The sequence below is a fragment of the Caloenas nicobarica genome, chromosome 2 (assembly GCF_036013445.1).
Source record: "Caloenas nicobarica isolate bCalNic1 chromosome 2, bCalNic1.hap1, whole genome shotgun sequence".
Lineage (NCBI taxonomy): Eukaryota > Metazoa > Chordata > Aves > Columbiformes > Columbidae > Caloenas > Caloenas nicobarica.
In genome coordinates, this window is record NC_088246.1 from 124792968 (window position 1) to 124937146 (window position 144179).

At 41.2% G+C, this 144179-nt stretch overlaps 4 protein-coding genes and 3 long non-coding RNA genes across 11 annotated transcripts; 3 read left to right on the plus strand and 4 right to left on the minus strand.

The window, feature by feature from the left end:
• Positions 1 to 9651: 9651 nt before the first annotated feature.
• MOS (MOS proto-oncogene, serine/threonine kinase) lies at positions 9652 to 10695 on the minus strand. The gene has a single exon (XM_065629980.1). It carries the CDS (start codon positions 10693 to 10695, stop codon positions 9652 to 9654), a length of 1044 nt encoding a protein of 347 aa, XP_065486052.1.
• Positions 10696 to 19295: 8600 nt separating this feature from the next.
• On the minus strand, positions 19296 to 68790 carry PLAG1 (PLAG1 zinc finger). Of its 3 annotated transcripts, XM_065629969.1 has the most exons (6): positions 68620 to 68790; positions 30256 to 30355; positions 26323 to 26506; positions 26148 to 26217; positions 24166 to 25554; positions 19296 to 22277 (listed from the first exon to the last, which is right to left on the minus strand). In XM_065629969.1, the coding sequence occupies exons 3-5, from the start codon at positions 26387 to 26389 to the stop codon at positions 24291 to 24293; spliced, it is 1401 nt and encodes a 466-aa protein (XP_065486041.1). In that variant the 5' UTR covers positions 26390 to 26506; positions 30256 to 30355; positions 68620 to 68790; the 3' UTR covers positions 19296 to 22277; positions 24166 to 24290. The 3 variants fall into 3 exon arrangements, with proteins under 3 accessions (XP_065486041.1, XP_065486040.1, XP_065486042.1); XM_065629968.1 differs by having other exon boundaries at positions 26148 to 26506; XM_065629970.1 differs by lacking the exons at positions 26148 to 26217; positions 26323 to 26506.
• A 249-nt stretch (positions 68791 to 69039) lies between these two features.
• On the plus strand, positions 69040 to 75250 carry CHCHD7 (coiled-coil-helix-coiled-coil-helix domain containing 7). Its single transcript, XM_065629418.1, has 4 exons — positions 69040 to 69168; positions 72032 to 72109; positions 72679 to 72777; positions 73567 to 75250. The coding sequence occupies exons 2-4, from the start codon at positions 72056 to 72058 to the stop codon at positions 73666 to 73668; spliced, it is 255 nt and encodes an 84-aa protein (XP_065485490.1). The 5' UTR covers positions 69040 to 69168; positions 72032 to 72055; the 3' UTR covers positions 73669 to 75250.
• A 16208-nt stretch (positions 75251 to 91458) lies between these two features.
• LOC135985799 (uncharacterized) lies at positions 91459 to 93673 on the plus strand. The gene is made up of 3 exons (XR_010605808.1): positions 91459 to 91592; positions 91671 to 91695; positions 92218 to 93673. It is a non-coding gene; the product is annotated as an uncharacterized LOC135985799 (long non-coding RNA).
• A 1161-nt stretch (positions 93674 to 94834) lies between these two features.
• On the minus strand, positions 94835 to 109247 carry SDR16C5 (short chain dehydrogenase/reductase family 16C member 5). Of its 3 annotated transcripts, none has more exons than XM_065628732.1 (7): positions 108166 to 108209; positions 105752 to 106094; positions 100113 to 100244; positions 99002 to 99101; positions 97714 to 97858; positions 97027 to 97152; positions 94835 to 96478 (listed from the first exon to the last, which is right to left on the minus strand). In XM_065628732.1, the coding sequence occupies exons 2-7, from the start codon at positions 106070 to 106072 to the stop codon at positions 96385 to 96387; spliced, it is 918 nt and encodes a 305-aa protein (XP_065484804.1). In that variant the 5' UTR covers positions 106073 to 106094; positions 108166 to 108209; the 3' UTR covers positions 94835 to 96384. The 3 variants fall into 3 exon arrangements, with proteins under 3 accessions (XP_065484804.1, XP_065484805.1, XP_065484806.1); XM_065628733.1 differs by lacking the exon at positions 108166 to 108209 and adding an exon at positions 106365 to 106381; XM_065628734.1 differs by lacking the exon at positions 108166 to 108209 and adding an exon at positions 109102 to 109247 and having other exon boundaries at positions 94836 to 96478.
• Positions 109248 to 109312: 65 nt separating this feature from the next.
• On the plus strand, positions 109313 to 115237 carry LOC135985420 (uncharacterized). The gene is made up of 4 exons (XR_010605785.1): positions 109313 to 109446; positions 109622 to 109683; positions 112580 to 112698; positions 114045 to 115237. It is a non-coding gene; the product is annotated as an uncharacterized LOC135985420 (long non-coding RNA).
• A 3305-nt stretch (positions 115238 to 118542) lies between these two features.
• Positions 118543 to 119768, minus strand: LOC135984717 (uncharacterized). Its single transcript, XR_010605707.1, has 3 exons — positions 119592 to 119768; positions 118793 to 118890; positions 118543 to 118693 (listed from the first exon to the last, which is right to left on the minus strand). It is a non-coding gene; the product is annotated as an uncharacterized LOC135984717 (long non-coding RNA).
• Between the last annotated feature and the right edge of the window lie 24411 nt (positions 119769 to 144179).

The window sequence follows — 144179 nt, forward strand, 5'->3', positions numbered from 1 at the left end:
ATTTCTGTTATTAAAGTATAGCACTAACTAATAATCATAATTAGCACATAGCACAATCATCAATAAAAGAAAGAAAAGACCCCACAGACAGTTTGGGGGTTGGTAATGATTCAAAGAGCATTTTAAATGAACCAGGTTTTCATCTTGATGGGCCAGGATGGTTGGGTTTTTGGGAAGCTGGGGGCAGGTGGGAGGTGAAGTTGATACTGCTTTGAAGTAAACCAAAGACTAATACAACCTGGTGGTGATGGGTGAACGCCCTGAAGGGAATCGATGGCCTCATCCAATTTCAGGCACTAGTTCAAGACCTTTAGTTTAAGTCATAAGGAGTCCTGACAGACCAGCAGGCAGGTTGCTCCTAGCGCACAAGACAGAAGTTCGTGTGTCAGCATAAACTTATTTTCCAATGAGACCTTCACTGATTGAATAGCTTTGGTTTTGGGGGTGTCTCCCCACTCCCTGTTTCTGGCTTGTCTCATTGCCTCCTCCAGCCACCTCCCTTGTCTCTCTGTGAAAATGGCTCTTTCCTACCACCCTTGCTAAGATTTTGTCAGGTAGGGCTAATTTTTATGTTTAGGACACTATTGCAAATGCTGTTTGTGATTCAATACACAACTTTTTAAATGAACTATGCAAGCATGATAATATTCAAAGCAGAAAAATATTTTTCAAAAATTAAATACATTTATTTCCTCTGAAAGTCAGCCATCGACAGGAATTATTAATTCGATTTTAAGAACATGCTTTTTCTTTCCTTTAAATTAGAAAACATCTAACAGTAATCATTTCATTCCCAAAAGCTATACAAGGATTGACAACTTTAAGTGAGGTCTGGAGAAGTTCTGTCACTTTATATACAAAGAGAAAGTCGGGTGACATTCATCTACTGGCATGTCAATGCAATGATACAATCCTTCAGAAGTTTTGTGTGTGGCTTTTGTGTTACCTGCAAACCATTTTAATGGAACTGTTAGACAAGAGAGAAACAAGGATGCAGCCAAAGTATATGATATCTCTCTAAACTTACTGAAATACATAGTATACGCTATTAACTACTATTTAAAAAAAAATCCAGCCTCCTCAGTGTATCATTTCTCACATTTACACTCAGTTTTTGTAATATCTCTGTTCAGGTGCACCTTGCCATACTTGTCTCTGGGACCAGTTTCACATGTGCCCTATCCGAATCAAAACTCTTTCACTATTCTTGAAGTAAGTGGTTGAGAAAAATACATGGCTTGAAAATAAAACTGATTTTCCTTCCGCCCTTTTTGGGGGAGCAACTTAAAAAGACCTGAACATTTACGTTTCCAGTTTGCAGCCTACTTTGCCTGGCACATTTGCAGTAGAATATTTATTAAGTTGTTTTCCCTGTTATCCCAGGTGCCCTGCAAAGGCGAATGCAACCACCTCGCTGCTCTGCTGAGCACTCCAGCTGTTGCACTCCAGGCTGGGCAGAGAGCAAGACTGAACCTTGTGCTCGAAGTCCAGCGGTGGATGGTGCCTCTGCTCTCGAATTGTCCTGTGGCATCCTTCGCTGATGGCAGACTGGGAGAGATGCCAGTAGACCAATTTTGTTCCATTTGCCTTCTTCAACTGGTTTTAAGGCTTTTCATTTGGCAGGCAGAGAAATATTTGGCAGCTGGGTTAACTGAAGCATAGAAAGAGGCTCTTTGAGCACTCCATTAAGGTATTTGTAGCAGATAAATGGCTAAAATAAAGTATAAGTACAGTGCTCAAAGTACAGTTAATTTTAAAAATAACCATTCATTTTTTCCCCTATTCTCATCTTTGTTTTAGTGGATGAACTTATAAACATAGATGCTAATGCTGCAAAAAATGATACATAATTCAAATACTAAGCATCCACTTAAGTCCCATTGAATTTAGAAATATTTGTGTTATACTCAGTAAAACATTTTTTTGTTTTGTTTTATTCGCTGCAGATATATGTTACCACACAACACAGAAGCAACCCGCGCATCTTCACACTTCTGTCTTCACACTTCCCATCCTGCCTTCTATATTGAGGATGTGCCCAGCTCCAAGTTATATGGTATTTTTATCATTTGAATATAGTGGCGTTACCTCTTTCTTTCTGGCTTGAGATAAAGCATGACACTGGAGGAAAAAAAAAAAAAAAAAGGAGGCACAGAAGCAGCCTCCAAGGCAAGAGAAGCAAACAACAGAATAAGCCAGGAGCAGAGTTCCTTGTTGATGGGAAGCCAGAGACTGTCAAAGAGAAACAGATAAACGTTCCCGGATTAATTATCAAATATGTTTAAACTGTAATACTCCCACGAATCTCACACCCAAAGAGAGGAGAAACAGAATTGTATCTTATGCTTACTTTTAAAAAAACTGATTATGAAATATCTGTTGATATTTCTATTTGAGAACCAGAGACACTAAACCTTCCATAAAAGCTATAGCAAGTGTAATACAGAATGATAAAATTATGCTTCCATGCTTTTTCTTTTCCTTCTTTCTCATTCTTTCTAGAAATTGTTTATTACAATTGCATACTGCCCATGCTTCTAGCCATCTTTTCTGTCTTACAATCACTTGACTGCTAAAGTAATTATTGCACTTCATGGACCTCAAGAAAGCATGTGGAAGTTGGTTTTAATTGTGAAGAAAAGCATGAAAATATTTAATTTTGACCTAAAACCATTTCAGCACTAACTAGTATTGTCTTTTATTTGGGCATTCAGTCTGAATTAGATAAAATTACATAAAATGTCTTTTTTAACTGCATCCTGTCAAGTTTTGCACATGTGCCCATTTGAGGGAAAAGAGGAGATGTGGGGGAGGTTGGGGGTGGTGGATGCCATTAGTTGTAAAAAAAAGAAAAAAAACCTACCAGCATTAGAACTTTTAATTCATGCTTTCCCTTAGTAGATAATGCTATCTGTATGAGTAAGGAAGCACAAAATATAACACTCTAATGTGGTTAATATGTCCACAGCTACTGCTGCTGATGACTAGACATGAGAATGCAAGCACTTTACAGTATCTTCTTTATATGTACTTTCTGAAACTAGTAAATGCAGCCAGATTAGGTAGTTAGGCACTGGGAGACTGAGGAGAACTAGCTAAAGTTTCCATGCAGGCTGTGGTTACCGCAGACTGCTGTGAGGCAGGAGATAACCCACTCGGTTTTGAATAGTTAGTGCTGCAGGGCTGGAGGTTGGAAAAGCAGCTTGTGCTACTTCTGAACAGAGAACATAAAATATGTCCAAGAAAACCAGCTCACCGTGAGAAAATGGCCACTGTGACACGGCATCCCAGGATCCCAGAAATGGCACTTCAGTTGCTGCTACTAAAAACAAAAACAAAAACCCACCAAAGAACAACAAACCAAAAAATCCCGACCCAAACCTGAATACAGGAACAATTTTGTTTCCAAGGAAAATAATTATCTCAAGCTGTGGAACGTGGTTGATGGTAAGACATGCGAGATCTGACATTTACCATTTGGCACAAATGAGGCTTTGTTCCTTCCTAAGAGTGCAGACGAGATGCAGGGTCGCTCTTATCTGAGGAGGTCCAGCCTGTTCTTAGCATCAGATAACTCATGCCCTGAACAGAGCATACCTGGCTGGTGGAGGGCTGAAGGGCACAGCCCAAAGAAATATTACAGTACCACCATAGCGAGAGTGGCACTGATGCTGCATCATTTGAATCTGTGCAATGCTGGATCCTATACTTCTGAATTTGCTAGACCCTACAGAGCCAACAGGACATGAGTGCTAGTCCAGCCTTTCAAACTCATTATGCTTTTATACACACCCTGCCAAGGCATTTAGCCCCTAGAAAGAAAAAGTGATGCCCCCTTTCATATTTGGTTGGCTGAATGATTGGGGCAGCCATACAAAGGATCCTCGGCACTGGCTTCACAAGTGTTTCATGCTCAGAAAGCGTAGTAAGCTGTCAATAAACTACAATTACCTGGCTGTAGCACTTTATCCAGGCCTTCAATAAATCTTCCGTTTAGTTTGATCAAGCTGCTGGTGATCAGTTCCTGGAATGTAGAGAATAAATAAACAAGGTACGAGTGGCCCTTAAGGTTTATCCTGACTTATAACCATGTCTTGCTAGCCTATGCTGCATACATATTTATGAAGAAGAAGATATAAAGAACAAAAGCAGCTTCTAGAATACCTAGGGAAACATTTGGATGAACAGAATCCCTTAAGAGTTGTAACACAATTGTCTGCAACTGCTCTGTTAGCAGCATGTGCCTTCTGCTAATATTTTATACGAAGGTATGCAAGTGTGACAGTTAAAGAGCAATGTGCAGCTATACTCATTAGCTTTTACGCCAGCTTGAGAAGCAAGAAGGCATCTTTTGAAAACCTGAAGCCGTGTCCAGATGAAGAAAATGGAAAGGATAAGGCTCTGGTGGATTAAATATAAAAATAGATGGGAAACAAACAAACAAACAAACAACAACAACACAACAACTTCAAGGAACTAACATAAACCCCATAATTTATTATTTTCAGGATATCAAGAACAAGAATTCTGTCAAGCCTCGCTGGTAGATCTACTGATGACAGGTTTTTAAAAGAAAAACAAAACAAAACAAAACAGCCCTAATCATTGAAACCTGATTCCCCCAAGACAACAAAGCCATTGCATGGAATCAAAGTGTGTTCCTTGCATATGTGCTGTCCCTGGAGGAAACACAAAATAGGTTCATGCTAGAAACATTTTTGTAGGAGAACTCAGGAGCTGCCTGAAATTCAAGCACCTATAAATGTTATTATAGTTGCAGAACTTCTATGGTTGGAAAGGACCTCTGGAGATTGTCCAGTCCAATCTCCTGCTCAGAGCAGGGTTAACTAGAGCAGGTTGCTCAGTACCATGTCCAGCTGGGTTCTGAATATCTTCAAGGATGAAGACTCCACAATCTCTCTAGGTAACTTGCTCCAGTGTTTGGCTATCCTCACAATAAAAAATGTTTCATGTTTCATTGAAATGGAGTTTCGTGTCCTTCAGTTTGTGTCCATTACATCTTGTCCTATCACTGGGCACCACTGAGAAGAGACTGGCTCCATCTTTATTGCCTCCCATCAGTATTTATACAAACTGGTAAGAGCCCCTGGAATTTTCTCTTTCCAAGCTGAACAGTCCTATCTTAGCCTCTCCTCATATGAAGAGGTTCCAGTTCCTTCATCAACTTAATGGCTCATCGCTGTGCTCCTGATCTGGTACATCCCTTTCTCATTCTGGCAGAGTCCAAGCTGGCCCCAGAGCTCCAGACGTGTCTCACTGGGCTGAGTGAGCAGAGAAGAATCATCTCTTCTGGCAATGGTCTGGAAGAGCACAACACCCTCTGTCATGCCCCCCCGGATGCTGTTGGCCTTTTTTGCCACAAGGGCGCATTGCTGGCTCATGTTCAACTCGGGTCTACCAGGAGCTCCATGTCCTTTCCTGCCAAGTTGCTTTCCAGCCCATCGGCCCCCAGCCTGTGCTGGTGCATGGGTTATCCTCCACCAGGTGACAAACTTTGCAGTTCCCTGCATTGACTCCCATCGGCAGATTATTCCAGCTTGTTGAGGTCCCTACCAGCACAACCATCTGAGGTACTGACCCCTCCATACAATTCTGTATCATCTGCAAACTTGCTGAGGGTGCACTCTGTCTCGTCATCCAGGCCATTAATTAAGATGTTAAGCTGTACTGGGCCCAGTTTCAGTCTCTGGGGTACACGACTAGTGACTGGTCTTCCACTGGACTTAATGCCAATGATCACAAACTTTTGAGCCCAGCGGCTCAGCTAGTTTTCATTTTTCACTATCTAGCCTGTATTTCCTCAGTTTCTCTTTGAGGATGTAATGGGAAACAGAGCCAAATCCTCACTAAGGTCAAGATAAGCAACAACCACTGCTGTCCCATCATCCAGCAGCCAGTAATTTCATTGCAGAAGGCTACCAGGTTGGTCAAGTATGATTTCCTCTTCATAAATCCATGCTGATTACTCCCAATCAGCTTCTTGTCCTTCCTATGTTTGGCAATGATTTCCAGAATTATTTGTCTAACTGGCTTGTAGTTTTCCAGATCTTCCTTTTTGGCCATCTAGCAGATAGGAGTTAGATTTGCTCTGCTCCAGTCTTCAGGAATGTCTCCTAATGACCATGACCTTCCAAAGATAATCAAGAGTGACCTCACAATGACATCAGCAAGCTCTATCAGCATTTGTGAGTGCATCCCATCAGGATCCATGAATTTGCATATGTCTTGTTTGTTTGAATGTTCCCTAACCTGATTAAGGGCCTGGAGCATCTTATGAGGAGAGACTGAGAGATCTGGGTCTGTCAGGCTGGAGAAGAGAAGGCTGAGACAGGATCTTATTAATGTTTATAAATATCTGAATGGTGGATATCAAGAAGATGGGACCAGACTCTTTTCAGTGGTGCCCAATGATAGGATGAGGGGCAACAGGCACAGATTGAAGCACAGGAGGTTCCATCTGAACATGAGGAGAAACTTCTTTACTTTGAGGGTGCCAGAGCACTGGAACAGGCTGCCCAGAGAGCTTATGGAGTCTCCTTCTCTGGAGACATTCAAAACCCACCTGGACACATTCCTGTGAGATCCGCTCTGGTGAACCTGCTTTAGCAGGTGGGTTGGACTAGATGATCTCCAGAGGTCCCTTCCAACCCCAGCCATTCTGTGAATCTGTGATCCTTCTCTTCCAACAGCAAGTCTTCCTTGTTCCAAAATTCCCCTTGGTGTCTCTTGGATGTTTATTTTTTAATGTTTGAGTTTCATCAGGAGCTCTTTGTTTATCCTTGGAGGCATCCTGCCACCTTTGCTCAACTTCCTACTCATTGAGATGGACCCATCTTAAGCTTGAAAAAGGCAATCCTTGAAAAGCACCCAGGTGTCCTGGGCCTCTCTTCTGTAGAGGACCATATCTCATGGAAGTCTTTAAGAAATAAGGAATTAACAAACACAGACATATATGATTTCTTTAGAAGGAGCCAATATTGCTTTGGCAGGAAGGAGTTGTGCTTCACAATTGTGTTGCATTGTATTGGAATTCATTAGGAGCACCAACAGCACATGGATAAGGAGCTAGTTGATATGTTTCCCTTGGGTTTCTGAAGGCATCTGAAAAATCCTTCATTGTGAACTCTGAAAAGGTACTAAGCAGCCATGTTTAAGAGAGAAAATCCTGGGCTGGATAAGTCAAGAGGTAGGAACAGAGGATAAAAGCAAAGTTCCTCTCAACTAGAGGAAGCACCCAGTGATGTTCCCCAGGGTTCTATGCTGCTCAGCACATTCATAAGCAACATGAAAGAGGATGAGCCATAAAATAAACAACTTTGCTGCTGGTGGAGTTATTTAGGACAGTGAGTGCAAGGGCCAGTTACAAACTAGCAGAATGAAATTCAAGGTAAATTGACGTAAAGTTGAGGGAAACAGGCAAAATAATCCTTATAATGTAAAACGGTGGATTCTGAGCTATCAGGCCTGAGATGCTTCTTGATTAGTATTAATTCAATGCTTGTTAACAATCAAAAAGCAGCAAAGCAAATCTTAGAAGTTACATAAAAACAGAATGTCATTGTGACAGCTGACTATGATGTGCCTATATCTTGAGTCCTGTGCAGAGTTCTCATTCCCTCTCAGAAAATAATCCAGTAAAATTGACAGAGACATCTGCAGAGCTGATTACACTTCAAAAGGAGGTCTTGGCCATCCAGTATTCTTCTGTCAAGTATAACAATTTGAAGGGTGCTTGATTTTTCACAAAGACTCAAGTAGCACTCGTTGATGCTAAAGTATCATTAAGCACAAAATATCAACTTTCTAGCAGCTTAAGCAACAGCTACCTAGATTGGCAAAATAAATACAACACAGAAACCTCTAGAAACTACTAAAAAACTTTAATTCCATTTTTTATTCTATTCTTTTGAAGATTGGAGAAACAGTTTTATGTAAGGCTTGATGTTAAGCTGAGGTCATTAGAAGGTAATGACTTATTATGATAACTTTCATAAGATATTTCTTGTTTATTAAAAGAAGTTATGGAACATGAAAAATGTAAGCTCTGATCCTATAACAATTATTTTAACAGAGGAAACACAGGAAATCTATTTCAGTATTTACCTTAGGTTTTTTGATTCCAGACAGCATTTCTTAGTTCCACTTAAGAGGGACAGAAGAGCAAGAAACAGTTAAGCTTAGATATGCTTTATAAACCATTAATTTCCATGACCAACTCGAATACCATAAAGACCTACAGAATCATCTCAAATTCACATAGTTGCTCATTTCCAGGATTTCACAGAGCTAAGAACAGACATAGATCAGAAATCAGCAAATTGGCTCAATTCCTTCAGGATTTTTGTTTTCCAGTATGGAAACAAGAGGGAGGAAGGGGAAAGGAGAAAAACAATTTAACTGTAACATCACTCTTTCTCCCATCTTAAAAAGAAGCAGGGTCTTTGAGCAGAATGACAATATCAGCTACAGCAGTTGGATCTTCGGAGATCCAGATAAGGGTTGAGATCGACAGATCTATAATTATCAGTTCTGATAAATCAGGGACCAGAGCTCTTTGTCTTCAGCATTGACTACAACAGTTGTTCACCCAGACATCTTACAGCCAGATTAGGAAAGACAGTAGATAAGACAGAAACAGCACAGAGGATAGTTTAACAGTGTATGCTTTGAGCACCTGCAGAGTATCAATATTATTGCTTCAAGCAATCTTCCTCTTCAGTACTTCCAGTATCTTGTCTAATACTGACCCATGCATTACAAAGGGCAAGTAATCCCCCTCTTACCCTGATTTATTAGGTTTTTGTATCTATACATCCTGTCTCCATGTTTTACCTTTTTTTTAAACTCCTCCGGTACCTCAAAAACCTGGGTACTTGTCATTCCACACAAGATGTGCTTATAATACTTCAGATACTAAAGTTTACAATATACCAACTAGCAAGTTGCAACACACCTAGCAGCTTGGAAGTCTTACAAAAGCACAAGTTGTTAATGTATCTTCCTACTCTTAATAGCCTTAGACTGACAAAAAGACTCCTTATTTCAATTGAGATTGGGCAGTTGACATTTTCCGTTTCAGAAACGTCATACTTACTGAAATTAAGTACATCTAAGAACAAGAAAAAACCCCACTGACACACTGTATTCATTTTTCTGCATTCATTGATTTGCGATGCGTACTCATTCCTTGGTAAATGAAGAGGAAAAGATCAAAACCACAAACCTAGCTAGTGTAAAGAACTACTCATATATGAACATTTTAGAAACACCAAAAGGTATTATGTACAAAGAACCTTCCAAAAGCCACCCTTTTTTGTACTTATTTGAAAACAGCTATTTTTATCCACATCACATTCCCTCTGTTTCTCTGAGCAAGGCAGCACAGAACAGCTAAACCAGAAAAAGTCCTATTTGCCAACATCTTGATCCTTGCCTCTATCCCCTCCCACAGTAAAACCCCACACTTCAGTTAAACCTCTTTATTTATAACCTTCTTATAACAAAGCAGTTTCCTTTTTTTAAAATTAAAAAAAAAAAAAGCCTTTTGATTACATGCGAGCTAAATTAGTTATGTTTGGAGGAAAAATGGAGGGAAAGAAAAGCTGACAGTAAAAGCAGGGGTAAGAGTCCCTAGGGGCTGCCCCGGAGGGCTCTGAGGCCGGCGAGGAGCTGGGCTGCACCAGGGCGCTCCTCTGCGTTTGCCTTCCAGCAGCAGCTGATGATGCTCTGGAGTCTCTGGCCCACTGGTGACTCGTGGAAAACAGCAGCAGCCAGCGAAGGGCGTAAGTTATAGGCGACCACAGCATAGAGCACATGCTGCCGCTCACCCAGGTAGGGCTGCTCTCGCATGACCATTTGCCAAAGGGTGATAGCAAAGGAGTAGATGTCGGCTTTGGCAGTGACCCTCTCTCCCTTGAGGAGCTCAGGGGCACGGTGTGTGTATGTGCCCCCTTGCTGGCAAACGTGGGGACTCTGGGACAAGCCCTCCTCCAGTTTCTGGGAGCACCCGAAGTCTCCGATCTTGCACACTCCCTGCTCAGTGATGAAGATGTTTGCAGGCTTCAGGTCCAAGTGCACAATGCCCTGTGAGTGAAGAAAGGCTAAGCCGGTCATAACGTCGCAAGAATAGCACACGGTCTCTCGCATGCTCAGGGCCTTCCTTCCACACCCTCCTTCATCGTCCTGTTTCCACACATCGCCGGTGCCATAAATCACATGGTGCAGAGTGATGTTGCCCACGTACTCCATGATGATGGTGCCCAGGCTGTTCTGGCTGGCTGGGGCGCAGGTGCTGGCAGCCACCACACGTACCACATTCTCGTGCTGTAGCCGGGCGACGTTCAGCTCAGCCCAAAAGCTCTGTCGTGATGCCAGCCGGTTTTTGCTGCTCTTCTTCACCTGCTTCACAGCCACAGTTACACCGTGGTAGGTGGCTTTGTAGACAGAACCGAAGCCCCCAGAGCCCAGCAGCTGCAGGAGACAGACCTGGTCCCAGTCAATGGAGCACCAGGCCAGGCGTGGAGGCAAGCGGCGGGTCCTGGCTGAAAGAGTTTCCCCCAAGAAATGTTTGCTGTCTTTGCCGGGGATAACTAACGGGCTGCTGCACGGTCGCAAATCCGCAGATGGGGAAAACTCGAAAGGAAGAAAACAATTCAGAGGAATAGGTGATGGCATAATAAGATGGAAAAAAATAAAAGGCAGTTACTAAGACAGAAGACTGGAAAGTTTCCCTGACAGAAAGGGTGCTACAGTGGCTTTCAAAGCCTTTTATCCTCTCTTCACCATTCTCCCTCCCACCCCCAAATGAACTGCATCTGTCACAACTAGCTGAATCCAATCAGGCTCACCTGGAAACATTCTCCTCCAGCCCTGAAGTAAATCTCTAGAAAGTCAAGGCAAATGGATCTAAAGATAAAAAAATATTAACTCACATGTATTTCACATAATTTCTCATTTGAAGAGAAAAGAAAGATGTTCTGCCCATTGATTGCCTCTAGCAAAATGCCCCAGGAGTAAGTAAAGCCGTGATTGGCATATGCATTTCACCGTGGCTCCAGGCAGGAATGATCATCATCAGATGCGTTAAACAGCTCAAAGTCATTGTCAGAGAAAGCAGCTGAAGAGGTGAGTGCTAGCATTTGATGAGCTGATGGCAGGCATAACTGAACATAGAAGTCTGTTTGCAGAGACCTGCCACTTAAACATGACTGGGACAAGGGGACGGGTTTGGCTGCTCGTTTCTGCCCATGCAGGACAGCAAGCTTAATAGCAGCATAAAGACAAACGATTGCTCTGTGTCATCCATTGGGTATAACAACTGGAATTACAGATAAAGATTTTATCATCTTCCCATCATACTCCATGCAGCTACTACAGGTGTGTCTTTTATTTCTGGATCCTCTTTTGTAGGTTTATTGCAAAATTTACGGAGCTGTTCTGGCAGAAATAAACATAATTTTGCCTTGGTGGTCCCTGTGTTTTTTCAGAGCGGCTTTTGCTCTTTCGACCTTACTTTCACATACTCACAGTGCCCATGCTAATTGCCCTGGTGTTGGGTCCCTGCTGTGCTGACCATGCATCAGAGCACCCTTACGGGACCTACGCAGCTAAGTGCTTTTGAATATTCCAGTAAGGACCTTTGTGTACATGTTGACAAATATCTTGGAAAGCTTGGTCCCCATTTCCAACCTCCTCACCCTTCAGAACCTTCCTCTGGATGTCAGCTTTGCCAACACGGATCCTGCCACAGGACTTCAGAGACTGGCAGTGCCTGTTTCTTCAGAGTTTACCTCTGGGCAGCACTGGCTCCGCAGGCAGTTCCTGCAGCGTTCTCCTGGTGTTCCTTTCGTTTTGCTGCTCTGGATGAGTAAGATGCAGCGCAGACGTGCTGAGGGAGGTTTCAGGGGTGCTCAGAACATGTGCAAGCAGAACCGGAGTGTTCTCCACCTTGAGAAAGGTCTGATTGTTCACCTGAACAGACAACTCAAACGTCCCAAAGGCATCTTCTGACCCTACTCGAATCCTAGATCAGCTCGGTCAGAGGGTTTCAGGCAGCACTATGTAGCAAATCAGCAATGGGGATCTTCCCAGGCACTGAGGCTTAGAATGACCAGGAGAAATTTGCCATTGCAATTCACAGGGAAGGAAACTTGGCCCAGAGATGAATGAGAACGGGGAATTACGGTTACTGCCTCTCAGTGTGAAACAGATAGGCTGAGGAAGAAGTGGGTAAATAGGCGCAAATATGCATTGTAGGAGCTGTTAACAAGCGAGAGTGTGAAGAGTCAGGGATGCCAGAAGGGCCTCTCAGTGGCTCTGCGTGGGACAGTCCCTGCAGATGCCTGGCAACACAGGCTCTTCTTTCCTCCCCCCTCCCAGAAGGGATGGTAGGAGCACAAGAGGCCGCTGGACTCCTCTGGTGCCATGGCACCCTGCGAGCTCGCGGTCGTGAGGCAGAAGCGGGGCAGGTTGTACCCAGCTGCCATCCCCTCCCGTGGACCAGCTGCCTGGCCTGGGCGCTGCTGCCACATCAGGCTCCAAGGGATGCTTTGGGGGTGGCGGGAGGCCCGAAGGAGCTCTAGTGTAGTTTTAAATATGCAGTGAAGTAAACCATGGAGATAACAGGTATTTTACGCTCCCTTTGTGATCAGCAGTGTGATTTTTGTGCTTCTATGAAAAAAGTCTTCGCTTCTGATCTTTGCAGAGAAACGTCTCCTGGGCAGGTAAGGTGTGACGGAAATGAAAAGCTACGGTAAGCAGATGAATCTATACTGGAGAGAGAAAAGATTTTTTTGTTACTATTTTCTGAGTGCTGCTAGGGCTCTACTTCTTGCATGAACTTCTGTGCCATATATTATACAAAAGCAGCAGAGGGACATCTCTGCTATGAATTCTCCAAGAACGGTGGCCTTCTCATGGGAGAAGCATACTTGTTACAACCCGTTTTCAGCAGGTTAAGGTGGCAGAGAAGGTTCAAAGGGAAAGCTGGTTGTGGGAGAGGAGCAGGTAGAAGGATGCATGGATGAAGGGCCTGAGGGTGGACCTGTTAAACTCACAGCTACAGGAGCATATCTGGAGATTGTGAATGCTACAGAACACCGCAGTAAAATCTATGTCCATAAAACAGAGGGTTAGGATTAGGGCTGTTTCCAAATTTCTTTGGTTGAAGTCTCATTTGGAAGGATAAAGCAGACCTTCCATATTACTTTTATCAAAATCCCTGTTGTCTTCACTCCTTCCAGCTGTCCCTTTTCTGGTAATTTTTCCTGTTACCCTTTTCTGTTGAAACCTTTCTGTTTTGCCTCTGTCACGGCAGGCAGGTTGTGTGGTTCTTGGGGAATACACTGAATTTTTGAACAGGAAGAAGGATGTATTTGGGGATCTAAACAGCCTTCATGTAACTTACTGTCCTGTCTCAAGCTGACTGCTGAGGACTGGATCAGGGGGACTTCCAGTGTCTTTCAGTGTGAACACAACCAGAGCAGACCTCGAAGCAAGCAGGCTTTTATTTTTAATAGATGTTATTTTCCTGTAACCCATGGATGACTCGACCCAGTGACTTCCCACGAGGTACAACCGCTGTAGGACGCCCTTGCCATGAGGTACAACCGCTGTAGGACGCCCTTGCCACACTTCACAGCTCTGCTCAGCTCCAGCACTGCCACAGGCTGGAGGAGGGGATCACAGCGTGGCCTGGGGAACCATTTTTGGAGGGGAGCAGGGCTGCTGGGGACAAGCTGCCTCTTCTCTCCCTGCCACCCTTCCCCAGTGGAACGAACCCACAGCAGCCTCCAAGTGCACTGTTCCATTTCACTGCTATTTCCACCAGGAAAAGGGAAGCTGTATGAAGTAGAAGTCACCAGCAGAGAATGCAACAGGATCTTTCAAGAGGGAAACACACAGCCTGTGTCCCGAGGGCTGCAATATATCACAGCTATGCAACAGGTCACAGCTAGCGTAACCTGCAGCAGTGATGGTTTTGTTCCAGGCTTGTGTGTCGTATTTCTGCAAGTAAAACATGCCTCTGCATCCGATGCTGCAACAGCTGCCTGACCTAATCTGTGCTTCCAGCTGAGAAGGAATACAGAATCAGTCTCGCTCGGTTCACCCGTTTATATTTCACTTGTACATGAGGAATATAGAAACGCTTTGTTTGCCACTACTGGTAGTTACTACTGCTGTTCGTGGAGTTGCTGGACAGAAGAAGTCAGCCTCCATATCAAGGGCCTTAAAGGACTGATATGGATGTAACCCACCACAACAGAGCACACATACCAACCACCAGAGTTTCACTGTCATCAAGGTGCATCCCTGTTGTTTTGTCTAAAACAGGTGAAGAACAGAACTGGGGATTCAAACCAATTTCAGAGAGTTTAAGAGTGTATAGCTGTATTCTTCTCCACAACCATTACTTTATTCCTTTGTATATTTGGTTGGTGTACCATGTAACAAACCCTTGAAGGCTTGGCTGTCCAGTGGCTTCTAAGAACTGCTTTACAATATAGAGGTAGTGCTGTGTTTCTACTAAATTACTTTATAATCTTGCTAAAGGAGTCGAATTTATCTCTTGAGTACTTAAATTACAGTCCTACTCTCAGAACAACACAGTTCCTTAGCCTGTGCCTTAGTGATTTCTCAGAGGTTTTCTCCCCAGTTTCAAATGAAAGTTTTCTTTTTTCTCCATTTACTGTCAGTCCCTGTGATCTCAGTTTAGGATTTGATGATGAACCTACATTCTTCCTTACACGTATTGTGTGTCATGGTCCAAATGTTGCTTCCAGTCACACCTCACAGACCTCCAATGATAACCAGAGTTGCCTGAAAGCAGTTCTGATATGATCGATTGCACCAGTGTAAGCGATACTATTATCTGAAGCCAGTCCATACACAGGCTTGCTGTGAAGACAGGCCACTGATTAACCTCTTTTTTTACTTTTTTTTTTTTTTTTTTTACTACAAGCACAAGCCACAAAAGAATCCAGTTCATGTTTCAGAGTTTGGTTGTTTTGGTGAGACAAATGACACCTTGGAATAGCAAATACAAGCAAGTTTTCGTTAGAGCAGTCGGAGGTAAACTCAAACGCAAAGAATGAATACATCTGCAAGAATTGCGATGCTATTTTACTGCTGACATAATAATAATAAACATTTTAAAAGGTTAAACCCTAGTTTATAAATAGTAGGACCAAGTTTCAAACACACGTTGCCAAACAGCTGCTTGATGCTTTTTTCCTTCCCAGCGAGGCTACTCTGTGTGCTCAAGAGCCCGAACTAAAAGCTCTCCTTACCTGAACGCACTGAGGTTTTAACTGGAGGCACTGGGAATGCAGCTGAGGTTTCACAGCTGATGTACTGGGGCCTCAGTGACCACCACGGATCAGGGTGGACCAAGGATAACAATCTGGGACCTGCTGCTGTAGATTAATTTCACAATTGCAAAACGGCACCTTGAGACAAGCCAAGAGAATCTAAACTATAGGGGTAAAGATAATAAAATGTGAAATGCAGACTCTAACGCATAGCAATACTTTCTGGCCATGCAAGGATGGGTACCTATCCTGGCAGTTTTACCACTTTCAGCAAAATTGTCCAAGATTGGTTCTGCAGTCTTGCCCCCTGCAGCAAAGTTCACTTTGCTGGGTCACAGGGAGATGACAAAAAGTGACGGTGGAATTTGAGACTTGTGGCTTAAGGACTAGAAAACAGCCTCAACGCTTAATGAGAATAATTAATCGCCTACAGCAAAGGGCCCAGAGGGTAACGTTGGTGCTGTTGTAGCATCTGGAGGTGGCTGCTCTCCTAGGGACGCAGCCGGAGTGCTGATGCCTGGGCTGCAGTGTGACAGGGTCAGTCTCTCCCAGCAGCTCACTCAATCCCATTAACAGAGATCATGCCCAGCTCCGTCACTCCATGCGTACGCTGTCATAGCAAACGTGGTGGCTCTCTGCAAATGCCACATCTTCAGAGAGCTGCAGAAGGGAAGGAGCAAGAGGATCTGCTGAATTTGGTGGCTCTGAAATGATGGTCTGGGCACTCTGGTGGGCCACAGCAACTTACCACAGGTTTCCCTAAGTTACAGGGTTTAAACCTGCCTGAATAAACGGGTGGTACAGTTCAAGGACATTGTTACAACGTTTGCATCAGTGAATAAGCAAAAGCTTCTTGTAGAAACACTGCTTAAGAAAAATATGCCTAAACTGAACAGAGCACATGAACTATGGGGCAATATTGTAATATTTCATTGCCGTAAGGAGCCAGACGGTAACAAAATAAGAGGAGACAATTCTTAGGTGAGGACAGACTTCATTGAGGTTGGGAGTTAAGTCTGTGTTTATTTGTCATTAATGTTTGATATGTGATGTTCCTATGTTAGAGCTCAGATGTTGTTCATTTATGGCATGCCCCTTAACCATACAGAGCCTGTATTTTGTTTTCATTTTCACTGTAAGTACTTGTGAGGGAACTTTAGGATTTACCCATGGCCCTGTGTGTAACAATTTAACACAAAAGCAGTAAGCCCAGGTTGAACTTAATTTCACAGGCACAGCCTACAGAACTTTTCTGCTGAAGTTGTATCTCATGCTACACAAGGATGGCTGACAAACACCTTCCTGGCAAGAGTCTGTGCGCCCCTCAGATAAATTGCTGTCTCTCTCAGATTAATCAAGTATTTGGAAGAAAGTCATCCCACTTGCCTGGGAAACCACACGCTGTGTTAACTAGGAGATACCTTTACAAACAGCATGATTCATTTTGGACTTGTAAAACTCAAAACGCTTTCAAGTTTCTTGAAGTAAACCAAAACGAAACTGATTCCTCAATTTCTCCCGGTTTGATTGCTATCCTCCCATGCATACACACATGTACACATAAATATCTACATACACACACATACATATATATACACACACATGTACGAAAGCTTAAGCCATGTACTGATTCTCACAAACTGTGACTATTCAGGTTCTCTGCACTATTTCACACACACACAGAGATCTGACTGATTTATATGAAAATGATACTGAACCGTTCTACTTTGTACATGGCAGTTCAGTGTGACAGCGAAAATCAGCGCCAAGGGGAAACGATCAAGGATTAATTCACCTGTCAGCCCCACCATAGTGTGCATTACTGGTCCTGTTTGTAGAGTGCTCAACCGAGAGCTGACAGTTCTTCAGTCTCCTCTGAAGCAAACCAGCTTTGTAGCTGGCGGTTTTATGGCACAAATGTCCCCGAAGGAGACAAGGTTGTGTGTATGATGATGACACTGAAGAATACAACTATTGATTATATTTTAAAAATATTTTTAAAATAGGTATTTAACTATTTATCTGAAAATGTTCATTTCTTGAGGACACACAGACCATTAGAACAAATAAACGTAATTATATAAAAATAAAAATACTGGGCAAGATGTTATACCTTTATTAGGAGCAGAGAAAGTTTATACCAAATTATCTGGGATATGGCAGGTGAGCAGCAACTTCAAACTTCATGCTACTGCTGGGGTCTGTCATTTCCACCACCATCTCCACCGTTGTTCAAGACACAGAAATACAGTGTTGCTGTTTATTTGCTAAAGGCCCCAGCTCACAACGATAAGCAGCAGTTAATCCTCTAGTACACTTCTCAAACTTCTAAGCACAGACTAAATTTTGTAAAAGAGCTTATCTTGCTGTACTACTTGCTGCCTGGTTGCCATCACCAACTCCTGCTGTGCCAACTATGGCAACTGCCACTTGGAAACTTAATTTCCATCCGATTTAATACAATGTTTTGATTTGCAAAAGGGGGAAGCCAACAGCAGGTAGTTGCTCTGTTTTTGCTAGTCCAGCAGCAGCTCTGCATCAGAGTTTTGGATTTCTGTGTCAAAAAAAATTATTTATCCTAGGGCATGCTTATATGTGGGAAGGAAAAGGACGGTGGAGTCCGGAATATTCTTTCTTTTCCACTCCTGGAAGACAGCAAGACCAGGTATACAGGATACCAAAGGACCATTTTTCTGTACTTTCTTCCCCAAGTTTTGGAAAGGGCTGGTTACAGGAGAGACAGAAGGGAAGAGATGCCTGTGGCTCTGAATTTAACAAGGAAAGCTCTGGAGCAACTGCACCAAGAGGTCTCTGGATATAACACAGACACTGTCCACGTGATCACGTTCTGCTTATTACAGAGGCCAACAGAGTTTCCAGAGGGTGTCCGTTTGGAAGGACGTGTTAATTCAGTAACGGTGGGTGAGACCAGCTACGACAGTGAGACAAATAGGTGGCTTTCTCCTGGCGGGGGGGTGGGGGAATAAATGGTTTTGCAGAGTATTTCAAATTGTAGAGAATCTGAAGAGCTTTTGACTTTCAATATAATAAGGCCAACCTTCTCCAGCGAGTTAGAAGCCTGTGACACAGAGGTGGTAAGTCATCTCAGAGGAAAGGGGTAGGGATCACGGGAAAAGAAAAATGCCTGTGTACTGAGAAGGTAAAAGCCAATGACTCTCTGTAACAACCATTTCTCTCAAACTGGGTTACAGCAAGAAATCTAAGAAGTCACGACTTGGAAAAGAGAAGAACCCAAAAGCAGGAACACACAGATAACACTGATGCTAATATATTCTGAAAAGGAACAAAACGTGAAATGCTAGTCTTTTACTTTCCTGGCAAACAATCTATGCTAGGGAACAACTGTGTGGAAGGAGCAGGGAGGCAACTGTCTGCAGTTGTGCGCAGGCTGCTCGTCTGGCTGCATCGGGCATTAGAATCAGACTTCTCTGGCAGTGTCACGGGAGGTCTACAGGATCAAAGCCACGCAGAGACAACCCACATGCCACACACACCCTTAGAGTTTATCCTGCAAACTACGACAGTTGATGTCAATGACTTGCATTAATCTGAAATGGTGGAGAATCACACGCCTACGCCTCCCAAACGAGCCGTCCCACTTCAGAAACCCCAAACTCACCTTCCAGCGTTTCAAAGCGCAATTCGATGGCAAACTCAATTGCTTCCTTCAGTTCAGATCTGTCTTGTCACAGACACAGTAGCATCATCCAATTTGTTCCTTGGTGAAATCATGAAACATGGATACTTATGCTTTAAGATTTTCTGAAAAACTGACATTTTACCAATCATAAATTAGAAAGACAGTTATACCTTTGCGAACTCAAAATAACTACATTCAGCAAACCCGGACATATTCTGTAATTACTTATTGCAATCCCCCACACGCAGATCAAGATTTATCTATTGAAATGCCAGGCATAAGTGATTCATTAACTAAAACCATTCTGTAATTTTATTGATATATTTTGTGGAGTTCACATATTTTTGTACAGCAAACATAACACTGTAGGCCACAAGAAGCTGCAGCACTATTGTTTAATAGCAGCAAGGTATATTTTATAATCAGGGTATGTGGACAATAAATAGTCTGTTTCTTTGGATGTGAATGTTTAAAATGAAGTTCTGCTGCAGCTTCATAATGTGATTGCTATTTTACAGAGCTTATACACAAAAATATATATGCAATCTTTTTGTCTATATTTTATACAAATACAACAGTAGTTTGTGAATACATTTTAAAGTACATATACATGATAAGCAACTCAATTTCCCATATCACAGGATAGCAAATTTTAAATGCAAGAAACATATACAAATTCAGTCTGGAATGCAGGGTTTTCTGTGTTCTTTTTTTTGTTTTTTTCTCTATTTTTGACTCAAAACTCTTATCATTAAAACATTTTAGCATACAAGTCCAAACAATTTTTCCACTAGCTAAAAATATAATTTCAGCAATCCAAGTCAGGTTTGGGTGTGTCATAATTCCCCAATATACTTTTCCCAGGTTTTGTTTAAACTCAAAGGCTTTTAGTAATACACAGTATGTCCTTCACACCATATAAAAAGCCCACATTAAATTTTAACTAGCAGTCATCTATTTTTGTGAACAAGAGCTGGGCTTGTCAGCGTTTAAATTTGCATGTCCAAAACTTTATCTTTGCAAGTGCATATGAATACATTGTGGTGTTGCACAAAGTTCATTAATGACAAATTAAGTCACAGTATAAAAATATATCATACAACTATAGGTCTAGTATAGTCCTTTTTCTCTATGGGTAAAAATACATCTGAATGAGACAGGGAGGTTTGTAGCACCATGAGAGGAGTTGTATCCCAAGTTACATTAGCAGCATGATCCAATATAACAATATTGCAGGAGTGTTTCTGAGGAGATAAACATTCACTCTGGTTCAACTGTACCACTGAAGCTTATACTGAAAAGTGTTTACATATGATTAGCAATAGTTCTGTGTCACTTCCAGGGCTAGATAACTGTTATCAAAAGACACTGCCTTCCAACAAAAGTAAGACACCCTTATTGCATAAAAGCTTTGGGACTATCCAAACACATTTTGAGCTACTGGGGCGTTACTCGTACGTTGAGCACGATGCTAAGTAGGCTGTGGTTTTAACTGTACACTGGGAGGATGCAGGACGGGCAGCTACACCCGTACGGTTTACTACATACCAGATAAGTACATTTATTTCAGAGGCTTATCTATAGACTGAGAAGAATACAGGATGAGCTGCTAAACCAGTGTATGAGACAGACATAACGAAGGATGCAATCCTGCTCCCCTCCACCTTTACGGGAGCAGGATCAGGCCCTAAGTTAACTTCAGACAGCAGCATAGCGATGATAGGATACGATAAAAAAAAAAATCTGTATCAAATACTGCACGTTAAACATTTTTGTCATAGTTTACCATCCAGAACTCCAGAGGACACAGTTTGCAATAGGTGAGGACAAACTCCTAATTTTTTTTGACTGGTATTCAAAATGGCAGTAGAAGACAGTGTAGTTTGAAACATGTAAACCTAGTAAAAACCATTGTAAAACCCTTAAGAAAGACACACTGGTTCTGTGCAATATAGCAAATTGATAAGAAAACACTGTAAAAATGTACCTGTTTAAAATTACAATGTCTACCATTTTGTACACAAAGCATTATACCAAAGGCCTACATATATGTAATCTAATGGCACTTGAAACAAATTATAATAAAAGGTTTTATAATAAAAAGCATAACCTGTAAGAAATTTTCTTAAAAGGTTTAGGTTTTTCTTTTTGAAAGTGCTATATCTTGTAATATGTGTAACATAGAGGTTGACCAAGCTTTATTTTTAAAAATATTGGCCTATAATACAAGTTTAGCTCACTAGGCAAACGATCCTGAAAATATGTACTCTTAACATTCATTATTAGCTTAATAAAGCAATCAGCTCTGGCTCATGTTTCAGTCAGTATATGGTTTTTAAAAACCGCTACTGCCAAATTAACAATAAATCACTCTATTCCACAATTTACTACTAAATAAAGCACAAGCAACAAGTACACAAAAATATATATATTAAGAAAAAAAAGAAAAACAAAAACCAAAACCAAAACAAAAACAAAACAAAACAAAAACCCAAAAAACAAACCCAAACTCCAACCTTACTAGAAGTTTAGAAGTTGCACAAAGAGCGGTGCAGGATCAGCCAGCCCTCCCCCCTCCCGACGAGAACCCATCGGAAATCGAGAAAACAGGTTTTACAAACTTGACGGTTTAGTAGTGGCCTATATTGACTCTGCCTAAGTGATATTCCAATGCACTCCGGTGCGGGCAGTACTGCTGACAGTGTCAGTCTGCTTCCATGTTACCATACAGCCTCGTTCAGCGGCAAACACGCTCAGTGCAGCCCCCCACTGAAACTCTGACTGAATGAGGTTCAATATCTTGTCTGAGGTCCCTATTTCTCAAGTGAAATGTAGGTCTAACTCCAAAGTGAAATGTCAATCCCTTTTCAGGAAGCTAAGGCACGAACACACGAGTAAGGATTCTGGCTACGCGCTAAGAAACGGGTGTTGGCAAAATGTCTGTTAGGTTTTGGTTGTTGTTTTGTTTTGTTTGTTTATTTTTTTAATGAAGTGTAACTGGCAACTGAGACTGATAAGCAGTTGCTACGGATTGGAAATTCGTGTGCCAGACACGGGATGCCGAGCGCCCGCAACTTGCCTCTGCTGCAGGGGGAGTTGTAGATGCTCAGCTCCACGCGGGACATAACCCACTGGAGAAATTAAGTCAGTTTATCTTCATCTCAGATTGATTTAAAGGATTGAGAATAAACCCGAGTTCTTCCTAGATGCATTATGGTTGCTGATTTAAACTAGAGTTACATTCGGTTGCATTCATCTTGTGCTCTGTTCATCTGTGTTTTTCTTTCCTTTAGAAAGGTGAAGAGAAAAAAAGCAATATTGAACAAATCATTCAGCTAAAGATGTACGTAAGTGAGCAATCTGTTTCACAGAAACCAGAAGAAGCCGTCATGAAGCAGAGCTAAAAGCCCACTTTGCGATATGCTCCTAAACCCAAAATCTAGGAGTAGTTTGCAAAATTTCAAAGGTTTTTCCTTATTAATACATCCTTATTTTAATGCCTTTGGAACACTCATTTATAAAAATGTTTTCTTTCAGTAATAAAATTTAAATACACATATGTATAAAATAGTAAAACTACACCTGTATATTGCTCCTAGAATTAAAAAAAAAGTAGGAGCTACTGATAAAACATCCGGAGCATGAGCTCCTTAAATGGGAGCAACTTTTGTTTCTGTGAAGTATATTTAGTTTAACCACTTAAAACCTTGTATGAATCCTCATTGTCATTTGAGAGATATTAATGTACTTGATTTCTATTTTTTAATTCCTTGTACAAAAATGACAAGGAAAAGAAGGCTATTGTTGAATTACAGCAAGTCTAGTTTGCTTGCATGTATCACACGGTTATTTTTTTTTTTCCTCTTTTGGTTATTAGGGGTTGGGGGAATATATTGCATTAGGTAAAAGTGGTGTAAGCAATATGCTTTTACTTCACTCCTAAGAGTCCTGTCTTTAAATCTTGGCAACGGGCAAAAAGTCCCTAACCAAGTACCCAGGTGTAGAAAGTGTGATTAACATCTAACTTGTTGCTTAGGAGGACATAACACACCATGTAACACAACTGAAAAGACCATTCCAATAAAAAAAAATTAAAAAAAAAAGCCAAAAACCAAAACAAATCCAAAAACCTGGTATTTGCAAATTTACATTCACTCTCTGACTGCACACTAGTTTTGAACTGAAAACAGATAAACACTTTCTGGCTGGACTTGATCCACCCTTTGGCGGTGGCAGCTGGGAGAAGACTGATGCCTACAAATGTGAATACACTATCGGAAGATTCCTATGCAGTACTCCCTCTACACTACTATAGAGAAAAAACAGCGAGTTAAGAATAAAAAACAAAAACTGTGACAAAATATTCTGCATTACTACATTACAACACTTTTATATTTCAATATCAGCCGTTAATTTTGCCTGTTTCCCTCTACCAGAGTCATGAAAGCACAACAACACAGTTCCAAATTCAACTTGAAACATGCCATCTACACAAGCAGAGATTCTCTGTTGAAATTCTGTTCAGGCATGATTTTAGAGAATTAAACTAATTTTTTTCTTCTGTTAACCATAACAGGTCACAAAAATTTAAGCCAGAAAATGGCAAAATTCTTTACATCTTTTATGACTTTAATACAAGTCAAAATGCTATATATATGTACATGTGTATATATGGACTTCTATATATACACACACAAGTTTTCAGAAAAATCTGAATTCCATATTTATTTTAAAAATTTAGATTTGTCATTATAGAACAGATCAGATGTGTCACTATTCAGAAAGAGGATTTGTTTGGAAACGGACTGCAGAATTTTTTTCCCAAATCTTCAGGAATCTTTATGATACATATTTTAACTAGATTCTTTGCAAATAGTAAAATATATTAAAAGGCAAAAGTGGTAGTTCTACCACAGATCTCAACAAAATGGAATAGCTGGTATGGTTGAAAAAGTTTTAAAAAAGGGATGAGTGTTGAGAGCTTGCTTGGGGTGACTTTGTACTGAACATTTTAAACGTGTCAATTGGCAGTGAAAATGAAAACAATACATTGAGACTGTTTTTAAAAATAAAACAAAGAAAAAAAACAAAACAAAAGAACAAAACCCAAAGTAAACGCAGCTGAGAATAAACACTTTCAAAACATTTTTTAAAAAGTTAATTTAAATTTCTTACTGGCTTCATGAGATTGGTACTGTAAAAAAGCAGAGAATTTTAATGTCTTATAGTAGGCACTAAGTTAAAAATGGTCACCTAAGGCATTTCTACAAATAGACAGCAACAAGCCAGCTTTGTACATCCTATTGGAAAGCTTGATGAAATCGCGGTAGGGTGGTGGTTGTGCTTAGACTGCTTGTGAAAGCTGCTGACAACGAGTGCAGAGACCCAAGACCTATACTATTGCTAGGATCTTGTGGATCCTGGGTTTGTGGTGGAAGTTGAGTCATAGAAGAATGTGCCTCCTCTTGCGTATAACTCATTCCGAGGTTTCCCACTGAAACAGAAGGATTATAGGGAGGGCCGTTTACAGGTATGAAGTTGAATAGCTGAGAAAAGTCCAACGATGGGGTGTTTAGAGGTTCGCTAATAGGAACGGAGCCCTTGGAAAGGGAAACCTCCCCAGACCCATCATCTAGTGGCCCTACTTGTGGATCCAGCCCTAGTTTTGATGAAGATGCTTGAGAATCCTGGGATGAAGAAGGCATACCACTTTGCAACTCCATTAAGTAACTTTCGATTTCCCCTTTCAATGGCTGTTCTTTTTCAGGCATAGAAATTGCGTATGAGGTAGTACCGAGCGGATATTTCAACGACAGCTGGTGAGAAGGATGGACAGACTCCATATCTATTGGACAAGGCATTCCCAATGGTAACGATGTGGCAACCATTTGGTGTGCAGATGCAGAACTCTGCATGGACTGAATCTGAGTGTTGTAGAGATTTAATTGCAAAGTGTTTGTAAATGGCTTTGATGTCAGTTCACTGGAAGGTAAAGACATCACTGGAAGCAGCTCATCCTTAATAGGCACAGAAACATTGCAGGTAAAGGGATCTAGAAGGTCCATTGGCTCTGTTTTGACCTTCAAAAGTTCTTGGTTGTGACTTTTCTTCATGTGGCGCGTGAGGTGATCCTTCCGCCCAAATCTCTGTGCACAGTACTGACAGAGGAAGTCCTTTCTTCCAGTGTGCACTACCATGTGTCTACGGACATCCTTTCGGGTGTAGAACCGACGATCACAGTGTTCACACTGGTGTTTTTTCTCCTTCACTCCACCCGATGACTTGCCTGCGTGAGTTTTGAGGTGCTCCAGCAGCACTCCTGTGCTTTCAAAAGTCTGCAAACATACCTTACAGGTGAGGTCGCCGCTTGTTGCGGCGTGCAAAGCCAGGTGACGTTTGAACCCAAGCTTGGTATTGTAGTTCTTTCCACATTCTTCACACTTAAAGGCCTCTTTGTTGGGATTGTGTGTATGTAGGTGATTCTTTAGGTGATCTTTTCGGTGAAACATTTTCTCACAATAATTACACTTGTGGGTTTTCTCAGGAGAATGAGTAGCCATATGCCTTTAAACACAGATATATTCTGTAAGTAATTATTTTGATCAAAAAACACACCTGCTCATTTTTTAATGGCAGCTAAATACTACGCTAAGGGCTGCTTTGCAACAGAACCTTTTAACTGAAAGCATGACACTACAAAGACAGTTCGACAAATTTAAATATAGCAAAATGCGAGCCATTTCTCTTAAATCGACACTTTAGTTTTGGTGGGTTTTAGCTAATGTAACAGGGGCATATGGGCAAGTATGAAAGTACTCATGTAAAAGTCCAAAGCCAAAAAATTTTCAGTCCATACTCTTTTTTCTCATGACAATTCCTTATACAAATGAAAATTCTATGCTCATTAAAAACAAAACAAAAACAAAAAAACAACAAACAGAAAACAAAAGCAGAAAACAAATTAAGAAACAAAATCAAAGACATTAGCTTGCAAACTTAGGTAATTTAGAATTCTAGAAACAATCCAATGGCTACTTTAATTAACACATCCTCTCTGCAATCAGCTGAAGGTGTACACAAATATATACTTTTACACGGCTTAACACGGCCAACATAAAATAGATAATATAATCTGAAAGATAAATAGAGTTTAATACCTTAGTAATTTGTACTTAGAAACAAAGGCCTTGGTGCAGTCTTGTTGTGTGCACTTGTAGGGCCTCTCTCCTGTGTGAGAGTATGAGTGAACCTTTAATTTCTCAACACTGTTAAAGGCCTTGTCACACAGTTGGCAAGGAAAGTTTTTTCTTGGTTTGGTTTCACCACGCTTACGTTTCCCTGAAGGGACTTTCTGGGTATCTCTTACTTCTGACAAATCACCAGGAATGACAGTGGCCATCGCAGCCTAAACCAGGCCTTCTTGTTGGACACTTGGGAATTGCCCAACTCCACTAAATGATTTAGCTTTAGATGGCTTCTCAAGTTTCATGTGGTCGTAAAAGAAAGCAAAAGGGGACTGGAAAAAAAAAAATAAGAAACAACTAGTTTGTAACTAAACTTAGATTTTGAAGTTTACTTGCTATGTGATGCTTCTGAATAAAACTTAAAAATAAAATTAGGTTCAGCTGGTCTAATGTAATACCTGTAGGTTTCTTTACACTATTTGCTGCAACTCTTAAAATGCATTGCTCAGGATGAACAGATCCACATATGCCCTGAAATCACATCTCACAACCTTCCCCTCAAGCACTGATGGAGAACAGCAAAGGTCTGTCAGATTAGGGGAGGCATCAGGCAAAGAGCCTACCTACCCAGATGGCTTTTGGCAGCTTTGGATTTCCAAGGAATTAAAGCCATGCCTGTGGCGTTTGCACAGGCACACACACACTTGCACACATCCACACACACAGTGATCAAAGTGAAAATCTGTAAGCCTTGAAATGTTTGAAAACCTGTGCAAAAAGCAGTAGTACCCATGCTGACAGTCTGGGGGATGAAAGCTCATGTTCGCACGCATACCTCTTCCTTGTGATTACTGCACATCTGCTCTACTAAAATGTAGGCATTGCCAATGACTGCTAATGCCAGGTGAAACTCTGCTAATAGACACTCAACATATTAAAAACAGAAATCCCACAGATTAGGGATAGATTACACAGATTAGGGTTTTATCAACCCAGCACTGGAGACCCCCACCCTCCTCACGCTATTCTGCAAGGTGTGAACACTGTAAGTACTGAGGTTTAGCCTAGCTCAGGACAGAGGCTCTTAGCTGGTTCTTCTGGGGCACTGCAAACTGTGAACTAAACCAGAGGCTTTCAGCTAAAGGGGGTGCATGATGCTCATGTCTGACTTCCTGGCAAACAGCTTTAAATTCATCATCTGGTAACGTGTAGTAGCAACTGGGTGCCTGCCATTACAGGGCACTCAACAGCCCTCCTTTGTCAGGGGTAGCCGACAGCTTTTTCTCATCGTGGGAGCACAGTTGCTACTTTAGATATCAAACCCAGTGGTACCTGTTGTGGGAAAGCTCAAGTGTGAGCTCTGTGACAGCAGGGGCAAGGAGGAAGATGGCAGGAGGGCAGCACTCAACGCAAGCCACAGGCAGGACAGGAAAGCCCTAAAATTTGGCCTTTCTCCCTCAAAAGCAGCACTCCCCCTGCCTCAGTGTCCTGGCTCACAGCTGCTGTCTGCTCTGGCCGCTGCTGGGGCAGCTGCACGAGAGGCGGCCAGGCCGGGTGGCACTGAGGCCGGGGGCAGCGGCCGGGCTGGGGGTGCGGCGGCTGGCCGCCCCCATGGGCCCTGGCAGCAGGGCTGGGGAAGGCAGCAGCTGCTGGGACAGGTGGAACCAGGCGGCCAGGTGCCGGGCAGAGAGCACCAGGCTGCAGCTGCTCCAGCCTAACGCCTCCTCCCCGATACACAGACCGGACTCTTCCCCACCAGCAGCGCGGGGAGGCTGAACAGCTTGGAGGCCGCCCGCTTTCAGCTGTCCTCTATTCCCTGCTGAGGCTCACCAGAAATGGAGGGAGCCAACCGCTCCAGAGAGGGAGTAGAGAGCAGCACCCAAGTGCGATGGGGGCACAACTAAACTGTCCTTGAAAGAACCCCCGTGCAGCCCTGGAAGAAAGTGGGGAGAAAGGAGGGGCTGTTCTCCTCAACACATGGCAGGTCAGGAGGGCTGGGGAGCAGGGAGGGGGAGAAGAGGGTGCACCTCTTTAATGTCTGCATTTTATGAAAGCTTCAGACTGAGATTTCCATTTGAAATGTGTACACAGAGTATGTCTTTGTCTATGGCTCTTCCTCCCTCCTTCCCCAAATTTTTCCCTTGTCTTTACAAGAGGAGAGAAACACTGGCACACCAAGACGGAAATCTGCTGCCTTTCAACCCTACAGTCCTTGAATGGAGGTTAAACTATGTTACCTTCTATAAGCAAGAAGTTTTGTAAGACCACCTTTACTCTCCCAAATTTTTTATGGAACCACTAACCTCTTTAAAGATACCCAGTGACAAGAAAGGTGTTTTTTTAAGGACTCTTTATCATTTCAGATTTGCATCCGACTCATCCCCATTCATGAGATGAAGCCTGAAGACATCAATTCCATGAGTGGGAACAAGCACAGGTCTTCAAAGAATCAGCTTAATTTTATTTTCAGTCTTACAAGCAGCTTTCTAGCTCATAACCGAAAAAACGAAACAGTTTTTTGGAGACTTGAGACCAAAGTGTTTCTGCAATAAAAGTAAATGAAGACCAGTTCCAAATACTTCAATGGAGTCACCAATGTAAACAAAAGGAGCGTCTGATTCACACTGAACTTGTGATAAATTTGTAGATTCAGAGATTTTCAATATATGCTTTAATTAGAATCAGATAATAAAATTGTGTTTCCCTGTAAATGAACACACTGGTCTCCTATGCATATTGACCTGAATATAAAATGACATCTTGTTTTAGCCTAATCTCTCCTCACAAATGAAGTTCTGAGGGAGAAAAAAAATCCAACCCGCTCTATGCTTACATAGGGTGTCTCTATACCGCATGGGCACCTATACGAGACCTGCCGCATGGAGCTGGCAGTGCAGAAGCTGTGGCCCTTGCTGCATGGCTGGGGCACCTATGGCCTCACAGGGTAAGAAAGGACTACGGAATCCACATCTAGCCTGAGGGGGACAGGCAGCATTGGTGGCAACAGGCAAGGGAACTGCCTCCAGAGTCTGCTGCTGGGGAATGCGGTGAAGTTGACCATGCTGAGTCCATAGCTCAACAGCAAGTGGCTTTCATGCTAAGGGAAGCAGGCATGGCTAGAAGGATGTGTGTTGGAAGGATGAACTACCATGAGGAAGGACAAGGAATAAAACTAGGATGTGGGGCCAGCGAGGTGCAGGGAGCACTGCATGGGGGCTGGGAACGTCTAAGGGTACAAGGATAGGGGCAGGTGGGGAGGGACTGCACGTGCAGGGGAGATGCAGGATATTTGGCCATGCAGAAGGGTGATATGCAGGGTCTGGTGTGAGACCAAAAGCAGTGTTTGTTTTGGAACAGCATATAAGGCTTAACTGTTAAATTAACAGCTCTGACAACCTCTCTCTCCTTTTGTCAATGCAGGGATCACACCTCGGACTGGAGGCCATCCTATATTCAGGCCAATATAACATGACTGTTACCTTCTCCAAAACTTGGGGTAACCTAGCTGCTGTACCAGATGGAACTCAGAACATTGACACAGATGAAGAATTCAGGTTTTGTTGCTCCATAATCAAAACTAATTAAGCTGACTTTGAACTGCTTAAGTGTCCTTAAAAACACATCATTAGAACAAATATAGTGTGGATCCAATCTTTGACAATGACAGTGTTTTATTAAAAAAACATGTACGCACTATTATCTCAGTACCATTTCTCAACAGATAAGGCAATTAAGAACTTCAGTATTGATCTCTTAATAGCAAATAACCACTTTCTTTTTTTTCTTGTGGATATATAGACTGAGCAATGGAGATAAAACTTAAAAAACCCCACTGATCCTCAAATATTACACTTTCCAAAGACCAGCTGAAAGAATTTTATGAGTAATACTGCCCATTTGTGTCTCAACATATTATCACTTAAAATCCTCATTCTTATTGGTGCTTTCACAACTGCAAGATGAACGATTATATGCAGTATCAAATATAACAAACACATTACAAAAAAGCTCATATATAATACTATTTTTAAAGAAGTATATACTTAAAGCAGGATTAAAGCAGCCTCTGTTCAATGCACACCTGATGTTTGCCCACTAAAGTCCTCAGATTTTGGTCTTAACCAGTTCCGCTGACTCTTCTTGGAGGAAACCAGAATCCAGTACTTCCCATTTTTACTGGTCTGAAAAACAAAAGGAAGAATGGACTAGACTCCAGCGAAAACAGTATATTCAGAAAGGCTGGGATGTGGCAAGACGGGGGGTTGGAAAGAATCAGAAAGGAAAAGTTAAAAAGGTTAGATCCAACCCATGCATAGAACATTATGTACTGTTAATTGTAAACTGTAGGAATCAATCATTCTTGCATTATCAGTAGCAATTATACACTTCAATTCGCAGTATACTTACATCATTTCAACTAACGCTATGCTGGACAGTAACACATAAAGAGATAAAATTAGACAAAAGAAAAGGAGTTTTCAATAAAGATAAAAACAAACCAAACAAACAAAAAATCACAGACCACAAATAATTTAGAAATAACAGTGAAACATGTTAAATGCTGGGGCCAGACTTGAGTTTCTTACTCAGAAAGGACTGAATAAGAGAAGATTTCTGGATTAGGCCCAACTTTACTAGAACCTAATGCCTTCATTCTGCTTAATTATACAGGAAATAGCAGCTTAAAACGTGACCTGCAAAGGAAAATAAAATTAATTTAAAAAAAATAATAAAGCCTCTTGATGTACATGCTACAGGTAAATCGCAATACAGGGCAAGTCTAGGTGTGCCTGAGCAAATCCAGAGGGCCTTTCTGGAATTTCCCTTACATTTCCCTTTTCCCTGCCACCATCCTCTTGTAAATTTGCAGCATGTCTTCCTTTTCTTGCTGAAAGGCCTCCTGGATGACACAGGTATATGCAGAAAACGTGTTCAACGCTTCATTATACTGGGGAGGTTTTATCGCCTCCAACTCTTCCAGATATGTAAATGTGAATCCCTATACAGTGCACACACCCCACGTGGCATACCAGGCTGAAGGTATTTGGCAGGAACTCCAGAGTAATGTAATATTTCCCCCCGGACAAACCATTTTCCCTTCTCCCTTTCCATTCACTCCAGTAAAGCATTCTTCCTTTTGGTACCAAGTTCAGTTTCGCACAGCCCCAGCCTCCTCTGCTGGTAAGCATGAACGCGAGCAAATCCGCGTCCTTCAACACCTCTCGAAGGCAAAAGTGCTTCACAGCAACCGACTGAAGCTCTGACAGCTGAGGAACATTTACTTGAGGCTTTGTACATACAGGCAGGAGGTTGAAACAGCTACAGTACCCAAAGAAAAAGTGAAAACTGTTTCCAACTGACGAGCAAGAGAGGGGAAACAACCCTTACCTCCTCCTTTGGAGGTCCCCAAATCACCTTGTTTCAGGGAGAAAATGCTGATGACTCCTCACTTCCTCTCCCAGCAAGTCCTTTATAAATCATTTACTCTGTGATGCCTATCTCAACATCTTCCACTATCGCAGCAGAAAGGAAGAACTTCATTATCCAGATGTTTCAACTAACGTAGCTCACAATAAGTAGACTACATTTAAGACAGCCATATAAATGTAATGAACTAAGTCCTTGTGTACTTAGTTCCTCCACTCTTGGTATTTACAGACTACGTCCTGTTAAAAAAAAAAAATATCTGTCGAAAATATTATAATGCCCTCTCAGCAGTATTCAATATTTTCTCCTAAATGCTTATGGTGCTCAATTCTCACCACACATCTGAAGTCACTCTAGCAGAAAGCAGATGCCCTCAGAGATGGGCCATCAGAGGCATGGAAAGACCTTGTCAGGGGCAACTGAAGCACCTGGAACAAGTAAATAAGCAAGGTAAATGCCAGAGGGATTTCAAATGCTGAAGAGAATGAAGGAAGAAAGTCAGTTACTCTTATTCATTATCTTATGAATACAGCAAAATCATAAAGCAGTGGATCCAGATGAGGGCAATGCTATACCTACAATTAGCCAGGATATTGAGTTCTACAAGACCATTATTAAGCAAAGAGCTTAGCAACATACACACAAAAGGGGAAAAGTTTGTATGAATAATGAAAACATCTGCTATGTTTGACAGGATTAAGTGAAAGCAGAAAATTTAAGAAAATTCCTATGCTTTGTGGCAATAAATCAGCTATTGCGGCAATAAATCGGACTTTTTGTTATGCACAGAATACAAAAGTTGCCCATGATAATCCTGATTTTTAGACCACCTTTCTCAGAAGCTTTTAGTGCTAGACAATCTCTGAGGCAGAACACTGGACAAAGATGTACCATTCTTCTCCTAACTGCTTATAGCTATAGCATTATTAAGTTTTCTTCTCAATCAGATAAGTTAGGAAAAAAGTTAACAGAATAACAAGGCTCAAATTATCCTCCACATCACGCTGCAAAAAGCACTGTCACATGTACATGCCCAAAACCCACTTGGGAACTAGTAACAAAATATGATTTATATAATTTGTCAGATTATAATTCTTAGAATTTATCAGATCTTCCAGTATCCATGAGGCACTAATTTTGCTAACTCTCCAAACACTCAGATAACTCCAGGTTAGACTTTGTAGAAAAATGCTAGACTTTTTGCAGCAGAAGACTCATCTCAAAGTAGCTGCAGGTAGCAGAAGCTGCCAACCTGGCACTTACAAAGGTCTCTCTTACAGAGAGGTAACTTTCAGTAAGTGAAGATCTCAGCTGGAGAAGGTGATCCCACCAGCGGAAATAATCAAGCAGATAAGAAAAATCCATGCTTAATTGGCAAAGATGTTGAAGTACTGACAACTTCAGGGGTGCCTTTCTCCCTCTTGAATTAAAATCAGTCTTCTGACTGATGCAGGTGTCTGTATTAAGAACAAGAACTGTTTGTTCTTGGCAGACCATCTGATCCGCATTATTTGAACACTCTTTAAAGGAGGCAGCCAGTGAAACCTGTTCACCTTTGATGCTTGCATTCAGAAGGAAAATCACGTCTTTGGTAGAAAGATGCTGATTGTCTGTTTGTTCTTGGCTGAATGCAGCCAGAGGTGGAAGCGGGCAAGAAAGGGAGGTGTCAGTGGCCCGAGTTCTGCTACATCTGGAAGTTCAAACTGAGGCTTTGATGCTGTAGGACAAAGCAGGAGGAAGAATGGGCACTGCTAGGGTGAGACTGTTAACCAAAAGGTGGGTTTGAGAAGGGAGCCTACCCAGGCCAGGAGCAGCTCATGCCTGAACTTTCACAAAGTAATACTTCATTTAACTTTCTGCCTGTTTCATTGTGTAATCTGAAAGAGATTTGAACAGCAAGCAACACGTATGCACACGTTTCTCCCCTAAGCAAAGAAGACACCTGGCATGACTGTCTCTAAACATGGCACTGCCAAACAGCTGGAGGGACAGACCTCAAGCCCCAGAGCCCTCCCTCCAGCCACCGTGGCCTTCCCTATGGCGGGCAGTGAGAGGGAGAGAACCAACAGGTACAGAACCTGACAGCAGCCATGAACCGGCCAGGGTTTACAGCTCCTGTTCTCTCACAGGCTGACAGAGAGATGTCAAAAGACAAAGGGGTCCATGCTGAGGTCCCAGGGGAACGAGACGGCATTGAGAGGTGGGTGAATCCACTTGGCCTTTTGCATTTTTGGACAGCAGTTATTGTAAATAACCATTCAAAGATGTAGGCACTGGCCCTACTGTACAGCAGTGTTTCATGTACGGGGAGCGCACACACACATATGCAAACTAATCACAGAAGAACAGAGTCTGGTGTTTGGTTTTTTAAATATATACAAGGCTGTATTTATCTTATCGTGAACTTCAGGACTCCTCCTTATAATAAGCAAGGCAGCTGAGTTCAGAGAAATCCTTCTCTGTGGATCCAAGTCCTAGCCTATGGTATAACGAGGTGGCCGAGGGAGCATGGTAGGACAGCAGTAAGAGCACGCATGGGCTGCAGGGGGACACGACCAAACCCAAGCACGCAGCAGAACCGCCTGTGAAAGCTGCTGCAGGGAAATGGAATGATGCGGGCAAAACACTGAAAATACCTATCCAACGATCTTAGGTATGAACATATGAATGAGTTAGAGGTAATAACACATTAAGACTTTCCCCCTCGGGGAAACAGCCTAACATCTACAACACAATGAATTACCATAAGCACCAAAACTAAAACCAGGCAGCTATTGTAGTCTACTGTTAGTGGCAGCACATTACTAATATTTACTGTGTGCAGAACAATGATTATGCTGCAAGGAATATTATCTAGAAGGTAGAAAAATACAACAACTAAGATACTTCATAGATGGGAAATTTTTAAAAAGTCTTTGCATTTTGTATGTCTGTTGGTTTGTTTTTGGAAGACATCCACAAAATGGAGAAACTTACTGAAACTGCATAAAGTTGAGCAGGAAAAAAGCCTGATCCTTTCAAACTAGTGTGAAATATGGGTAGCAAGGGAAACAAAGGCACTAAAATGATTAAATCTATTTTTTTTTCCTGGGCACTAAATACACAGGAAACATCTGTTAAATATACATACCTTTCATTAATTAACAAAGCAAGCATTTGGAGGGAAAAACCACTAGGCTGCTGCGGGACGGTAGCCATAATATGAAAATACGTATTGATATAGATTTGACTATTAAATACAACATGTTTTTTTTTTCATGAGCATAAGACTATTTGCAATTCTTGAAAGCTGTACTACATTAATGAAATTTGGACAAGCAGCTTTTTAATTTTAGAAAATAACTCATAACATGCTACACTAGAAAGAATATTACATAACCTTTTCCAGAATATAGAAGAAAAATTCTATCATGCCTGCCTTGTTTTTTTCAAGTTTCTGGAAAAGTAGAACGTGAACTTACCAACGTTTACTTTATCATGACCTAACAGTCTGTAATTTAAAGGAAAACAAAAATCACAATACTACCCAGCATCTCTCTGTGAGCTTTCCATGCTTCAAATTACTTAGGTCCACTTTGAGTGCTTAGTTTTGGTTACTAAATGTTCCAAAGGATTCCTGATTATATACTGAATTGAAGGAAATAAGAGCTGCCTCGAGTTAACCGATCTGATGATTATGGTTTTATGAGCTTTTTAAGAACCTCTATGGCACTCCATAGATGTTTTTCTGAAAACTTTGGAGAGGCTGTGGTACAAATAACATTGATACTGCAATTACTGTTAGAATGTTTAAAACCTGTGAAAGTGCTTTCATGTATTTTGGAATCACACCACGACCCTCTCTCTGACGCCAGACACGAGGGAGAAGTTTTTTTACACTGAGGGTGGTGAAACACTGGCCCAGGTTGCCCAGAGAGGTGGTAGATGTCCCATCCCTGGAGACATTCAAGGCCAGGCTGGACGGGGCTCTGAGCAACCTGATCTAGTTGTAGATGTCCCTGCTCGTTGCAGGAGGGTTGGAGTAGATGACGTTTGAAGGTCCCTTCCAACCCAAACTATTCTGTGATTCTATGAATAATTTGCATCCATTCTTAAAGTGATGATTCTTCCTTGAAAGCAAACTTTGGTTATCATTTAATTTGCATACAAGACCATGTCATTTTTATAATAAAATCAAAAGCAAATCCTGTACAAGTAAAACCAAACACACATCCTGAAGGTGTCTATGAGATTATACAATAATATGATCAGGAATTAATTTATGTTTGTAAGGAACATGATTTTCCTTTGTCTGAAGACATCTTAAAATGTCTTAAAATGAGACAAGGTGTGCAGGCTAGACTAATGGTACAACTAGACCAGTATTCTGCCTCCAGTAATAGCCAAAAGTACAGAACCGGTCACAAACGTGTGGTATTTCTCACTGATAGTCTTCTGACCTCCAGCTACTTTGATGTCAGGGACTTCCTGAACAATATGTGGTTTCTGTTACTTAACTTTCAGCACATCACCCTTCCAAGCAATAGTCCATGCTCCCCCTGGAAACAGTATCAGTTTCTAATATCTACAGCACACTTTCGAAAAGTCATCCTAAAAGTCCACTACGATTTTACAGAGAACCTCTTCCTTTCGAAGGCTCTGAATCTGCCTTCCCTCCTAACTGTGTATGTACCTGTTTTGAAAGGTAGTGGTTAGCCTGCCTCTTCCTTCCTCTGCAGATCTCCATGACATTGCCCTCAATTCATTCCTTTCCCAGACCAAAGTCCCAGTTTACAGAAGTGTTTTTCATACGGAAACCACCCCATGGAGGTCATCATCCTTGCTGACCTTCTCTAAGCCTCCTCTAGTTCTAATAAATCCCTTCTGAGATGAGGGCTCTAGAAGTTCACACGGCACTCAGTACACACCTTGACCACACGCTCTTATACTGACATTCTCAATTTTGTTTTCTATTTCTTTCCTTTAACACTTGGGTTGTGTTGCAGTGACCAATGAGCTCATGATCTCACAGAATCATGAATCACAATCCCCAAATTTTATGCCTCAACGGTAATACTGAGCTGAAACTCAGAATCTTATATACAATCTGGATTGTTATGGCCAGTGCTCCTCAGTTATCGTCATTTATCTACACTGAATTTCATCACACATTTTGTTGCACAGTCTTCAGCACTTTAACATCCTTCTACTGTTCTCGACAGCTGGCTCAGTTCTTCACGGCAAACTTGCTCACTCAATTGCTCATGTCCATACTGATAGATACCATTTACAACTGTGTGGAACCTAACTGGGACCCTCCTTTAATTGAGAATTGACATTCTACTCCTGCCTTTTGATCCTACCTTTTAATCCGTCATTTACTTATGCAAAGACCTTCCCTCTCACATTATGGCTCCTTAGTTTTCTTAAAAAGCCTTTTCGACAAAGTTCACTTTGATTTTTGAACTACAGCATCTTTAATTCTTGCTGATGTTTCCAAAGAGCTCAAACTCCTTAAGACAGGAGTCTCTTAAAATGCTGTTTTGACTCTTCCCAAATAATCATACCTACCCAGGTGGCCACCAATTATATGCTTTATCATAGTGTCTACCAAAATTGCCTGGGTACAGATTTCAGATTTGACTAGTGCAAGCCTGCCTGGCCCAGATCACCCCTAAAACTGTGATTTTAAATACTTACATTTCAGAAGATTTCTCTAAACCTGAATACTTTAAGATGTACCATTTAAACAACATAATTAGGTTGCAGAACACAACTAGATAGGGTAGGAAGTTACAAGTTTTGCTTTTTGAGACAGTCATCTAACATGAATCATAACACAAGATGTTTTTGACAGTTTCAGTAATCAGTCAAGTATAATACAAGGGTTCCTGGTGCTCCAGTCTGCTAGGTAGAAATCGCAATGACATTGCTGAACGCAAGATAAACTCCACTCACATACATCACCACACAGCACAATCCTGTGCAGCTCGTGATCTCTGCTTGGTCAGAGAGAGATGGTCTGAACTGGAACAGTACAGAAAAAAGCAGCCACCTGTCACTCCACTCTGTGCTGTGCTCCTCATTGAAGCTGAGAAAGTAAAACTTACCAAAGAGCTCAGTAATTTCACTTGGTTTGCTAGGCAGACAGCACAAAGAAACTGGCTGTGCTGGAGGAATTAACAGGGTGCTAGAAGGCAGGGACGGGTTTTAAATAGCAAAGTCTGTCAAATAAGGATGGACTAGAAGCCAGAAAACATGGGACTTCAAGAATCCAACCAGTGATTCATCATTTGGGCATGGAGAAATCCTCTACACTACCTCAATTTTTGTCTGCTGTTTAAAGAAAACTAAAAAAAAAAAGAAAAAAAAGAAAAAAGGGTAGTACTTATCCTTCTAGCTAACAAGCTCAAATAATAGCTAATATGCTCAAATAAAAAGGGGCAAGGTGATGATATTTGAAAAAAATTGCAATACCGCATAGAAGCTGCAAGGACTGTACTAGGGCAAGACCATTCGCGAGAGTTAGATTTCCCTCATGACGTTAAGTTAGATGGTTGGGAAGCTCACATCTGGGACAAAAAGACAACATGTGAAGGGCAGAAATAAAGTGACAGAGAAAGGGCAGCCTCCCCAATACATACACTGCATCCAGGTTGTAAGTGGTAACTGCGCAGTAGTCTAAAGAACGTAGTGGAAGCCCAGTCCTGCCCTTAATCACACTGCCTGAACAACGTTGCCTGGGGGCAAAAACTGTGACAGGGTTTAGCGTTGCTTTTTTCGTAACCTTGGACTTTCATATGATTTATTGGAGCTATTCCAATTAAAATGCTGATCCTGGTTGTCTTCTCTGCCTCTTATCCCAGCCCCCCCAAAAAGGTAACAAGTAAGCAAGAGTGCCCAATTTCCAAGCAGCTGCTTATCTACCAATAAACCCTACAGTCTAGGAACAGCTGTATTATCTGAAGAAAATACTTCATAGATTATCATAACTTTACGTTAAATAAAAAGTGTCACATTTAGTTACAATGGCCTTTGCTACTACTGCTGCAGCCGTGATGTTGGTGTACCAATGACTTTATGAGCTAAAACCCGAAAGGCTCAGGAAAGGATAATTAAAGATGCAGAATACTTAGAGTAATGCCAAAGCAAATCCCTCTTCAAAGCTGTCATCAGTGAGCCTTTCAGAACCTGCACAGTGCAGACACTGAATGTATTACTGACCCTGTTCATACGTACCAACTTTGTCTATGCAATGATGTCAGCATACACCTGATCAGCTTACTCTGATAACAGTGACTTCACAGAGTGTTTACGTGCCATTTTGCTACGAGAACAGCCTTGTTAATGAGGTAAGCACATAGCTCTGCATTTGTTTCCATCTCCCATTCGGCACGTTGCGCGGTTCATTTACAGTGCTCCGCCCCAGTTTGTCCTGCAACGCATTTTGGCATGCACATCTTAATCACATTCTGAGATTTGATGCCAGATTAATGAACAATTAAAAGCAGTCATGCATCATTTAGAGCTGCACAACTGAACACGGCAGAGGGAGATGAAGCCAGGCAGTTAGTATCCAGAACAGTCACCTGGAGTACAATTTTTGGATTCATATAACTGGCAGCAGCTACTAGTTTCAGGCAGCTAAAGCAGAACCTGCCTGAAGTCAACACAGATTCTGCCCTGGAGCTGCAGCAGCAGAACACCAATCTGGGAGGTCCTGTCAGCCTGATGAAACAACGTAATGACGTAGTCACCAAACAACTTTACCATTAAATCGCAAGGTAATCAACCTGTTATTGGCAGGGCAACGAAGTCAGGAAGGCTGACAGCAGCACGAGGGGGTTTCTCCACGTCTGCCAATGCACAGGAGGTCAGAGATAGCTTTGAAGGGATAGGGTTCCCTGCTGGCACAGCCACAGGTGGTGAGATGCATACCTGTTGTCCTACTCTACTCCAGCTCCACCTCTCAAGCACACAGGCTTAAGATTTTACCAATACGATGGCATATTCCTTCACAGTCCTGCTGGACACAGTTTATCACAGTAAGCATTCACCAATACTAACAATGCGTGGTTTACAATGAAACACCTGTGTCCTGCAAGGTAATTTTTGTTCTCCACAGTCCAAGACACTACGGCATTCAAGAGTTCTCCATTCTTTTAAAGCAACTTAATGGACTCTGCTCCTCTGATTTCCAAGCCTACATTAAGTGATGGGAGAAAAACACATGCAAGACTTTGCCTTGAACAGCTGCAGACTGCCAATGGGGCAGGCTTCCAGAAAGGTGGAAGGAAGATGGTGACAAAAAAGATGGAATAAAAATAGTCTTATGACTATACGGTATGCATTGATGTTTCATGCACGTTATGGGAAAAAATCCTGGAGGGCAGATGGAAACTTGAAATGGAGATGCTTTTCTGAGTCCCAGAAAACATATTCCTCTAAGTGCTTTCCTATAGGACGCTTGAGCTCCTTTCACACTGTGTGAAAGTAGCTGCAGGCAAACAAAAATTTGCAATCAAAAGATATGTTTTAGTTTAATTTTATTTTTAAAAAGCTGTAAAGAGATGAGTTTTACAATAGTTGTGTGTTCAATTATTTTTCAGACAGGTGTCTAGAAAATTGATTTATTTACTGATTCAGCTGATGGTGCTTTTTCAATGAAAAAATAATTATAATAATTAAAAACAAAGTAGGTTGTGCAAGGAATGCTCCTCTAGATGATGTACACAAGATCCTGAATACTGTCAGGCAACATTTCTAAGTAGCTAAACTGCCATAGTGGTCTCAATATGGAACATCTATGTTTTTAAAGGTATTGCAAGTAAAGTACTTGACCAGTGTTTTGGTACAACTGTTTAAGTTTAGCACCTTTGTATTGCCTGTTTCTTGTCCCCTTCCAGAATCGCATAATCCATTTCAATCTTCTGGGAGGTCTCCAGGAAACCCTCCTTTCACCGCTCTGCCTTTGCAACCTCCTGCTGAGCTGAGCTGACAATTTCAAGGTTCAGATCCACCTTTCGTTTATCTTCTGAAATCTGATGGCTATCTTTTAGCTAATAATTCCCCTCTTCATATGGGCTGCAGCTTTTTTATGTGCTAAGAGAGATCAGAAAAAAATAAAGATGTTACTAGTCACCCCACTCATTATAAACTCTGTTTTAATACTGCTAACTAGTTTCTTCCCTCATGACCACATTCAGATTCTTTTCCCCCAACTCTTCTTTTCACCGTGTTCCCTCCAAAACTGCAAGATGCCTTCCAAATTACTTCCACATACTACATATGCTGTTGGAGGTTTTTCTGGGACATACATAATGGGGTAAGTTGGTTGCTATTGTTTCAAAACTTGAAATGGTCAGACACTGTTGGATAGGCATTTGAGTATAAAGGGTTCTGCCTTTGTTGGTGGTGGTGGGGTTTTTTTTTAAAGAAAAAAGCAGTAGACATTACATTTGTAACTGCACACATGTGCAATTAGATGTCCTTATGCTGAAGGATATTACTCCCTAGCAAATTCCTGTGATAATGATGGGCCTCATTTATAAAGACAACAGGCAAACTGTGATAATACACTGCAAAGCTACCTAACAACAAGCTTCATCCAGGAGTTCTAGAGGAGCATTTCCTTACAGAAAACAAAACAAAAAGCAAACAAACAAAAAAAAAAAAAAAAAAAGGAAAAAAACCCAACACTACCTGCAATGTTTGTGTCAAACCTCCCTCCCATACACTTTTTTCACTTTTCTTATAGCTCCTATGAATTACTGTAAAATACGCTGCAAAAAATCAAGAAAATTCTGTAACAGTACTTGCACATGCACAAGGTTGCTCTACTAAATAAAAGCTTTAGAACAGCACAGCAGTTCCAAATTCCTTGTGCACTTCGCCCTCAGCAAAGACTGATCACACTACTGAAACTCAATGACAGCACAGCTTTATGTTTGAGACTACATTAAGATTTATAAACATTCTGAGCATGACTAAGGTCTGGAGCAGGGGGGCAGCATAACCAAAGCTGGGGAAGGCTGTGATTAGTGAGGAAGAAAGAAGAAGAGATCAAATCAGCTGGGAAAGGAGACAGAAAAGTGCAACTCATGTTTGGGACTTGGCACAGCAAAGAAATACACCATTAAAGCTTTAAAATGAGACTGATTGAGAGGATGCCATTTCAGGGAGGGGACCAAGAGTAAAAAAAAAAAGGAACATGAAAAATGCAAAAGCATCAGAAAGTGTGATCAGGAGCTCTTGTATTTGTGGAATCAGGTACTGGAGACACTACAAAGCCCTGAGCCAGCAGCACAGATGCAACGGATGACATTGACTGACAGGAAGGCAAACCAACACCTGTTAAACTGAAGGGACATGTCGCATGGGCAGGGATGCAGGCAGCAGCAGGAGCAACAGAGTCCCATGTAACCCCATCTGTCCTCTATGTCTGTGCATCACCCCCGAACCCTCCAGCCTCCAAACTCTCTCCCCTTCAACCCATGCGGGGAGCTGAGCTCTGGGGAGCGTGGGGGTGAGCTGTGTCGTGGCTCCAGCTCAGCTGGGACAGGAATGCTCCTCGCTGTGTCCAGCTGGGCTGGGCTGCTTCATGCCTTCCCTGCAGCCCCAGGGCTCCCCAGGGCAGGCAGGGAGTGGGCAGCGCACTTTGTGGTGACATGGGCACCAAAAGCAGGGTCACCTCTCTCCTTCTAGAGATCTCTAGGCTTCCCAAGTAGGGGAAGGCAGCTATGGGACCAGAGTTGCAAAGACTGAGCAGCAAAGATGACTTGATGCCACTCCTCATGGGATGGATCTTTACGCAGAGGGTAGAGAGCACAGAGAATGAGGCAAAGGAAAAGACATGGAGATACAAGGGAGCTGACACAGTAAAAGTTCTGAGGAGTCCTTCAGTACAGCAAGACTGATAACTAGGCAAGGGTAGCTGAGAGAACACTGGACAAAATTTGCTGGATTTGACATGCAAGAATTTGGGGTAGGGAATACCAACAGTAAAGGTTATTACTCTGGACGAGAAGGCAAGAGAAATGATGTAGAGAGGGTCACTCAAGTGCAGAGTTCGGAGATGGCCAGTGAGAGTGCATCTGTGTGGACGTGAAGCCCACAAATAAATACAACAAGAGTCAGATCTAAGTGTGAGAACGGCTAAGTTAAATGGCAAGGGGAAGGCTGCTACCTGAGCCAGAGAGCTCTGCTCCAGAAAAAATAGTTTAAACCCTCCTGTGAAGTTATTGTGCAATTGGGCATGCAATACTTACTGGATCGGTTTCCTCCTCCAGCCTCTGCAGGATCCCGTAGCTGTTTCTTGGGTATTGTTCACGTCTGATGAGTCACAGTGCTTGCAGCAGGCCCAGCCCGGCTGGACACTATGGCATAGGTGAGGCTACTGACCTTTATCTGCTGGGTTTTTACCCGGTTACCTCAGGCCTGTGGCACTGTACACCGTATGGGGGAAAAACAATAAATCACTCCTGGGGTTGGTGGCAATGTCATTTGCAAAACCACAATTCAGAGAATGTATGAGGGCACCAATCAAACATCCTGTTGTGTTTCTTTGTCTTCTGCTACATCCTCTGTGGTCCTTTGTGTTGATTCATCCCCGAGGCCAGGTCCAGGTGTGCTCTTTCGCTTTCGTTTACGTGGGCAGTGACCTGTACCTGTCCATTCCGTGACAATTCGTATCTGCGTAGGGTCAGACATACATGAACTGGAGGCCACAGGAGTCTTGGCAGACTCTTCAAATCTAATCAGTTGTTACAACTAACTTGCTTACAGCCCACACCAGAAAAGATCAGCACTCTTGGCTACCTGCCAACACATAGGAGCATTTACCTCCAGTCAAGATGATCCTGGAGTAAAGAAGGACATGGGTAGTGAGCCAGGTGGGAAGAAATACAAAGTCCAGCACATTATAAGCAATTAATCCAAAGAAACTTTAGAGCAGAAACTAACTCGCCACAAAAAGCATTTACTGCACTTACTACAGTAAATAGTCCTTTTTGATATAGCTTTCAGAATTAAGTTCAGCACAGACACAAGATGCTCTAAGAGGAACTGAAGTGTGTTCACGGTAACATCCTACTGCGGATTAAACCATAGTAAATTGTTTTTGTTAATTATTTCCCAGTGATCAACAGCCCGGACATTCTTTCTCACTACCTTCATTTTAAGGTTTGCAAAGGGATGACTCTACCTATTATCTGCTTGAGTGAATCCTATGTTTCCGCACTTGGAAATAGAATTAAAAAAAGAAAACACAGTAAATTTTGCATGCATTTTCTGTTTGTCAGGGCAATTTTTTTTTCCAACGTACAAGAAGAATATCATGCAGAAGGTAAAAAAATCCCCACAGATTATTCCACATCCTCTGCCTTTAAGAGACTAGTCTAATAGATAACACAAATGGGTTTGAGCAACAGTAGTAAGTGGTTTTAAGCATATCTTCTCTAAGACACTGAGATGCCAAAAGAGCGGGTCAGGTAAACATTCATTTCAGATCTGCTAAGTCCTGAACCCATCTCTCTCACATACCTCTCTGCAATTTCTGGGCAAAAGCAGCTCATATCTACTGCATATCAGCTAGTGCATTTTTTAATCAACCTCCAATCCTTGCTTAAATAAAGAAACAAAACCACTTAACTAAATCCAGCCTACCTCTCTGTCAAGCATGCCCTTGTCTTCCAACCTGAGCCAACCGCCTCTAGTTTCTAATGCACAGCCCAACCACTCCACTCTTGTGGATCTTCCACCATCCATCAGCAACCACAGTACCACACTCCTTCTTCAAAGCTGTCACTGCTCTAACAGCAAAACGTGGGGAATCACTTCAGCTCCTCACTGCAAAAGCCCATGGGTCACTGTGCACTGCGAACCAAGTGTTCGAGCTTGCTATTAGATACAGAGGCTGTTCTTTATTTGCAAAGGTCTGGATGTTAATAAGACGCTACAAACAGGAGGAGTATTTATTTACAGATATCATCAGCAATTTACAAGAATATGTAATAAACAGGTCACATATAAACAGCTTGAGTGCCTAACTGGATATTTCAGCTATCTTAATTAACTTCAGTATTGCATCAAATGCTCTAAGAGAACGACGGATCGCTAATGCCAAGTTAGTCATTTTCAGTAACAGTTCTCATGGAATTTTTTCCTTCTAAATAATCAAAACAATTGGTCATTGGACCTTATAAGGAAAAGTGCCATACCAAACAATTTCATAATACAGCTGCTTTAACTTCACGGTTCCCTCCAGCATATCTGCAGCACCTGAATTTGAGGCCTGCATTTTAACATTTTTTTAAAGAAGATGACAAGAAACAACTATTAAAATAATTAGCAGTGAAGTAACTTGCTCAGATGGTTTCAACTGTTCTTATGACAGTTAGAGACATTCAATAAAACCACAGCATAGCAAAGTTTAAACTAATAAACACCAAACCTTTATTTTTTAACAGCAAAGAATTAGCCTGTGAGATATACTGCCAGAAGGTAGAGTACAGTTACACAGACAAGACTTACATAGATAACTGGATCATCCAGAATTACAATACAATTTCAAGAGGGCTTCAGAAAAAATAATACCAACCCTCTTTTTTCAGGACAAAATCCAAACCAGCAGAGAGTTAAGTAAGAGAGGATCTCCTCCTCTATCTTACGGTTATAACACCCCTTGAAGCATCTGATAGCAGCTAATATCAAGAAAAAAATACAGGACTAGACAGAACAGTAGTCAGAATTCCCATGTCTTATCAGATCTAGAGAGGATAACACTTTTGTGAACTCCAAGCAGCAGCCTCCCATCTCTCCAGAGCATCTTTTGAAACACGCAGTTGAGCTTGCCTCCAGTATAGACCTCAGGCACTGGGATACCTGCCAAGTCACAACAAATATGTATACATAATCTAATCTACTTAAATTTTGAGTGGAAACTCTGTGCCCTTAAGCTATATCCCTCAAGGCTACAAATAGCATACTTGTTGGACAGGATGAAGTTTCCCTGTGTAAGTAATAACTGAGCTGTTCTGGCATCTAACCACACCTCGTTGCTTCTTCCCAAGCAAACAAAGATCAGGGAGGGAAGAGTGATGAGAATGAAGGTGAGGAGGTTCGGAGATAGGGGCGAATGGAGATTAAGGAAGAGGAAACAGAGACAAACTCTAGGTGGATTAGGAACAACAAGGCTCTCTTAATAAAACAGTTATAAGAAAGCAGCCTCTTCCCTCCACCCCCACTTTATCTGGCAGGTGACAAAAGCGGTAAAACAATCCCCAAATGGAGACTCCCGTGAAGAGAAGGGGACCTAAAAAGTGAACTGAAGCAAAGCAGAGGCAAAGCAACAGTGTTAAACTGCAAGGCAACACTCACTGTCCAACAAGATTTGAACACAGAGAGGATTATTAGTCTTGGTATGGTTACCTTTTCTTAGGAAAAACTGGCTAGAAAGAAAGCGAAAGCCTTGGGAGCTTGTACAGGCTTCTATAATTAAAAATAAAATTTAAAAAAAATCAAACCAGTTTAGAGTACATACAAATGCAAACAAACAGGCATATTTTGACAGCACGAAGCAGTAGTCAAATAACTGTGTTGCCTTCTATAATGAAGGAATATTACTATTTTTCTTCGAAAGCAGGTGATTACTGGGTTTGAAATTTCATACTGCACTTGTTTCTATGACCTATGAACCTTCTGCTGAGAAAAGCTAAACAACTGGATAAATTTTAATAAGAGATCTTTACATTTGGACTCTTGAAGAAAAAATTCCCTGTCAGTCTTACTTCCTACCACTAACCAATCTCTTAAAATATAATATCTACTAATCCTTTAAAACACTTGGTCTAATTGCACACAATAATGGACAGACTTATCTGAAGCAGATCTAGTGTGGTCTACATTACTTGTTTCAGTGGATTTTTTTTTTCTTTTTCTTCTAATAGGTAATGTTACAACTACAAATTTCAAACTGCATCTGCCCCGCTTACCCAAATCTGAGTACCAGAGGGCAGGCAAGAGAGATGTCGAGACTCGTGCCATCAGTGTTTTAACTACAGAAATGAGCAGTCTTTAAGAAAAAACAAATACTGTGAACACGAAGTGGGGATTCATGACCAGCTAACGCTGGGTAGTATGTTCTGACAGCATGGCACCCACCCAAACTTTCCATCATTAAGAATACATGAGAAAGTAACACAGAAACTTGGCTGTAGAAATCACATTTCTTTCCTGCTTCCTCTCCTATCGCAGCAATCTGCTGGCATAAAGAAAACCATGCATCCCCTTCTCCTGCAGAGAGAGCTAGAAGCTCATCTTACTAAACAGCACTTGTTACGTATTATCGACCACACACAATAAATACACTTATTTCTGACCTGTAGAGATGATGATCTTCCACCCCTCTCCCCAAACACACTGCTCCCTCCCAGCCCCACCAGACAGCACAAGCTGCAATCACAGCTAGCATTGTGGGGGGAACATGTCCCCTTCTGAAATAATTTTTGTTTCCTTACCAAAGCAGGGAGGTACTTTCAGAGGAGCCTGTATCCCAAATGGCAACATGAGAACATGTCAGACATCTGTGTTTCAGTCTCATTGTTACCACAGTTGTCACCAAAACTTTACAGTTTGTACCCAAAGGGCTGTCCTTGCAAAGATGAGGGCTGATACTTCCCTTGAATTACAGGGCCACAGAAACCAGCAGTTGTGAGACATAACCTTTTTTTTAAAGCAAACAGACAAATGAACAAAACAAAACAACACAACAAACCACACCACAAAAGAAAACACTGAAGAATCACTCAGCACAGCTATAGTTATGGTACAGATAATTGCTGCCAGTTAACCTCAGGGCCTGATCCCTCATCAGATTTGATAGCTGCCTTGGCAAGTAGCTTTAGCAGTTATGTTCTCATCTCTGGACCCAATCCCAAAAGCAAAGCAGCTATCTCCAGAATTAGCACCTTGTTTACTGGTTCAACCATAGGCAGAGGTGTCTATACCCAGCCAGCACCCGAAGGTGCCCGGACATGAGGCACCTCCTTGCTGGAGGCTGGGCCATACAGTGACAGCTGGGCTCAGGTGCCCATGAGCAACTGGGAGGCAGAGGGGTGCCAGCTCTGGCACAGCACCTCAGCCAACGCTTTGGGATTGGAGATTGACACATCTGTCCAGCTGTCATGTGGAAGAGAGCACAGGACAGCACTCTGTCAGCCTGTCCAGAGCGTGGTTATTTTGAGGGTGCCTCCACACTGAAACAATTCAAGGTATGGTGCCTACTCCCCTTCCTTCTTGCACTGGTGCTTGTCTGGCCACACAGTGCAGCAGGTCAGGGAGCTAAAGCAGTCAAATTAACCCTAAAAGAAAATTGCCAATCGTTTCTGTGCAGTCTGTTGTTGGAGTGGCTCAGTGCCAGCACAAGAGGAGGCAGGAAGGACCACCTCAGGTACAGGGATGAGTGGGTTGGGACTCTCACAGCTTTAGCCCAAACTGGAAATCATGGAGGAACCTCACCCATAGATTTCCCACAGTCTCTTGGTACTAACCAGGCTAAGCAGCAGTCCAGAGTCAGGAGCAGCAGGAATTTCAGCACCAAGCTACACCAGGGATTTGGCATCACTTCTGTCTCACAGACCCAGCATTCAACAGGGTGGCAAGGGGAACCAACCTGGCAGGACAGACTGAGCATAAAACACTAATAGAGTATCATGGCACTGTGAGATGCTCTTACCTTAGCAGGGGTGATGAGAGGTACTAAATAACTAAGTTCATATTAATAGTGGTGCATATATTTCCCTGAATAAACGCAGTCAGAACTAAATCCGCCAAACATCTACAGTCACAACAGAGAGAAGCACAGAGTGGCTGTTTCAACTCACTATTCCCACTACAGTGAAAATAAGGCAGAAGTTTAAAGTCCTCTACCAGAGATGGCTCCCAACCACAGGGACATACACAGGGGCTTCTGAGAGGTGAATTAAAAGAGGTATCCACTGTACTCAGGTAACCTCACCTTTCACATTGAACTATCTTCTGTTTTAACAGGAAGTAATACTGCCATGTGAGGAGATGGAAGACTCTCAGAAAAGTATCGAAGCCAAATAAACACTTTTTGCCTCATTACAATATTGAGAAAAGGTGGAGAAAAGTTACCTGGACATACAATTAACGATGATAGCATGGCCTCTTGCTTGGAGCATGTATTCAAAGAAAGAATGAAAACATGAAGGTAAAGAGAAAAACTGAGTAAAACATAACACAATTTTTAGAAGCTGAAACATGTAAAACATCCAGCTTCCCTTCAACATGACAAAATAGTCTTTATACAAAGGAAGAACAACAGTTCTAGTCTCACTGAGTAAGAAATCTGACATACTACCATCTGAGCCTGGTTGAGCTGAGAGGGGTTAGTTCAAGAAGAGCATGGCAGGAAAAGTAGCAGATCAAGGGGAGAAGACAACAGCTCAACAACCCACTCATGGCTCCTTTATGATCCCCTGTCTGTGTTATGAAATCTCTATTATATTCTGCCTTTTATAGCCTCTTACCAGGCTGAAAAATCAAAGCCTACTTAGGCCTTCCTTGCATGGAAGCTGTTTCACTACTTTTTTCATATTCATCACTTCGTCCTGTATTTTTGCCATTCTACATGTATCTTTTGTACCGTATTCAGGAGACAGACACCACGGACTGCTGCCTGTTTTATTTCTTTCCTAACAATCAACAATGTTCACCGAAGTACTACAGTAAGCTTGACATCTACATCAGGCAAGTCAGTATAAACTTAAATAACAACCAGGGGGGCCAGGGGAAATGATAGGAGGACACAGGAACAAATGCAACATATTGGTGAAGAGGCAACAGAACTTTTAGAAAAGGAAATCAAGCTCCACAAAGCAAGTGGAGCTCTCTGAAGGAATCAATAGACACGTAGATAGGGGAGATGCAACTGAATGGCACGCAGGTTTACTTGCACTGAAGTGGCTGGAGACTCCTAGATGAAGCTGAACAGACTGGTAGTTACTGCCTCTTCCAATAAAAGAGCTGGAGATGTGAAGTGAAATGAAATGAGGACACAGGCTCAAGAAGGAAATGTACCTGTTCTTCATGCATTTCTGCTGTGGAAGTCCTTAGAGTGTTTAGAGACTTAAAAATACTCAAGAAGTCACAGCAAAAAGTTAATGGAAAAAGTTCAGCAAAGGTTAGTAAATACAAACCAACCATGTCTGGCTCAGGAAGACTTTGACAAGCGAATTATTGAAGATCAGGAGAATACTCTGGGAAAGCCATCTCTACACACTTGCCCTGCTCTTGTGTCTTTCACCACACCTTTGGTTTTGTCACTGTCAGAATGCTGGGCTTTAATATGCACACAAGTGTAATTATTATTACTAAATAAAATGCAAACATAGAATTTGGTCAGCATTTATCAGGTTAATTAAAAGTAGTTTGGGTCATCTCAGGCCTTGACTGGGCTGGTAAGACCTGTGGTAACAGTTCTCTAACAACACTTTGTCTGACAACAAGACAATTCCTCTGTTAATTTACACAAAAAACAACACTGCTGTCAGCAGGTACAAATGCTAACTGAAATCCAACGTATTTTACTATTGGCACAATGTGTAGGATCACATTTCACCACGCTGCCAAACACTTGCCTTTACAAGACGAACTTCTCTACATACGACAACTTACAACTTTGCCAAACTGCCATTTTTTGGGCTAAAATTTTACAAGTTAGTGTCTGCTTCAGTGTTTTGTTTCTTCACTTTTTATTCATTCAAAACAGTACAGCCCTTTCAAAAAATTAAAGGTTTATGAAAAAAAAAAAAAGTTTTGTCTGTGTCAAAAGATTCCGTCAGACTTTTCCTCCTCTGAGAGTTTTGAGCCCCTGTCCTTTGGGATGGAGATTTGAAATTAGACAGCACCATCACTCCTGCGAACCCTAAACAAATTTGTCCAATTTCTTGATTACTTATTCCACAAGCCCTTTAGTCATCCAGAAACCAATCTTTTGAGTCAGATAATTGAATGCTGTCCTAGAGAACTCAGATTCTACTAGGGATCTCGCTGTCATTTAAACTGGATGCTACAGAAGAGGTCATTAATTTTCCAGGTCCTTGGCACAGGTCTATAAGGAGTGATTTGCAGAAATACTTAGTGCCTGCAGCTGCAGTAGAAGGCAGTGAAAGCTGCGTTCTGAACAGATTATGAAGACAATGGTTTTGAAAAGCTCAGCCTAGTAATCTCAAAACAGGTTCTCCCAAAAAATGCCACAGAAACTTGATTCTTAAAAAAACAACCCTCGGGAAAAAAAAATGCAGGAGCCATTTACTTTATTCTCACTCTGCATTTTATCCTGTGCATGCACCGCAGGCTCTCCTGCTTTGGTATCAAGATGCCTGGAGTACGAGTCTCATGATGCAGGTTGGGCAAGTAGCGTCTCTCCATCACAAGGGTCAGAACGATGTCCAAGCAGTGAGGTATTCCACCAGGGTATGAACTGTGGCTGTAGGGCTGGGTTTCTCAAAGTATCCAGAGCCTGAGGCAAAACATCAAATGTGCTAGAGAGCATACCAGAACTCTGTATAAATATGTTCCATTGTCAAGATCCATGTATAAGTTTCCAGCCAGCAAACTGGCTTGTGAACTCCCATCTGCGGGATACATACAGCTCTGAACTAGCATCCCACTGGGTATTTGCCTTCAGTGATCCAGGGCCTGAAAAGCAGGATAGCAGAGGAGTGCCTACAGCAATGACTGAGAGGAACATAATTTAGCTTTGTGTAAATGAGGGACAGCTGAATTCACTATTTTATTTAAAACCAGTAGAGTCAGCCACTGTTGTTAAATTAACGCACAAAATTAAACAGGGTGTATATATGCAACTGCAAGTACTTCAGCTGCTTTTTCCCCTTTCCTTTCCACGTCTCAGTTCTCCTCCTTCGAGTAACACTGTAAGCTTGTCAGGGGAAGGACAGACGCCTGCTGTGTTTTCTTTTTCAGCCTCTAATACACTGAATCCTAAAAATGGATACTACTTTTTTTTTTTTTTTTAAGACATGAACAAAGCACCACAACTCCAAAACCCTCCTTTAGTTCTATTTATTCTTACCCAGTCATCAGTGCTTAGAAACAAACATTCTTCCTGTCCACTGCTCTCCTGTGAAAGACCACAGTATCTATAGTTACTGGAGAAGAGTGCTTCAGTTATCTAGGCTCTGATCCTTCCCATGCTTTACTTTTCAGCTTGCTCCACAAGGCTTGCTTTCTCAGATACCAGAACCAAGATTTCTCGCTTCCCAAAGGCAGCTACTGAAATTCTCTCTCATCGCTGGGAAGCTTGTCACTCCAAGATCACATCTGAAAGTGAAGAGCTAAAGAGTCACTTCTGATCGACATACAACTTCTAGCCAACTTGCAGGCCTCCTCTGGCGCAAGGAAAGCGGTGAGACTACAACTCTAGCCCTAAGAAATGCTGTCAGAGAACACAGGCTGAGCTTTTTTTTTTTTGAAAAAAAAAAGCTACCAACTTCCCCTAAACCTTTTTTTTTCTTAGTTGTAGGTCTTCCCAGCAAAGGAAAGCATATTGGGCAGGTGGCACACATCATCACAATAACACTGTGAAATTCTCAACAGAAAGAAAAAAATAGCATCAGAAATAGCACCTCAACTTCCTTCAAAATATCCACAATTTTCTGACACCTCCAAGAAGCAAATACGATGATAATTCCCCATCCTAAGAGCAGAATGGCATGAGGGAACAGGGGAAAAAGGACTATATTAAGCAAGAATCTTACCTATTCCTTTCTTAAACCATGCCTGCCTACAAGAGGCAATCTCACAAAAATACAAGATATTTTTGGCTTATCTTGCTCGGCTGTTTCTCCTTGGCCATTTGGAAACCAAATTTATTAAAGAAAATATTGTATTTTTGTCTAGAGGTAGCTTAAGAGCTTTCTTCATTAGAATCCATAAGAAGATACTTCCCTACTTCCCACGGAGCAGCACGAATTTGTGGCTAAGAAATTTTGGGCGTAATTCTGAAAGGAACAAACAAACAAGCCAAAGTCCAAGTTCATGCAAATATCCTCTCAGGACAGCTGTTTATTTTATATAATTCTTCCAGCTGTGCAAAAGGTGCTCTAAACAAACAGAGCATGTTGCAGAAGGAAGGGAAGCAGCTCAACACAACCTGCACTATGGCAGAGAGCTTTCCGAGGGGAAGGCCAGAATCCCAAGCCCAAGAAGCCGCTGCAGCACAAATCAGAGCAGGAAGACGCAAGACCTGAAACTCTGTTGGCAGACGGACATTTCGGATGGTTCATCTCAAGGAATGCGTTAAGAACAGCACACAAAAATCCCCTGAAGCATTCAAGTAGTCAGAGGATCGACATATTTTGCAGGTATATCCTTGGCCACAGTCTGCTAGCACCTTATCTATAAACTGCTTACCGATACACAAGTACCCCTCTGTTTCCTAGTGCTTCAATATCACAGAGCATCATCAGACTAAGCAGTGTAGAAATAAAAACACAAACTTTTTTTTTTGCAACTGATGAGTAACATGTGACTGAAAAATGAGTAGAAAAGCAATCTGGTACAGGAAAATGGTACATTAAAAAAAGTACTTAGAGAAACATTCAGAAGAGGATGTATCAAAATAAAAACCAAACTGAACATTTCCTAGAAATTAAACATTTCAAAATACTAAACAATAAGAGACTTGATTATGAAGAAATCTAAACACCTGCAAAAATAAAAGGGTTGTATCAACAAGGTGTTTTGAAGTATTGTTAAAATGATGGACCACCTTGAGAAGGCAGCTTTCAGATGCACTAATAACTCTGGACAACCTTTATACTCTCTATTTTTTCTTAGAGATACAAATGAAAACCTTTGTTGAGGAAAACTGCACAAATTTGGAGTAAATATGAAACAGTAACAAGATGGGAAACAAGTAATTACTAGATGGGAAAATAGAGAAAGCAGAAATCCAGGAACCCTGAAGCAAGAATAACAGAGTTTAATCTTTTGAGGGCAGTGGGATGCAGTGATGATGGCTCGGAACACACACTCTTCTGGTCGTCTGTTACTATAGGGAATTTATCATGGGCTTGACCTCTCATCTGTCTTGGCTTTTAAATATAAAAGCTCCTCTTCAGTAAATACATTCACATCTTTAAAACATAATTATGGTCCAAAAGTTAACACTAAAAATAGCACTAAGGAGCTTCATATTCCTGTCTTCTTGATTTCTGTATCAATTTACTTGATTGCAACAGTCAAGCGTATGTCCTCTGGTCCTTGAGACTAAAAGGAGTTCTTGTGAGGGTTAGTCCTAAGGAGATGTTTGAGAGGGTGACACTTCTGAGTTGAAATCCACAAATAATAATTGAAATATCAATGTGTAAGTGTAAATAAACAAAGGACACAACATTCACAAATGTTTAGCAACTTTCTTAAGAAAAGCAAGTATGTGAGTAAAAAAAAAAATATTAGGGAAATGTTAAAAAAAAAACTTTAGGGAAATGTAAAAAAAAAAAAAGAAAAAAAGAAGAGGAAAGGAAAAAAAAAAAGAAGATAAAAGAATAAAAGAATACATATTCCACTAATCCATCCTCGCATGCCAAGAAAACTTAAAGACAATTTGGAACGAAATTCATACATTCTTACAATTAGGAAATACATGAGGAGTAACATCATGAATAAGTCTTCAAATTAGCAAGTGACCAAGAAGTATATGCTTTGCCAATTTCAGTTCAAATTAAAATACTTCATGATACAAGCATATTTTTAGTACTTTTACAAATAAATTAGTTCTTTGGAATAAGATTCTTCACTCACTAACATTCTCATTTTTTTTCTTGCTATGTCAGAAACAGCTATTTCAAGATGACTTTTGCAAATCTGCAAATTGAAGGAGACAATTAACAGGTAATCTCATATGAAGTCTTTGAAAAAAGAGAGCAAAAATCTTTTAAATATGAATCTTGGAAAAGTTTGGGGTTTTTTCCCCCGTCGCTTTAGTGACTGTCTGAAATAACTACTACACTAACCTGATGACACACTTATTTACTATATTTTCTTATGCCCATTATTCAGCTGTTGTCAGTAGTACAATTTCATTTAGCAACAGCCTGGACCCCTCAGTAAGGGAATGTGTCCGTAGTAGCTCTCTAATCTTGCTGCCCAGCTGCTAAGACAGTCACATGAGTCACTTGCTGCCTTTAGAGCAACACACACCACTTGCTGAATTTAGAGACACTCTCTGTTTCTGGACTGGCTGTACATATCAATTGAGTAATACCCTACCCTAATCACACACAAGACTCTCCAGGTTTGGGGTTTTTTTGGTTTTGTTTTTTTTTTTTTTTTTAATTTAAACTGGTGAGTCAAAGAACGTATTTTTTACTAATGCAGTTAACAACCCAGCTCCACAAAGTGATTTATGTACCAGTTTTCAGCATTATCATTCTCAGTCCAGCCAGGCTAACTTCAGGAACCAGTTCAAATATAGGTAACTTCATCTAATTGCTCAGTGAAAATCCAGCCCTGGAAGAATGACAAACTCTATCTGCCAAGAGGATTCACTGTACAGCTTCCGAACAAAACACTTTACAACAATTCCTTCCTTATCAGGATTTTAAACTGTGACTGTTTGGAACACCACCTTTTTCAACAGTCTATTTAAAAACAATTTATGTAAGACTGGCATAGTTACTTCCATGCAGCACTTTGGTCTACTGACACATAAAACTCCTTGTTGAAAATACTTTCTTTATTAACATAATCTAAGGCACTACGTAGGAAGTATTATCACATACAAACAGGACACAGCCTTACAGTAAAACACTGTGAGGATAATCTTATTTGGAACTGTCACAGGATCCTCAGTGTAGGCCCAATGATGCTTCATTTTATTCCTTATCACACATTATCTTCTTTCCCATATTCTCCCGGTGTCTCATTAATGGCACTGTTCTTTGCAGGTGATTGTACATGGAATCGATCAACACCACAATGTATTATGCTCTGGTCATACATGTTCATAGACTACCAGCCTAACAAAAACCCCACAGAATCATACTTCAAGGTGTAAGGCTGATGTCACCAAACCCAAGGAGTCTGAGATTATATGAAATACCTCTCTAGTTCAAAAATATATTGGCCCAAACTGAGAAATGTGTTTTAGTGCACCTAAAGGAGAAAAGCACTGTGTCAAACCTCACCTACTAGTTTCAAGTACGGCCAAGCTTGCCTTAAAATGGTCTTTACAGACTTCTTGCCAGTAGGAAATCACAGTAGGCAATGTACCAGCTCACCAGTCGAGCAGGAGCACATTTTCAAGTTAAATACTCTAATCTGTCAGATAACATTAAATAGAGCTCCACAACTAGCCAGAATAGAGCATCAAGTAGTAACAACTAACTAAACTTTTAACTCGTGTTGTACCGTTCTGAAATAGCATTTGTAAAGACAAACAAAAACAGTTATTGCTAAACTGTTTCAGCAAACTTTGCACTCTCAGATAAGTAAAGCAAACTCCTTGTAGTGGTATTTAATACCTAAAAGATTCTAGTCACTGATGTACACAGTGGCAGTCAACCTACAGTTGAATTTCAGACTAACACATACATATTTACTGTTCTTATGAGTAACATCTAAGATTTTTCAAGTCAAAAGATAAGGCAGAACTATATTTTTCTGTTGTATTTTTTGCACTATACAGAATTTTCTGCCAAGTCAGAATTGCTGTTTCCCACGTTTGTGTGACTCTTTACACAGTGACAGTATACAGTTACAAAAATTGAATGAGGAAAATACAACTTCAGAAAACAAAGTGATAGAGGAACATGGGGCAAGATTAGCAACTGAAACTACTAATCTAGATTAATCTCAAAGTCTCCAGCTGGCATAAATTCTTACCCTCTGTTACATTATCTTTCCCATAATCAGTATAGCATTCCATTCAGGTATTTGGCTATCACAACATCAAAATTAGGAACTGCTACTCCACACATACTGATAAAAGGGTTTTGCATATGCCATTTTTAATAAACAATTTGTCTTGAATAAACAAAATGCCTTAAAGCAGGCCAAACCACACTGACATATAAAACAATTCTTGGAAAAAAGGCTGCAACTTGATAATGATGTATTATGCACTCTATTAAAGAAGCCTCTCTTCTTAAGTATTCAAGTTTATGGGTATATTTCTGCGATAACCTGAAACCTTTCAGATAGATTTTAGTAAGAGGTAGCTACCTAGAACAAAAACATTGCTTACAGAATGATGTATGATGGCTTAGTGGATTAACATGCTAAAAGCATAAACTTTTTTGACACAGCTATTCGAAGTGGTCTGAAAAAAAGTATGAGATGTTAATTCTGTTTTCCAATAAACATAACTTTTGATGTGCTGAGTCAGAGATGTCATGCATAATAATCACAGCAGGAGTACAATGCTGTTTGTATTTGTTTGGAGGAAAAAGCAATTCCATGCAAATAACAAGAAACAAAAAAATCACAGACCAGAATTTAATTAAAGGCAAATAAACCATAGGGAAACGGTAATTCTGACAAAACAAAACACTTGCCTTCCTAGAGACAATCCAGGTTACTACAAAGTCAACTCCAAAGCTATATAACATTTACATTCAGGTTTTGTAACACACACTTTCAACACAACACTGAACTAAAATAACGTGTGTTACTAAGTCAGTACCATATCACCTTTCTACATATCACTTTTAATTCTGAATTCAAACCCACAAAACCAACAAACTCACTAACGATAGAAAGCACTTTATCATGCACTATCTGAATGTAGTAGAAGAGCTTTGTACAGCTCCCAGAAATAATCATGGCAGGGCTCTGAATACCTATGCATGTCTAGGTACCCAAGCTTTTACTTAAACTTACAGATGCACACAGACACAATTTTTTTTTTTTTTTTTTTTGCTTTCATCAAGTACTGATGGTTTTATTACTGAAAACTACCTTCTTCTAAATGTACATTACGTATTATTTTCGGAAATATATTACTAAAACACATATTCCCTTACTGACAGATCCAAGCTATTCCTAAATGAATCTCCCGTAAGATCTAAATATTATTTACTTGGTTGAAAAATATCATCAGGTTAGTAAACATTTTTCTTTGCTTTCAAGACAGTTAAATATTTTTCCAAGGTCTTTACTAAAAGGATTTTTGTCCTTTTCAAACACTCTAACTTCATATGTGGTTACATTAATTGCCCTTCAAAGCTGACAGACTTGTAAAAATCATCCTGAACTGTCCATTTCTGATGTTGCAGGAAAAAATGAAAATGTCAGTGAGTGATAATAATTACTTTATTTCTAAAAGCCAGAGTTCCCTGTTCACATGGTAGAAAGAGACCAATACTGCACTGCAGGTCTGCTCCTTCCACATTCAGGACATTGCAGTTCCATCATTAAGCAGCTTCCCCTGCTGAGAAACACATGACTCTACTGTTCCGTAATGATCACCAATTTCTGAATGATGCTAAACCAAAAAATACTGGGTTTAACCTATTAAAAAAACCCTCAACAGCTTGATTCTTGACAACGTGAAAGATCACCCCTTTTCATGAGTGTCACCTGAAACAATCTCGAATGTTACAACAACAACAAAACAGATGGGGAAATACCACTTGCTTTCTCAGAAGCATTTCAATGTTAATGTCAATCTCTCATTCTGAGACAGGCTTAAAATGTTATCACTACACACTACACAGTTACTACTGTACATTTACTAATGATCTGCCTAGAATTTGATAAATGGAAATGATGATATTTGGAAAACATGAAGTAGAGAAATTAGTATCTTGAAGGTCACAGTGAAAAGAATTGTCAGCATCCAACTGGATTCTAATAAGCTTTACCAGAGGAACCCGGGACACGCAGTTTTATTGACTGTTTGTTCAATTTAATTTGTTTTGATTTATAGTAAAGCACTATTGAAGAGGCCAAGGACACTTCCAAATAATCTGGTCAAGATCAGATGGGAAAAAAGTCTCCGTCTTTCACCTACGAATTCTGTAGTTCAGGTAATTTAATAAATTTGCCAGCCACTGCAACATACTCAAAAGATACCAAGCAACAAACTTCCTAAACGACTGATGAATGCAACACGCGGGTGGGGGGGGCGAAGAATAAATTTTTATCTCCACATAACCAGTCTAAAAATATCCAATGCAAGAAGCTAGAATACTTGCTCTTCAGGCCTGAGCTCTGCCATGCATGGGGGGGGCGGGGGGAGCATACATATTTTTGACTACATATTCTCTCAGATGTACCCCCAAACACAAGATCACATCATGAACTTACCAAGTTGCTAAGTAACAGTTCATTCATAAGAGGGATACAAATACATTATGATCTCCATCCACTAGACCTCCTAACCTCCCTACAAAGGCCTAAGCTACAAAAAACTAGGAGAGGCAGAGATTATATATATATGGATGGATAATCTTCAGAGCACTGTCGGCAGCAAAAGTGGTGGCAATTTTTTACGTATATTTGGGAAGGAAAAATTAACAAATCAGTTAAGCTCTGTCTTCTTCAAACTATGAGTCTTAATATCTCAGTGAAACAAATGTGACCTAAGTACTACTTCACATAACAGTTACAGAGCACTTGCAACCTGACAGCAAATTTCTGCGTGCCTTCAAGCTTTTTTATTAAACTACCTACCTAAAACCTTTATGCTAAAACTACCACCAAATATCAAACTACCTCCTTTATGATAAAAATCGGATGCTTAGCAGAAAGGATTATTTGACCTCCAACCACAGTTTAACAACTAAACCTATGACAGGAACAGGGGAGGTTTAGAGCATTCGTGGAGTCTTTGAGGGTTTGCTCAGAGTTGAGACACTTTCTATGGCTTGATTCCTGATAAAAACTGCAACAAACAGTACAATACTCAAGTACTTATTCAGACAAAACCTTTAGGGAATTCAGTTTGTCTAATGAAGAATTGTGGAGTTCATCTCAAGATAACTGAATATGTGATCAGTTTTGAGGTAGCAACATTACTGTGTGACTGAAATCACAAATTCATAGGTTTTAAATATTTTGAGAGACTGAGGGGCAGTGATTTAAGTCATCAGAGCCCCTTCCCGACCACACCTCCCTTTTCACTCAAGGCTTGAAGAAAGATCCAGTCTCCTTTTGTGTTATTTTTATTAGGCAAACTATGGAAAAATAGAAAATAATAATGCATATTCGACCTCCTCAAACTAAAGCATCTTTCTACTCCAATCAAATGAATGAGTAATCAATGCAGTTAGAAACTGCTTAAATGCACTTTCATTTCAATACAAATATTTAAGTATAATGAAGAGTAAGAAGTTTGTTTTACATGATGCATAGATAAAAACTACTAGAAACCGAAATGTATTACTCAAGAACTTACTTGTTCTCAAATATTCTGAAGTGTTCAAGTTTTCAAAGGTAAAATAAGATTATATTACAGGGGAGACCTGTAAAACCATTTTTTCCCCAAGTAACTTATTTCATAGTTTGTAATTTCTGAAAGTGTAACCTAAATTCCTATTTGCCTTCTACAGCAATTGATGCTAGGAGTGTGTTTGAGTATTTCTTATGAGAAAAAGTAATACCACGTATTTGATTAAGGCTACAAGGCTGCAAAACCTGACTTCTTTTCCTCACAGGCTTGTTTTAACATTCATCCAGTTTGAGACTATTCTCATCACCCCCATACACTATGATTAAGTGTTACTCCAGACCCATTTTTTTACACTTGTAGCATCATCAGCAGAAGTTAATTCCACAGTGCTCCTCAGCACAATTTTTGTAGTATAAAAATGATCAATATCAATACCTAATGGGACACTAATTCATTCTCAGACAACAAAAGAGTTTTAAATAAGTAAAAGAACTGCTGGTTTGAGAGAAGAGTGTGTCCAAAAGAAAAGGGTACATTCGTGCAGCTAAGACAAAAACCCTCTAAAATTACAAGTGGGAGAACATTTTACAAGTAATGAGAAAGTAAACGAGTTTGATATAAATATTTCATATATACTTTTTAAAGCAATTTCAACACATATTAAAACCAGCCTGAATAATTAGGCTAATTAACATATTATGCTTCTTGGTGACTTTAAGTAACAAGTAATGTAACTTTGTTGTTTAGAAAAGGAGCTGATTTCACTGTACTGGTATGCTTATAACTGTACTTAAACACCATTTAAAATAGCATGTAGCAACACCATCCTTTGAGAGATGCAATAATATTTTTATTACTTTTTCTGAAACTGATTAAAATATAGCCATAAGCTATATGTTTGTGCTGGGGCATAATTAGAAGTGATTTAGTCTAAACACTATCCCAGTATTCGAAAGAATTAAAGAAAACTGTCCAGTCACAGAGGAAAAAAAAAATCTACAGATTGAAATTCACTGGCATTTCTTGTGATCAGCTATGTCTAAGCCTTTCTCTAAACTACGTGGTTCACCATTTCCCAGTTTTGTAGATTAAACAAATTATGAGTGTATTGACCACAATAACTTCCAGTGAACAAAATAAGCTTGAACGATGTCTGTGTTTAGCTTTTAAACAGAGCACAAAACTCTGACAGGATTTTACACTTGTTTTATTCTAGCTTAATACTCACTCTTCTTAACGTGCTTGTAAGGGGAAAAGCACCAGTAACTGATAACAGGTAGCTAGCACCATAAGTGTACACCTTTGTGGTGTATCATTTATGAAAACATAAGAACAGCTGTAGGCAATTTTTACTTTTACATATTTATATTGTACCTATAGTTTTGTGTGATAAATACAGTATTATTATTAAGCCTTGTATGTAGGCAGCTGTAGTAAATGCACAATTAGTATAAATGAAAATTCCACACGTGACAGTAAGAGTTTGAAGAAACTTAACATTTACAAACTTGTAAATGTTTTATTACTAACTATATAGGCTTGATTGAAATTTAATAGTAAGCTGCCAGAATCTTTCTGCCTTTTCTTCAAAAAGGTCTCTTTAAAATAAAGTTCCTATATCACAACTGATTCAGAAGACATGACATTCTCCCTAAACAGCCAGATGTTTCCTTAAAATGTATGTGCGTATCTACATTACATATAAATGTAACATTCACGATAAATACGTATACTACACAATAAACAGTTTTATTAGAAGTGACAAGCACTTGGGACAGTAAAATCTGATTTGCATGCACAGGGTCTTTCTGCTGTTCAAACATTTAGTGTAATGAGATCTCATTAATTCAGAATCAGATTCTGAGGGCTTTTTAGAGAAGTCACGCATGAGTAAATCTGATACCCTGTAATATACAAATACATACTCAATAAATGAAGAGGGAAGATAAATTTTCTGACATTCTCCTTGCTTTTTGGTTACTTGGCAATTCACAGCAAACGTGCATAAGAAAAAATGAAACATGTACATCTTATTTCACGAGAAATGCTTCATATTTGGCAGTCTCCAAAGTGTAATGTGACCCATAACGATAAAGAAAAGCTTTTAGGGTGAAAATCAGTGATACACAGTGTCAGGCTACCAGGCGAATTACCTGTACAATATGTAAGTCTATATGCAACCTGCATGGTTAAATGATAAAAAATACAGTATTTTCTACAGCAGTATGGAAGAGATTATTATTAGTTATTCTAACTTCAGTTAAAAAAAACCAACACTTAGACAAATAATTCCCTTTAAACACTTTATAATCTGATTTCTAGGGATATTCTCCTTTGAGAGAGGAATTTAGCACATTAAGTGCAAAAGAAGATTATAGCAATTCAGTTTACTGTAACAGTCACTTTTTGCATTTTTCCAAGTTCCTTTACATAGTTATTTCTTAATTACGTCTGATGGCAATTCTAGGTTTTACTTTCCTGATTCCCACTTGACTTCTCAAAGCTGATTGGAGCTATTTTACTTCAGAGTTTTGAGTTACTGTTCTGTGTATTATAGCCACACTTGTCTATATTCATTTGTTTTGTCTGTCTCACTTTCTGGTTTTATACTAGTTCAGCCCTGGGGTTTTTTGTCTCTTTCCCTTCCTTTAAACAAATAAAATAAAATTATGCACACTGGGCCACATTCTGCTCTCTTTGTGCCCACTTGTAAGCCCATCAAAACCACCAGGGTTGGGCATGCATAAAACAGCCCATCACTCTGGCCACATATTTTAATGTATTTGACAAAGTATCTCTATGCTCTGGATACACAGTGAATTAGGAAAGGGACAGAAGTTATTACAAAGAAGGCTATAACAGAAACTGATTTATTTATTCAATATGAGAATAACTATATAAGCTTTCCCACTCTCCACTGTCAAGTATGTACTTACACAGTCACCTCAAAACCCCGCTATGTATGGTGACTAATTTTAATAACATGATCCTATAGTAACTGTTTACAAGACATGCAGGGTCCATTTAAATATTAACAATTTTAATATACCCTATGAGAAGGCCCCATCCTTTTTAATTGTTATCACATAACTATTTTTAAAAGCATATCTTCTCAAAAATTTTAAAAACCCCTTCTAATTCTATTCATTTTTGCTAATTGGTCCTTCTAAGATGAGACAATAACAGGTGAACACCGATAATGAAATAGACAAAAAATACTTTAACAAGCCAATCTAAACAAAAATAAAACTGAACTTGCAGTAATGGTGACCAGTTCTGCTCAATAATAGGTTTTCATAACTTGCATACAATTAGAATTTTTTGCATTTGATGTTTGGTGGACAACTGTTCATTTGAAATGCATTAATAACTGTAATCTATTCAGTTTCAGATAAAGGGTCACTATATTCCTTGAAAAAATAAAAATAAAATACAGGCAGCTGTATAAGTGATTACATTGAGAGTTAATCGATGTTTTACATTCAAGTTACAAGTTCATACAGTTTAAAAATCAATATAAATTTAATTAAATTCTATATGTGATTTTTTGATTAGCAGGAAATATACACAAAACTCTATTATCAAAATGCTCAGATAAATGCAAAAAAAATCCCCTACACTTCAGAAATTTCAACATTTTACATTTGATCAATACAAAATGTTACTTTGTTCTAATATTTGAATTATTTTTAAATAGTTTTTGAAGGCTACCTAAACATTTGATAATTGGTTAAAGATGCTTAACAGTTCAGTGGATAGATGCTTTTGAAAGAAATCTGCAGTAAGGCAAGCTAAATCCTCACTACTAGCAGATATTTGGAGAATATCTCCTTGAAAGCAAGTGTTCTGTCACTTTGGTGGTGGTGGCTGCTAGTTTCTTTTAACTCTACACTGATTCGAGAATGGTCTAACTGCTGTAACATATTTCACGTTTTCCAGAATATCTCCCCTTGGTAAACAGATAAACTCGTTCAAGAACCCTCCCAAAAGCTATTTGCTGACAAAAACTGGTTTTAAAGATGTAAGAGGTTATAGATAGAAAATTTTTAAAACTTATGGTTTAGACTCCAAAATAAAACATCTCTTTTTAACAAAATAACCTTGAACAGTTACAAACAGTGGTTTATTTAGAACCTGAGCAGTGCCCTCTTTAACCCATTAATTTTAAAACACATGCACTACCCTGAAAGGAGGAGGCTTAAGGGCACCATTTTGACTGAGTAGCTGCAGAGGTGGCCGACCATTAGAAGTGGCTGCACTTTGTATGCAGTGCTTTTTGGAGTTACACAAACTTTAAAAAAGTTTCTTAATTTAAATCTCAAAGTTCTACATTGGGAAACTAATTTTTCAGGAAAATTACTAAATCAAAAGTACACATCAAGTGACACATTTGAACCAAGCATTCAAGAAAAACTGAATGCATGTCAATTCAGATTCCTGTATTTGCTGTACTGTTGTAGAATACTGTAGTTATTAACTTTTAAATATTATTGAATAGGATTGATAAGTTTCTAAGAAGGATTCTAATACATTTACAGATCTCCAGTTTACCTACAAAAAGTACGGTAACTTTACCAACAACATCCCATAGTATTTGTTTCCTCAGATATTTTAACTTTAGAAAATTTTGAAAAAAATCATACTGAATCATGTATAGAACCAGAGCAACATATAATAGAGAAGCCTATCTCAGCTCTTAGAAGGAAGCTTTGACAGTTCTATTTTAATTAAACACCACATCATCTCCACAAGAAGAATTCAGTTTTCTACAAAAAAGAGAATAAGTCTGTAAAAACCAATCCTAAACAACATTTATCTCCTGCTATTATTATCACCATCTGGATTATACCTTAAAATTAAACCCAGTTGAGAGGAGTATCAAATTCTGAGAGAACACCCTTTCCTCTTCCTCCTCCCTATGTCCTGAATTTTGTACTACTGTTGGATACACTGAATTTACTTTGTAATACATAACTGTAAGTCAAAAAAGATACTCCACAACGTGTGTTTCTTTCATATTGTTATTATCAGTGCCTACACCTATTTTCAGCATTACAGGATTAATGACTTAGAAGCTCTCAACTAGGTAAAAATGTAATAATACATTAAACACTTCATACTCATGGTCACAAACACAGTATTTGAAGAGTTCTTAAATACTGTTCTCAGTACCATTAACTAGTTTATTAAAGTGAGTTCTGTACATCTACTACTATCTACCATGGTACATTAAAAACACCAACACACAGTGTACTGCTATTAATTTTTCAAATTTCTATGCATTTCAGGATAATGTTACTTCAGTCAATAAAAAGAAGAGATGGGTGTAAAAAACATTTGGAAAGGAACTTTAAAGTATGAATTCCTGCTAACTATAAAAGAGATCTCTAAACCCTAAAAGACAGTTCTGGAAAAATGTTCAATTTCATTCCTTTATACAAACTGATTAATCTTTCTTCCTTAATGAGCCTTTTTTTAGCCTAAGAGTACTTAATGTGATTTAATTTTCACAACTGTGAGTCACTGGAAAACTTTGAGATTTCTTCCAAAATCTCTAACCACAAGACTATCCTAGTCAACAACTACTGTACAACAGCTTCTTTTGTCACACTCGCAGAAAAGGTATAGATCATTTGCGAATACATGCTATTCAACACAGAGGGCTATCACAACTGATACTCAACTTCCACAAGTTCAAAGGAAATATTTGCTGAAATAGACTCCCCTACAAGTTCAGTACTCCATCTTCTCTCTCAAGGACCACATACCTGTATTCAATTTTTAACGTAGAGTTAAATACAAAGACTACAAAAACAAGGCACATGTAAAGGAAACATCGTAACTCCTCATAAAGACATCAAATTGCCATGTTAAGAGGCGATGTTATTTTTTTAAATAGGATATTTCACTGAATATTAAATTACATAGGATACAATAGGGAAAACCAGAGCATTTCACATCATTACAATTAAACATTTACAAGTTAAAAATTGTGCAAAAGCAGCCAGAACCCATGCTAAAAGCATGTACACACACACATGCACACATATACACAAAACTAGACTGCAGTACGGATGATCTTTCTTTTTTTAAACAAAGCCAGAGGCAAATCTTCCAAGTGATGTTATAATTAAACAGCTAAGGTGTACTTGTAAAAAGCTCCTAGTTTGGCCAATTAAAACCTACAGTTATTTTCACTGTTTTCAAAACCTTTTGGGACTGTTCAGAAGATTTAAGTATAGAACAAGCGCCACAATACTTTTCAACAAACTCAGGTGTCCCCAACAAAACTGAATCTATTCAAAGTAAAAATAACACACTTCACAACTTTTACAAAGTGTCTGTGAAATTGCCCTATCCACATGGGTCTCCTCCCAGGGAATTCATAGCTAGCATAACGGCACCATGTTTTAATATTAAACAACCTGAATCTATTTCATTTCTGCAACATCCATTCCAAAAAAACGCTCTCCAAAACACAGCACTTTAATTAACACACCAGGAAAACTCTACTGAAGACCTGCCACACACAGAAGAATTGCTTTGATCCAAACGAATCTGCACGTTTCCCCCTACTATCCTGCCTTAATTTATCAGACCAGGGCCGATTTGATACCTTCCCATGAAAAAAAACCAACAACGAACCATCCCTCTGCTAGAGGCAGAGGTGCTGCAGAGGTGATGATAACCCTAGGAAAAGAGAAGCTGTCTCTTTAAAATGCCCTGCTATGTCCCTGATCCCACGTGGAACCAACATCAGCAGCACTTTCGCATTAACTTCAATGTGAGGCGAGATGAGGCATCATTATTTTACATAAATAAAACGAGAAGGCTGCAGAATGCATTCTTTGTAGGAGACAAACAGGTGAACTGAACGTGCCAGGGAAATCAGCAACCACCAGCAGACGAGGTGCCCTGCTCCTGAGCCCTCCCTGCTTTCCCTATGGAGTATTACCTCAACCCCACACTACTCCGAAGAATCCGGATTAAATAAAGGAGGGAGCCACCAGGAAAACTTGAAATTCAAAGGCAACGAAAACGCACTTTATAAACCGGAAAGGTTTACTCTTTGCCTCACACATCCTAATTAGATCAGGAAAGTGACACTACAAAGGCATTAGATTCCGGTCCGAAAAAAAAAAAAAAAAAAAAAAAAAAAAGACAGAGGGAAAAAATAAGAGTCCCCGTCTCCCAAACCCCCCCAAACATACAAAAAAGCATTTTAAAAGGAAGTTATAAAGCAGCACATACAGCATTTATCTTATCTAGGATCACTCCACATTACCCCCAAGTTATGCACTTTCTGCACTATCATCTCCCCCTACCTCTCTCTCCTGAAAGGGATTTTCACGTTTTCTCATTGTCGGTGGCGAGTTATACGAGGCTTTTGCCTTTCCAAAGAATTCATCAACAAAAAAAAAATAATAAATATTAACTCCTTGCTCCCTGAAACCTTAAAACGGTCTCGGGAAGACACGGGTTTTATTCTGTTACCTTGAGGAAGAAAAGGGGGAGCAGCCCCGATTTTTAGGTATTTTTTGGCATTTTTTTCTGATTTTTATTTTGTTATATGCCTCAGTTCTCCCTCCATTTTGGTTGTTTATGATACTGACAACAAGCTGTCCCTGCTCTCTCTCTCTCTCTCTCCGGATCTCTCCTGCTTTCAGTTAGCAAACCCCCCTCCCCAATGCAACACGACTCAGCACTTACTTGGGTTCACACTTTTCTCTAAACACACACCGATGGGGAAGGGAAAAGCTCCTGGGCCACTCGGAGGGGGAGAGCAGGCAAATTCGTTTCTTTATTACGAAAAAAAAAAACTTTTGTCCAAAAAACGACGGGAAAGGGGGGTCGAGTGCCCCAAAGTCCCTCCGGATCCCCCCAAAGACGCGGCCGCCAGGTCCGGGGGACACCCCACGGGTAGCCGGGTCCACGGGGGAAATTTCTGTGCGAAATTCGGCCGGTTTGAGGCGGGGGGTGAATTTATATTAATTTTTTCCCTCATTTTTCGGCACCGCGGTCTCTAATGTCTTCCGCTCCCTCTCGCCGCTCTCGCCGCTGTCACTGCATTCACAGCACAGGCTCCGGAGAGGCGAGGAGGGGAGGGGGCGGCCGCGCAGCTCCCGCTCCTGCCCCGCGCCGCCGCCGCGGCCCCGGCCCGCCAAGGGGGTCTGCGGCGGGCACCCCGCGCCCTCCTGCCGTCCCCCGGGCAGCCCGCTCGCCTCGCCCGCTCGCTCGCGAACCAACATAGCGCCGCGGGGAGGGAGGGGAGGAGTGGAGGAAACTCCTGAGAGAGGTTTTTTTTCTGAAAATCATCTCTTTCTCCCTCCGAAGGAAGGGAAGGGGGGCACCGCTCGCCTCGGCTCCCCTCCCCTGCTTTTCCCTTCCCGGAGGGGGTCCGACGCGGGGTGGTGGGGGGCTGCGGGAGACGGAGGGAGAGGGATGGAAGGGAGGGATGGTTAACACAAACTTTTCCTCACTGCTCGTTGCTCCTCTCTCCTCTCCCCCCTCCTTCTCCTCCTCCCCCTTCATAATTTAAATAACCCTGATATTTCCCTGCTAAACCCCGGCGCCTGCCCCCCAAACCCGCAGCAGACTCACCGCGGGAGCCTCAGCATCCCCTCTGCGCCCCGTTTCCACCCTTTACAGTGTTCTCCGATTTTTCTGTAATTTTTTCCCCATATTTCGGGCTGGACGCGGCGGGCCTGGAAATTGTTTGCTTTCCCGTCTTTCCAGCAGCCATTGTAGTGTATGCGCTGCGGTGCAGCCCAGCCTGCCGCACACGCCGCGCCCACACCGCCCGCCGCCCACACGCACCGCGGGTTGGACGCCTCCCCCCGTCAGTCAGGGCCGCGGCCGCGCCCCGCCGCCGGCGCCTGCGGCCCGCGCCGCCCGCCCCGTTGGTGGAAGGAGGCGCCGCTCAAGGCCGGGGCGGGCCCGACGCCGCCGCCATTGGCGGGCCGGCCTTGCCACTCAGCGCCGCCGGGGCGTGGGCGGCGGCGGCGCTGGGCCGGGGGGAGCCGCGAGGCCGGGAGCGGGGTAGGCTGCGCCCGTACTTAAGCGAGCTGCCCGAGCCGCTGACGTCTTTCGAATTGGAGACGGGCAGCCCCCTTCCGCCCCGGGCTCCCGCGGACACGGCCGGGGACGGAGGTGAGTGCCGCCGCCGGCGACCCGCGCTGCACGTCCGCCTACCGTGCCTGCGGCCGGGCGCCGCTCCCCGGTTCGCCGCTGGGGAAAGGAAGGCTCGCTCCCTCTTCACCGCCCGCGGGCTGGGGGAGCCCTGCCTGGCCGAGAGACGGCGCGGGGGGCCCGGCAGCGGGCTGCGGAGCGGCAGGGCCCGGGCACGGCTCTGCGGCGGCAGGTGGTGCTGAGGGAAGGCTCCGCGCGCCGGCCGTTGCGCAGCGGCGGCCGTTGGGGCGATGGCCGTTACCTGCGTGAGGCGGCGAGCGGGGCCGGCGGCGGCGGGTCTGGACGCTCAGCATTGCGGGGCTCCTCCGGGCCCCCCGCCGCCGCTGGGGGAAGGCAGCGGCTGGGTGGGGGGCGCCGGCGTCGCCCCGGCTCCGCTGCGCTCGACTTGCTTCCCCCCCCGGCCCTCTTCGGCAGGCTGAGGTGGGCGAGACAGCTCCGCGGTGCCGAGCGTCCAGACTCGCCCGCTGCCCCCTCCCGCCCCCCGCCTGTGCCGCTGTAATAGCGATAAAAATGGTTGGGTTTTTATACGGCCTTCACTCCAGGGTTTAAGGTTTAACAAGCTAGTCTGTGTTGCGGCATAATTAGCAATGTTGTATGTATACATGCATTTAAATTACCCAAACACTTTCCAATGAGAGGGCGCCTACAGAAAAATATCCTGATAGTTTATGAACTGAAAAAGCTCGAGGCTTAAAGAGTGCTAGCAACAAATGTATTTCTCTGTGGTACAGTTTACAACTGTTAATGTGTTAAAGCATAATTAAGAACTGTGGAATAGACAAGCCTTTGGTTGTGGTTGGGCTCAGACCTGTAATGTCAAAGCAGGAAGGGAAGCCTGTGCATGTGCAAGAGCTGGGGGGGAAGGTTCGTTTCCTGCCCAACTGCTCATTCAGTCATACAGCAACATTTTGGTGTGACCTGCCCGCCTTTCTAGCTGATAACGTTTCAGATCTTGTAGTATTTCAGAGAGGCAGAGAGAGGAACACTCACAGGAGCTATCAGACCTTTTTGGTGGTATGTTTAAGCATTTGCCTACTCTGAACTAAGCAGCTTCATGAGAACCTGAACTCCCTGTTCACTAAGTAGGTATTTAATGTATTGTGTGCATTGTTCCTTAAACTGGGCATGGTTGCAGGCTGTAGTGTAATCGAACTGAAAATGCTAATTGCAGTTTGTATGATGAACGGTGATGATGACACGTCCTACAACTCGTGAATACTCTCTCAGAGAGTAAGGCTGAAGTCAATCTAATACCTTACACCTTGAGGCATATCTGCTTAAGTGGTACTTACACCTCTAATATCAATGAAACAGAGTTATAATACGGATACGAACCTCTAAAAACGTTGTCCGTAGTACTGACTTAGATGAGGCATTGTGATATGCTGCTCTTGTTTTCTTCTACTTTTTTCCTCTCTCCTTTAAGTCTGGATGATGCTGTTGTTCTACATACTTGTTTCCATTTGAGTTGGAAGTGCCAGATCAAAAACCCTCTTGCACCCACAAAAAAGAAAACATTTGCCTAGTTTGTAAAGGTAACTTAAACACTGGATATTTCTCAGGCAAAAGGAGAAGCATTTCCTGATGTTCTTTAAAAGGGCCATTTGCAGAAAACGATCATGTGGAATGCGGAAAAAAAATATTCCAAGCACCAGGAGACTGCACAGGATATAAAACCTATGGCTTTTTCACCTGGAATAGCTTACTCTTACCCAAAGAAGAACGTTCATCTAAAACATGGTTTTGTCTGTGCGTTACTAAGAGTAGTACTTGATTTTTGTTTGCTGATGTCAAGCAAAACTGACTTTTTATTGCAGACTTGCAGTTATCAATCTCTAATGTGAACAGGAACAGTTTAAGTTTAGAATTAGAAGCAATGTCTTTAGGAAAAAAAACCCAACAAACAAGATCAAGCAAGGATGTTCTTTCATAGTCATATTCATCAGCTGTACTTCAATTTGCTGCATAGAGCTCTCTGTTCCTCAGTTCTGTGTTTCTGCTTGCATTGACAGTGTCATCTGGTAAACATTAATTTTTTTCTTTGTTAGATTTAGTGTTTGTTTGGAACAAATACCTGCATGGCCATAGGTGTGCCAGAGGCAATGTATGGGAAGTAGTAAAGGGAATGAGGGTCTACTGTTCGTCTTGATATCATCTTGCATCAGTTTAGGTTCTTGGCACTGAACTCTGTGTCTCTCAAGCTTACAGTTCCTAGAGTCAGTGTCAAACGACTAAGCTTGCAAAAAATGTGATTTGAGCTGTTATACACAGTATAAGTGGTTCTGGTCTCTTCTTGGGGTGAAACTTCTGATTTTCTGTGAAATATCTGATACAACAACACAGGAGATGGTTGGGCCCTTGTTATACCTGAGAAAGCTCAGTGAAGAGACAGATATGGTCCAGCTAAGGAGTAGGCACAAATCGGGGAAACCTTACTTGTACATTGCTCCCCCGCACTGAAGTGTCTGCAGTGTGTTGACTGTGAACAGCTTCTCTGGAGCTGGTTCTCCTGGGCACAGTCAATTCCTCAATGATATGACAGGCTGGTATGAGAATCATCGCAGTGGCTCCATTCTCTGCAGGAATTTATCAGGGAATGAACAGTCTTGGTGACAGGCTAAACTTGCCTAAGTTGTCTTGCTGTTCGTACTTTTGAAATAACATTTTTGCAAAAGAAGTTTTGTGGTGTTTTGGGGCTTTTTTTTTTTTAAGACATCAGACCGTATGTGTTATTGGAAGTCCATTATTACATGCTGAAGTTCAGACTTGAATCCTGAGTTACTATTAAAAGTCGATGCTTAACCTGTTTCTTTTCTGTTTCTAGCCAAGGTACGAGTGTCTGTCTAGAATGTCCAGGCATGCACAACAACTTAGAGACCATGATATAAATCCATGTGTAGTGGTAAGATGATCAAATTGGGATTTCTGATTATATGTTTCAATGTTAAATAATGCAATTTCTAGATTTTTTTTTTATGGATAGCATTCTTGCGTTGGCATTTTGCATAAAAAGTTTCTTAAAGAGTTTAAAGATGGGTAAAGCTGAAAATCATCCATTATTGTAAATATGAAATAACCACCAGTAATTCCTCATAAATATGAGTAATAAAAGTGATAGCAATCTCTTCGGTTTTCTGTCTGTAAAACCAGAGACTGAAATCCTGGTTAGACAAGCTTGGTTGACTTTTTTTTTTTAAGTCCCTTGTGAGTTATACCAAGTATCTTTGTAAACAACTATTCTGTGGACTCTATCCTTACTGTTTAAAGAGTACTAATGTCTGTTATCTCTAAATGAAGTCATTGCTTGGAATTACTGATTATCCTTCGTGATAGATGTTCTGCTCTCTGATAGTATTCTTTCATCCGAGAAGCTGCCTCCTATCTTCATAGATATTCTGGGGCTTGTTAGGATTTTTAGGCACTGAGTACAGTACCTTCCCTCAGCTCTGAAGTATGTTTTCCCTATTAAAGGAAACAGATGCCACTAGAAAATGTATGGATGACAACAACTATAAGAAGGATATGTGTACTGCTTATTTTTTGAAGTACAAAAACTGCAGAAAATTCTGGGTAAGCACAGTAGATTTATCTAAATTTTACTCCATGCTTTGCTTTCAGTACATTACTTCTGACACACTGCTTTCTGAACTCTTCAGACTTGGCTAGTGCTGACTGCTTCTGTTTTTACAGTGACTTGCAGGCCTAGGTAGTTTCAATATGCATTGCTGGAAGACTTAAGCAGATGCACATAGGAGAACTAAGTGAACTACTTTTAAGATTACCCTTTTAGACTGTAAGTCTTCTTGCAGTAGCTGATATGTTTCCCCCTGAATTAGAGTCAGATCTTTCTAGTAATAAGTTCTGTTTTGAATGGATATCTTGGAAGAAATTCTGAGGTGAGATATGAGTTCATCTGTTTTGGGTCATATTTACTTTAAGTTAAAGCTTAGGAAGAGTTCATTCTTATTTGGTGGTATCCTTATTTCCCTCTCTTGTGGTTGAAAAGTATCATGAGGAACTATGGGCAGTTAAACTGTTCTCTGCTATTTTCTTTCCTTATGCTATAATAGTAGAGAGTCTTTTAGCTTAGCCTTTAAATAATTGCAGAAACTACAAAACAACTATTTATAGACAACTGCAAATTAGTGCAATGGGACTATTGTAATTTCACTGTCTTCTGAAGTAGTAAGGTAAACTATGAGCTGATAATTAAATATACTAGAATTTAATTGAAGATAATGAGTATCTGGCTCTTGATATATAAAGAGCACTTCTCTTAAAAAATCTTACTCATTTGAGCTCAGAGGCAGAGACTTCTGAGAGATGTGTGTTCTCATGGTCATTTTCTTCCATTTACAGCATGACATCATGATGCAAAGGAAAAGAAATGGTGTGAAGCCAGAGATGCCCTCAGCAGAAGAGAGAAGGAAAATGTTGGAATCAATGGGGAAGCCCTACTGACTAGAACTTGCATTGATTGACTGTTTTTACTATGCAGATGAAGACTTACCAGCAGCAAGTTGCCCTTTTATGAACTGGACTTAACAGTTGCCATATCTGGGATTAAAATCAGCTCTTAAATTTTGAAATGTGTGAGCTTTCTCAGATAGAACTTCTTGGGTTTATGCATACTCCCTGTCATGGGAACATGGCCTTTCACTGGAAGACGTGGGTATCAACATAACTTATGTCTAGACACTTTGGAAGTAGAAACTAACTTGCTGTATAATGCTAAATAGAAAATTAATGGGTCTCGCAGATAGTTTGTGTGAAAGGAGAGAGCTGGTGAGTGTTGCAGTGTAGTCCTAAGGATGGAGCGGGTCAAGAGGCTGGTATGTGCAACATGTTTCTTGTATCCTGCTATTCTGCCTAATATTATGAATTGATCATGTGTGAACCTATCACTATTTTCACATGAGTTTATTCTGTGTCCCTGGTTTAAATAAGACTGTTTATGCACTAAAGTTCCAAATGCAACAAGCTTGTCGTTAGGCTTGCAATTGCACTCATCAGTGACAGCAGAAGTGTGCAATAAATCAGATCCACAAGCTTTGCTTGTTACAAGGTTAGAGAGGTTGATGAAGATAAAACTGAACTCCTCGGGTCTGAACTGAGTAGTACCTTCTGTTGATAGTAAATGGATACTTTGCTGGCAGGGACGGCTTGTAGACATGTAAACATATACTCTGAGTGACATGGCAGGTTTAACTATAGTACATCTATCTAAGACTCTCTGAACAGCTGAAGCCCTGGGTTTGGAAATGCTTACTCACACAAGACTACAAAGCTCAGTTTGAACAGATACTCTAATCTTAAGATTGATTCATTAGTATACTGGACGACTAGTAAATGTAAATGAGTTGCAGTCTATTGGAAACACTTTTTTTTACCTTTTCTTACCTTTAGTACCTTCTGGTGGCCTGGCTTAAAAGATTGCACCCTGTGGAAAAACATTAAAAAACCACTGTCATGAGCTCAAGTTCAATGTGAAATCCTTCAGGGATCTACTGTGATCAAGTTGGCAGAACTCTGGCTGACCTCATGGAGGATGGTGTAAAAGTGTTGCCTCTCTATTTAGACTGTTTTGGAAAGACTTCAGGGCTTCCTGTTTCTCCTTCTGTCTGGCTTGTCTTGTTTCTTTCCACTGGAAGCCTATTTCTATGCCTAGTGGGATTTTTATGCTGTTCCACTGTCCTTGTTATTTGACCTGAGTAGTAACTAATGGAGATCTGCTTTTCCTCTTTGTTCTGTCTGTTCTCCTTATACATCTGAGTTTTGAAATGGATTGATTGTAGCTGTTCTGTTATTGGGATGAGTGTGTAGCTCTGCCTTTTGAGTATGCAGTTCTCTGAGCATCAGTGTGCAGTCTCCAAGCCATGTCACAAATTCTCTAGTCAGTTCCTGGCAAGGGAAATGGACTTTCTTCAATCAAGATCATCAGATTATTTATTTTACATTACTTTCTTGGTACTTCAATCTAAAACTTTGCTGACATTTTTCTTTTTTTGTGGAACAGGGAATAAACACTCAGATTCAAAGGCTCTTTCTTGCCTGCCACCTTCTTCCAATACCCTCCTACATACATTTGGCACCAATTTTTTTTTTTTACCAATTCGAGTATTTTGGTCTCTTCTCATTCCAACTTTTTTCTAGTAGCTTTGTTCTGTCTCTGATCTAATTATGTCTTGCAATGACTTTCTAATACAGTTCCTCTTGAAGGTCTTGTGTTCTCTGTTCTCCTTGTCTTTGTGAAAGGAGAACTGCTTGCTTTAGCTAGCAAATTTAGCGGTAATATTTCTTCATTGGCCATGCCACTATTTGGTCTTGTTCATCTGCAGTTTTTGGGGAGCTGATTGTCCCCTTTTCGTTAGGGCTCTGTATCTCTGAACTCTTCTGGTTTTGCTGCCTTACTTGGTTTAAGGGCAGGTTCTCCCACTTGGCACAGGTTTGTCATTTGGCACCTCTGTATCTTTAGGCATGTTCTTTGCTCATATACTTTAGCTACTATTCTAATGCTTGCTGTTTTCCTTTTTCTGTGCTCTTATGTTCTGGGCCTGTATTGAAATCTACTGTATGTGTGTAGTTCTATGCAAGAAAAACAGCATCTCAATGTGATTATGCTGATTCTTCTTTGCATAAGTTCAAGTTCCTCAAAGTCACCTCACTTATCCTAGGTGTTCCTTCAAGTTTTATTAGAGTGTAGAAATGCCCTTTCTCCTGGGTTAATTGTTACATTTACAATTTTTTCCTGCCAATATTTACTTGGAAAGTTTCTGCTGTTTTCTCTTAAAGAATGATTGGCCAATCTTTAGACTTCAGTAGATACCCTGTACTGCTTTGTGAGGTGTTAGTAAAGAACTAGTGCTGGACTTGAAAGTCAGAAAAGGAGAAGAATTTGTTCCCTGCTTTCAGGTATCAAACAGTGCAAGAATGGGGGATCACAGAGGCAAAGGTACATGCAATGCAAGAACAGTATTCTAATATTAGACTTCCTGATCATCTGTGGACAAGGTAAGCTCCCTGTGGGTGTTAGAACAAAACCGAATTTAGTGAAGAACTGAGCACAATTTAAGCAGTGACCTTGTGGATTTAATTCAGGTAAATGGTCAACTTCATGAAAAAGTCTTGGAAAGCAAGAAGTCTACTTCCTCATGTCATGATGCCTTTGAAGAGTAATCCCTTAGTTAAGTCTGAGTTTTCAGTGTTTTTCCCTCTCACTGGAGGTTGCTGTTCTTGCTTTCACAACTGAAGCTCAAGAGTGGTTAGTTATGAGAGCTGAAACATAGGCTCTTACGTATGAAATGGTTGAGGTTTTTTCCATTAATTTTTGTAGTGTGATTAACTGTCTTTGGTTGTGAGCCAAAGATAATGGTCTTTTCCTCATACCTGAGAGCTTATATTCCACACTTCACTGAAACACTGAGGTAAGCAGTAGCCTGCCAGTCATACTGGGCAGAAATAAACTGGATTGAGTTCTTAATTTTGCTAAAGCACACTCTGGTGTACTAACCCAGAAAACATAACACAATGGACCAATGTAATTAATTCAGAAGAAGGGAAAGGACCTGTTGGTTTTGGTTTGTATAGTAGGTGTAAATCTTCATTTTACTTGTGGTAAAAGGACCAAATCTGGATAGTGGCATTAATGTTTCATTATTTTTTGTTTGACAGCTGGATGGTGCTGTTGCACAACAGACTGTATGAAAACAGAGTTGTTTCACCCACTACTGGCTCTTGTGAGCTTTTTTTAGTCTCTTCCCACACAGAGAGCAGAATTCATGCTGGAGAAAGGAAAGATTGGTGCTGCCTTTACAAACAGAAGGACAAGAGACTAAGTCACTACTGGAAAATGGGAGGTTTCTGTGCAGCCTGAGAAGCTTTGGAATATGGTCCTTGAAAGAGTGTTTTTCGTTGTGGTTGTCTGATCACAGCTGAGCACTGAGCAGCAGCTACAGACTATCTGCCTGGCCCAGGAGAATGTCCAGATTCCCATCTGTATGTTATACCATCTTACCTTTCCCATTACACTGCAGCACAAGGCCTTTGTATGTTTGGCTCTGCACATTTTCTGCTGCCACTATTGGGATGAGTCTGTGCTGTTAAAGGTGTTGGAAGTCATCTAGCTTTGGAGTCCTGAGAACTTTGGGTTTAATAGCTGAAGCTTTGAAAGGCAGGGACCTGTATGTGCTACAGCTCCAAGTCTGTTTCAGGGTCCTCTAATAAAGCTTTTATACCAAGGACGTGTATAAGAGCTTTTCCTCAAACTTCTGCAGAATGAATAGGATGAGTTTAGGGTATATGATGTTACTCTGCTCTAATGCTTTTGGAGACAGCCCTTGACTTATGTCAAACATAGCTGTGTCCTAACAGTCTTGCAAAATAACTGTGATAAGAGTAAGCAGTGTGTGATAAAAGTTTGGAAAAATAATACTCTTGCAGTGTTATTTTATTACAGTGTATCAGTTTGATTCTCTTGCAAGAATTTGAGTCAACTGGAGGAAATAGTTCTGTAAGTATTAAAATAGTAAAAAGTAAAACAATTGTACTACCTCAGATTTTTAATTTTTGTTGCAGCCTATTTCATAGAAAAAAGAGGGAAGTACTGCATTTATACTGAGTAAGTGCAGTGGGTCATTAAAAGAAAACCTTAGTGTGCTTTTTATACATGTGATACGCATGTAGCAGCTATGACTCATCAGATTTAGAACAAGTAATTTCTCTTCATCCTTTAGGTTTATACCTTGATGCCTCCTATCTCAAAATCCTTTTCTGAGGATTTTTAGTTTTAAGGCCTTCAATGTGTTATAACAATTTCCAAATCACACAATTACTTCCCTTTGACAGCCGAGTTGCTAACTGAATGCAGCTATCTTGAAATTCCTTTGCAACTTGCCTGTCTCTCTCTTTAGCATCTCTTTCAAGAAGCTCAACCTCGTCTTCTTCACACTGATGCTATATTCTGCCCTGTGGACACCATTCTGTTACTGTTTTTCCCCCATAGGTACAATACTGTTTCATCTCCTGATTTCTATATTACATTCCTGCTTTTATCAATTACACTGCTTCCCACCATGTCTTGCAACTTTGTGATCACCAAGATGCCTGAGGGTGAAAGTTCATCTTGGACATTTCATTCTACAGCTTTATCTTCCCTAATTGCTTTCTGCCTGGTTGTCTCTTTCACAAGCTAATTTCTATTAGCTCTGGCTGGAATATTTTTCCCTGCTCATGTATACATTATATAACTGGGGTGAGGTGGTGGTGGTGGTTGTGGGTTGGTTTTGGGTGTTGTTTGTTTTGTTTTTTTTCCTAAGTGTCTTGTTTTTTACAACATTATCTTCCCCTTCAGCCCAAAAATGCACTTCTGCAGCTAATTCCCTGTGATTAAAAAAAAAAAAAGGCTACTCTAGCAGCAAACTCTAACACTACATGTGTATCTATATGAAGTGCTAATTACATAGCTAGTGAAAGCATTTCCCTTATTTTTTAAAAAAAGTTCTGGTAGTCCTTTCTCAAAACAGCTTTCCAGTCTCATTTGTTGTGTGGTGATGCATCATGTTTAATTCAGGCTGTCGGCTCCTTGAGCAACAACCTGCCATTTGAGTCTAGATGCTGTGCACAGCTGTGGCACTGGTGGAACAGTAAAATTAACACTGAAGTTGGTTAGGCTGAGAGCTGCTACTGCTTTTCATGTCTTTCTGATGCTGAAGTAATGTGGCTGATGGCCTAATTATTATTAGCAGTTCCTTACCTAGAAAATCTCTTTTGAGGAGAGACATGAGGGCCATTTAACATGAAATACTTTCTCCTGATGCTATCTGTGGGAGAAATTCCTTAATTTATTATATAATATCTAAAAAGCCCAGAAAAGTTGGGTGGCATGGCTCTTCCATCAAGAGGACAGAAGTTTCTTTTGGTGGTGTCTTTTTAAAGCAAACAAAATCTTTATTGTCAATGAAGCTAGGCATACTTTTTTTTTCCAAGAACATCATTTTAAAATTGAAAATTGTTTTCTATATCTAGGGTGGTGGTGGTTTTTTTTTCTCCTTTTACTAATAAAATTGTGATATTTGCATTAATTTCTAGGTCCTTTATACCCCAAAGGATTATTTGTATTCTAAGCCTCCCTATTTCAGGGCTGCATGGGTTTTTTTGGTGTTTTTTTTTTTTGTTTTTTTTTAAATGTTTGAGCAGATTCTATCTGGAGCCCCAGCCCTAACTAATCTAGTTAAATCTATCTGGAGCTAGTCAACAACTTGCTGTTGTTGTTGTTTGGTGGTGCTTTTTTTTTTTTTTTAAACTTAAATTTTTGGTGAATTAGGTTTTGCATTGCATTGCACTATTCTTCCAATCATTATTCTCTTGAAACTCCCACTACCCTTGGGCTATCTCTTTACCTGTTTTACTTTGATGACCAGCTGTGCACTGCAAACACTTCCTGATATTTAAGCAATTTTTGCAGAACACAGGCTTGAAACAAGAATGAAAATTGCTCAGTCCCTGCTATTTAACATAGTTTTAATTTTCAGTTTCAAAAATATCTTTCCTCTTTTTTTCCTGTTTCATATATCTTTTGGGTCACATCAGTGGATACAAGCTATGAGCCACCTTTTGAAGCTGCTATATAATAAATACTCTGTTAATGCCAAACTATTATTTTACCTGGAAAACATTTTTACTCTTTTATGATAAATGTTACCACAAATACCACACTCTGGTTTAGCATTTTCTCCGTACTACATATTTTGTTCTCTTCTAGCAAAGATGTTGTCTTGTATTTAACATCCTCAGTGGAACAGAAATGCATGTGTCTTTGACTAGCTGTTCTTTATGTTTATCTCTGACTGCTCAGTATTTTAAGTTTACACATTCTTCAATATTTTGTTGTGGTGTTTTGTGGTGGTTTTTTTTTTTTCTTAAAAGTTTTTAAATTCAGCCTTTGCTTTTGGAAAGGTGCTGTTAAACTCCTGTACTTCAGCACCTTAACTATATGATGGTTATATTTTGGTTTGTTTAATGCTTCGTGTGACTGTTTCCTGGCACAAAACCTGTCCTTTGTGTCAGGGAAATACCAATGTTGTCCATTGCCCTGTGAAATAAGAATAATCTACCTCAGTCATTGCAAAACACCATTTATTCTCAGCTATGGATCAGTAGGTTTAAAGAAAACAGTAACAAATCAACAAAATTTCTTTGTTTTAAAAAAGCAACTCTCTTAAAACTTACTGGAAAGGATAAAAAAATTCTTTTTTTAAACTGCTTTTCAGTAAAAGCAGTTGAATATGAATGCTGGATGATATTAAAAATAGCTGCAAACTATACAGTATGGGTTGTAGTCAGATTTCTGTTGTATATACATACACAAAAATTGAATTAGTGTCTGTCAAAAATCAACATTCTGTATATAGATAATACTGTCCTGTGTTGTATCAATGGGTTAAAAACTTTAGAGTTGTTGCAAAAATGGAGAACAATTGTGAGAGGAATAAGAAACGTGTAATGACAAGAAAGGTTAAGCTTGAGGTAGAAAAGAGGTATTCACTAATATACTAAATGCAATTCAGAGCTGTGAGACCAGTTAGACTAATGGTAGAAATAGAGGGCATCCACTCAAGCTTGCAAACACTCATAAGCCTGGGAGGAATCTGAACACTTTTCATTGATGATAAAAGATTGCAATTGCTTTGTCGAAAAAAGATTTTGCAATGTTTTCACAGAAATGGCCTGCTGATAGTATTTTTTTTTTTACTGTGCCACATATGAATCTCAATTTTTCTTGCCTTGAAACATGTGGACCCGTGAGGAATCCTTGGCTCTAACATCGCATGCAACTGTTGAAGTGATCAGTGAATGTGGTTGTGTGTGAAAAGCAGGGTGGCAGGAGTTTTGTGGTATTTTCTCCTGATTTTTGTTAAACAGTGAAAGTTGCTGCACTGGAATATGTTAGCAATACCATGCTTGCTTCAATGCATAAGTAACAAAAGGATGGAATGAAAATAAAGGGACAGATCCTAAAGCAGGGGGTGTGTGATAAATTTGCCATATTCTGCAAAACAGCCTTCAGTACTTTGGCTCTAGGTTTCCCAGTGGTGAATGGATTTGAGCAGGTGTTACTGATGGTCTAAGACAGGGGTGTCAAACTTATTTTAACTGGGGCCCACATCAGCCTTGCGGTGGCCTTCAAAGGGCCAAATGTAAATTTAGGACTGCAATTTTAAATGTAGGAGTAGTTACTGATGTGGCTCTTGGTGAAAACAAGTTTGACACCCCTGGTCTAAGAGATGCTGTGGTTTAGTAGTTTTCTACTTGACAGGTGAACAAGAGCAGTTCCTTCAATAAGTTAAAGATGAAAATTTAAGATCCTGGACAGGTCCTATACAGGATGGAAGAACCACTTTGACTCTCAGATTTAGAATGTAGATCCTGAAGGGCCTGTTCACCTGTTGGCTGTCTCTGTGTTCAGACATCTGCAGCCTGTGGGTGCCAAACACTTTGACAGCAGAAGTCCGTGGTGCTTCATGTTCTGTTTTGCTGATGCACTGGGGGTTTGTCCCTGCCTCAGCAGTGCTGGGATTTATGGAACAAACATTTCATTCCATCAGCCATGGGGAGTGATTGTGAAGTCAGCTAGTGTGTGGCTGAGCAGAAGGAAATCTTTCTACAGGATGTTACTTGATGGTCACATTTCCAGTGATTCCCTTCAGCAACTGCTGTTCCAAGTCCCCTGATTGTGCCCTCCAGCTGGTGCCTCTTTGTGACCCCATCGTCAGCTCTGGTGCAGGGCTCTAGCCTGGGGAATGTATCCAGCTGCAAAATAGTGAAGGGAAAATGGTAAGATGGGGAGGACCAGTGCTTTTCAGCCCAGCTGGACCCCTGGGCGCTCCACTGTGCAGCTGCAGCTCCACTTGTGCCCCTGGTTTGGAAGGGACAACGTAAGGTGTCTGAGAGCAAAAGGCAGAGGGCAAAATGCTGAAGCCACAGCTGCTGTGACAGGTCAAGCAAGGCTTTCTGTGCCCAGAAAAGGGGCTTAGGTACTCACAGCTGTAAGTACACAAGGGCAGTGATTCTTGAGGTGCCTAGCAGCTAAAAGCAGATAAACCTAGAAGGAGCCATGATTCCCTAACATATCCAGCTGAGCAGTTTAAATAGCCTGCTTGACAGCATGCCAGTTGTTTTAGTCCTATATGTGATCACATTGCAATTAAGTGCTGCAAGCACATGTGTATGAGGAGTAAAAATGCACTGAAAAAAATCTCAGTGGTAGGTTTTTACCTACCTGTGCATTAAAAGCAGTTTTCGGGTTTCTGCCCTTTGAATTTTAATGTTCAAAACCCTGAGAATCAATTACGTTAATAAATACTTTAACACTTCAGCTCTTTTAGGGTTGCTGTGGGACAAGAAGAGTTCACAAAATGCTCTGGTTTTCTGCAGTGTGGAGAAATTGCCAGCCAGGAGTTGGCAGAGAGCATCAGTATCTGTCTTGGTCTCCTCCAGTTGGCAGCTGCAGGAGATTGGCCTGCCGGAAAAGCTGCTGTAAAGCTGGATGTTTGCAAACAGCTGCTCCTTGTGGCAGGGAAACCTCATTCTCTGTTTGACCCAAATGGGTACAGATCTGCCTGATTTTTGTACTGGTATTGGAAATACAGGCTGGTCATTTTTGAATGTGCTAGTGGGGTCATTTGTTGTTGATTATTGCTACCACTTGGCCTCTGTAAAGTGGTGAGAACCTGACACTGTTTCTAAAATCAGATCAATTTGCTAGTTTAAAATGTTAATGGATTCATTTATGGTTTTGTTTTCATCCTCTATCAGGTCTAGCATTGCTATTCACTTGTACAGAAGGATTTTATGTGCAAGTTTTTCCTCATGATTTATTTCCAGTTCAGCTTTCACATTGCTAGATTCTGCACCAACCCAAGAGAAATAACATTTTCTGTTCAGTAAAGGATTAATGCTTTTAATGAAATGTTTCTGACACAGGAAGTTTGCAGATGTTCTTGCAGAAGCCTTTAAAAGGACGCTCGACATGTGGCATTGCAAGAACATATTCGGCAAATTTTAGGTAAGTAAATTGACTTAATCAGCTGCTTTTCATTGAACTAGATGGAGCCAAATCAAGTACTTAGCCAAGAAGTTTATTTTATTAGCGCAGTATAATTTGGTGCTTACTAAGCTATCTGTTTCACGCGGTGTTTTGGAGGGAAGGAGCAGAGCCGGTGGTGTTGGGAGGTTTCCCACCCAAAGAGAGCAGCTCCACTGGGAGCGCAGCAGCAGGAGCAGCACTTACTGCGGAGCTGCTCCTCCTCCAGGTTTTTAAAGTAGGGGTTGATACTGTGCTACACATCCAAGCCTTGAAACTTGGGGGGGGGGGGGGGGGGGGGAAATCATAATTTGAAATGAAAGCCAAAGAAAGGCAAGCCATTTTTATGCTTGGTTTACTGTTTTCCGTTTCACCAGAGATAAAAACCCAAGGTGGGCTGGAGCAGGAAATTGTCACCACACTAGAAAGTGTCCTAGGACTCTGCTTCCAAACTCACAGTAATTTCTGGGCTTTTTAACAAAGGGAACCATTTACTGTGATTTACTGTGTTAAATTCACATGCATAAGCCCTTTTCTGGGTAGTGAATGCTTTGGCATACACAGTTCTTCAGTTTCAAGAGCCCATATTCAACACAGATTTCAACATTTCTGGACAGCAAGTCATTTTGCTGCATCCCCAAAGATGGAGAACCACAGAAGCTGGGCACTTTTTATAATTAAGTGTGACTTCTCCAAAGAGAGATGATTGCAACATCAGAAAGGAGTAGGGTTTTTGTTTTGTTTTTTTGTTTGGTTTTTGTGTTGCCCCCTGTGAAATTGCCTCCCTGTATCACTTTCTCTACTGAAAGATGTGTGTGGGATTTGGGATATGCTGTATCTTCACAATGGGTCTTGGATGAGACATTATAGATCATGTGCTTTGGATTTTGTCTGACACAGAGCCTGTCAAATAGCTCACAAATAATGTTGACTCCCACAGTATTTATCCAAATGACCTTAAAATGACATAATCAAAGGGGGAGGGGGGGGGGCAATTTATACTCTTCTCCCCTCCTCAAACCCCTGGAGAGTTGCACAGAGATCAGATTTTGTTGAAGAGAGATAGACGACTGTTTATTCCCTTTCTGTTACAGCAATCACTTACTATGTCCTGCTATTTCTGGGCAGGTAGCACTTTCCAAGTGTGAAACACAGCTTACTGGACTGCCAGAATGACAATTTCATATCATATCGTGAAGGCAGGTCCTGAGCGTGGCTTTTCATAGAGCAGGGGTGTCAAACTCATTTTCACCAGGGACCACATCAGCCTTGCAGTTGCCTTCAAAAGGCCAGATATAATGTTAGGACCGTATAAATCACCCCTGTCTTAGAGTAAATCAGCCCTTTGTTTCCCTGCCATGATCCCACTTCAACCTATCACTTCTACCTTCAACCCCCAGCAGATGCTGACTACTCTGTTTTGTTAGGTAGGGTTTAATAAGCCTTTCTTCTGATGTGAAATAATCAGGCAAACCAATATTAGATGTCACCACTTCAGCCACTGGAGTAAGAGTTTTGTTAGCAAAGTGAGATAGAAATTAATTTTACTTTGAAATATTAGCATTTGGTTGTGAGGGTATCATCTGTTTGCCAGCTTAATTCTATGTTTCTTAATATACATATTCCTTAGACTGTGCCATCCTTTCTTGGTTTCTGAAGCTGAAACAATATTGTTTTTCTTCCTAGTCATGTGCTTTTTGTTAAAAAGGAGTTTTGATTTGGTTCTCAAAATTAGAAGCATATTTTGATTCAATTTGCTAATTTTTAAAGTTTGGCAACTCTGACAACAGAAAAAAAACTTCTATAAGCAATTTCTTTAAAAAATTGGGACACTTCAAAATAAATAACACCAACTAGTTGTCCTTCAATAACCTCATTGTATTTTAGTTTCTGTTTTATTTCATTTAACAGTATTTTCTACTAATATAAACCACTAAAACCATTTTAGTTATTGCATCCATAAAACAGTCTTGATGTATTGAGAAACATCCACGCTCGTACAATCTCTGTCCTAAAGATCTGAGCCAGCAACTTATGTACATGTGTTCACTCATTGATCTCACTGCTGGATCCGAGAGAAGCTGTGAGCAGTTGGTAAGGACCAAACTGCAGTGTTGAACCCTCCTGGGTCACTGGCAGGAGTAAGTTGACTTGTGTGAGATGGATGAGAAACACTTAAACTATCAAATACTAGTTACATGTGAGAAAATGCATTGCTTGTGTCAGGGAGTTTAGACATCACTCTTTTTCCAAATAAACCTCAGAATGTCACGACTTGCTGTAAATGGGGACAGCAGCCTTTTGAAGTGTTCTCTCACTGCTAAACAGAATCAAAGCTGTTTGAGAGAGATGCAAGTGTGATGTCCTGCTTATTAGCAGGTGGATCATCTGCTCCTGACAACCCATCTGGGGATGTAGCAAGCAGCATCGTTTCACCCATAGACACTGAAAGAAAGTGTCCACAGCCTTTGGGCACCCAGCAGAGTTAAAGTGTGTTTTGGTTCAGTAAAGACAGCAGTAGGCAACCAAAGTATTTTTTTTTTTCCTGTGCCCAAGAAGCCGGATGATATAACTGGTAATTTTCTTCTTCGGGTACTACAAAAACCTAATTCTTGAGAGGAAAAAAAAAAATGACATCTGGCAGTAGCTCTGTGCTCCTTGTCTGCCCTGGATTTTGTGCCGCTATCAAGGACTGCTATGATTTTATTAACCAAGTGCAGAAAAACAACTTATGAATTCCTCACACAGACCGCATTCTTTCTAACAGCTGTGCTGAGGAAAATGATGCAGGGAATGGCAGCTAATGGCACCTCTGAAGAGGCCTCTCTAACCCTGTTAGGAATATGGGTCATTTCCCAGGTAAACCTAAACCAATGGTTTCACTGTTCAAACTTCTAGGCTTAGTTCCCCTAAAAAACAAACAAACCCACAACAAAACCCGAGAGGAAACCAGCACACATCTAAGTAGGTATTTATATGTCAGTATTCACTGCATGTGTATGATCATGTGCATGTTTTTCCTCTGGTGAAGCAATCACATTTTAGCTCTCAAAACCTGTTTAAACTATTTGGATGTTATTAAGCCTAAGTATCTTTTGTAAGGATAATTCAAGCAAGGGGAAACAGAATGGAAAAAAGTATTTGAGAGTATTTGCAGGCTTGTTTTGGTATTTAAGAACAGAACTATATTTTTATCTAAAATCCTCTAGAAGAGGGGTTTTATTGCCAATGTAAAATCTGATTTTAAAAAAACAAGCAGACCTAGGCCACAGATACTTCACTCTTTTGAATAACTTTAAAAAGTTCATATGCACCTGTAGTATCAAAGTTCCCAAGTCAGCAAATAGCAAAGTCTGGAATCTCAATCACCAATGACATGTTCCATTAGAGCACATGAATGGGGAACACTGCAGTCTGTGCCCTATCTGTTGTAGATGTGTGGCGTTCCCACAGGACTGTTGTATTCATAGACCTAAGCCAAAACATTATCAGTTTCTGATGAGGTTTTCAGAACGGGAAGCTGTATTTCTTTCTTGTGACTGTTGGCTCTCTGGGTATGTCTCAGGCTATACTCACAGTGTAGAAATGCCCAACCAATTGGTACATCTCAAATCCTGACCTTTAACTGTTAATATCACACTCCTGATGGTTTTACAGCTTCATTTAAGTTCTTCAAGAACCTGCACCACATGCTGAATTCCAGAGTCCTTATCCTGTCTGGGGAAGTGGGGGCAAAAAGGAAGAGAAGATATGGGAATATTTTGCCTTCACTTGTGATCCCTTACACAAACTGAGCTGATTTGGGCACCTGGAGCCTAGTTCTAGTCCAGTTTTCTTGTCCTGAGGTAAAGCCAAAGTTTGCCTGTCATTTGAGAAGACAAAAAGACACATCCCCCCACATTTGATGGTAGAAACCCTGTTTTCAACCCAGGCTGCATGATCAGAATGGAAGTGTGGCGGATGGTCTTCCTCTGTAGAAACTACAGATCAAAGTGGTTTTTGAGTCATATTTAATTGTTGGTTGCAGCAGATGGAAAGCAACTAATTATTACTGAATTTCTTTTTTTGATTTTTAAAGTGGTATCTGAGATCAGGCAACAAAATGTTGCAAAGTGGGTTAAACTGTAGGGCTGAGCTGTCGAACAGCTTACCATTGTCAAATGGGGAGACCTTGCTCCCTTTATCCCATCTTCTTGCCTAGGGACAGTCTCATCTTCAACCTTCCACCGGTTCTCGCATTTGCTGGATCCTTCACTGAGCTGATAAAATTTGCTAATCCAGCAGGTTAATGGGAACAGCTTCTGTGGGGTTAATGACTGATCCTATGTAATTTCATGGTTAAGCAAAATGATTGTGCAAGCACTGGGACATGTGAGCTGCAGGCAGCACACACCACTTGTGGTTGCTGCCCTTCTGCTCAGTTCTGAACATTTAAGCCAAGAGACCTCCCGTGTTAAGCCTGGGTTGCCACCAACCACAGTGATGAGTCAAGACTTTGCGACAGCTCATATCCTCTGTGGCTCACCAGAGAGACCTCTAACAGCAAAAGACTCCAAATGCATGACAGTGCGTTCAGTTCCAGTTTTCACATCTAATTGTTTGACTTCTTAACAAAAAAAGCCTGCAAAAAAAACCCTAACAAACCAATCTTATGAGTATTGCTTCCTGTTTTCTGAAGCTGAATCCAGAACAACAGTTTAGGTAATGATGATGAGCTGTTAAAAAAAAATTAAGTCTTTTTCCCTGTAGACTTTGGAATAAAAATTGTAAACAATATTTTGCAAATAAAGCTGCAGGCCTATGCGCTGTCCCTCCCAGATGGCATGAATTAGTGGAGGATGGTTCATTGTGCTTCCTTGCCCCAGCCATCCAGCCCTCGGTGGGTTTTGGATGTGCTTGTCTTGGACAGGGATGACTCAGCTGCTGGTGAATCACCTGCTGAAGTGCTAAAAGTGATAGATTGGCTGCATTTTTTTCAAGCAACAGTGAGCTGTCGAGGCAGACTGGCAAGAAAATTGTCTTCTGCAGCTGGGAGAATTTTCCTGCTTGCACATCTAGATTCACTGCAATGAGAGGTGATTGCAGATTTTGCTGTGACTTCAATAATCCCTGTTGAGATCTTTTTAAGTGAAAGCTGCTCGTTCATGATAGGGCTTTTCACAGCCACTGCTGCAAAGCTTTCTTTAGCAGAAAAGCAATCAGTGAATGGCTTGTGTGATGTAACTAGAGAAATACTGGTAGGGGATGTTTCACTGTTTTCCAGTTGGTGATGTGGAAAATAATGGAATATTTCCAACCAAAGAGATTGTTCCCCAAAAGAGATGAGATCTAGAAAAGCTTTCTGAAATCTTGCTGTTTCAAATTACTGTTTTCTGGATTGGTGGTGGTGGAGGAAGACAGGAGAAAAACTAAAAACACATGGAAAACTTTGCCAGGCTCTACATTGCCATGAGACTGCACATGTCCGTGCTAGGGAGAAAATCAAGGAGAAACTATCATCACTGTGTGGCTAGTCTAAATGTCATTTACAAACAGGGGCTGTTTGGGAGATACAAAACAATGTTAGTTTACCATAATAATTTTAAACTAATGTGATCAATGGACCTTTTTGGCTATTTCTTTCAGTGTCGGTACCTTCTTCCCCTTAATAGTAAAAGAAAAGTAGTGTGTAAGCCAGCTCCCTGTTCTCAGTGACAGTGGCACCAACCAACCTTGCTGACAAGCAGGCAGACATTGTGAGAAGATCATCTCCCAAGTATCTGTTGTGAACCGTGGCAAGAACCAGGATGCATTTTGTTCTCCACCTGCTGTGGTAGAGATTTGTACTACCAAGCAACTAACCAGCAATAATTCCTTTGGCTGAAGTTAGAAGGAAATATAGTTACAGCTAGTTACTTTTGCTGCCCAGCATCAAGAGGTTAGGATTTAATAACTGAAAGGAAAAAGCCTAAGCTTCATCTACAAGGGTAATTATTTTGCTGGATGTTGCTTACTTTGCCCTTTTTGTTATATGGCTTAATATATATTTTGGGAATTGGCTCCATCCTCAAGAAAACCACAACTTCATCTCTCCTCCCTCCCCTGTGGAGAGTAGCAGCATCATGGCCCCTGTTCAGCTGGTTGACCAGATCACCGTCTCCCAACAGATATTTGCTATCACCTTCATCAGAGTCCTCTGAGCCAAAAGCCTCCTGCAAACCAATGGTTGCACAATGGTGATTAAATTCTCAGTCATGTAGGATAGAGAAAACAGTGCCGGAAAGGATTATTCAAAGTTATGTATCTGTGTAACTCCTCGTTGTAGCAAAGACAGAAGGTTCATCACCTGGCAGGAACAAAGCTAAATGAACAAGTGTAATTCTATCCATTCTTGGTTTTGGAACAAGTCTGATTGTTATTAACATTTTTGTGGGCAGAAGATCCAAGGACATGGCAGAATCTCAATTTGAGCCAGGTTTGCTCATATAAGCATGCTTACTCTCAATAAGCCTTCAAATTAGTGTTGTGATAAGCATGTTGTTTGAGAAACAGATATGAGATTTACTCAAAGGCATTCCTTCACATATTTTTCCATGAACATCCCACAACTTTAATATTAAACAATATTCCATTGTCTGGAGTAGCAGACATTGGACCTGATGCTATTTGAGGTTCTTACATGCAGAGGTAATGTTCCAAAACATCACTGCGTGCAGAATGCAGATGTCCAAATATCTGCAGAAAAACTAATGCGAAGGTACGCATACATCTCTAAACAGCATGTAATATTGTATACTCTTAATACCATTCCAGTCTCAGTGCAAAGCCACTGCTAAGCTGCATGCTTCATTGCATGACAGCACATAAAAATCTTAGAGCCAAACAAGCATTATCAGCATTGTACTCACTTTGCCATTTTTTTTGTCTTTCTACCTCAGTTCATTTTCAAAACATCAACCATTTTTGTGTTGGAAATCTCTAGACTAGTGAAGCTAACTATTTGCCATTCTATTTACCTTATTCTTAAGTGTAACATGTGTGTATGTAGGTTTACAAGTATGATTTTTTTCTCATAAGACAGTTGCTTTTGTTAAGAGTGGTCTTATTTCTTAAGGGATTATGCTCCATTTACAAGCAATCCATTTTGCTAGTTGTCTTTAAAAAGCTCAAAGATAACAACAGTCAATTTATAGCACTCCTTTCTCTAAGCAGACAAAATACAAAGATTCTTAATATTTTCCATCCAAGTCTCCTTACAGTCCAACTTGGGAGTGGTAACAGGATGAGAGCCAAGGAATTTCCAGAACTCTTGAAGTGCTATAATAGTAAGTCACTACTGACACAGTGCCATGAATATTTGGTTGATGAAAGTTAGATGCAGGACCATTCTGCCCCTGATTAGTAGATGTGTCCCAACAAAAGTCAAAGCTTCTTGCTTGCTTACACAGTGGGGAAAGAAGGGTAGTTACTTCCCGAAATTAGGAACAAACACAACCTTTCAGCACCCTCTGACTTCAAATAGTCTCTACAAGAGATTATTTCAGCTACCGCCTTTTCTGAGCCCCTACCTCACCTCAAGCCATTCTTCATTTAGGTTATATTTGTTTTACCGCTTAAAGATTGATAAATCTTTTGATGTGAAAATGTTCTTTAAAAATATTTGTAGGTGTATAAAATCTGGAGACCAGTCCTGTGGCAAAGGGTGTCTCCCAAAACAGATTTCATGGAATACATGGGCATGAAGCCCTAACGAATGTAGAACTTCATTTGTCACCCCAGAAGCTCTAATGGTTTATGCGCAGGAATGTAAGAACAGACACGGTAGATTTCTTCAGGGTGATTTCCTGGATTTCGAATTGACCAGATCAGGCACTTCAAAATAGTTAAGAGAATTCATATTGAGTTTGTAAAGGCGTACACACTGTTATTCAATTACACCTCCTCCAAAATCCTCAGCAAAGGAATGGTGTGATCCCTGAACATCTCTCCTAGCTTGTTCCATTCATATATATGTAATTTCAGTGCTCCTTTCTGGATATTAAGAGAAGAGATTCGTGCCTGTTTCTTCAGGTGGAGATAATTTCCACGAGCAAGCTCTACCTGCTTCAAGTTTGGTTGGTTTTTTTTGGGTTTTTTTGGTTTTTTTTTTTGGTGAAATAAACTTGGTGTTCATTTTTTTTAGGGAGTTGTAACACTGAAGATTTTGATGAGATACCTTGTCATTTTACTCCCATCCTCTGTTACAAATTGACTCAATACCAGGGTGTGGAAATGACACACTTCCTGAAGGAACCACATGAAGCCAGCACCGCACCTGGCTATTCTGGTGAGATTTCTTCCTTCTGGATACACATCCTTTACAGATGTGATTACCTGGAACTCACAGCTCTCTCTTGAATCCAAGTTGTTAGAAGCTTCCCGAAACACAGGTATGCTATTTTGCAATAACCGTAGCGTGACTTGAATCAGTTTTGGAAATTAATTAACTGTGCAGAGTGCATGGTATGAGTTCAGGGTCAATCATTATTATGCCAGCAATATGCAGACAGACCAATAAGGAACAAAAAGTGTATTTTCTGAAAATTAATACAGAGAAAACCCTCTGTGTTAGCCCTTCACCAAGAATTCCCACCGCTGGGCAATAATCACTGAGGCTTGCATGCACAACAGATTCCTCAGCTATCACATCTCACTCTGCATTAATCTCTGAGAAAGCTGCTTTTACAGTGATGCACTTAATACAGGTGATGCAGATTCCTCCCCAGTGGGACCACCTCATCCCCTAGGTTTCATAGCCTAGATCATGGCACCTTCATGGCATGAAGTTTATGGTGCCAATAGACAAAACTTGTTTGGCAAGAACCTCTTTTTTTGCTACTGTCTGCACTACTGACAGTGCTGTTGCTGCTGCTCACGTTCTGTCTCTGTTGATTCTTCTTTCTGTGCCACAGCCAGGGATGCTCCCTCTGGACCTTAAGACATGGAGAAGAGGAAGCGTCAGAATACGCCAGACCCTCTCGTAGGGCTCTGCATCTCCTGGGTAATTTTTGTAGTTCTTCCATCCCGGGCAGGAAGTCTGGAAGCCCATCCCAGTCCAAGGCCTGCAGAGCCATGTTCCCTTAGATGTAGTTATTCACCGCTTTGGATAAGGGTAACATCTCTCAACACAGCTACACCAACAATCAAGGTTTGTTTTGATCAAGAAGTAACTACCTAGCAGACCCAACATTGCAAAGCACCTTTGCATGTAGCCTATGACTTTGTCATACCCTTTTCTTGTGTATCTGTGTTCCAGATCATGAGGACACTCTTGTTCCTAGTATGGATATTGCTGAGGGCAAGGGAAGAAGGTGCAAAGGGGTTTTTTTTCCACCCTTCTTCCCTAGAGAAAGCTATGTTTTCCTCAGGTACGTGCTATTTGCACAACTTCAGGCTACGGGCTTGGTGGCTTTGGCAAGCAGAGAAAAGATCTATCAAGCTGGAGACACCTAGGCCTACAGAGACAGTGTGTTATACACAGAGTGGACAAAAGCCACTGACTGTAATGCTCCCCCACCTATTGAAGCATCAATGACCCTATTAATTCTCACCAGAGTCAGTAGTTCTGCATTCTCCTGGAATACGTGATAGCTGTGGATTCAAACCTGTCTCTCCTGACTGTCACAGCAAAGAAAACCTCAGAGAAGCTATGTTAGTTTGTTAAAAGATTTACTTCACAAAGCCCATGTTTTTGCACAGCTGCATAGCAAAGCATGCAGACCACATCTGTGTCTTCAGATCAACTACTCCTAGGAAAAGTTACCAGAAAAGAGGTATCTGCTTGGTTCCTTCCTGAAATGAGATTAGACCACCATGAAGATCAGCTTCCAAGCAGCTGCATAGCGCTCCTGGATATGATTTCCAAATTCATGAAAATAAATAATAATAGAGCCTGTATCTTCTATTTATTTGTTGTTTTCCTCCTCAGTCTTGTAGGATCCAGTTCCAAGAAAAATTATATTCACTGTGCTTTGAAACATCAGAGGATAGTAAGATTTCTCCTACCACAGGAATACAAACTCACATGGAAAAGAAACACAACAGACAACAAAATACCATGTTCTGGACTGTCTTTGAATCACTGTATCAGTGATTATCAAGCCAATGCACCATCACAGTAAAATTTGGGACCCAGTCATTTTATTAGAGACTGTTTAAAGCTTCAACCAATGGTCATGAAACCAAGAATTCCTTTGTGGGAGCTGCCTGATGTAATTCAGAAAGCAGTCTCCTGCTGTTGTCAGATATGATGCTGTCACAACTGGGGACATTTCATCTTCTTGTTTGGTTCTCACAGCAACCCTTCTGTGAGGAGTTTACTTGCTGAGAGGAGGAGGAAAGAGTCCTTCTTGGCATAAGGAAAGTAATCAGTCAAGATGATTGTTATACTGGAAGTAAGCCACCTTTTATTTCAGTGAGTTCATATGTCACTTGAAGATCTAACACTCACCCCATACTGCCTCCTGAATACAGGGGAAGGATTTGCACTGCTTGACCTCCTGGATACAACTCTACATCTGTCATGCCATCTCAGGAAATGTGGGAGATCAAAACCACCAACAGGATCCTCCAGTCACACAAAGTAATTTGACAGTGACCATAACATTCAAAGTGGTGGCAGCACGAAAGCAATATTTGTGTTCTCCTACCAGGGCAGCTAGCTAGCAGAGATTTTCTAGTGAAGCTCTGTATGACGGATCACGCACTCAACCTACTACAGAACTTGGTCTTGAAAAGATGGGAAGATACTGGAATGAGTCCTGTGAGGGGTCACAAAGACAATTAAGGTACTGGAGCACCTGTCATACAAGGAGAAGTGAGAGAGCTGGAACTGCTCAGTCTAGAGAAGTCCCTTAGTTGTATCCACTGAAAGGATAAGACTCAATAGGCGCAAATTGGAAAAAAAGTACATTCAATTTAAACATAATTTTAATGTATTTTTTTTTAAACTGAGTGTGAACAAACATGGGAAGAGGTTGCCCAGAGAGGTTGTAGAGTCTCCAGTCTTAGAGATACTCAAAACTTGACCATACACAGTACTGACAACCTGTTCTAATTGACCTTGCTCTGAGATTCTTTCCAAGCTCAATGATTCTGTGAAGTAGTAAAGTCCCTATGGAGATACACTTCTCTGGCACACATTATCAGGTATAATCCTCCTAGCGGTGTGACAAACCTGAACCTGCTGAGAATCCACAAACCCCACAGCCAGACTCATTGCTCTTAATTTCCCTCAGCAGAACATTCTCACAGAGGCACCAAGAATAAAAAACTACTCGCTCTCACAATCCACTTCTCCTTTGCTCCAGAACTCTGCACACCTAGTATTCCACAGTTAGGAATAAAAATGTGCTCTGTTAGTATAAAAATGTGAGGATACACCACACAGTTATTGGTGGTTAACTTTGTGAACAGAGCACATATGGATAACGCATTTAGGCAATATCTGTTTTTTAATTAGCAACTTTCATTTCCTGAAGTATACTGTAAAATGAGCAGAATTTCTGGGGTAGAAAAGCTGCAGATCTGAAAGGACAGTAAGACTAATCTTGTCTAACACTCAATCCATCATAAAGGTAAGGCTATTTTTAACACACTTGTTTTTCTCAGCATTTCTTGCTCATCAGTAGTAAAGTTGTTCTACGTAAACCCTTCTCCACTGGTAAACCTCACTAACTGTATGGACAAGGAAAATGAAGGTAGTTTCTAGGCCAACATGGGGGAGAGGTGAGGAGAAACAGGAAAAAAACCAACCCCAAACCCACACCCTTTTCTCTATACTATTGTTCAATCAATTCCATGCTAATGCGTTTTACTCCTAGCTTGCTGATGTTACCAATTGCCAGTAGAATACTGTGACATCAGGAAAGCTTAGCCAGCATGTGCATAAACACCACACATTTAAGGTATAATTTTCCTTTTTCTCGTTTTGGGTTTACCAAGTCAAGGGAGCTTACAGTTTTCTAAGCAGCCATAGTCAAAAAGGGCAAGGTCTCCTCAACATATGTCCAAGATAAATCAATAGTCCTAAGAGTAAAGGGAAAAAACAAAACAAAACCAACAAGTCTCTGTAGACATAAGACAACCTGCCGTCCAATTCAGAGCAGCAAAACATAATACTGTTCCTCAAGCTATGTCTGTAATGATCCAATTCACTCCAATTCTATCAGCATCATTCCTTTCTGAAATAACCAAGAGAAGCCCTGATTATGTAATGTAATACCTTTGCTTTTAGCAGCTCATTGTCTTACTTGGCAAGATGTTTGATCACCCACCTAGACTGGCAGTCTTATGATTTAAAAATATAAGTTTATTTTGCTTAGAAGACAAATTTATTTTTCCCTTAAAATATTACACTTAAAAGATACAAAGCCTTCTACTACAAAGTTGCAGTCATAGTATTAGCTTTTAAAATAAATCAGACAAAAAGTAGATCAGCAGCACAAATACATAATTTACATCTTTCCCCCTCCTTGCCCTAGCATCCATAGTCATCTGTGAGTCCCAAGATCGCCACCTCTAAAAATTTAATACATTTCATTGGTTTTGCCCAACACAGCGCATACTTTCATTTCACAAAGCTTCCATTTGTATAAATTCGAATCTGTTTTTTCAGAAAACTCTTGAATTCCTCAGTTCACCAGGGAACGGTAATGGCACCAGCAGTACAGCCCCTCCTCGTGGTTCAGTGAATGGCAGCAAGAAGTCAGGTCCACTGAAGGCTTTCTTGGCTTCCTGCCAAATACACGTGTCTTCTTGGTCCCATCTCCCCCCAGAGTTGCTAATTATTAGTTTGTGATGCAAGATCATTAAGGCATTATAACAGACATAACCAAATGAACTAATTTCAATTAATGTATTTCCATAATGAGGTGAAAAGAAAGTAGTTCACTGAACATAAAAAAAAAATTGAGTGAAAGCTGTTGATTAAAGAGCCAAGTAAAAGCAACTTCCTTAAAAGTTGTTACTAATGAGAAGTGAGGCACCTGAAGTTCACAGCTGCTAGAAGCAGACCTTTCCCACCACCTCCTTTAACAATGCCCACTTTAGAGTTGCTGGTCTCTGACTTTTGCACTTTTTCAGTCCTTCTTTGCTCGACCTTCGAAGGTGTCCATGATATGGAGGTATCCAAAGTAGTCCGCGAGGAGAACAGCTACTTTCACTGGTATGATACTGTAAGGTAGGGGAGTTGGAGAGAGTGAAAAAAACCAACAAAAACCAAAACAAACACAGAGCAGACATCAGGAGAGTTGTGCAGTTTTATCACGGAATTAATTTTACCTAATACTGGCAAAGACTGCATATTTTCTAGAATATGGTACCACTGGTCCTCTCAAAATATCCATTACACTCATTTGGCAGCCTGAGTTATTGGACAGACCAGTTTCCCAACCTGGCTTGCAACAGAGTCAGAAGTGCCCTAATGCTGCGGCAAGACACCAGATCCACCGTTACTGAGAAGCAGCCCCAGACTCTACAGCCCACAGTAAAACTGGACCCCAATGGAGTCAGCAAGTGGCAGTTAGACATTTCTGTCATTGTTCTGTGGCCCAAGGGTAGACTGAACACCTAGAAACAAAAAAGGAGAACTCCAGAAATGTGCAGAACTTAATGAAAATTCACACCAACAAGTAGAAGACTGGTTTGCACTTTCAGGCAAAAACATAGCTGAAACATCCCTGGACAGAAAAGAGAGAGAGGAAAAGAAAGGCATAACTTACTTTCTCAAAACAAGTAAAATATGAAGACTGCGTGGTAGCACCAATATTTGTTGGTCCCGCCGAATAGCAGTCATTATCTTCTCAGCCACATACTCTGGCTCCAGAACGGGAATCAGTCTTGGCCACCTAGAAAACATTTCTTACTGCAGTACAAATTGCTTTGGATTCACATTTTGCTCAAAATAAGTCCCCATTTTTCAGTTAGTCAACTAAAAGAAGAAATAAATACCACAAATCCTACAAACAACAGAACCTTCATTGTGTTGGCAAGTGAGTGGCCACTATTATTTTATCTTTGTATGATCTCTCAAGAGAAATCCACAGTCATATGAAGACACAGTAGGCTTTTATTCAGCTCCTAAATTTTGTCATTATACAAGCATACTGAGCAGAGCTATGCAGTGTTTCAGCTAGTTAGAGACCAGAGAGGACAACTGGAGCATTTGGCTTCTGCAGAGGAAAGGACACCAATTACATTACTATGTGTTTAAGCTGAAATGTGAGAAGTACCAAGGGCTTTGCCATGTGGGTCGCACAGTCAGTGGATAACACCATTAACACTCATCTGAGACCCTGAAAATAACGCAAGCAGAGAAAAGCCTAGCTTGTGATTTTCATAAAGGAAATGCGAATTCATAACACACTAAATGTGCAAGTTGCATAGAAACTTTAGAAGAGTTTACTCACTTGGTTCCACAGCCATCAAACATTCCAGTGTTTATGATGTAAGGACATACAATTGTGGTTTTAACACCAGTTTTTCCCAGATCTCTCATCTCTAAATCAACTGACTCTGCAAAACCAACTGCTGCAAATTTACTTGCACAGTAATCTGTAAAATAAATAAAACATTAAATTGCAGTTAAACATTTTAATTTACTAATTAAACCTTACTAAAGAGGTTCAGTGAGTCCTACCACTGAACATGTATACAGGAGCAGTAGCAGTTTTTGACAGAGAAGAGGGATGAAACTATGCTCTAGTAAGTAAACTACCTAGTCACAGGTTTGTGGTTTTTTTACAGTACACAATAGCAGCACTACAGTATAGAAATTATACATACACAGTGCCAGCAGGAAATTACTGTCCGATACTGAACTACTTTGCAGAGTAGGAACTGTTTTCAGGATTAGGTTACTAATAAAGTTTGTCTTTGATGTGATTTACTCCTTTACTTTCCCTCTCCGAAGTTAACTGTTGTTCTAGACTGGCAGACAGTAGGGATGCACAGAGAAACCCTCTATCACCTTTCTACTCTCTACTTAACAATAGCAAATGAAATTATCTTTTCATACCAGACCTTACATTTGAATCCATGCACTGGCTTTTTATGCAAACTCAAGCTTTCAAGACTCTCTACTGTGGTTTCAACTTGAAACTCAATTTGTCTTCATTATCATTGCCCTGAAGCTAGATTTCTTTTACTGCTATGTCACTTTATCTCATTTTCCTCCCCTTTTGCATGCACTTTCCAGAAATGCCTTCTGAGTTTGCCTTAATCTCATCACTTTCCATCACTGTACATGTCCTCTTGAATGAATAGCTGAGAGACAGAGAATGCAAAATGAGATATTGCACATCTGCCTCTGTACCAAATCTGGATTTCAGTAGTTCTTTTAATCAGGGAAACCTCCACAGGACTATGCTTAGCTTGAGAACATGCTTCCCCACCAAATACCTGCGGGTTCATTTTAAGAACATTGAAGTTCTCAGTTTCCAAAGTTCTATATGGCTCCTAGATTCTCTAATTGCGTTGGCAGAAAAATCTGCTTCACAGCACTGCTGAGCATCTGGAAATGTCTTTTGAAAGCAATGGTTATTTAAGATCAGCTGGTTTGAATGTATGACCATTTCCTTTACTTATACATGAAGACCCAGAAAGTCAAAATCAGTTTGTTTTTTTTTTCATGAGTGTTGATTGCAGAGTTCAAATCCAACCAATTGTCTAAATGAACATTAGCTTTAATAATGCTACCTGAAAGTCCATTGACTCCGTTCAGTCCTGCTGAGCTTGCAACACTAACCAAGTGTCCATGGTTAGAGGCCATCATTGCTGGCAGGAAGGCTTTGTAAGTCTGCAACGTAAGTCAGAGTTGCAATGAAACACTTTACTAAATAAGCTAAGCGCTATAACGTTTTGAAGGTGTTGTTTTTAAACAAAGTCTTCTTACAGTTTAAATAAGCTCCACCTTCCATTACGGAAGGGAAAAAAACCCTCAAAAATAAGTTTGTTGTTTGAACTATAATCCTCAGCTCCTAAGCTGGAACTTTCCAGGCCCCATCAGTACCACTTTCTGCTTAACAACAAAGAAAGATGGTAACTTGCTGAAAGCTAAAGATACAGCTTCAGCGAGTTGTTAAGTTTCTTTCAGCCTAAAGCTCAGCCCTGCGATATTTCAAATGATAATTGTTCACAGCAAATTTTGTAAAATGGCAAAAAATTGATTTAATGTCTTCCTCCTAATTAAGTAATTTAATATTTATGATTAAATGTATTCATGAAGACACTGGAACATGTTTTAATATCCTCTTTGCAATTCTTTATGATAGGAACACCACATAGGTGACCCGCCTTCCCTGGAAGGAAGAAAAATACAAATTAAATTACTCATTTTGGTCAAAAGCCCCACTTATTAAGGACATTGTCTGAACATGTGCTATTTCTTACTAAAACTTTCATAACCACAAAGCAACTAGAACTCTAATAGAATTGAAAACTTCTGTTACTAGAGCAGCAACTTTCAGGCTGGGCTTGCTTCATATCAATTAATATTGAGGGATTATAATATACGATTAGCTTCAGAACTCGGCAGATGGCAAACTTCAGTTCTTAAGAGCATTTCTCAATATGAAGCAGTTTTGCTTCCACCTGCCTACCCCAGAAGTTCCCGAAAGATCCATTCTTCCACCCTTTTTTTATTTTACAGACTCACAGGCATAGAAAATAATTTCTTGTATCATTTCTGAGTGAACTTACAAGCAGCTGTATATCCTTGCATATTTACCTCAATTCCAAAAGGCAAAATTAACACCGAAAACATGTTAAAAGGATGTTTTAGTGTGTATATAGAAAGTACAGGTATTACCCAGAAGTGTGCCATTATGTTCACTTCCATGGTTTTTTCCACGAGTGAATCTGGAGAATCAATAAACTTCTTTCCAGTTACAATACCAGCGTTGTTGACTAGGATGCTAACGTCGCCAACTTCTTTTTTAACCTAAAAAACACCCCCCCAAGATATTATGCAATAAACACAAAACATTCTTTCCAAGTTTTAGATGTGAAAACATGAGAAATATCGCACATTTCAACTAAGTTGAAGTTATTATGCTCACTACAGATCCAAACATCTCAGGTTCTTGCACATTCTCACCTGAGGCCTTTTTTAGAGCTGAGCTTAAAACTGGACTTTCTTTGGAGGTGCGGAGCCCAACAGCTCCACACAGGCTTCTGCTTTTGGCATCTCTGGTTCTTGCTGCAACTGTTCCAGATAAGCCCTTAATGCAGAGAGCCTAACTAACGCAACAAGTATTTTGCTAGAGCAAACCCACCTTAAAACCAATGAGCAATTTTGTTTGTAGGGCCATTTCTAGGCTTTGCAGTGAAACAGTACATGGATTCTCCAGTGAGTTCACCAGAATTGGGTACATCAAATCTATGTGAGGGCTGCAAGGACCTAAACTTTTGCTTAGGAGGCTCCTTGCATTAGACTCAAATCCTCTTGTGTTTTCCACAGCGTAACTTGAGCATAGAAGCAGTGCTGCCATACGACCTGAAGGCTGAAGTCAGCTTAGCACAGTACTTGAGTCTTTTGATGAGCAGAAGGAAAATTGCATTCCCTGTCAGTAACACTAATTACCTGCATCCCAACAGTCCAGGGGTCCCTCTCTCCCACTCTACAGGGCAGCAGCTACTTAGCAGCATCTTAGTATTTCAGATATTTCAAAATTCTTCATGCTGTTTTCTGACTGTGACTGTTAAACACTGACATGTATTACACAGTTTTTAACTAGTGGTAATTTTATAGAATCATAGAATTGTTTTGGTTGGAAAAGACCTTTCAACCATTAATCCAAGTCCACCACTAAACCATGTCCCTAAGAACTTCATCTATGCATCTTTTAAACATCTCCAGGGATGGTGACTCCACCACTTCCCTGGGCAGCCTGTTCCAATGCCTGACAACCCTTTCTGGGAAGAACTTTTTCCTAATATCCAATCTGAACCTTCCCTGGCACAACTTGAGGCCATTTCCTCTCATCCTATCACTTGTTACTTGGGAGAAGAGACCAACCCCCTCCATGCTACAACCTCCTTTCAGGTAGTTGTAGACAGTGATAAGGTCTCCCCTCAGCCTCCTTTTCTCCAGGCTAAACAGCCCCAGTCCCCTCAGCTGCTCCTGACAAGACTTGTGCTCCAGATCCTTCATCAGCTTCGCTGCCCTGTACTTACATTCCACAGCACACACATTAAACCAGACTTCCCTACAGCTTCCCAGGGGAGCAGATGGAGTTTTCTGCCCTCAGTGTGTTGGAATTTGAATGGGTAAACAGTCACTTTTGGTAAGAACTATTCCCCATATGCATAGGCAGTGAGAAAGACCACTTTAAAATAAATTTCCTCCTTATAGCCTTTTTATTTGTTCAAATACCTTGTCTACTTCAACAAACAAGAAATGAGAAAAACTGTAACAAGGGTAGTAGTTTGTTATGAAAACTCAACAAAAGATTTTAGGACACGTGCATTCACAGAAGGCAAAAGCCTTACAGGCTTCTGGGGCTCATGGTACAGAAGCTTGTTTCTAGGGTCGTTCTTTCAATTCTAACACTGTACCAGAATCTTTATAAGATGGTTCCCAGAAAATAAGTTGGCTAAAGAATAATATCTACACATTCAGTTCAGTAAGAGGAAGTATAGCTCTCATTTTAACTCCAGATTGAGAATTTTCATGAACAGACTCACTTGAGAGAACAGCTATAGGCCAGCTGATATCAAGATGTCGAGCCAGCTCTCAAAAGGAGAATAAAAATATTTAATGCAGTATTTGAAGTACAGTTCATTAATCCGAGCTATCTGGGGAAAAGGAAATGAGTACTCTATATGTTGTTTAATTTGTGATTTCCAGATAAAGTGCTAAAAATGCTGATCAGTAGCTTTGGGAAACCATGTTGTTTTTATGCCATCTTGCCATACAGTTGCAGATCACAGAACCTCATTTCTTAATGGTGCTTCCTTTGCTGGGTGCCTACAGTGACTGAAGCAAGCACAAGCAGACCAGGTAGGTGAGAGTATTTAACAGTAAAGAATTAAAGGATAATTTATCACTTAATCCTTTATTCTAGCTTAACTTCCTCATCTTCCTTAAGCCTGTTCCAATCTTGTCCATGATTGTTAACTAAGTAAGGATTTAAAAAAAAGGAAGTAGCTTTGGTAGGATTATACAGAACAGCTTTTATTGGCCAGAGCCCCTTTCCACCTCAGTCATTGCTCATGCATCCTTGTCTATTTTGCTCCCAAAAAGTTGTCATGTAACTATTTAAATATTTCTGAAGCAGCACCATGTGATCTCCACGGGGAGCCTTAGCCTGGTCACCACCCTGAGTATGTTCCCCTCATCACAAGTTAAAAATAGTACACATTTGGAGACATACATTTAATCATTAGTAAATGATGCTTTAATACTGCCTTGTGTCAGATGATCTAGCAATTCCAGAAGCCTGGACCAGCACCTCAAATCTACACTTGCAGGCGAATAACAAATACCCATTTCTCTTGTGTGAACAAAAAGTGGACAGAGGTGGGGGATGTGGTACATACAGCTTAGAACCTGGTGACTGAGGCATTCAGGTTAGATGGGAGAAGGGAAATAAGAACAGAACCTTGATTATCCCATTTCTAACTAGTGGTCAACACCTGAACAACCTCTTCCTTTACCACCTGTCTCTACTCAGCCTTCCAAAATTTATTCACACTTTGGGTGGAATTCAAAGCAGATTTGAGTACCTTCCTGCAACTGAGACAAATAATTCCAGCCTTACAATACCTTTGTTTATGCTGCTTCCCTACTAACTAGATGTGGCAGCTCTTTCCTCAGTGAACTGGCTGTTTTAATTCCCTTCTCCTCTCAGCTCTCCCCTGTGCTTGATAGAGCCAAGACACTCAGCCCAGGCTTCCACAGTCTGCTTTGAGGCCAAGGACTAAAGACCTTTTCCCTAGATATTATGGGGTGTGGTGGGGGGATAATGTCAACTTCCCAGAGCTCTAAACCTCTCCATTTGTGCAGGGCAGGAAAGCATGTTCCAGGTGTTTGTTTTAGGCCTAGGTAAGGCAAGCATTATGCAAACAGCCGATCTCGTTACACATCTTCAGATATAAACACTATTTCTTGTTTGTTTCTGCATTCATATTTATGCTTTTCTATTGAAGTTTAGTATTGAGAAATTCCCATGATTCCCACACAGCATCCCAAAGTGTTTACTTCCTAAGAACCACAAACCCATTCGTAACTGCCTACAAGAGGTGGAAGAATGCACTGGATGTTTTATAGGCAGCATGAAATACCACCAGAAAATGTACTTCTACTGTTGCTCCTCTGCACAGGAAAGAGGATTCTCAGAAAAGTGGAAAACTGTCTGCAAACTGTCATCGTGACTAACAAGCAAGAAAAAGTGGATAAGCAAAAAAAGTGCCATGCAAGAGAGATCGTGGAAGTAAATGTGAGTCTAGGTGCAATTTTACAGCATGATAGTGAGGAAGGGCTTCCATTTCCTCACAAGTAGGAGGGGAAAAAAAAAATTGTTACTTTCCTCTTTCAAAGCCCTAGATTCTTAAAGTTCAGCTGAACTCAAGGGAGAGAGGGGTAGCTCAGAGAAGGCCACATTCCTTTTGAGGTTGGTACTTCTGGAACAAGGACATTAGAAAGAAATTTTAAGCTATCATTCTTGACAGCCAAAAGCTGTCCCTCATCCTTTTGGTACAGGAAAGGAACAAGGACATCACATGTGCAGGACTTTTTGGTTTTCTTCCTACCGAAGTGACTTTTTTCCTGTTTTCTCTGTGTGGCTGATGAAGTACCCAAAGCAGGTATTTCAGGTTCATGTACATTTCATTTTGGCTGAGATTCTTTTACTAGGCACAAAGTTTTCAACCATACCCTGCCCTGACTACATTAATTTTCTTTACTACAGTCTTGCAGAACTCCAAGTCATTGTGTGACACAGAATCATGGTGAAGGAAACCAAACCTGGAACCATGTTGCCTCATCTTGCAAAGGCTGCACACTATGAGCCAAAGTCATTAAGTAAACAGCATTAAGTAAACAATGGCACCAAGCGCTAAGTAATACTAAGGTCTTTTTGTCACTAAGAAGATGGAAGTTTTCAGCATGGTTCTACATCAGTTGTCAGCAAGACACAACATTTCTGAAATAACAGTAGTAGAGTATTTTCTTCTGTATGGATCAGCAGGAGGATCATTAGTGGATCAGCTGTTAGTGAACAGATGAAAGAAGATTAAAGCAAGGAATCATGCGCTGAGACCCTCTTACCACTTCTTTGCTCCTGTTCAGCTCTGTTTTTAACCATCCCTAACCTGTGTCCCACACATACTACACTCTCCTCTTTTTATATTTGGCCAGAAATGCTCTGCTACCGCTTTTCTCCATGGGACTGAAGTGCTAGCCCTTGAGTCCTCAAAATTAAAGGTTTTCATCTCCTTCATTCCAGTGTTCTCCACACTGCAATACTTCATCCTCCACTCCTCCCAGTTCAGCAGTTACAGGCCTGTGGTGGGACACACGCGACTGCTCTGCAGGGGTGGCAGCTGTGCAACTCTGCTGGTGTAACAGGGCTGCCTGGGGGACCAACAGTGATCAGCATCACCAGAATACAAAACCAACAGTACCAGCCACTAACAAGCTGCAGGTCATGCACAAGCTTCACTCAGCAGAAAGTTCATTCTAGTCATTTTTGCACAGCTAGAAAAAGGCAGAAGGCTAGAGCTTCTTAAACATCACCAGAAGAGGGATATTATTTCGGCAAACAGATGTTCCTAAAGACAGAATTCATCCTCACACAAACACTCACTGTGGAAACTTTCTAGTCCAACAGTTAAGTTTAGCAACATTTTAAGCAAATGAGAACAGGTTGTTATAATGGAAACTGTTAAGCAATTTTAGCTTTTGGCAATTCTGCTAGTCTGCCCAAAATATCTAACCACATGCTATATTTACAAAGCTCTTCAGAAAGGAATGGAAGAAATATTTAAGACTTCAAGGTACATTTATTACTTGTGATAAAGCGAGTCTGAAAATAATCTGTACACAGCCATGGAATTATTTGAAAACTGCCTAAGCAGTTAATCCTTTTTACAATGTATCATCGTTAGGGTTTACTTTTGGTAAAAGGCTGCCAGAACTTGAAATACTGCTTTAGCTCAATACATTTATTTTCTTTACTTCATTAGTAAGTGCTTGCTCAGTAACTTGAATGAATGAGAAGCTATCCAGTTGAAATTAGCTACTGAAAGAACCAGCTACTTTTATTTTTAAAGGAACAGAGGTACACAAGTCAACTCTAAACCCCAGCATTCTTAAAATAGGTAGCACACGCAATACATTCTGAGTGAAAGTTAATCTCTTGCTTTGAAGTCACTAAAACTCACTACACATCATACACACCTGCATACATTCAGAATAGTGTTAAAGCCACAAATAAGATACTTTACCTGATCGGCTACCCTGTAGACGTCCTGCCTTTTGCTGCAGTCACAGATGTAGGAGTGTACTTGCACTCCTCCATTTTCTCTGGCCAGTCTACTTGTCTCCTTGAGCCCCTCTTGATTAATGTCCCAGAGAACCACTGTGGCTCCAAGTCTGGCAAACTTTAAAGATAAGAGTCTTCCAATGCCACTCCCTGCTCCTGTTATTAATACAATTTCATCACTAACATTCTTCTTCCGTTTAGGCACAACAAAGAACACTAGCGACTCCAGCAAGTAATAAACAAGAAGTCCTATGGCTCTGCACGTTTCCAGGAAGAAGTTCATCTTCAGGCTGTTTTTTAGATACCTGATAAAAGAAAATGTTAACAGGTGGAATAAACCATAAAGAGAGAAAATGCAAACATCAGTATTTCAAAATTGAAAATCATTTTCAGATGCATTCTAAATACTTCCTCTAGCCGCCTTCTGAGTGTTGTTTCAAAAAACAAACACCCCCCCCCGCAAAAAACCACCCGAACAACAACAAAAAACAACTACCAAAACCAACAAAAAACCCCCCAAAACCCCAACACACACACAAGCAAAAGAACCACAAACAAACAAACCCAAAACATACAGGCTTGCATCTTCTCCTCTGACCCATTTGTGCTGTTTCTGTATCATCTCCAGGTTGCTCCTACTCTCCTCCAGAACGCAGGACACAAATGATTTACCATTCAACAGAAGCAGGAATCAGCTTCCCTCATCTGTTTTAGAAATTCCCTACCCCTCACATCATGGGTTAACATCTCTGCTCCAACGCAATGAGGACTCAAAAACTAGAATTAAAAAAAGTGATAGCTGCCCCTTGAGCATCTGAAGCAGAAATGCATGGCAACTACAAATCAAAACTCATAGCTTGATCAAACAACTTGAGTGCTCACAAGCTAGTACTTTAGGTCAGGAAAAATTCTCCTTTTAAGACCACGACTTTTTTGCTTTGTCGGCACTCCTTGTCATCAAGAAATCTCACACAGACCAAGTTACAGCCTGAACACTGCCAAAAAGCTGCCAGCATAGGGAGCTTCAGAACACAACATGCTTAGAAATCTCCAGAGCACACCAGGTAAATTACTGGCTGTCACTGCTAGCTTTTCAACTACTGGTACTACCACTATTGAGAACTCTCTTTCGCAATTGATCACAGCGTTTTGTTTAGAAATATATTGCAAAGCTGTTTACTTTCTTTCCTTCACCTCCCTGCATTAAATGAATGTCATTGGTTTGAATCATACCACCTCAGGTTTACTCATCACAGTAATGCTGACACCAAGCAGCTATTTAGGTCCTTGAACAAAGGCTATTTATTTCCCAATATATGAATGCTACATAAGAAATGCATCCTTGGTCAAAGCAGGTTTTAATCTTTGATTAACTGTGATACGAAGGATTAATATCTTCCTTCTCATCTAAAGGCAGAGCACGCTGGCACTTACACTTCGACCTTTAGCACACTGTATGTCCACTTTGATCACATCACTTAGGTAACTTTGCTGCCTATATCTATAGGTAATAGTGTCTGACAAGTGCCAAGAGATAAGTTACTTCGATCTCTGCTACTCTGAGCAAAGTTCAGGAAATTTAGTACGCGGACAAACGTGTTATCACGAGTCTTGGGGTCTGTAAATTGGAAACAAGGCCAGTCCTGAACAGGGATTGGCCACTGATGGAACAGAGAAGGTTATTTCAGAAAGTTTTTTGTCAGGAAGATTAGGACATCTTAAAAGTATTCTGGTAACAGAAAAACATTCATTAAAAAGAGTGGGTAGGGAAACAAGCTCTTCTTTCTGAAGGAGTCACAGTGTGAATGTTTTCTGTTGTTTGTTCCCTTTAAACTGGGACAACATGTGTGCAGAGGTTCTGGCACAGATGAAAGGCAGTAACACCAGTAAGAAATGGAAGAAATATCAAACCAGCAGAGAAACATTTTTCTAGAGCCAATAGTGATATCTCCTGTTGTAGATTCTCAGAGCTATAGAGCTACTACAGATATAAGCAAAACTAGAGTTATACAGGAAGAGTGCTCTTAAATTTCATGTAGACCAAAAAACCAGCAAGTTTTTGGAAACACCAGTTCTTTGCTGGGTCTAAAACAGAAGCAACAAGTCTTCAAAATAAATGCAGTTGCTGAGTTTAACTTGATTATACTAACTTAATGCACTCATGTAACATCCCCCATTTGCATGAAAGGAGATTGGTATCTCTGGAGTAGGTGGGGATGTTACAGTTAATTCCCTGTGGAAAAACAAGAGGCATTTGCCTTCAAAGTATAATACACAATTTGACCTAAACACAGTTTAGAACTTCTGTAAGTAACTTATTAAGTAAAATAATCTCGCATAGAACAGAAGCACATTAGATCTTAGAGAAATACTGACTCTCTCTTAGTGAAGTGGAGTTGTTTTAGGCATGCAGACCACAGGAGACTTTCTCTTAGAACACTGACACCGCATCCTTTGGTGAGACGCTTGATTTCCACTGACACATCTCTCACCTAACCCAGCTTTGACTGGGCCAAGAGTCCTCCGTTCTCACCATCTCACTGCATTAGTACTTCTCATTACACCAGCGACTGTAACCAAGCATATCCATACAGACAATTAAATTAGAGAACACACTTGGCCAAGTTTGGGTCCTCAGCTAAAGTGAGCAGGGATCTATTCACAGGGTACCTTTGGCACACAGAAGATCTCGGATGTCTTTTACACTGAAGTATTAAGGATTTTACAACGGCTTATCAGACAGATCTCTTGTCAAGCGCGGATTTGCCAGCACAGACGTGTCGGCTCACAGGCGAGCAGCTCCCGCAGACTGCCAGTGCTCACCGGACGCAAGGGCAGAACTGAGGCTGGCATCTGAACCGCAAAGCGCCTCTGCCAGCCAAAGGGATTAAAGATCGATCACACAATCACCTGAGCCGTCTGGCAAGCATGAATTTTGAGGGCTGTGACCCCTCAAAAGCATAGTGGTCCCGCAGCCAAGACAGTCCATGGACTGAGGTGCAGCGATACCTTCCCCAGCGCCCGGACGACACCGGACTGTCTCACTCGTCACGCCTCCTCTAACCCCATTAGCTTCATAAAAAAAACCCCCTACGGGCGGTTTTCAGCTGCGGTGTCCGGCTCACCGCCCCCCTCAGGCCCGGCTGCCCTGGGAGCGGGACCTGCCCTCGCAGGGGCGAGAACCGGCGCCCGGTACCGGCAGGAGGCTGGAACCACGGCTGCCCCGCCGAGCCTCCGTGCGCCCTGTTCCGTCCCGCAACACACGACGCCCCCAGCGCCGGGACCCCCGCGACCGCGGGTACCTCCGCCTACCAGGCTGAAGAACAGCGAAGGCACCTCGGTCTGCCCGGCAGCTCCCGAAGCTGGCGAGAGAGACCAGGCCGCGGAAAGCGAGGAGGACAGGGCGGAGCAGCCCGGCCTCTACCGCGGCAGCCCGCCCCGGGGGCTGACCGGATGCCCGGGGGCGGGGCGGCAGGGCTCCGTGCCCGACGGTGCCAGCAACAGCAGGAGGCCGGGACGGAGCGGTCGCTGCGCTGCCCGCGCTCCGCCCGGGGCTGCCGGCCGGGTGGGGGATGTGGGCGGAGCGGCCCGGCCCGAGCAGGCGGCAGGGAGCTGCGGGGCTGCCCCCGGGCAGGAGAGCCGCGGCCCCGGGGAACGGTGAGGGCGCTCGGCCCGCTGCGCTCCTCGCTGGGGCTGTGCATGGCGCGGAGGGCTCGGAGGACGGAGCAGCTTGTTGGGGGGCAGCTCTCGGGGCGGCTCCCGTCCACTTTCCCTTCGTTTCCTTTTAAAAAAAGCAGTATTTGTAACGTGCTTTTGATTTTTTTTTTTTAAGAGAAAACTTCTGTTGGAGAGGTGATCGACTGGGAGAAGGCGGATTTTGTGCGTCTGGACTAGGTCTGTGTTGTAGGGCTGGTGCAAGCGTTGGCCCGGGTGGCCTGTGGGAGGGTTGGCACTGAGGGAGAGGAGGGCAACGATTTTGGCTTTGGAGGAAGCCTGGAGAAACCTGTTGGGCATTGTTGGGCTTTGGGATGTGTAGGATCCAGGCAAGTTGAGTCAGCGGGCCCATGTGAAGAAGTCACTACACATGAGGTGGTTGTGGTTCCATGTAGAGAGACCCGCACCTGAGGGTACGCTGGGTGCGAAGAGATCACCTGGCCTGATATTGAAAAGCACTGAATACTCACAGCTTCAAAGATAATCCACATGAGGAGAGGATGCTTAGAGCCATCAGAAAAAAAGTGTGACTGAAGGTATTTCCTTGGCATTGAGATCCTGAAGATGCCTCTTTTCCAAATTGGTATGTCGGTTGTTGCTGTTACACTTCTGTAGGAGGGAGAAAACACAACTTTCTGAATGTTATTTCCATCTGATGACTTATGCAAATGCTTATGAAACAGTAGATTTAATATACTGCATAATAACGAATATGAAACAGCAATTCATAATATGAGCTGCTTCAGGCAGCCTAAAAAATCTGCCTTTTGATCCACCGATCTTCAAATAAATTTTGCGAACTCTGCGCACAAACAGTTTCAAGGAGAAAGGACGGAGAAAACACTTGTGATACATGCTGGTGAGGGGGCAGGTTACTTCTTTGCTTGCCTTGGAACAAATAGTCAGCAGTGTTTGAAAGGTGCTGTGCTGTTTAAATAAATGCTTTTCTTGCTTCCCCTGCACATTCTATTTAAAGTCTTGTTGAAAGAGGTCAAGAGTTCTTCTCAGGTATGGAGTTTTGAGTCAGGATCTAGGCTCTTGACTATAGACTGCTGTGCCTTTAACAGCTATTCACGGGAGAGAAATTAACTACTGGATTAGAACATTTTAGTGAGAGTTAATGTATTATTGTATTAATACAGTAAATCCAGGAGGCTGATGATAGCCAAACAGTGACACTGATGAAATTAGGGTTTGGCTGCTTCCTTCTTTTTGTGGATTGTATTGTTTACAGTGGCTTGCTTAAAGTAAGGAAGTGTAAAAAGCAACCATTCATTTAATTTTCAAAAAGATTCAAGTATGTGCTTTGTAGTAATACTTGGAAATTAATAACATTTAACATTGAGACTAACCTTATGATTGGAGTTGGAGGCTAGAAGGTGGGAGACTTGGCTCCTTTCCTGACATTGTACAAAGGTTTCCTGCAAGTAATAAACTCACTGAATAAAACTTGCTGAAATAAAATGCTACTTGTCTGTATGATGAAAGGCTAAAATTAGCCTTAAAGATAACCTTTTAAAGACTGTTAAAATAGTGTCTTCCACAGTCTGAGGTCAGAGAAGACCCAAATGGAATTGTTACTCTTGATTCAAGTTCAGAAATTGAATTACCCTGATTTGTAGTAGATGAGGATGTCTCCCTCTTGCCACATGCTATTTTTGGACCAATTTGTGAGTGCTGGCAAAATCCCACGAGTGCAGAACTGGGACTGGTGTTGTTTGTGTGTTTTGTGTAACATTGTGCTGGAAGTTTTCAAAGAAACCCAAGGTCATTCAAGTCATAAGAACAAGTCTGAGGAACTTTGTAAGTGCTCTAATTTTTGCTTGTCTGTAGTACTTGTGCTACACAAGTATATTGCTAATCTCTACTTGTTTTTTTACCAAACATTGTACTGTATTTTCCTCTCCCTTAATTTCCAGAAAGCTCTTGGCATTCGTTGTCAGGTAGATACTGGCACCTCTAGTGGAACAGTGTAACCAGTAGCACACCAAATTGTTATTTATGCTTCATGTGAATCCGTGGTAGATTTTTTTTATTACATTGACCTGACATCACCACCATTTAATCTTGATTATGGATGTGTCACAACAAATGAGGATAAAGCAAATAGAGAATAAGAGTTGGTCTAAACTGGATAAATGCAACTGCATTTGCACGTTAGAATAACAGCAACAACAGCCTGGCATGCTGTTGGAGCCATATTCTTTTAAAAGCTCATTCATTTTTTTAAAATGTCTATCAAAGCACTCAAAATATGATAAATATTTTTATATTAAAGCATTAATTACCTCCCACCTACCCCAGCTGCTGAAGCGGCATAGTGTAATATGCTTGTAAACAGTTTGATCTTTCTGCTTTCTTTTAACTGGCAAGAAGTAGGAAAAGGAGTATAGGTGATACCACTGGTACTTATATACTGTGATTCATTCTGTACATCTACTGTGAAACTTGTAGAATCCAAATTTCCAGTGGCCATGTCAGCTGCTTTAGCAATTGCAGGTACATCACTGCAGTTGCAGCTTACACAAACTTGTCTTTGGTCCCATATTGTAATTACCAAGGGAAGAGGGGATCTGAGTTTGAAAACCTGTGCCTTGCTAATAGAAGTCCAATGTCTCCCATGTTGCCTCTGAAAGAAGTAGGGCAAACACCACTTAGGCAGAATTCTTCAAAATGGACTATTTTTTTTTTCTTACTCCAGAAGACAAACAGATGAGGCAAAGGAGATTGCAGTCAAAAGGAAAGATCATCATCCTGAATGCAGAAGACTGAGTTGCATCCTGAATTTTCATTTACCATATGTGTTTCCTTTGAGTCATATTTACCCTCTAACAGGAGCTTACTGAATTCTAGTTCCCTCTGTCAGCAGATTGAAAATACAGGAATTGTAGAAGTGACAAACTTTCCCACTGGTGCTCCATTCGCTATGTCTGGGAAGAGTGCCAAGTCCTGTTTAGTGAGGGTGAGGGTGTGAGATGTGCTGCACTAACATCTTCTGTTCAAGGTATTTACTACCTATACAGCAAACATGACCAGCAGTTTGGTGCACTGAATAGCATGCTTCTATCCCTTGCAGGTCAAATTAAGAAAGGGACATATCATCATCGGAAGAGGAACACACCAGCACTAAGTATCATGACTTAGAATCATGCCCAGATCACAGAGTTCACAGCCTGTTAAGCCGTCATGTTTCCGGTATGATGGTTGGCATCAGGACCCATCACTTTGTCTTTCGTTCCCTGAGTATTTTACTGCAATGTGCTGAACCTCATCAGAACCGACGAGTAAAACCCTGCAAGAAAATATTTTAGGCTTGCTTTTTCATCTGGGCCAGCTCTGTGATCAGTTTACCATGTGCCCATGCAGTCCAGAGGCCAATTATTCCTTGTGGATGTAGGTGGCTACATCAGCTCTTATGAGTAACCGGCGTTTGCTGATGGCAGAAGTGGTGTATGCCCCTCAGTCATGGAGATGTGTGCCAGCCTCTGTTACAGTAGGGTTATGATGATGATGGCGTGAAGGACTTAAAACCACATTTTCTGCCTCCCAGGAGAACATATCAAATACCTGGTTATAACTTCCATATCAGAGCTGCAGAGCTTTGAGTCATGCTGGACAAGAGGGTACACCATAGGTATCTGGCTTTGCTGATGCCTTCTCTCACAGTAAAAAGTGGATGGCAGCAGCAGTGTCACCTCTTTGAAGTGACGTTTGCCAAGGGTGCTGAACTTTATTGAACTCCCTGCAGTGGGGATGGAATTGGCACTTTTGGATCCCCTCAGGATACTCAGATGCAGAAGTGTTCGGTTTATGGATCCCAAAAATGCTTTGGCACGAACATGCTGGGAGTGGCAGCTAAATAAAGAGTAATGCAAGGTTTGTGACATGGAAAAATTAGACTCAGCAGAAAAGTGAAACTAGCAAAAGAGATTTGAGGTCAGTAGTGATGTTTGGGAAATGAGGCAGCAAGGCTAACAGAAAGAAAAGCTAGTAAGGTTTTAATTAATTGGGTGTATATGAAAGCAGTGGGTGGGCAGAGTGTGTTCTAATAAAGCAATAGGCAGAGGCTGGAGGAGAACATGGGATGGAAAGAGCAGGGTATCAAAACCCAAAGAACTCATTTAAACCTGCATGCACTGGAGGCAATGCCCCAGGTGAGGCCGTGAGGAACACCTCATCTGGGCCTGCAGATCTGTGCCCTGATGGGACAGCCTTGCAGGAAGGTAGGGGCTGCAATGGAGCTAAATGATAGGGAAAAAGAAAACAAAGAAATAATGATTCTGTGCCAGATTTAGTCTTAATTTCTCTGCTATTTTCCTTCTTTGCAAATTCTGTTGCTTTTTGTCTTGTTTTAGATGGTAAATAGTTTGGAGGCAGTGAGGTGCAGAACTTTTAGCATACTCTAATGCACTCGCTAACATATGGCCACTAATTCTCTGAGTGTTCAGCCTCATTCCATACTTGTATCATCGTAAACTACCATAAAAAAAAGTAAACTTGTCCCTTGCTCCCCCATCCTTTTATTCCTTTGTGTTTTGTAGGCCTCAAGAAGATGGGAATTTCCAGCTCTGTGCTGTGCTCTCTAGGATAGCAGCTGATGTGATTATTAAGCATCAGGTTTTTTGGCCATTCTGAAGTGTCTCTCAGCAAGAAGAAAAGTACCCTCTGTCCCTCAGTGAAACTTTGTGAAAGCCAGAACATACCTGTGTGTCTTGTGATGGTCAATTTTGGCTTACTGTGTATTTCTCAGAAGTTGAGATAATGCTGCAAATGGCTGCAAGAGGAGTAAAGGCTGTTATATTTCTTGGCATTAATTGTTGGTCTGTAAATTGAAGAAAAACGCTATGAAGGGAAAAACTGCTGATACTTTAGTATTACCGTTTATGTCCGTGATATCATAGATACCATCTGCAATGACATTCACCCTTGAGTCTCTGCTATTTGCAGAATCCCAGCATTGGTGCTTTTGGATTTTATCTTGCCTTTTTTCTCCAACATTTTAATTTTTTTAGGGTCTTCAGCTGCACATAAAATCCACATATAAAATTTTTGGTGAAACTATTTTGTCAGAGACTGTGTAAATTCATGAACATTGATCATGAAGTATTTACAGGAGTGTACTTGCTTGGACAAGGTTTCACTCCATTGCCCTGGTGAGTTCAGAAGAGCCCAAACGTGCTACTTTGAGTGATCCAGCTGGTATCTGAGGAACCAGAGATTCAATCACCTTTGCTTTGCCAGGTTTGGTTCAAACTTAAATGTCACTCTGCCACATCTACAGATTTGGATTTCTATGGTCCACTTAGTAGTTCATTGTCCTGGTTTTGTTAAAAACAAGTTCCTCTTTTAGTGAATTTTTCCCTGTCAGCTAAAGTCCTCTTACTAACTGCAGTTTTCCTGAAAGTTAGGTACATGTTTTGGTAGACATAGCAATGGAATGCAAGGTCATTGATAATGATGCATCCCGTAAGATGTGCAGGCAGGAGGTGAATTGAAAAACTGACCAACTAAAGTATTCCATCCCATTCATGTCATACTTCATATAAAAGTGGGAGATCACGAGGATCTCGTCCCTTTTTTCCTTATGGCCGACATTGGGAGAGGACCTTGCGAATTGTCCCTGTGAACTGAGGCCCAGTGACAGACTGAATCCAGCTCCGGTTGGCTGCCGAGTCCAGTCCAGGACTTCGGGTGCCGGCCCTACATCTGCCGGAGCAGTTGCCAGGACTTTCAAGATTGGTTTTGTATATTTTGTGTTATTTTCTCTATTAGTAGCATTAGTAAAACATTTTAAATTTTTCCAACTCTCTTCTCTCTGTCCTTCTTTCTCTCTCAATCGCCTGTCCTTGGTGGGAAGAGGGGAGAGGGAGGGGCTGAAGGGGGAAGAGGCAGAGGAGAGAGGGTTAATGATACATCTGCCACGGTTTTATTGTCACCCTGCAATCGAACCATGACATTCATTTAAGTTGAACAGCTCCCCAAAAAGAAGATCAGGGCATACAGGCCTGATTTCCACCAGGTGGTTCTGGATGTGCCTCGGTGGTACCTGCTTATGCTGCATGGTACACATGATGCTACATGCAGTGCAAGCTGCTGTTTTCATGATGCAAAACTCTGATCTAAACAAGGGAGATGATTTGGGTCCTGGACTTTGAGGTCTTGAGTACTAATGAGGCCATTGGCCTATGTAGTGCTCTGAGGGTTAAGAGTATAAGGAAAAAGACATTTCAAATATAAAAGCAGGGGGAAAAAAAAATCCTGTCCACCTCTTCTAGACACATTTCCCAACCCTTTTTTAAGTTCTGCTACATTTTGGTGTATATTAACTACTATATTTACACTTTGATTTTTGTTACATCAATTGGCCTACATTTGCTCCACATGCACCCACTGCATTTGCTAATACATAAACTGTTGTATTTTTGTGAATTATATATGTCGTATTTTAAAAATGCACTTTTGTCACACTTCAGCTCTGTTTTTAATGTCATAAGTGGCTTTTGATGGGTGAAACTGAGCATCATGTTGTTAGGCGACAAAGGGCTGATGCACATTATACCACACCAACACAAAGTGGTATGATAAAAAAAAAATCTCACTTTCTGAAATACATCTGCACCAAGCAAGTTTGTGAAAAAAGGAGACCTGTCCAGGAGATTTTTACTCTTAACTAATCCTAAAGAAAAAGCTTAACAGGGCTTCTGTAGCCCTTTGTCTTTCATTGTATTTTATACCAGAAAACCTAGAAAAACAGTGCTCAATTAAAACTTTTTTCCATGGCTTACTGTGAATAGCCACAAGAAATTTTTTTGTGATGCCTTTTTTTCTAGACATCACCTACCTAAGTGTGAAACCTCACCCACAGAGAATCCTATGAAATCAGATCAGTATTACAGAGGCAGATTTTTTTTCTCTTTTCTTTTGGCTACTTTTGAATGCAGCATATGATCTGAGCACTCACTGTGGCATTTCTCATCTATCTGGATGTGAAGTAGGTTCCTTATGTTTTCTCAAATGTCTGTATTTCATAGTGCTCTTTTAATTTCTGAAATATTTTTCTCTACTAGACTTGAAATCTGTAATGTGTTAATTCCAAAGTGCAAAGCCAAACAAAACCATTTTTAAACAGCTTCACTGTTGCCCATTTACCTTCTTGTAGTTGAAGGATAGTTCCACTAACATTATTTTCCTCAGCCTCCTTCCCATTCACTGAAAATTATGCTTGGACAAAACATGACCACTGAACCTGGTTTTAGACTGGACTTTGTTTCAAAATCTGTCAGGCTGACAATCGCTTGTTTTTAAACCCAAATCAATGGTCTCTGCAGTAGGGAAAGAGCTCGGAGAGCATTGGGAAGAATGTCAGAGTAACATGTGAAGTACTTGTTTTTCAGGGAAGAAATGGATAAGAAATTAGAGCAATAATCACTCCATGATTTAATCCATTGTGTGCCCACATATTCAGTGCTGAGTGAAGACTAATTCTCCTGCATTTCCCCCCATCTCAGAAAAGATTTAGCACAACTTGAAAGGTTTGCAGAAGAGTGAGCAGGCTGGTTACGGTAAGCAATAGCTTTTTCTTAAGAGACATTTCAACAGCTTGGAAGAGAGTTGAGAGGGGAGGGGTGTGATAGAGAAATATAAACTCCCTGATGGTGTGCATGAAATGAATGATTATTCACTTTCTCACAATAAATAAGTAGGTGATAACAAGTGAATATTACCCCCAAGTTATAAATGGAAGAAATTGCCCTTTCCCTCAGCACCCTTAGTCCTGGAAATGAGACTGATTTTCCTGCTCCAAATTGTAACCCTTTTATGCAGGTTTTTTAATAAAACAAATACATATCCATAAAGGTGTACTTATTAACCAGTGTTTCTAGTAATTGCCTACTCGAAGCCCCTTTTCAGATATTCAGCCGTCAGCTATGTTATTGGACACTTTATAAAGTGATTGTGGAGAATGTCCTTATTGTTCAGAGCAGCAGTTTGAAGAACGAAGCGTTTCATTTTGGAAAGCTGAATTACATAGCTGATCCAGCACAACTGATTCTTGTACCTCTACAGTACTGGCTGTGATATAGTTCTTTACAGAAGAACAGCCATACTGTGCTAGACAAAACATCTATTTAACCTAGTGTTTTACTTCTCAGGTAACCAGCAGCAAGTACTTAGGAAAACAGTGTAAGAACAGGGAAAGCATACAAGTGCTACTTCCCCAGTGCGTACAGGCACATTCAGTTCAGGGACTTTGGAAAATAGTTTTGTGTTTAATGGTCCTGATGGATAAGTGGAGCAAATGCAGTTGGTGTGCTTCCACATTACATCAGCTTCTGAATAACAACGGAAATGTTGCTTTTCTGCCTTTGGATAATCTGTATGAATTTCCCCTCAAAAAGACCTTTTGTATGTAAAGTGCATATTTTCAGTTTGTCCTTGTTAGTATGCCAGCCGTGTACAATTAAAGTCTCAGGGTTTTACCTGACTTAGCAGCCTTTGTAGGCATCAGAGTACAGGCACATCATATTTATACTGTGCAATTAGGGGAACTGATTGATTATTGAAGGTAGCACTGAACTGGAAAACAACGTATATCAGCCTATCTGCTGCATTTTAAACTGTGATCCATGGATTATGTCATCTGTGGATCATGCGCAACATAATGACAATAACTTAAAAAGTAAACCTCTTCTCACTGGGCTTAAATTTGACATGTAGTTCTATTAGGAAATCCTAGGCATCTGCAAACGGAAACAGAAAAATGTATTAAGGTGGGAAGATCAGTAAGGAAGGTGAAAAAAAGCTTCTCATCATGTTCAACAGAGACCTCCATGTTTTCACTTTTTTTTTAATTGATGGACCACCCAAACTTCTTGAAGAAAACCAGCGATCTACTAACTTTCTGAGCAAAGAAAATCCACAGGCCAGATTGTGCAGCGTTGTCCCAAAGGTTTTCAGTTACAAGCAACCAAAACCAAACCTTAGCTTTGAAGAGTCAGTTCTTATTTTCATATTGTCTGCATTTGTTTATTTGCACTTGCACATACTTGTGGGAACAGTTTTGTTTTGCTTATGGTGATTTAATAGACTGCCTTTTCATGTCTGGCATAACATCGGGTGAGAAAACAGTGGTCAGGAAGGTATTGCCAATGAGATGGCCCAGCTACCAACCTCAGGTTCCTGGTCTTTCCTAGAAAAAGACCAACAAGCCATGAGAAACAAAAAGATGCATGATGTGTCTGCTAATCTCAGGCCACATAAGACGTGGGCAAGGGTTTGCTGCAGGTACCTGTGGAGGTCCCAGAGCCTGAGCTTTGTATTTGGAACAAATGCTTACAAATGCAGTCACAGCCCATGGGCATGGACAGCCGTTCCTCTCCAGGATGTCTGTGAAGTGATTAGAGGGATCGTAAATTTAACAAATGATTTTTTAAATTGATATTTGAAGCACCGCAGCACCCAAAAGGAAGAAGCTGCTTCCCCCCTATAACCACCTGGGAGCCAGCTGAAAACCTCCTCTGTGCTGACTGGTGCTGCCGTTAGTGGTCCCAGTACGAATGGGGACTGGGTAAGCGGACTTCCTTTCTTTAGGCTGTTGGGCTTTCCCCTTTGGGTTTGCACCTACTCCCCCCCAAAAACCCAAACCCGATCCCCTTCCTTCCTATGGTGCACCGAGCTGTTGATGCTCCGGAAAACCAGGAGGTGGAGGAACAGGGCTGAACCCCCATCGCATCCTGCTGCCAGCCACCATGCAGCCCCTTCCGCCATAAGCATTGCGTTACAGAATCACAGAATGTTAGGGATTGGAAGGGACCTCAAAAGATCATCTAGTCCAATCCCCCTGCCGGAGCAGGAACACCCAGATGAGGTTACACAGGAAGGCGTCCAGGCGGGTTTGAATGTCTGCAGAGAAGGAGAATCCACAACCTCCCTGGGCAGCCTGTTCCAGTGTTCCGTCACCCTCACAGAGAAGAAGTTTCTTCTCAAATTTAAGTGGAACCTCTTGTGTTCCAGTTTGAACCCACTACCCCTTGTCCTATCATTGGTTGTCACCGAGAAGAGCCTGGCTCCATCCTCGTGACACCCACCCTTTACATATTTATAAACATTGATGAGGTCACCCCTCAGTCTCCTCTTCTCCAAGCTGAAGAGACCCAGCTCCCTCAGCCTTTCCTCATAAGGGAGATGCTCCGCTCGCTTCATCATCTTCGTGGCCCTGCGCTGGACTCTCTGCCGCCAGCCGGGCGTTACGGGCAGCGGCAGGTGCCGGCTCACACGGCTCAGCGTCACCCGCGTGCCCCCGGACGCACACAAGCGGCCCCGCTCCCCTCACGGGCGCCCGTTGGGACGCGCCCCGACTAACGGCTCTCCCAGCAGCCCCCGGGCGGGGGAACGGCGCCGAGGCCGCCGCGGGGGCTGCTGGGAAATGTAGTGCGGCCGGAGCGGCCGGGGAGCGGGGCGCGGCGGTGGCCGCAGGGTGTGTGCGGGCCGGCGGCGGGCACGGGCATGGCGGCCGCCGCCGCCTCTCCCCGCGTTCGTCAGCCCCTCCGGGCGGCTGGGCTGCGCGCCGGGAGGCTCGGCAGCGCCGGGGGCGCCCCTGCGAAGGCTGCGTGAGGTGCGCGGGCCTCTTGTGCCACAAAATGGCACCTGCCGGGGGCGGCGGGGCGGTGCTGTCAGCGCGGGGCCCGGTCACGCACCTGGGGCGGGTGAAGGTCTGCGTGTGCTTGGTGGCAGCTGGGCAATGGCGCCTGATAAAGCGAGGTGGCATCTGGTACAGTAACGTGGGCTCTGAACCTGGGCTCCGAAATGTTTTCTCAGCCTGGAGCCTGGGTGTGCCCCTGTGAGGGTATTTCCATGCGTGGGAAAAGCACCTGGATGCAGGTTTTCACCCCCCAGTTTCACAGTGCCGGGGTTCAGTGTCACAGGCTGTGTGATAACCAGACCTGCTTCTCCATGTTGCCAGGGCTGGTGTCTCTTTCTTTGCATCTGTGATCATAGAATCGTTTTGGTTGGAAGAAACCCTCAGGATCATCGAGTCCAACCATAACCTAACTCCAGCACTAAACCATGTCCTTAAGAACCTCGTCTAAACGCCTTTTAAACATCTCCAGGGATGGTGACTCCACCACTTCCCTGGGCAGCCTGTTCCAATGCCTGACAACCCTTTCTGGTAAGAAACTTTTCCTAATCTCCAATCTAAACTGCCCCTGGTGCAACTTGAGGCCATTTCCTTTTGTCCTATCACTTGCTACTTGGGAGAAAAGATCCAGCCCCTCCATGCTACACCCTCCTTTCAGGTAGTTGTAGACAGTAATAAGGTCTCCCCTCAGTCTCCTTTTCTCCAGGCTAAACAGCCCCAGTTCCCTCAACTGCTCCCTCACCAGCTTCATCACCCTCCTCTGCACTCTCTCTAGTACTTCAATGTCCTTCTTATGATGAGGGGACCAAAACTGAACATGGGCTTCAAAGTGGGGCCTCACCAGCACCGAACACAGTGGCACATGTTTGAGGCTTAAATCATCCACAATTCCTGGCTTGCCTTGTGTTCCCCGCAGCCCTTCCTTTGGTGGTGTCATACTTTCCTCATCTCCTCTGTTACCAGAAACAGATCACAGTCCATCCTCATTCAGGAGCACCCTATCTATGTCCAGTGAAACAGCTTGGAGATCCTTAGCCAATCCGTATTTACTACCTGTTGTCATTCTAGTAGTCTCCCAAGCATCACCTCTTCGACATTTGGCTGTATCTCATACACAGCTTCTTAAGGACAGCTCTTCTTGCCACTCTGTTTTTGTGCTTTACTACCTTCAGCACTCCAAACCTCAACAGTCCTGTCTAGTCAGGAAGCCAACCACTGTTCTATTCTTTTTCCCTCTAATATCCTGGTTAACTTTTTTATTTCACCTCTTTAAATCTTAAAAATCAATCTTTTGTTTTCCAGTCCCATTGCTAAAATGGTTATCTGTGTCTCAGTCATTCCCCACTGACCTCAGAAATCTAAGGAAACACTTTCCATGGAGGAGGTTGCCCAGACACTGAGTATCAGGACAATGAAATGTGTAGGAGATGATGAGAGGCTGATGGCAGATCACTTCCCAATGCAGCAGAGCCAGAGAACCTCTTAATCACCAGGGATATAAGAATGGAGAATGCATTGTTAATGACCCACAGGATCTGCTTCTTTCTTCATTCCTTCTGTTAGGTCTGGAAAACAGGGACAGGAGGACCTCTGATGCACAAGCCTGCTGCCCCCTCAGAGAAGCCTCTGCGAGGAGAGGAAACAACAGCAGTCAAAGCTGGGATAGTAAGGCACATAGGAACGTGATTTGCCAGCCTGACTTACACAGGTTGGGACTGCAGCATAAGAGAGCCTTCTGCTGCATGGGCCTGAACAGGAGCTAAGTGGGAAGAGAAGAGAGGTGGCAGCAACTTTTTACTGGCACCAGTCCTTCTTGACTTCTTTTCCTTGGCACTTGGAGGGTGCTGGCCTGAATGATGCCAACCATTAAGTTCCCCACTCTGACTTTCTAAAAGGCTACTGTAAAGTGCAGAGCTCCTCTAACAAAAAATGGTTGAAGTACCTCGGCCATAGGCAGAATTCTTTCCAAACCCATACAAATAATGGCTGATGCATCTACTTTTCCTACATCTTGCTGAACTTTCAAATATTTAGGTCTGTTTTCACAATTTGGTGATGTTTGTTGTCCACTTCTTCATCAGTTCTGTTTCTGTTGTATCTCACTTTCATATGACTGTTCCTGCATGTAATGGAACATGAGTGAAATTTGGGTAGGAGGCAGAGTGCTCAAGAACAATTCACCCAGTGGCTTGCTTGGTTGTTTGTTTTGTTACCTATGGGGTTTTTTGTTTGTTTTGTTACTGATGGGGTTTTTTGTTTGTTTGTTTGTGGGTTTTTTTTGTTTTGTTTGTTTGTTATGTTTTGTTTTCTTTGAGAAATTGACCTATATTTCTTCATCTGCCAAAGATTTATCCTACCTTCACAGTGTTCAGGTGTGATATGAAAGGAAACCCACTGGCTTTTATTTCTTTCCTGTAAACCTCTTTTGTGTTTGGGAAACTTGTTTTGCCATGTGCAAAACTGAACTATAAACACTTTGAAACTAGGTCGTCTTTTTAACTTTTCCTCTGAAGCATTTAACACGATCCCTAGCAAAGTTTATAATACTGAACATGATTTTCTGATGGCCCTGCAATACAAAAGAATTAAAAGCTTTCTGAGTGCCATAACTCAGATATAGTGACTGTTAGAAGAGGTGGTGGTCATTAGTTGTTGCTGGAAATTACATGTGCCTAGCTTTTAACAGCGTACACTGGATGCAGCCACAGAAAGCCACAAATGAATCACATTTCATGCAAAAGAACAACGTTTCAGTGTTTCAACACCAAGACAGTGGTCAAACACTGGAACAGGCTTCCTAGAGAGGTGGACAATGTCCCAAGCCTGTCAGTGTTTAAAAGGCATTTGGACAACACCCTTAGCGACATGCAGTTGGACTAGGTGATCGTTGTAGGTCTCTTCCAACTGATATTCGCTGTTCTGTTCAGCTCTAGTCTAGTCTAGTCTGTTCTGTCGAAAGTCAGGGAATGAAGAATTACATTGGAAAGTGTAGTTTTCACCTCATCCCTATATATTTAGACTTACATTCTTGTTATATTAAGTGTCCGTGAAATGTCTAAACCTAGGGACTGTTGAATATATGGTCAGTGCAGTACATAGGTTTCAGATTGGATACATTAATATGATTCACAAAACAATCTAATTTTAAATAAGATATATTTGTACTATCATAGAGGAATTTCCTCTGTGTGCGATTTTAGTATTATGGCTAAATCTCCTATGACTGTGAAGGGCACGTGGAGCCAGCAGTCGTATCTCCTGAACAGCTGAGCCAGTGCTGTCTGGTTTTCATATCTAATACCCAGACTAATCAGTCCCTCCAGTGCAGCCATTACTTGTCTGCATGTTCTCAGCACCTGGTGTCCCTTTGTAGAAAGTCCCTGCACTATTTTTGCACTTCCATTTGGTTTCTCCTGTTTCTTCTTCATCAGCGTATCCTGTGAACTTTATCTTTGTGTGTTCCGCCTCCTCCTGCATAGATATAATGATGCATTCCTTTGTCTGCTTAGGACCTGTAGCAGCCACAGTAAAAGGTACACACCAAGATATTTAATACGTAATAAAATGACACCTTCATTTGGTTTATAACCAATAAATACATGACAAATATAATAAGGAAGTCCTGGGCTTTCATATTTGTGCAATTAAACGTGTGCAAAGTGGAGCAGGCAAGATTGTCATCGTGCTGTGTTCAGCCTTACCTAACCTCACTAGAGTTCCAGTTGCTGGTGACCATCTCTCAAGGCCTGACAGAACTGGAGATGAATGGAAGACATCAGAGATGAGAAGGCTCAGAAGTAAAATATGAACTGGAGCTTACTATGGGTAGAAGTCAAAAAGCCATCTGAGATTTGAAACAGTATACATTTATTGCCTCATACAGGATAACTTGGTATCAGCAGTAGTTAGCTTTATTTACCTCATGGAGGTCAATATAGTTAGTAATAAAATGTATCCAAGTACTTCAAACAGATATACTTGTAAAATAACTTTATTGTTAAAAGGAAAAAATAAGAGTTCTTTTCCAAGGTGATGTCTCTCTAGTCCTAAGCTTGTGTTCACATCTTCTGGAGTTGCACATCTTCTCTGAGACTTAGATATGCTATGAAGGGAAGATTTTCTTCCCATGTGGATTATCTTTCTCTTGGTGCTTGAAGTAAAGTGTTAATTTTTAATTTAAACATGTATTCCTTTTACGTTTATTTTCCTTCTTCGTTATCCACATAGTCACACATGTCCTATGCTCCATATTATTGTAATACTTGAACTATGTCTTTTTTGTATAGTCTTGTTCTATGTTTACTGACTCTGAAAATGCACCTTTTGGTGACTGTCATTTCTCTGATAAAGACAAGATCACAGTGGTAGGTGCTTCTTGTGAAAATTAGACACCCTTTTACAAGTCCTGAGCAAAAGCACATCACAGTTTCACAAGCTGTGTAATAAAGGTATTCATTAAAACTTCTCCAGTTTCTCCATGTCTGTCTATTCTGCAACACTTAGAGCACAGTTGCAGGTCAAAACTGAAAGTGGCTACAGTCTTTGCAGGATGTTATTTTCCAATATTCCACATCAGTTTCAAATGCAACCGTATTACTCTTTATGGAAAAAATGTACATATCTTGTACTCTACAGAATAGTTTGCACAGGTAAAATAAAGGCTTGTTAGGCTTATGACTAAGTTTACAGCAAGCAAGAACACTGTGCATAAGCTCTTAAACCAGAAAAACAGAGCCAGCAGTGCATTAAGGACTCATAAGGGAAAAAGTCTCTCCATTTTTCTGAATGGGATGGTCACAGGAGGAAAGGCAGGATTGCATGTGGAAGGGTGAGGGGGAAGTGGGTGAGCTTGTGATTTAAAAAGCTTGGTCATTAGCTCAATAATCCTGATGGTTTCACTGCAGAAAAATGTGTTAACACATTGTCAAAACGGTTCTGTAATGTCTCCTGTTCTTTCAAGATGTGCAGTTCAATAACACTCTGCTCTCTGAAAACCAGAGTTTTCAAGGTACATGGTAATGAAACCTTAGCTCTGCCTCCTGAACAGGCAATAATCACTTGGAGTTTGCTGCTTTCCAGCTGGGTCCTCGTCTTTAGATGGCACTAAATTGAGGGGTTAGGGAATTAGCTGGAGCAGCTTGACAGAGTTGTTACTGGGGCATGAGATGATCCACAACACTTATATGATCAAAAGGAGACAAGAGAGATTCCCTAATGCAGGGACGTCAAACTCATTTTCACCGGAGGCCACATCAGCCTCATGGTTGCCTTCAAAGGGCCAAAGGTAATGTTAAGACTACATTTATACAGTCCTAAAATTACATTCGACCCTTTGAAGGCAACTGCAAGGCTGATGTGGCCCCCAGTGAAAATGGGTTTGACACCCCTGCCCTGAGGGATCCAGACTGGCCAAAGCCAAGTCATATACCATGTGTGAGTGGTGGACTCCTGTGGTCTTGTAAGGGCTGCTGATGTGCAGGGAAAGAGGGATTGTGGGGGTCCATGGTAGGCCTGTGAAAATACAACTTTGTGTAAGAGTTACATGGCGGAGAATAACATAAGCAGTGGTAAAATTTCACAGGGTTAATACTGGGTACCAGACTAAAAATTTGAGTGCACAGCCGTGTGGTACACTTTGGTTTAGTATGCCTCATGTAAACATATGCTTAGATTTAGCAATGAGATGGAATCAGTATTGGAGCCTCATTTCTAGAACAATATCTTCACAGGCAAAATATCTTTATGTGAATTGAACTACAGTTGCTCAAAGAGAGCAGAACTTAGATGTTTTTGGTGTGTATCATAACTCGTTAACACCTGACTTCAGAAGTTTGAGTGACACTGAACACGGTGCATGGTTGGTGTGTGATCCATGTCTGATCCTTCCTCTCCCTGTACACATCTCTATAGTGGAAAAGGGGTGATGGTGGTACTTAGAAATAGCCAAAGTATGTTAGGGCCAGTGACAGAAACAAAATACTTGGTCTAACTCTGCCAAATCCTGACAGCGTATTGGTAACATCCCTCTCCTGTCCACCTACCTGCTTGCTTTTCCCCCAGATGTGTTGTCCTTATGCCAGGCAACATTCTCAGCTCACCCTCTTTAGTTCTCATTGAACTGGTCCAAGTGGCAAACTTGTAAATGTGTAAAAAGCTGGTGCTTTCCATCTCACATTTTCTGTTGCTGGACACACCATAGACATCAGTTTAGTTTGGGGTTCAGTAGTTCTGGGTTACCTGAGGTACCTGATGTGCTACATCTGGAGGTACCTCTTTATAATGATGTGATTAGCTTGACTGTTTTTCTTTGAAACGGAAAAAGTGTGGGGCTCTTCTCTTGTTCGGCCTAGTGAATTTGTACCAAGACCTGATAAAAACCAAGAATGTTTTGTGGTTGTTAAATCACTACATTGATCAGGATAGATCACTGTGTTGGGTGGAAGATGAGCCCAGGTCAGTGACTCCTCAGTAATGTATGCACAGCACAGGTATGTTAACAAAGAGCTTATGATCCCAATAATCATGCAAATTGTGTATAACCATATGGCTGTAAAATCCTCCAGGAAAGTAAGAAATGAGAGGTCAAGATTTTCTGGCAGCAGCTTCTGGAAGGAACAGAGCTGAGACCTGCAATGGCTTGTGAGAGCTCTGTCTGCTCATCTGTGGTGAAGAGGAGACTTATTTAAATCTCAGGAAACTGGAATGTGCGGTAGTTTTGTCCTCGCCAGTCTGAGGGTTAAATCTGCATTTCCTTCAATGTCTCTCCAGCTAACATGCAAATAACTTCCATGTGTCACTTCTTTTCTTTTTAAAAATAGCTGGAGTTCCTTCTAAATTATGTTCAGTATTCAGAATATACCCCCGAAATACAAATAACCTCAAGTACTTGAATGTAGTTTTAATTTCTTCATCTCAGTATGTTCTTGAGGGTTAGGAGACCTACTCTGTTCTTTCTTCAGTGCTAAAGAAGAGCAGTCTCCCAATACACAACCAGTCTTTTAAACTCCCAACACCTTTCAGAACATTAGTTTTGATCAGTTACTTCACATTCTGTTATACAGACAAAGAAATGAGGAGTGAGGTGAAGTCTGTTTGTGGGGTGCAGAGAGAAAGCTGTTTTTTAGCATGGACTGAGACCCCAGGACTCCCATCTCACAGACCTGGTTTCTGACCACACCGACACATTACTAACCAGGATGTCTTTTGGCTGCCCTGCTGGTAATCCAATCAGGAGTATTTGGCAGAAGGACATAGAAATTACACTTCTGTACTTTTTGTGAAGAGTTGTAGGAGAGAAGAGAGTTGAAGTGAGGGAAGGGCAGGAAGAATTGAGTCACTGCCTGTTCCGAGAGGCAGCCAGTGCTTGGCCAGTCCTTCCTTCAATGCGATCTGGAGAGGGTGCTGTCAATCCCCCACCAAACCAGCAGGAGCGGTGCAGAGGAGACCAAGCTATGGAGAGGAGACAAGGGTGTGAACTAAGGAGCCTGAGCTAATGCCAGCATGGAAGGGTGAGCTGAAGGTATTGCAGGGTCCTGCCTTGGTGGGGAAGGGTTGGAAGAGTTGCACTGTGGAGGAGAAGGGATGCGAGAGACGGGACAGGGATGCTATTGGGGAGATGTAGGGCACTGTGCAGGACCCATTAGCTGTGCTGTCCATGGAACAATTGATAATTTAGGAGCTCTGATTACTATTCAGACAAAGAGATGAGAAGAAAACAAGAGAACTGTTATATGCCAAGAGAACAGTTCTGTTTCCTTATGTGATAAAGCGGGATTTCAATGAGGGACGCAGGATCACATTTAGGGCCAATGTAGCTTTGCAGGCTCTTTCACCAAGAATGTTTTTGTTTCTTTGAAGATGAGATTACTAGATTCTAACAGAGCGATCTGTCTCCATGGTAGCAGAGCAGGCTATGGAGGGGACAAATGCAAACCCAAGTTTTCAGTTCAGCTAAGGTTGTTTTCTTAGGACTTGCCTGCACTGGGACACTAAGGAATGTTAAAATGAAATAAACTAATGCACATATGCTAAGTTGAACTAAACCGCTCTTTGGATGCTCTCTTTCATTGTAACTTAGGTCACCATATCTTGTCCTATTGTGAAATGAAACCGCCTTTCTTCTGAATGAAAATGTGATAAAGCCTTGCTTATGTACACCGACTAGTTAATTTGTCTTGACTAGACATTTTCCTTAGCGTCTCCATGTAAATGAAGCATTAAGTGAAGACACTACTGAGGCCACATTGTTGGGCAATGAAGATCTCAAGCTTAGCTGAGAGTAGTGTTAGAGTACGATGGAACCAGACACCAACTTCTCCTCAAGAAACCCTTGTTAACACAAATCTAAAAATATCTGCTTCTTGATGCAAACAGGCACATGTATTATAGGACATTTCAATCTGCCTTTTTGAAAAAGTTTATAGTGAGGCAATTCCAGAAATATTTGGAGGCTTCATATTTCCTTGATCCTAGCCAAATTGGTTTCAGGCCTCATTATGGTAGGAAAGCTATAAGACTGTCTGTCTTATTAGCTTAGTGGTGATAGCCAAAGACTGAGTTTATGTATCAATTACCTACAAAAAATAGGGTCAGGAAGTTTGGGGACATCCGTTATAGACAAGTACACTTCACTGGCAAATGTGTTTCACAAATACATTGGCATTTCTCTGGCAAGTGTGTTTCACAAATACATTGGCATTTCTTTCAGTATAGAGGTCACAGTGGAAACGTCAACTGATCTTGTGTTACAGGATTTACTGCATGACATTTGACAAGGTAGAATGAATATGGAGTTTCATCAAGACAAAATATTATAGAAGTGACTCCGCTAATTGATGGAGCTCAGAATTTCCTATTTTCTGACAATGGGTAGATACAGGCCTTTGAATATGTCTTAAGTATTTGCATTTAATTAATTCTGTTATTTGAAAATACAAAAAGCTGCAAATACGTTGTGTCAGTGATCCCAGCTATAGGTAGTCTTGCTTACCTAGAATCTAAGAAATGTTTTCCACAAGAACAAGAAACAGGATAATTAAGGTCTTCAATCAGTTAAGAATACATTTCACAGTTTTCACATCAGAAAAACCTTCCTCTCTTTATCTGAAAGGGCATTCCCACAGGATGACGAATGTAGGTAACACCCTCATTCGTAAGCAGAGGCTGACTGTGTCCCGAAAGTTAACTGAGTTCTGAAGGTGGAGATGTGGGAGAACAAGAATCTGCAATAACTCTTTGAGAGATCCAGAGCAGAAGATTACAGGGATCTGCCACGTTTGTCAGCCCATATGAGTATGTCTGTCTGGACCTGGACAATGTGTCACGTTCTCTGAAGAAAATGTTTCTCTAAGCCCTGAGGAACGTAAATGAAAGGCAAAGTAAGAATCAAGGAATATATGGGTGGTACCTCTAAACCGGAGCAGAACTGTATAGATTTTGGTTGTTCTTTTTCCAATTCATTAGTTGCACTCTAGAAATCGAATGAATTTTTTCACCGACAGAGGAGGAGTAATGTTTAAAGGGATTAGCACTCAACTGATGCTGAAATGTTAAGAAGAAGTAATCAAAAGCAGGACATTCCAGCTAAAGGAAAATTGTTACGATGAAGAAAGCAAGGCAGAATTAATAGAAAAAGAGTAAAGAAATACATTATACGCTGAGGCCACCTACTGGGTACTGTTGAATTAGCAGAGTAAACGGTAGAAAAACCGGAAGAGTCAGTTGGCAGGAGTCCAAAACAAAATAAGAGAACTACCTTGCTCTTCGAAACAAAACCAAAAAACCACAACAACAACAACAACAACACAATAAAAAAATCAATCCCAAAACCCCAAGAAAAAAAGGATACAAAATCTGTGTTCTGGAAACATTTTTTTTCTTTCCTTTTTTTTTTTTTTTTTTTCTCCTCTCTAACAAGTTTCAGGTAAAGAAACTGAATTTGGAACAGGGCTTCATTTTTATTGTGGCTATCAGTCCTCCGAAGGGATGTTATAATTTTTTCCAATGATAACATTGTCCCTCGTGCTCTAACAAAAGTGAAGTGGCTGACCTGACCTCAGAATAATGTAGCTCCTTAGATCTGGATTCCGCTATGCTAGCTGTAAAACCTACCTTCATCTTTCTCCTTTGTAAAATCAAAGTAAGTGGTCCTAAAGGAATCTTGAAGACGACTTGTAAAACAGTTAATTCTGGTGCTTTAAACTAGTCCCATTCAAACCAAATAGTGGAGTTCCTCCATGATGGTATGGTAGGAAAAATGCATTTTTATCTCTTGAAGTGCGGTCAAGATAACAGAAATTATGACTAACTATTATATACCTGAGTGGTTCTTTTCAGCTTAATCATTAAAATGAATTTAGCATCTGGATTTGTTAATGGCAATGTAAGGCAAAGTTGCTCTGAGAAGAATCTGGCAGGAAAATTGGAATTCTAGTGCTTCTTAGGCTTTACAAAAAGGCATTGATCTTATCTAGTTCTTTTAAAATTCAGTTTGTTTTTCAAATTTAATGTTTATTCTTCAGCTTTAAGATAAAACTGTTCCTGGGCAACTTCATCAGTCCAGGAAAGTCTTCAGACCATATAAATGTCGGTGTAGAATCAGGGGAATATGAAGGAGTGTAACACACTTTCAGCACTGTCTTGAGGAGAACTTCGTATGAGTGTAGCCTGATGGTAAAATGGAAAGATTTACAAGAGCTGAAGGCTTTTGATGTCTGATCTTTTCTACCGCTTGACTTGCAAAAATCTGTCTGAGTATTTTGGGAAGATGGAATGCCATCACCAGAAGATACCTGCCTTCTAGGCACCTCTTCATTTCTTTTACTTTCCACAGCCCTTCCCTCTATTGGTATGGAAAAGTGTGAATGACTAAAGAATGTGTAGAAATCAGACTCTGATTTCAGTGCAAAATTCACAGTGAAACAATCTATACAGAAAACTCTTATTCTACCACCTGTATCAATACAATCTGTAGCACTGAATTATCACAAATACCTTATGTTAAGACCAGATTTTGAAGGAATCAGGAGCAAAATATCAAGGGTTTTGCAGAGGAAGATTTTCGTTCTTTTCAGCATGTAAGGTGGTGTTGAGCAAATTTATGCACTAATCTGTTGTGGGTATCACAATAGGCTGTGGGTGGAAGCGGGGTCCACACAGATCCTGCTAAATGGTCCCCACTGGTAGCAAGAGCAGTGCTACCACCCCGGTCCTGCTCTTCTGACCCTGGTGCAGCCGGTTGGTAGGACGAGGATCATGACATAGGAAAGATGTTGTGGTGCTCTGCTCTAAATGCATGAGAGATGGGATTTGGTGTCTCAGAGAGTAAGGCAGGAGCAGGCAATACTGTATGAGGTTAGGCTCATCTGAGATAAGTGGTTTTGAGTGGGATGAAAAGAAGGTTAGCTTCCATGCTGGCTCTTTTAGGGACTGTAGGAAGATCTCTGATTTAGTCATTACTGGATGCACTAAAAGAAAGTGGGCTATGGAGTTTAGAAAAGAACTGAACTGAATGGAAAAGAAGAAATTTCAGCCTTCCTGACAGGGTTGGGACAAGGCCTACTGGTGTGGTTGCCCAGGTAATGGCATTGGAGGGAGCACAGTGCATCCCCTCCTTCAGGCTGTGTTTGTGCACAGCTCAGTCAGACTCCGAAAAACCCAATTCACCAAGAGAGCTTTCCATCCAGTAGGACAGGGCAAGAGACCACCTGGTTGTCCAGCAAAAGCTTGGCCAGTTTTGTCCTCAGTTGTCATGATTTCTGCTTCTGGTTGTTTCATAACTGAATAGACATGGGGAATACAGAGCTCAAGAGCTTATTCTGCAATTAAAAAAGAACAGCATGGGCATGATATAGACCCTGCTACAGTGATGAGGAGAAGTCTGAGTGAAACGTACTGTTTGGGCGAATGGTAGGGGAGAGACACCATTTTTCACTCAGAGCATCTGAGCAGTGCCATCAGAAGGGAAGAAAAGCACTGTCAAAGCTGAAAGTCTGCTGTGTGGTTTTCCAGGCATTTCGCTGCAGATTTATAGTCGGTAAACTTGGCTTCTGTATTATAAGGATGTATTCAATTTTTTTTGCTGGCTTCAGTATGTTGCTGATCTTCTGTGTACAATTTTTTTCTTCAGAAAAGTTTCCAGTTCCGAGGGATTGGATTGTAGATTTAAGTTCTTCTGTTTTCTTCCCTGCTAAAAATAGTATACTGGTCTTCGACTGGTTTGCAAGAGCAAATCTAGCTTTCAACATATGTGCTACTTGGTATTTGCTGAAACAAACTGTCAAAGCGATTGCATAGTCACGGCCTCATACAGTGTAACAAAATATACTCACAATCTCAAAGAGAGGCTTTTATAATTCTGAATCAGGTAAAGAACAGGTTGCAATGGCAGCGAACACCTATCTGATATCTTGTCATGAGACTGGCAATTTGTACAATGCTTGGGCACTGGAGAATACCCCACTTCACACATATTACATGGCAAATTCATCCTCTGTTTAAAAGGATGGTAGTAGAACTGGATGAATATATTCGACTTGTTAGGAACCTTATTGTCAGAAAGCCACATTTTCTTGCACAGGACATGTTAAGAAAACAGAATTACAGTGCTTATTCTGAGCCATTTTCTGGGCAATCATCAGCTGAAAGCAAGGACAGATGAGGTCTACAATAAGTCACCCCAGTTTGGGTTCCTGATGCATGTCCTATCTAAATGAAATCACAATTGCTGACCCATTGGTTAATTCACGTTCCTTTTTTTCTGAACTTTGTCATTAACTGTGTCACAAAAGGGCTGAATCCCATTCAGTGTTTGAACATGTGGTGGAAAAGGCAACCTGTCCATTTTTTTAGACAGACACGCTCCTCTATCAGCAGAGGGACACTTACTTAGAGGGTGAGTAGCAGTCCTACTGGAAAAGACATGGTTGTTACAGGGGACAAATAGGAGTCACATTTGAGCCAAGACTGTTCCGGCTGATGATAAGACAAACTGCAGAGTGGGCTACACCGGGAGGAGCATGGCCAGCAGATTATGAAAAGTTATTGCCCTGATTTAATAATCTCATAACAAGGTTCAACAACCACAAACTGTCACCTAGGATGTTCAGGATGGGCATCAGGAAAAACTTCTTCATTAGACTGATAGTGCAGCACTAGAGAGTGAGTCCAGGGAGATGGAGGAACCTCCTTACAGTTTTCAAGTCTCAGATAGCCAAACCCTGGCTGACAATGTTGTGTTGAGTGGGAAGCTGGGTTAGAAACCTCCAGAGATACCTTCCAGTCAACATGTCTATGGTTCTGTGATAAGTCCTGTGAAAAAGAAAAGATAATTCTGCCTGCCTCAAATGAAAGCTGGCAAAGTTCAGCTGCACTTACTACAGCCCATGAGTATTTTTCATGTGATTTAGGAATTATTCCAAGCACAGTGACATCATTCGCACAGCTCTGGACTGTAGAACGGTTACAAAGGATCACTGCTATCATTCTTTAGCTGTCGATAGATGTCTGTAAGGCACAAATTTAAAACAGAAATACCTATGAAGCCCCTACAGACCTCCTCCCAGGTTACTTGCGGTTATGTGCTCCATGAACAAGAACAGAAAACACCTCTGCACTGTGAATTCTTTAAATGGTTCTGCAGCAAATGGCCCATGAATCACAAGAAGGAAGTGATCAGTCACCACAGCCTTCCCTGGCTCCCCCAGGACTGCCAAGATGCATCATACCCTTGGTTTTCCTCTTCATCTGTCAGTGTCTGCATCTGTACTAGGAAAGAAAACAGCTGAGCACTGACATGGTCATCTACACTTGTGGTATTATTAGTGGTTTTTATCCTTTTCAGTCAGCACTCTCCCAAACAAGATGTGGCTGTGGTTTTGAGGACAGTACAGGCCAGGGATGGTTCCCTGAGGCCACCCCATTTTTCAGGGGAAGAGAATTTAAGTTTGTAGACCTCAGCGATGTGACATCCTACTTATTATTCACATGCTTGTTGCAAGACAAAAATGTCCAAAGTTGTATGTATCTGCAGGGAGTCAAGTAAGAGAACGTGGTTTCTCAGGTGTCTCACTAGACATAAGGAAGATTCAGTCAGAGGCAGGCATTGAATTGTTGCTAGTAGATTCAAGTACCATAAAAACTGCTCATCTAGTGTCTAAGATTATTTAAGAGCTTGTAGCTGTCCTTCTGATGAAAAAGCAGCTGTAATGATACAGACATTTGTATCTACAGTGCATTTTGTTGGTAGTATCATTTGATGTCTCTCAGATATTTTAGAACAGATTCTTTATTCACCTTCTCCATGCCACCCTTGATTTCTAAACTGCTTATTATATTCCCAGCTGTCTCCTCACCAGGTTTATTAATCCTAATCTACCTCTTCTTTACAGAAAGGCCACTCTGTAGTTCAAAATTATCTTTGCTAGGTTTCTCTCTATCTTTTAATTTCTGCTACGCCCTTTCAGTCGTGCTCCTGTTAATATACATAACTGATTTTACCCAGTGGCATAATGACATTTTTTTATCTTGTTCAGTATTGGTTTCGTAAAAATTCCTAGCATTTCCCCTCTTTTTTTTGTTTGTTTATGTCATTATTCAACACCGATATTTGATGTTTGTGTTGATATTTTCATGTAACTACCTATTATATTGTTAAAATCTCACTCCCTAGTAGTAATAGCCAATTTGGGGCCATAATTAGATTTGTACACAAAGTTAGGATTGTGTTTTCATGTGTCATTTTACATTTGTTTACATAAATGTAATTTCCTCTGCTGTTTTCATACTTAGTCACTCAGTCTCCTGAGGCTTTTCTGCAATTCATTTTCAGCCCTGGTGATGCTGCATAGCTGCATCAGTGGCACACCATGTCTCTTTCTGAGTCACACCTTTTTGTGGTCATTTCGGATATGATGAACACGTTGGATCTAAGCATGGGTCCTAGAGATACTCCTTGTTGTCTGTGACAGTTGGCATTTACTTCTATGTATCCTAGTTTTTTTAAGAATTGTAATAACTGAGGGCCTTTCCTGCTAGCTTGCCTGTGTATTTTTTTTAAATTTTGTCAAATGTATTTTTCAAATCTGTATAGAATATGTTAACTTTTTCTCCTTATCTGTAGGCTTCTTGGTTCCTTCAAAGAGAACAACAGGTCTGTGAGGCAAAGTAGTAACTTTCCCAAAATACATTAAATTTTATCTTTGTTCTATATTGGAGGTGTCAGTCAATCGCAGGAAACAGATATTGCCTCTCCTTTAGTATAGATAGAGATAATATTGAATGATATGCATGGAAATGGACACCTGAAACCATGCGTAAAAAGTATTTCTGGAATATATAATCTGTTTGCTTTGTTTGCATTGCTTTAATAATCTGACGGAATTGCAAAAATGTATACATTGCATATTAACCATTCACAGTTTCCTCAATTAAGAAATATTGCTGATGCAAGTTATATTTTCTCATTAAAAATTCCTGAGTAGTTTTGCAGAGGCAACTACCCACTAGTAAACAGATATTATTACTTTTTCCTATTCCATTGCAATGAAGATATGCAAAATATAAAGCAATACTGCAGAATATCTGTGTTGACCAAATACTAGTTAGTTCTGTGCTGCAAATAAGAAAGTAATGGACTCTCATGGCTGAAAAAGGATTGGAAAAAAAAAGCCTTGACAGGCTCATTGTATTTAACTGTTCCAATCACTAAATTGTCAGTCTTCATTATGATCAATTAAGTGAAGAAAATGAAACAGCAGACATTACACAGCTCAGGTGTGGACAACATGTCAGTCCCCTGTGGGTTCCAACAAGCAGCAACTTACTCTACAAGAAGAAACAGGATTACTTGACCCCAGGCCTGGCCATTGACCTACAGACCCATTTAGCTTGAGTGGCTAAATGTCACTAACATTAATAGAAATGACTGCTTATAGAGAACTGGCATGTTCACACCCTCCCATATCCTCCTGCAGCACTTGAGATGGTCAGCCATGAAAATAAGTTGTTTCTTCTGAAAGGGAAGGATACTGGAGAATGTACTAAGTTGCTTTGAGTCCTTTCTGCGGGCTTGCAGTGATGAATAATTGCTAGATACTATGAGGCTGCTCACATGTGGAGTTCAGGAACAACCTCTCTTGGATCTTTTTTATCATCACGATAAACTCATCAGGTGGCATAAAGTCAAGTACTAAAGAAAGGTAGATGATACACAGCTCTATTACTTACTCCATACAACCATGCTGCTGTTTCTGTCTTGTTGGCTCTGTACTTGGACAAAGTTAGCCCAGCGATGAAAAACAGCTGTGTGAAACAGAACCCATGCAAGAATCATGATGTGAGGAAAGCCTTTCTGAGGAGAGCAAAATGCAGTCTTCTTTGGAGTTAGTCGATCCACATCTGTAATTGATCAACTGAATCTATAATTTAGAAGTCCTTTTGCATTCCTTGATTGTGCATTCCTTGATTGTGCTAAGTTCGGACATAGCATTGCCCATGAGTAATCCTTTCTGTGAGCTTTGATTGGCTAGAAGACCCCTTCCCATGCTGGCAGACACTGACACGTTACTCAGTTATTCATGCTTCACTTGCTTCCTGGCTGGACTACAAGAGTCTGATGTATTTGGTCACCAGGCTTTTCAGCACTTAGAACAATCCACCTAGAATAAAAAGCCCTCAGCTATGCTGTTTATTTTGAGTGTATCATCAGACCTGTCCTCAGCTGTCTACAATTTCTTCCCACAAAGAAGTCAAAAGCAAGGTTGGGTCCTTCTCATCACAGCAGGGTTTCCCTCAATGGCCAAAACCCATCCAGAGCTTAGTGTTGACAACTGTGCTCATCTGTCCCTGCAGACCATTCCTTTTGCTCCCTATCTCCACCTCAGCAGGGGTTAATGCTGTCATATGAGTTGTCTGATCAGGAGACAGAATGTCCTTGGAGACCACTTTGAGATTGTGAAATGAGTATCCTGGGATTCAAGGACAGTCACAAACCTGAACTTCAAAGTATGATACACGTTCATTTGACCTCCTCTAGTAAAACACTGAGGCAACAGAAAATTATTATAATCAAACCAACTCTACCAAAAGACAACACTTCATTGCCCAAACATCTTCCCTTGGGAAGAGGAGGAGAGAACAAACAGCATGCAACAAGCAAGAAGTCACGCTGCTTATAGTGTTTTGGAATGACTCTCCAATGCCATGCTAGTGAGTGAGGTATAAAGAACTCTTGCAAAGCTGAGCAGAAAGTTGCTTGGAGCCTAGTTCCTGTGCTATAAGTTGGTCCTGATGCAACCTTGATACCTGCATCTTTGGACAACATGTAAAGGTGTCAGAGAAAGGAAACGCACCCTTTCCTTTGAATATATTTAGTTCTGCCATTTGAACACTTGCAATATTACCATAGACCATGACATACAAACTATAAATACTCAACATTTTTCCTCCTGCTGAAGTTTTTTCGACTGAGGCCCAAACCCTGCAAAAACGCTCCTAGTTTTCCTCTGTGCTCAGCCCGAAACTCTTCATCCAGTGAATTCCAGCCTCCACCCCTTCTACCAGATGCTATTTTTTTTCTCAAGCTTACAGCTTCCTCATCCATGACAAAAGCTCTTAGGCAGACTTAACAAACACATGAACAGACAAACTAAAAAAGTAATTGTCATAATTACAGGAAAGTGTAAAAACAAATACTAAGAAAGCAGTAAAATTAAATTAAGATAGTGCCTTTATTTTTGTCTTCTACCTGTTGTAAAAATTAATTTCCTTTCATCTTCTGCCTCTTGAGAATTCAGCAGAAACCTAACAATATTTAACACTTAAATTGTAAGGCATTTTAGTGATGAATAGAGTTGTGTGCTCTTAGAAGAAGTATGTGTAGTGGAACCACTGTCTTGGAAACCCTGTTACAGAGAGTCCCGTCAAAGTTTCACGAAAGACCTGTGAGAGTAAATGCATATCTCATTTCCCATCATATAAATAAATAAATATGAATTCTGTACAGGATTTTTTTTTCTTTTTTTACCTGCCAGGTAATTTTGACTGTTGCAGACAGTGCCGTGCAAACACAAGTTATAGTTGACATTTACCACATTTTCTCTACAAAAATATAATTTTGTAGCACTCCTCCCCCAAACATTCACAGTTTAACAGATAGCTTCACAGCTTAATTTGCAGTAACTTATCTCATACAGCGATCTACTGAGCACTAAAGACCAGGCCAGAGATCACACTTGTGGGACCTTGGATAATAAGGTACCAAATCTAGCCACTGTTAATTGAAGCTTATTTTCTTTCAGACTCTAAATAAATTCCGGAGTCACCACGGAATCTTTCCTGGCACTTTTCTTACTCTGTGTATGTTCTTACTCTTTCCCAGCAGGTCTCAATATGAGGACTGCAGTTGTCTGATATACTAGGAGCTGCTATCCCATATCAACTTACTCCACCGTGTTTTGCATCCTGTTTTGGCTTTCCAGCTTCTTTGAGTGTGGGACTCAGTCTGGGATGGTGAAGCCAAGAGATGTGTTGGCAGAAGGCAGGTGCAGCTGATCAGATGCCTGCTGCCCTTCACAGAGGCAAGATATTCATCTTTTTGCTAGAAGCAGTTTCTCCAGGCATCCTCTGCTACAGTTTTCAGAGATCAATAGAAGACGGAGACGCTGCAAATTCATTTCAGAAGTTGGCCAGGATACTGGTTCTCTCTTCTGGGGTGAAATATGAATTGCATTGCGATTGTCTTCAGTTGCTTTTATGCATCTAGAATACTCTGTGACAGGAGCTAACATTCTCTGTATTTAAATGTAGAATTAGTGTGCATGTTATTTGACCCTGTCCATAACTGTGTGCATATCTGCACACACTGGTGTGGAATTTGTAGCTGAATGCCATAACATGGGGAATTCTTTTTGTGATTTATTCCTATCGCACTCTAATTTGAGAAATTAAAAGTAGTTCAAAAAACAAATAAATTTTTATAATACCCTTAAAAAATATGATTAAAGAGGGGAAACTTCAAGACAATAGTTTATTTTTGAGGATATGGGGTTTTTGATTTGTTTTATACTTAAATCATTAGAGAAAAGTGGTTTCTAGAGAGGAAAGAAATAATGCCTGCTCCATAATAACATATTCCCTCTTTCTTATTTGATTCTTTATTTGGTTATATGCTTGTTTGCATTCAAATATTTTCATGGCCTATTATTTAAAAAGGCAGTTATCTAACACCCTCTACAGTCCCATACATCATCAAACAGAAAACAAGAGATTACAAGCAGGAGAAATTCTCAACTATTTACTGACAAGTGGAGTACACAGTTTACAGAGTTTACACAGAGATAAGTTAAAAATGACCTTGTGTGAAAGTAATTATTTTCCTGTTTTACATGCAATGTGTAAATATATAATAAAATAACCTAATTTCTTTTACCATTTTATAAGAAAGAGTTAAGAGTCCAGCTAGATTTAGTGTGAGACTTAATGTGAGTTATGTAATTTATAAAAAAATAATTAATAGGACTGTATTTATGAAAGAATAAAGAACAATTTTCACAGCATCATTTTGTTTAACAGACATTAAGAATAACATCCTGAAAAATCAGTATCATACAAAAAATATTACCCAACCAAGTAATAAACCTAAATAACTTATGAATTCTACTAATGACTAGACAAGAAGTTTAAATTACTAATACCAATGTTTTAAAGCTATCTAGTTTCAGTCCTTCCTTTTCTGAACAACATTGTTAGCTAGGTGGTTGAGAATCTCAAAGTAATTTGAAACAAAGCATTATTGTTTTCCTTGGTGCAAAACTAAGGTGGCAAACACAGAATTTCTGTTTGCCCATAAAACTGTAGAAGCCACCTTCTCCTTCCTTATCCTCAGTAATTCAATCTAAAATCAGAGTGGTTAAGTCATGCTTCACAGTATTTCTTTATGTCTCTGGATTTCATTTTGACTTTATGTTTGCAACGTTGTGCAGCAGACAACGGAAGTAGATGAATCCATATGACCAAGAACACAGGGTAGATGCAGTCACAGAAATTGCTAAATTGCTGTAATTTAAAACCTTCAGAGCCATTTGCTTTCAGTCTTTTCTCTTTCATTGAGTGAATCTTCCACAAACAGTAATTGCACTCAAAGAAAGATTGCAAGGGAAATGAAGGAGATGAGCATCGCTTTTGAAGGTACCAAACCGAGGAGACATTTTTAGTTAGACTTGAAATTATTGTATGTTCCCTTCGCTAATGGTATTTAAACACCTTAATTGTTTCTAAAAACCCCCCTGTTACATTCATGGTATCTACATTAATATACAGTTATTGCAATATGCTATTTAGATATTACTATAATACTATCTTACTTAGTAATAAATTTGATGATCTTGCATTTACATTTCCCACACCATTCTTTATGATGTATCTGACCTTCTCAGGTTGCAGATGATGAAGGACTCTTATTTCAATAGAGCTCTGTAGTTGAGAGAACAGTCAGTAACAGAGGCTTTAGAAACAGGGAATTGTTGATTCTTCCCTCGAAGCACATTTTGCCAGAGAATTCTGCTTGAAACTTATGGAAATTCTTGGACTAAATATATGCATGCATGGGACTGGAAAATATATACGAAGCATGTGGTTCTATAGGAATCTTGTTCACCTAAAGCACAACAAGATTTGAAAATCCTTTTTCTTTGTGACTCAGATTGAAAATGACCGTGAGCATGACAGTCTATTTTACTGCACATTTTTACCAGGTTTGTAGTAATCGATATGCGCTAATTGATAGTTGGCAGAGAGAAGGAGACCATGAAAAGGAAGCACACATTCTTAAGTGCTTAAGTAAAAATGTATGTGCATTTTTCCACTTGAACTTTGAATGTGATCTTTCTGATGGCGTACTCTAAGTCTAAAGTAGAAACTGAAAATATGCACCTGATAAAATAAGAAATGTGGATTTCAAAAAAGTGTAAAGCTTTACATTTAAGTTTCCTTATTTTAGAGCAAGTTATTTCAGTATCAATTCTACAGTCTCACAGAGTTCCCTCTCAGTAAAATCTTTAAGAACTGCTGCAGACTTTGTGAGATTTTAACAATGAATATATAACATGTGAGCCTGGTGAAATTTACAGGACTTTTCCCCACAGTAACTGACTTGCTGAAATGTTTACTAACTTATGCTATGTATAAATATTCAGGGTTCTACTGCTGTAAATGCATGCCTGATCTGGGCCAGCTGAAGGTGACTCTCTGTGTTCAGTTTCCTGCAGCTATACGGACACTTTTCTGGGAAGCCAGACTTAATTCGCACACAAATACAAAGAGGGCTCAAAATCTCAGTGGTACCTCAGACTAGTTACCTTTTTTCAGCCTCTTTTTCTTTGGTCTTTTCACTGGCTGCATGGGGAATACACTCCTGCAATTAGGACTGATAATTCTGAGCATATTCTTTAAACACAATGTGTTAAAAGCTGAAGCTCATGGCTGATGAGCAGTACTGCTGGGATAACCTGATGACACCTGGAACATATCAACATTACCTGGGATATCATCTGCCAAGGTAACCAAAAAGGATGCCAGAGTTCCTGGGAAAGCCCCTTTTCTTTCTCATGCTATGTTATGCATCAGGAGCTATAACATGCTGTGAAATACTTGTGCCTTCCAATGGAAAATTAAGTAAGAGCATGAAGAATTGCAATGTCATTTGATGGAGTTGGGAGAATGCATTTAATCTTCAAGACTGAAGCATACAGGGAGTCTACAAAGATTTTATTATAAACGTATGTAGCCACGCAGTGGGTGTCTCTGCCCCAGAGAGCTACACATTAGTTCCAGGTTATCTGCGCAGTCACTCTGGTTTGGATCTGTCAGTAAAGCACATCCACATGCTGTGCAGGCTTTGCAGAGCCCTTGGATGGCTGCGTCTGTCCCACAGTATCTGACCCCCCCAGGCAGGTACACAAAAGCACCTGTGGCTTTTACACTGCATGTCTGCACAAGGACATAATTTTTTCATTTATTTCTGAGGATATTTGCAGAGTAGCTGTTCACCACAGGGAGCTTCATCTGCTTAATGAAAAGGAAGAGCTAAGCCTTCCTGAGTACTAGACCTAGACCACAGGGACATCACTATTTTTTGACACTGCTGTACATCCTGGATGTCCCGATGTTTACAGCAGGTGAAAACCTCCATTCAGGACATCTCAGCTGTGTAATGCCAAAGGAAATCTGTATTGGAATGAGAACAACAGGAACTGTCTCCTGCAGTAGACCCCAAATAAATGACTTTTCAGTGTAAATTAGATCAGTGATTTATTTGCCTCTTTATCATGCCATGGAGGGCACTTATTTCTGTTACGTTCTCATAACTGTATCTTCATCACCCTTAGTGTAGCCAGTGCTCAGGGAGCTGTGGCTCTCCATCCCAAACTCTTCTGCATTATTCCATGTTCATCCTTCTCTTCCCCCTATAAACATTGAGTCACCTCATTGGCTCCTGTTATTTCATGTTACCAAGGTTTTCCAAATTTGGCTTTGTCCCTTTTCTAATCTTCTGGATCCGGCAGTCTTCTGGGCATCTCTTTCAAAATATCTTGCTGCACTTTTATAACAATTTGCTTGTGCCCAGTCATTTCTTATTGCCAAGATTGCAGTTAATTAAGGTATTATTAAGGCTGTTGTCAAAAACCTTGAAGAAGGAATACAAGAAGTGTCTTGGGCATATGAGTGACTCCAGGAATCTTTAGAAGATGTACATGATTTTTCTGATACTTAGAGCTCAAAACCGTTAAAAATTGGCTTAAACTTTGAAATATAAATGAAAAAGTATTGCTTTCAATATACACATGATGTTATTCAGTAGAGAGCACTCCCTTGTCACAATGCTTATATGGCATGGTACAGCCAGGCAAAATCTTAAAGATATCAGCTGGGCTGAGGATCTTAAAGTTTTATAACAGTGTTACATGGATCTGTTTCCTTTAAATTGCTTTTTTACTGTACAACTCTATTGTGCCATTGAAAGGTGAACTCATTTTGGGGGCTTGTGAAGGCATGGGATAGAAAAATGGTGGGAAAAGAGGACGGACCCCTCAGTCTCTTCCACTGGTGAGTGTTCTTGCCATGAAAACACATGCCTTAGTTTGAAGGGAAATACAAATCACCGGCAATAGGGAGAAATAAACAAACAAGCAAAAATCAACGCCAAAACAAAACCTAAAAAAAAAAAACAAACCAACAAGCCCGCCTTTTAAGTTTTGCCTAAAGGATTTGAGGAGCAAGTGAAGAGGCTGTGAAATTACCTCTTAAGCACAGGACAGGGGCTGCCAGTGCACCCGCCCGCCGGCAGCTCCGGGGCTGGGGCTGCGGGCGCCCCTCGCTCCCTCTCCGCTCGCCTCCAGCAGCGGCAGCGCTTCGGTGCGGAGCCTCCCCGGGCCTCCCTCCCCTGCTCTCGGCCAGGGCCATCCCTCCGCGTCCTTCACGGCAGCGGGGATGCGGGATGGATGCGGGAGCGGGGCTGCTGCAAGCCCCGGGCGAGTGTTTGGCACAAGGGAGACCCCTCGCTGGTCCGGTGTGGGGGTGTACGGCCCTGCTCGGGGTGAGGGCTGGAAGCGCCGGGCGTGGGACCGGGGTAGCCAGGTTACTGGTTTAGAGCAAGTTTAGGTTAGGGCAGGGCTGTGGCTTCTCCTGTCCTCTGTGGTTTTGGGAGCAGCTGGCGAGCTGAAGGAAGATCCAGCTAACACACAGAATCACACAGAATCACACAGAATCACAGAATGTTAGGGATTGGAAGGGATCTTGAAAGATCATCTAGTCCAATCCCCCTGCCGGAGCAGGAACACCCAGATGAGGTTACACAGGAAGGCGTCCAGGCGGGTTTTGAATGTCTCCAGAGAAGGAGACTCCACAACCTCCCTGGGCAGCCTGTTCCAGTGCTCTGGCACCCTCACTGAGAAGAAGTTTCTTCTCATATTTAAGTGGAACCTCCTGTGTTCCAGTTTGTACCCACTGCCACTTGTCTTATCCTTGGTTGTCACCAAGAAGA

Excerpts from the sequence above, each read along its gene's own strand:
- PLAG1 (XM_065629968.1), bottom strand. The coding sequence starts at position 26,389 with ATGGCCACTGTCATTCCTGGTGATTTGTCAGAAGTAAGAGATACCCAG. Across the intron at positions 25,555-26,147 it reads TCTAAGTACAAATTACTAAG|GCATATGGCTACTCATTCTC; the intron begins GTATTAAACTCT and ends CTGTGTTTAAAG.
- MOS (XM_065629980.1), bottom strand. The coding sequence starts at position 10,695 with ATGCCATCACCTATTCCTCTGAATTGTTTTCTTCCTTTCGAGTTTTCC.
- SDR16C5 (XM_065628732.1), bottom strand. The coding sequence starts at position 106,072 with ATGAACTTCTTCCTGGAAACGTGCAGAGCCATAGGACTTCTTGTTTAT. Across the intron at positions 99,102-100,112 it reads ACATAATGGCACACTTCTGG|ACTTACAAAGCCTTCCTGCC; the intron begins GTAATACCTGTA and ends CTTACGTTGCAG. Across the intron at positions 97,153-97,713 it reads TTTGATGGCTGTGGAACCAA|GTGGCCAAGACTGATTCCCG; the intron begins GTGAGTAAACTC and ends AATGTTTTCTAG.
- CHCHD7 (XM_065629418.1), top strand. The coding sequence starts at position 72,056 with ATGTCCAGGCATGCACAACAACTTAGAGACCATGATATAAATCCATGT. Across the intron at positions 72,110-72,678 it reads ATATAAATCCATGTGTAGTG|GAAACAGATGCCACTAGAAA; the intron begins GTAAGATGATCA and ends TCCCTATTAAAG. Across the intron at positions 72,778-73,566 it reads AAAACTGCAGAAAATTCTGG|CATGACATCATGATGCAAAG; the intron begins GTAAGCACAGTA and ends TTCCATTTACAG.